Source organism: Physeter macrocephalus, chromosome 21, assembly GCF_002837175.3.
Source record: "Physeter macrocephalus isolate SW-GA chromosome 21, ASM283717v5, whole genome shotgun sequence".
NCBI classification, from domain to species: domain Eukaryota; kingdom Metazoa; phylum Chordata; class Mammalia; order Artiodactyla; family Physeteridae; genus Physeter; species Physeter macrocephalus.
Window position 1 is genome coordinate 6,377,840 of NC_041234.1, and position 144,179 is coordinate 6,522,018.

Below are 144,179 nucleotides of genomic sequence, written 5' to 3' on the forward strand. Positions count from 1 at the left end.
ACAACATTTTCCTACTACACGCATTCTCTCTCTTGAGGCATCATGGTGTAGTCATGAAAAGAACAAGGCTTTTGGAACCCCAGAGTGAGTCCTGGGCTTAGTCTCAGCTCTAACACTGTGACCTGGGGTGAGCTTGTCAAACTCTGTTTCTCAATTCTGTATCTATAACTTGCGGATAGTAATGCCTACCTTATAGTGTTTTGTGATAAATAAATGAGCTACGAGTTAGAGAGTATCTGGAACATAGTGGACCCTTGACGATAAATGTTGCTCCCCTCTCAGATCCTCATCCTCTCTCTCCAAAACTATTCCACTGAACTCCAATCAGGATTGTTGCTTTGTTAATTTCTTTTGTCTGTCATTGAGCTCACACCTCTCATTATGGCATTTGAGACTCTTCACGTTTTAGCAGCTATTTTGGTCCTCCATTGCTGCATGACAAACCAACCCAAAACAATCGCTTAAAACAACCTTTTAATTTTATTTCTCACAATTCTGTGGGTGGGATGGTTCTTCGGCTGATTTCTCTCGGGATCTCTCAAGTCAGATAGCAGCTGGGCCTGGTATATCCAAGATGACCAGATTCGTATATCTGGCACCTTGGCTTGGACATGTGTGTTCAGCAGGGACCCTAGGGACCTAAGACTCTACGATCTCTGCCTCTCCACTTGGCCTTTTTTTGTGATGTCTCCAGCAGGGTGACCAGACTTCTTAAGTGATATTTCAGGGCTCCGTAAATTATAAAACAGAAGCAGTCAGGTCTTCTTAAAGCTGAGGCGCAGAACTAGCATAGGTCACTTCTCTGCATTTTACTGGCTACAGAGGAACCCTAAGGCTAGTCCAGATTTAGTGTGGGAGAAGACTGCACAAAAGACTGGTTAGAGGGAGGCAAGGTGCATTGGATCACCAGTTACCAAGCAACAAATTCCTTTTATACTTTTATCCTCTGCATTTCTTGCCTGTGTACTCTGCACTCCAAGTATACAAAGTCTCTTAAGGATTTTGTGTATGTTCGTGTAAGAGGTGGTAGGGTACATGGTGGGGTACAGTGCTTGGCAGATGCTACTCCCTTAGTCTCAAATGCCCTTTCTCTTCTTATATAGACGTAAAACTTCTATACATACCTTCTGACAACTAAACGTTGACCTCATCTGTGAGGCCTTTCTTAACTCGCATGGAGAGTCATTCCTACTGTGCTCTCTGGGTATGTTTTACATTACCTTATGGTACTTGTCAGCCTGTTTGAGTCGGTCTCTCAAATTGTACTTGAGCCTCTCAAGGGCACGGCTCTATCTTTTTCACTGTTCTATATCCAGCGTTTTAGTCTGGCTTCTTCCGGAAACAGAGCTGAGACAAGGCTTTGAATGCAAGTAGGTTCTTTGGAAGGTGATTCTGAGAAGCTCTGTGAGAGAGTGGGAAGTGAGGCAGGGAAGGGAAGGCAAACAGTGGAGAATGTACTAATGAGCATGTCACTGTTGTGGGCAACTGGGGCTGATCTCACTAGGGACTTCTGGGAAGCTGTATGGAGCTCTTGTCAGGCCTGTCCCCCTCAAGGGTGAGGACATTGAGATGTTTATCCACCGACTCCCGTCCTTCACTGATTGAGGGCTATCGGCTCCTGGCATTTGGGCCTGCGCTGTACTTGAGCTTAGCCCAAGAACACCCTCAGGTGGAAAGTCACGTGGTTGCTGAAGAAAGCCAGTGGTGTATAGGGGCGCATGGTGAGAGCTAAGGAGGGGGTGGCTGGGGGAATCTAGAGCATCTGCAGCAGCCAATCCTAAAAAATAATATGTAACCAGTAAACGCTGGTTGAGTGACATCAGTGAATGAGTGAGTGAAGCTTGTAGGGATTTTTTTGATGAGGCCCAAATCAAGAAAAATTAAAATACCTTTTCTTAAATGAAACGTTTTCTTTGAGGACACATGTTTGAAAATCAGAACTTTTGATGTCTACTAATGTACTCAGTGTTCTTTTATTATTTTCCTTTCTGGAATACTTTCAGCTTTCCTGGCTAAAATATCCCATGTGACATTACCAGAGTACAGTGCAGTATCTGATGTTTTGCTTTGGAACGCCGTGCATATGAGATGGGATCCATCCATTCTAGAGCAAGGGGTTTGAGGGATTTGGAAAAGTTATGCCAGATGGAGATCTATCTAAAGGTTTTGGCACAAGTTGCGTTAATGCATTTACTGATGCATCATTCGTTCATGTTACTTGTAAATTATTCTCTTATTTATACATTTAGTTCTGCCATGGACAGACTTCTGCCAAGATTCCACTACATTTTATTTTTACTTTATTTATAATAATTTTCTTCACGCTGCTTGTGTTCAGGACCTGCAAAGTTACTTTAAAAATTAAAAGAATAAAAATTCAGAAAGTTAATTCGCACAGAGTGGAACCTCCAGAAAACAGTGACGTTGAGAAATGACATATTTATTAGTGTTCAGACAAGCACATCTCCCTGGACTTTTTAACACAGTTGGAGGATGTGACTTGATTTATAAATGAATCTGTGCAGTAATGAGGCATCTTTTAAAGAAGCGAGGCTCTCAAACTTGGGTGAACGTCTGAGTTACCTAGAAGCTTGTCACAAATAAGGAACCCATCCTCCTGTAATATACATTTAATATGCAAACCAGAGCAGTCTGAAGATCTTGCAGGTTTGAGAATTGCTATCTAAGAGGCACGAAAACTACTTAGCCTGCCTGAATGAAGTTTAGTCCACCTAGATTACTAACCCCTTGTGGCCTGTGGCCATGTTTCATATTGATTTGGCTTCCCCTAAAGCACCAGTTCAGTGTTGAGTGTATAGTGAGCCATCAGTATTTGTTGATGACAGCTGTTTAAAGGCCAGCCTGTTTGTCCTTTACTGGATCAGTGGAGGAAAGGTACTCCAAGAAATGGGAGATCTTGGGTAAATATTTAACATTTCTGCTGTCTTGCTGGGTTTGCAATTTGGCATCACAGTGGAATGTTGCACCAGTCAGTTACCTTGCTATTTAACACAGTTCTTTGAATCGTTCACTTAATGGTAATGGAAGGGAGCTACCATGTATTAAGTGTGTTCCACTGACAGATGCTTTCTTTGGCTTATCTCATTTAATTCTCACAGCAATCCTATGAGGAAGGACTATTATCCTCATTCTATAGATGCGAAAATGACTTCTAGAGGATAAGTAACTTGCACAAAGTCATACAGCGAGTAAGTGACAGAGCGGGGATTAGGGTCCAGGTTCATCTAGTCCCAGTGCTTTTGCTCTTTTCAAGACACAAAGACTCTTTTCAAGGGACCTTCCAAGCCAAAGCCCAATGTCAAGTGGCACTTGATAGGGGCGTGGGGAAGAGCGGGGGCAAAGTTTGGTTCTTTTTTAGCCAGATTTGATTCTGAGTGTCCTCCTAATTACCCCCTTTCTTACCCTGATCTTTTCCTTGGTCTTCATTCACTTTCCCTCCTCATTCAAAGCAAGAAGTAGATGGATGGTGGGCGAGTAGCCAATATTGGTGATAAGACCATTTCAGTTTCTTATTTTTATCTTTTAGCTCTTCCCTGGATTATCCATCTTTGCCTCAATTCTCCAGTTAAATTTTACAGTGGAAACCTGACATAAGTGGGATGAAGCCCTTGGCTATAAACTGAGGTACAAGAAGCAACGCATGCTGAATTTTCAAAAACTGGAGTTAAACAAAATGATTAGAATAACTAAAGTTGGGATGGGTGAGAGTTCGGGGCGGCTACAACAAGTAGAATTCTCATGTTCAAGGGGGATTTAGAAAGGTATTAGGAGGTAGTATTGCAAGGGTTGACACAAGAAGAGGTCAAGATATATATATGGGGATTTCAGTTCTATTGGAGGTCAAGGTGAGAATTTTTTTCGAGTAGCATCAAAGGGAACATGAAAAGTAGTCTCAGAGATAAGAGAAATGTGAGCATTGCAAGGCATGGATCGTTCCAAGATTGCTGGCTTGGGAGCCTTTGGGGATAAAGGGAATTAGGACTGTTTACACTTAAGCTCTATCCTGCAAATTGTCCTGAAGCAGAGAAGGGTGTCAAAGTCAGACAGATCATCTGATGAGACCAAAGTATGTACCAAGGGGTGTGCTTGAGTCATATGTTATCATAGCCAGAGTCACATCCTTAGCTGCTGTTCATAGTGAGAAATCTAAGTGTAAAGTTAGCAAGGAACCAAAAGAATTCTTGCTCAGAAGGGTGGGCAGAGTGTCCGGAAGCTTTAAGGAATGTCAAAGGCATATTTCACTTCATGGTTCTCTTGCTATTTATAAAGGCTGTCGCTTGCATTTTATAGCACTGGTCCATGCTTTCCTCCCTCACCTGCTTCCCTTCTCATGAATTTTGTTTTGTTTTGTTTCTCTTACCTAATAGAAAAAACCACATCTAATGGCAAATTTGCCTCCAAAAAGGCTCAAAAGAAGATGTGATCTGAGGGTGACCGCAGAGAAGCCAGGTTAGGTGGGTTCCTGTAATCTCTTCTGGTCTTTACTGGCATGATTGCTCATGAAATGTCTCTCCTTAACCCCATCCCTTCAGTATCTAGAATATTCCATACTCATTCCACTCTCTGCCTGGATTTGTTCCCGCTCCATGTGTATCCTTTTTTTGGTGCCTTGGAGTCCTTTGGCTCGAGCTGGAGAATTTTATGATAAAAACGATGACCTTTTCCTCTTAAAAACGCATCATTCGAACCCTCCTTGACCTGATGGGGGAAACCAGTAAGGGCATGAGGTAAAGAAAATCAGTTAGGAAGAATGTTTGAGGAGCTAGAATTGGCCCCTGGAAGGTTACAGTGGTAAGGGACATGCCAGAGGCAGAACAGTTGTAAATTCATCTGTCAATTACCCAGTTAAACTGGAAACTCCGTGAAGGCAGGATCCGTATCTGTGTTCTTCATTGCAAAAATTTTCTTCTTTACAGCAAAATTCCTGGCACATAATAGGTGCTCAATAATTATTTGGTGAAAGAATGAAGACCTTCAGTCATAACCACTAGACACCATTACAATAATTTAGATCCTGAGGATAGCCAATTCCATTTTCACCTTATACTTAGAGTCTAGCTTTCTACATGTCATTCAGTTTCTTGTATTATTGTCATGCATACCTCTCACCATCTGTATTTTAAGCATCATAAAGGGCAGGGACATCAATAGATGTCACTATCCTCAAGATCTCAATTCCTAGCATAGTGGGCTGTATGTAGTAGGAAATTAGCACGTTTCATAAAAGAATTAAATAACTTTCATCATGATAATATGACTTCATAGGGAAATTTTTAGACATCTGAAAGTGACATTCTAAGAATTTTTAACAGAAATTTCTTTTGGAGTATAGTTGATTTACAATGTGTTCGTTTCAGGTGTATAGCAAAGTGAATCAGTTATACATATAAATATATCCCCTCTTTTTTATTTTTTTAATTTTTAAAATTTATTTATTTATTATTTATTTATCTATTGTTGGCTGCATTGGGTTTTCGTTGCTGTGCGCGGGCTCGCTCCAGTTGCGGCGACCGGAGGCTACTCTTCGTTGTGGTGCGCAGGCTTCTCATTGTGGTGGCTTCTCTTGTTCTGGTTGCGGAGCATGGGCTCTAGAGCGCAGGCTCAGTAGTTGTGGCGCACGGGCTTCGTTGCTCCGCGGCATGTGGGATCTTCTTGGGCCAGGGCTCGAACCCGTGTCCCCTGCGCTGGCAGGCAGATTATTAACCACTGTGCCACCAGGGAGGTCCCTATCCCCTCTTTTTCAGATTCTTTACCCATATAGGTCATTACAGAGTATAGAGTTCCCTGTGCTATACAGTAGGTCCTTGTTAGTTATCTATTTTATATATAGTAGTGTGTATACGTCAATCCCAGTCTCCCAATTTATCCCTCCCCCCATTATCCCCTGGTGACCATAAGTTTGTTTTCTACATCTGTGGCTCTATTTCTGTTTGGTAGATAAATTCATTTGTCCCCCTTTTTTTAGATTCCACTTATAAGCGATATCATATGATATTTGTCTTTCGGTGCCTGACTTACTTCACTCAGTATGGCAATCTCTAGGTCCATTCATGTGATATTCTAAGAAATTTTTCGATCAGACTTTAAGAGATGATAGAAATGATTACCTTGAGCTGATAGATACTACTACTCTCCAGTGGAAACTAAAAATTTTAGCCTGATACTGATGATGACTGGTTTATTGGCGTCTTACTTGAACAAATGTAGGTTAAATTTTGAGAGGATGTATTCTAGTAATAAAACGGGCAGAAGATCAGTTTTTGATGGTCTAAAGCTTCCCCCATTGGTGAAATATCTGCAAGGGTAGTGGAAAGATAGGACAATTCATTTTCTTAAGGAAAGGATTTAAATAACATCTCTTCCTGGTGCAGACATGAATTGCCACTTCCAGAGGGGATATATTAAGGCCTACCAGGTACGTGTTGTTTTCTGCTTATTGCCGGCTTCTACAAATATGTCTTGTAAATTATGCCACAAGAGGAATGTCACAAGTCGGCTTGTGTCAAACAACAGAAATCAAAACATATGGCAGATGACTATACCACTCTCCTGCCTGATTTTATCAGAGGTTCAAAGTTTACAGATCACTAGTAATGAGGGGGCTTAGAGATGATTACATTAAGAGGAAGCCTGGTCGTTGTTTCGGGTCCTGATTTTGGAGCCAGACAATCTGGGTTCCAATCCTGGTTCTACCACTTATTGCCGATGTGACCTCATTCAAGTTACTTAACCACCTCGTGCCTCAGTTTTGTTCTCTATAAAATGAAGTTAATAGTAATAGTCCTCAAATCATCGAGTGTCATGAGGGTTGAGTTAATACCTGTAAAGTACTCAGTGCCTGGCACGTAATAAGGCCATATATGTGTTTTCTGTTATCATTAGCTTAAGACCTCAATTTACATAGAAGAAACTGAGGTCCGGAGTCATGAATCACCGCATGTAAGGCCACAGAGTCTGGGCCAGAACCTAGCTCTGCTCATCCCCAATTCAGGGCTCTTTTTACTCTGCCATGATGCCTTGTTGTGTAAATGAAATGCTATCAGTAAACCCCAAGAAAGAGGAATTTCTTGAATGCATTTTTTTTAAGGTAAGAGCCAGTGATACTTGTGAGTAGTATCAAGAAGTATGTATTACTCCTTTGGCCTTAGGTGGTGTTGCAGATATGGTGGTGCCCTGCCCATATCTTGTCCACTCACTGGACCAGTGCATGCTATTAGCATCCTTCTGCAGGCATGTGTGACTCTCTGCTTATGGGCTTTTTCTCGACCTTTGCATGGGAGGGCCAGAAATATCCAAGAGTTAATGCCCCCTTGGGAACAGTCCTCCCTACCGATGTTGGAAAGGATCTGAAGAATAAACACCCCAGCTACTTTGCCCTTCAGATGAGATAGCACTGAAGCTTAGGCTTCACTCTCTCTCTCAGGAGCCCCCAGCAGGATTCAGCCTCTTTTGCACATGGTACACACCTGCTCACTGACAGCACATCCTGAATTGGTTGCTTGCTTTTGCCATCTCACTTCCCTTCTCTACTCGTGTTTCCTGGAATCACCTCGCAGGTAAACTACTCGCACACAGATCCTTGTCTCTTGGTCGGCTTGACCTCAGGAATGACGGTTAGAAAGAAGCAAGAAGTCTAAGTACTCTATGGTTTGGGGATAGATAAACCCAAATGAATGTTTGGCATTCTAGAAGGTAAGGAAAAAAAAGGCTGGCTGTGAGGCCCCTCAGGAAAAAATGGCCCTGTTTTTAAGAGTGCCTTTTTCCCATACATAAAAGCTGGGCCTATTTAGAAATATAAAGTTCTCAGAAACTTTTAAGCCCTGAAGGGAACTGGAAATGTTTGAACAAACAAAAATACTTCCATAGCTTATATAATTTTTAACACCCTTCACAGATCTAAAGTCACTTTGTTAATTTAGGAACATAAAAATGCATTATGTATAACTTGGTTGGCTCCTAGAAGTATCATGTTTGATATCTTGCGAGATGTGAAGGCCTAGCAAATAGGAGCAGCAAAAAGAATATTTTGAAAGGGAATCTTGAAATGCCGTGATTAAATAAAATTCCAAGATAATTCTATCAGCTAGTCTTACAGGCTGCTGGTACAGGCGGGGTCATTTGCCCTGTCCTGGAATTGCTATAAGAGATGGAGTTTCAGGGGCATTTGGGGGCTAGAAGTGTGAGCACGGGACACTGGAATTCTGGGGTGTGTTGAATGTCTTGATGTTTTGACTTGGGGTACTTGGGGATAGCTCTGAGTTGTTCCATTGTGATGCATTATCAACCCCCAAAGAGTGGTCCCTAGACACTCCACTGCACCTCAGTAGACCTTCAGGCAGCCCTGTATTTATAAATCCATCTACAGAGTGAACACAGTGTAGAGAAAAAGCTATGTTGAGATGCAGTTGCTGGGTAGTCTGTACGAGCCATACACTGGGCTAAGGGACTTGGTTCCTCACACCAGCATCACAGACATGGAGGTTTACAACCACATTCCCCTGCAGAATCACAGAACGAAATCAATTAGCAGATGGTATTTCCCTGGCCACAGGGATTGGTTCGAATGTAGCTTCTTTGGCTCAGTGGTCAGGGTTTTTGTTGAAATGGTTAAAGGAAGCCTCTCCTCTGGGATGTAAATTGCTACTCAGAGTCACTCTGAAATCAGCCTTTAAAAGAGCATCGGTAGAGCTGAGAAAATCGCCTAGAATTTAGGAGGGAAGTGGAGCCACAGGCAGAATCAAACTGTATCTGAAACTACCACTATCTATGGACTTTGCAGCTACATTAGCCTCTAAATCCTCTTTAGTGTTTTAGCCTATTTATATGAGGACTTCTATTTCTCATACCAGAAGGCGTTCTTTTTAAAAAAAAATTTTATTGGAGTATAGTTGCTTTACGATGTTGTTAGTTTCTGCTGTACAGCGAAGTGAATCAGCCGTACGTATACACATATCCCCTCTTTTTCGGATTTCCTTCAGAAGGCATTCTTACGGACACACTTAGGCATGATAGGAATGTGACTACTGGAACTTATTCTTTGAAAATAATAATTTTGCTTTAACTATAATCTATCACAATAAGCTCTGCTCTCAAGGCCCATTTTCTGGACTTTTCTGCAGTTGATGTTAAATATGGCTGAGAAATCCAAGCACCATTAGAAATGTAGCAGTGGTCAAAGTTCAGGGGTTTTCTTGAAGTGGAGGGTCAGTATAAACACAGGGGAGGATACTGTCTAGCAATCCGTACTAGTTGATTATTTTGTGAGCACGTTTTACAAAACTAACTGGCTACATTCCAGTTTGAATAAGCAAGTTAGAATAAACAATTCCACCTGGCTTAGATACCTATTTGATTTGGGCAATTGGTGGTTCACTTGGCATGTCGTATTAAGCGTTCAGCAGCTGGGGCTCTCCCACTCGTGGGGCCTTTCTTTTCAGAAGACAATTATTTCAGATTGACAAAGAGCTGGGATCTGAGCTGGGTTCATTCAAGACCAAGGATGTACTAAAATCTTAGGAATCACTATTTTAAGTAGTGATGGGACCACTCATTAAATGGAAATCTTTTCTCTTTGAGACACAGTAAGCATTTTCTTCTAAGCTTATTTTAAAAGATTTTCCCTTTAGATGTTAATTCAAGACAGTATCTAAACAACTTATTGAGTGTGACCTTGTGCCCGTGATGGAGAATTTTCTCCTGGTAAGAGCTTAGTTAGCACTTTGTAGAATACAAAACAAAATGAAACATGGCTGGTCCCATGCATTATTTTTTACTTATGTAGTGTTTTTCATTCTCTCAGGCTCTCCGCCTAGAACACTCAACACGCCCCAGTGCACGCATGGCAGACTTGTGCGCATCCTCTTTGTCTCAGCTTGTGGTTTCTCCTCTAGGAAGTCTTGAACCACTACCACCACCACCATTCACCCAGTAAAAGTTATGCGCCTAGCGTTCTGTAATTGACCATCGTAGCATTTCTCATGCTCTGTTGGAAATGCCTCTTTACTTGTCTTTATCCCCAGCTGTGGTGGACAGACTTTAAGATGGGCCCCATGATCCCCTTTTCCTGGTGTCTACACTCTTGTGTTATTTTCCCCCGCCTTGATTTTGGGATCTGTGACTTGTATTAGTCAGTGGAATATGGCAAATGTGATGGGATATCATTCCCGTAATTAGGTTAAATTATATAAACGCTGTCTTGCTAGCAGCTCACTCTAGACACTCTCCTTGGTAGCTCTGAAGGAGCCAGCTGCCAGGTGTCCTACAGCTGCAAGGAAATGAGTTCTGCCAATGACCTGAGCGAGCTTGGAAGCCCTATCAGGATCCCATTTTACAGATAGGAATTGGAGGTTAGAAATGCTGTTTCTTGCCTTAAGGCACACTGTGCGTGATTCGTGAAACCAGGATCTTCGCGTCCCCAGCATGTAGTGCGGTGACTCACATGTACTAGGTATCCGAAAGATGCCTCTCAAATCAGTGTGTGAGGCCCAGGCTGGGATCACCTAGAGAGAACATCTCAACTTGAGCACTTTGGAATCCACCCTTGCTTTCTAAAGCAAGCCTCTTCAGGTGGAGAATTAGCATCGGAAGCGTAACTGATGGTGTAGCTTGAAGCACCGCACTCCGAGGTTTGGTGGCCAGATCCATCAATACTTAACATGTTGAAAACTTGCGAGAGGAGAGCCTCAGAATCCTCACCTGTAGGAATCAGTCCTGTGTTCTGTCTTCAGTTCAACGTTTTCTTGTTAATGCTCATTTTTCTCTAGGAGATGATCAGCTCATCTGGGTGGAAAGACAGTGCACTGCTCTCTGGTTTAGTGACCACCCTATGCTCTTCATGGTGAGTTTGGCATTGTGCCTGGAGACAGGAGTGGTGGAAAGATGAGTGGGCAGCACCCTTGGCACTTAGGCCTCTCGAGCTGTAACAGTGATTGTTCAGCCTTCATCATCTTTTACGACTGTCTCTTTTCCTTAAGATCTGAACATGACACTTTTTGTTTCCAAAGTTACTGGGTGCTATGAATAAGTTCATCCTCAGGAAATGTCTATTGAGATGCTGCTTGAAATCATTTTATGACAGATTTTTACATTGAAATGTTAAATTCCTTCCTTCTTTTCCTCTTTCCTCCCTTTCCTCCTCCTTTTCTTCCTCTCTCTCTTCCTCCCTCTCTTCCACCCACCCTCCCTCCCTCTTTTCTTCTCCAAACATTTATTGAGCATCTAGTAGGTGCCGGAGTTAAAAGATTATACAAGTCTGACAGCATTCCACCTCTCATTGTGTGTGTGTGTGTGTTTGCAGAAATACATGGGCAAGTAAAGAATAAACAAAAGTATCCATTTAAAATACTATGATGAAGAGACAATAGGGTGATACGATAGGGATTAGCAGGTGAATTCCTTAGGCTCGGTGAACACTAAAGGTCTTTTCATGAGGTTTTAAGCTGGAACAGGAAAGAACCAGCCCTGCAGAGATCTGGTGGGACAGCAGTGAGGTCACTGTGACTGATTGGGTTGGGGGAGGACAGAGGGCGGAGGACAAGGTCGTAGACATGGGCACGGACTAGCTCATACAGGGCCTTGTAAGCCACGGTAAAGAGTTGTTCGCTAACTCTAAATACAATGGGTAGAAATTAGATTGTCTTAGGTAGACAAATGACAATGATCTGATTCATTATTATAAAGAAGGTTCCTGGGTGGTAGGTATAAATGTATTTGTTTCTTCGGTTTGCAGTTCTGCAATACTTCATATTTTAATGATAATTCTTATCACTGGGTACAAAACTAATTGTTAGAGGGAAAGAAAGGAGGTAGGGAGATGAAGTAGGAGTCCATTGTATAATTGCAGGTGCCAGAGGTAGGGTGGTAGCAAGTGTGAGGGAGAGAAGTAGACAAATTCAGGATATGTGTTTTGAAGGTTGAGTTGATAACACTTGCTGATGGATTGAATGTGGAGTATGAGGAAAAAAATAGGAATCAAAGATATGTTTTGCTTTGAGCACTTGGTGCAAAAGATGGTTCCACTTAACTGAGATGGGGAAAACTGGGGGAAGCACAGGTTTTGGCAGTGGTAGGGTGATCAGAAGTTCTCTTACAGCCCTCTTAAGCATGACATTCCTGCCAGATCTTCACGTGGAGATGTCAGGATTGGATACAGTAGGCTGAGGGTGGAGTTCTGTTTATCAGTGATCCTTAAGGCCCTGGATGGGATGAGCCCTCTCAGCTAGCGGAGAGAAGGGGACCCAGGAGTGAGCCTTGAACGCACCAATATAGAAGTCACGGAGAAGAGGAGAAACCAGCAGGGGAGATTGCCAGTGAGACAGAGAGATGATCAGGAGCGGGTGAAGCTGAGAAAACCACAAGAAGAAAATATTTCAAGTTGGAGTGAATACTCCACTTTGTCTAAAGCAGCAGGTTTTAAACATTTTTCTGCCATAATGTCTTTTGTAGGATGGTGAGGCCTATGGAACACCTCTCAGGAAAACGTTTTTAAATGCATAAAATAAAATACATAGAATTACAAAGGAAACCAATTATGTTGAAGTAATAAATATTAAAGAATGAATTTGATGGCAATATGTGTTTTTAGTAACATACTCTATAAACAGATCTAGTGGCGAGTTAATAACTATTGTAATCTCTAAATAGTGGTGAGCAGAGATGATATTTTGAGATCTGCAGTACCTTAAATGTAGCATGTTGAGATGTAATTTGAAAATGTCATATGAAAATACCTGTGATTTTGTGACAAAGGCACAGGTACTGCTAATACTACTGTGGTTTGTTGACTATGTTTAAAACTCAAAGAAATGCTAGATTTCACTTAGTGATTAGTGAAATCAAAGACGTATGTTTTCCCATGCAAGTTCCCAGACTCTCTGATTTCAAAATCACTGGTCTAATGTTAAAAGGTAAAGCTTCAGAAATGGCACTCAGTGGTGTGGATTCTTGTAAACAGTGACTTATTTTGCTATCCTTGTTTAATTTTGAGCAATACCCACAGCTTGTCAATGTTCTATCTCACTGTTAGAAAATGACATTAAAAGGGCATAGGAGCAATGACAGAGGAAGTGGGTGGAGTGGGGAGGGGAATGCCGAATATTCTTTTCTCTAGTTACTTATGTTGAAGAGCATTAATATTCATAAAGACGTCTAATATTAAAACAGATTTTGAATTGAATTCATTAGGGCAGAAAATGTTTAAATTTGCCTCTACTCCCATTATTTGATATTCAGAATACTTTATAGGGAAGAAGGATAGACACTTGTATGAAGGTTTCCCTTTGTTCTTTTGTTCTTTCTCTTGCCTCCTTTAAAGTTCTAGAATATCTATTATATTCCTCTCTCCCTCTAATTACATACTAATGTACAAAATATAGGTAACTTGGCATCTTTAAAATACAATGCCCAATTTAAGAGTGTGCTGTGGATTTTGGAATTTCAATGGTATGTGCTCAAAAAATACTTGTTTGTTGACTGCTGGATAGAAATTGTTTCCCACCTCTCCCCGGCCCCCGCTCTACCATGTACATCCTCACCAGTGAAAGTCTAAACATTTAGCCCTGTATAAATATATCCAACCTATCACCAATTCCATAATGAAAAGTCCTTCGTATTCATTCTGCTGGCGTTATACTCTAGTGCAGTGGTGGTTGGCAAACTGTGGCTTGTGGCCTGTTTGTGTGCAGCCAGCAAGCTAAGAACACTCATATTTTTAAAGGGTTGTAAGAACAAAAAAACAAAGAAGAATATGCAACTGGGACCTTATGAGGACTGCAAAACCTAAACTATTTACTATCTGGCTCCTTACAGAAAACGTTTGCTGATCGTGCATCGTGGTTTACGTGTGCGCATGCGCGTGCTTGCGTGTGTGCGTGTGCGTGCACATGGGTCTACCTAGGAAGCTTTCTCAGCCCCCTTCTTTCTGTCTTTATTTTTTTCATGGCTGTATTTTTTATTTAGTGTTGTAAAATTGATTGATATTGAATACACATTGCTTGATATAATAGACATATGCTCAAATTATGTAGCAAGGTATGTGACATTTATGGTAACCAATCAAAAGATGATGTACATGGATATACAGTAGGATTCCGATAGGCTGCATGTAACAGAAACCTGACAACAATAGTTCAATAGTTTTTTTTCTATAACAAGAAATTTGAAGATGAGCAGACCAGAGCTGGTGCAGTGATGTTATGAAATCATCAAGGACCCTAACTTCGTCTGGCTCCTTGGGTCACCATCCTTAGCATGTAACTTTTCCCTCATGGTCACAAGTTGGCTGCTGCAGATGTCATATGTGCGTCTCAGGCAGGAGAAAAGGAGGACAAAGACAAAAAGTGCAAAGCAGCTGAGTCTTCCCTTTTTACCAGGAAAACATCTTTTGGAAACTCATTTAGACATCCCCTTACATCTCACTGATTCAAATTCTGTTACTTATCCATTGCTAGCCACAAAGGAGCTGAAAAAAAAATATCACATCTTGTAGCTGGTCAGCCCTCTTCTTTAAATAATAGATTTTGTCCCCTTGACCACTGGGGCAGATGAGTGATCAGACTTGGCCAATTCTAGTATGTCATCACCCTAACAACTATGACTGGTCCAAGGGGTGAGCATGTGAAAGCATCAGGGGCCGTTAGTGTCCTAGAGAACTGATACGCAGACGTTGGGGAAAAGCTCTCTTTTCACTGGGGTTGCTCAGCTGAGATGGGATAAGCCTGGTCACGCTGGTGGACCTCATGGAAGAGCATCTGTAACAGAAGAGAAGGGAGGTGATGTGCACAGGGAAGGGGGCCTGATAGATCAAGAGTTAGGAGGGCACAGACCAAAGCTTCTGAGCTCTGACGCCTGAGGCTAGATCCATTCTTCTCTCTCTGTATTATCTAAGTCAGCAATTTCCCTTGTTGTTTAAGCTTTTTTGAGTTGCAGTTCTACCACTTGTAAGCAAAGTACCTCTTTGTAATTCAGATACATCACAGTTCTTCCGAAAGTTCAATAAGAAACCTGACTTTTTCTTTCTTCCTTAATTGGAAATCTGCAATGATGATGTATATAGCTACCAACTACTGGGCACTCTTAACGTTCCAAGCACAGGGCTGGTTGGTTTACACCATAACGGAGTATGTATTTATCAGTGCCACATGGTAGAGGAGGGAACAAAAACTGAGAGTTTAAGGAATTTGCTTAAGATCTCACAACTAAGTAGGTGGCAAAGCTGAGGCGCCATCCACATGCTTTGTGACGCCAAAATTTGTATAAATTTTACTGTGGTCATAGCAATTCAGTGATCTGACAAAATAAAACCTTAACATGCTCCTCCCTCTGAACGTAGCATACGTAAGAAGTCAGTATCTATTTCCTCATTGAGATTTTACAGTTTAAATGGAATGACATTATTTTCTCAATACATGTAAATACAAAAATTTCAAATACACTTGACTGTTTTTGCTTTTGGGACTCAAAACATCATAAAGCTGTATGAAATGTACTGTGCCCTCTTATTTGGCTGAGAAAGACATGCATTTGAAAATGTAGGGATGATTTCTAACTAGCTGTCTTAGCTTCGTTTTCCTAGAGCCTGTAGCCAGGATTAAGTGCCACTTCTGAATTGGCCAGGTACAGACCCAGGGCAGTGAGAGTGAGGTTACAGGAGGTAAGGCAGGGAGGAAGGGAAGCAGTGCAAGGTGCTGTGTGACAGTGTTTTGCAATGAGCCACAAAGAGACAAAGAAGATCGTTTGGCAGATGTGTCCACTTAGTCAGAATGTCTATGGATGTTTTTGCACAAGCTGTGCGGAGAAATTGTGCCTTCAAACGGTTCACGGAAGGGAGGGTCGAGAATTTATGTGCAGGCTCCCTCCCATCTCCTGTTTCCCATTGGTTAGATTTTGCCCCAAAGGGAGTGAACTGCCCCACACTTCTAGGTTATATCCTCCTGATCCTTTGGTATCTAAGAAGATGCTCCATCCCATGCCCTGGGGAGTGGCGTTCCATCCTAATCCAGTGTAGGAGTCAGAAACACCAGGCAGATGGCTGGTCACCGGGCTGCAGGGCAGTGGCTAAGGCAAAGCAGCCACCATTCCTGAGGCAAGTAACGGAATGACCTCAGAAGGCAGAACCACCCAGGCCTGAGAGGAATTGATGGGCCACGGAAGTGGCTGAGGCAGAGCAAGCAGTTGCGGACCCAGGTGGCAATGGTACCGAGAGATTCTGACTATGCACAGAAATGTGGCATCATATAACCGTTAATAAGCACTGTAAATCATACATTTTTAAGTTCTAATATATTATGTCCAAAGACTATGAACTCCTTAAGGAAATGAGTGCTAGTTCACTTTGCATATGCAATAAGATAAGCAACTCAAATTTGATCTTGACCAGATATTAAAGAATCTTTTCTTCAGTTCCAGGAGAGGTGATTTATCTAAGTCTGAACATTTACTAACGCTTAATCTAGGTTGATGCACTAGACCTGTATTTTTTCATTTTTAATGTGGTGGACATAATAATGTGGTTATTATGAATTAGATCTTTCATCACGGAAACAGTAGCTTCCAATTCTTGAAGACAGCCAGTGAATGATTATTTAAATAGTGGTTCATCTATCAGTATAGATTGGATTCAGGGTGTGTGTGTGCATGCATTTCTTTCCATCTCTCCGGTGCTAACACAGTTGACAACCAAAGAACTTTCTATTTTCCATCTCTGGCTTCTCATGAGGGCATCCATAGGACATCTACAGTGTCACATTGGTTTGGCCCTTTGTAGGTGGAAAGTTGAAAAAGTTACTGACTGTTTCAAGTAACAAAAGTATATTCTCTCTCCTAGTCTCAGAGGTGAAATCTGAGAAGCAAAACATTTACCAAGGCACGATTTGATCTTTCACATGAAGGAGTCTAAAGTTGATAATACGGTCGGGAATGCACTCCTCTTGTTTTTATTTTCCCCTTCCTGAGCATTCTTCCAGCTCAGCTGTTGAGGGCATCCCTGATGCTCCCTGAGCAGGGATTTTAAATGACTCCACAACAGATTGTTCTCAGGCTGAATTGTGTGCAACAAATCCTGGGCATTTTCGTTCATAGCAAATAAATGATACTCCTTTGGGGCCAAGAAAAAAAAAAATCCCCATATTCACTTTTTAGAATATGTTCATTTCTCTTATAAATCAAGTTGGACCAAAATGGTTTAGGATGATTTTCTGACAAAATATGTTTTTGTGGACTTTTGCTCTGTAGTCTGAATGATCCCTGACGAGTCTGACATTTATAGCAGTATTTTGCCCAGTGAAAAAGCAGCCAGTGTTTAGTGATTTGATGACTTAAATTGGGGTGGGGCGAGGTGGGTGGAAGGCATTCAGATGTGGTAAGTGTCCCTATCTTAAAAATCACTCTATATCTCCCTTTAAAAATCTCTTTTAGATTTTTTTAAAAGGTTGAGCTCTAAAGTAACACTAACAGTCTTTGTCACGAAGCAGTGTTATTGCCGCCTCCTTCCATAAACCCTGACTTAGTGAACCCAAATGCTGGGAATTGCTTTGGCCTAGACTTAGAAGGTAAAGAGGCCAGTGGCCATCAAACCAATTGACATCAGGGATTTAGTTAATAAAACAACTTCTAGGGAATGGTCCTGGGTCAGATCCATTAAGGCTGATTGTTCACATGCTTTTTCGCCTCTCCATCTCCATCTGAAGTATAGTCACCTTTGCAATGAGGACTTTGGGACACTATACAGCCTTCCGTTGATAAAGACTAACTCGGGTTTACTATGGTGAAAAAGGAAAAGAACCAGTTTTAAAAGTTTGAACTGCAAATGGTGAAACAAAGTGGGTTTTCGGGTAAATTTTTAATTGTTTTCTGCAAACACTCAACTCCCAGAGCATTTTAGTTAATCAGAGTCTTGTTATTTGTATAACTACCATATGCTTTATTTGCACTATTTTACGTGTTAAACTCTTCCGCCATGACAGATGAGGTCAACCTTCTGGTTGGCGAAACACTACCCATATTCCTTTGTAGCAGAGTGTTGCTCTTCAGACTCCCAGAAGCTCTATTCAAAACACATCACCCTGCTTGTAAGCCTCAAATTATGACCACTACTGCCATTAATGCAAGAATGATGATGTTATTACTTACTTTCTAAAGGAAAAAATATATGGGAAATGGAAGAAGGCAAAGGACATTGCTTTTTTTTTTTTTTTTTTTAAACACAAAATAAAGGAAGAATGAATTACCAGATAGTTCTTGCCTCTGCTGTGGCAATTCTGCCCCACCATCTGATATTAACATTCATGAAGAGATAGCTGTAATTCTCTAGAGCCCAGGAGCAATATCCCTTTCCATTCAGGTAATCCATCACTCTGAAGGGTGGGCAGATAATAGGAACGTATGTTTCATTTATTGCTCCCTGCCAGTAGAGGAAATGACAGTCATATTGAAACTCTTTAATATCTTGCTTGACGTGCAGGAGCGGGTTCTTTGCTCGGGTTCCCATTCTGCCTAGCTCGCAGTCAGCATCCATCCTTTCTGAGCACAAGAAAGGGAGTGTCCCTCTGAGCTATCTTGGGTTGGAGCTAAAATGAGTCTGTCTAGATCTGTGGTTATCAGGTGCTAGATGTGCACGTGGTGGAAGGCTAGGTGGATGGGGACCTAGGTTGTATACAAGTATCTCAGACATGGGAAATGCTGTATATTTTGCAAGATCACTGCCACCACCAAAGCTGAAAACTATGAATCAAGTTTGAGCAGGTATTGTTATTGGAAAAAATTGTTTTCTCCATTGAATTTCTAGTAGTAACAAACCATGGGATGTTCAGGAGTACCTTCCCCCTTCCCCCCAGACAACTGCTATGTTATATGCAGACTAAAGTGATTGTGTTTTCATTCAACTACATGCCCAGAGTCTTAGCATTTCGTATATTGTAGGAGTTAGACCCTGAATGATTAAAGTTAGAAATGTAATTACAGGGTCTCTGAATTACTGTAGTTCTTGTTATATGATGAAACTAGAGAAAGTGGTCTCTTGCCACCAGTTTATTTGCTTCTCTTCTCTTTCCCATTCATTTTTTGATATTCCCTGACTATAGTGTCATCAAACTGTTGGAAACTAGCCTTAACCATGTGGCTGTAGCAGAAATCCTTGGCAGGTAAGGAAGTGGAGGCTCAGGTAAAGTGGCCTATCCAAGGTGACTCAGTTAATAAGTGTCAGAAGTGGGATTCAACCTGAATTCTGTTTACCTTCTAGGCCCCTTGTTTTTCTGCTTCCATATACTGCTGCCAGAGGATACTTTATATAGTTAGTATTAAAGAAGTAATCATCTGTGAATTAATTAAGGCATCTATGAAACATGTATAGAGCTCTTTGCTAAGCACTGAGAATACAATGAACAAGACATGGTTTTCCTGAGCCTTGGAAAACCACCTTCTAGCTAGCTAGGGCCCCATTACCAATAACTGAAACATGCAGTAATGTCACGAAGAGCTATAGGATCACTGAGAATAGAGCCCCTGTCTCTGCCCGTGGAGTCTGGGAGGCTTCAGAGAGCGGCGACGTGTAAATTTGGCCTTGAAAAATAAATAGGAATTTGTGGTGAAATGAGTCTTTCCATTTAACTGAACAAGCCAATTAAATTTCTCATTCTTAGTTCCCTCTCTCTTATGATTGTTATGAAGATGAAATAAGATGTGGAAACACTCTGAAAACGTTCAGATGCTATTCCAGGAAGTATTTTCAAAAATTAGGCTCCCATTGATAAGAGGCGAGGCCTGATGATCCATTGGAAAAAATAGGATGCATACACTATTTCTAGAAAAACATTATTGTTTGGAAAATTCATAGTCTCCAGTACAGCTGATACGGGTAATTGCCAATTTTCTGTAACATATAGATAGGCCTCTAAGCCACGCTCAGGTAATTTCTAGGAAAATTGCCTAGCAATCAGGAATGGACATCTATACTAGCACGGAGTGGTTAAGGGCACACCTTATGAATAATTTTAGGCATCTGCTATAGGGGAAGGGCTTTGCTTTGGGCCTAACTCATAGAATGTACATTTTTAGGGTAAACTCAGATCTGCCACTTTTACCTTCTTTTTATTGCCCAGAATAATTGATAGGTAGTTAAAAAAAAAAAAAAAGGATCAGAAACATGTCCCTGGGTCACATGAGTCAAGGATGTCAAAGATGAGAGAATGTTTTAATAATGGTAAAATGCAAAGATGGCGGGAGCTGAAGTAGGCTGTTTTGCAATCTCCATAAAGCAGAAAATATTAATTTAAAAGCTGACTTTTCATAAATCATGGGCAGTATCCAAACTTATGCTTTTCATGTTCGATAAATCAAATAATAAAGGAACACACTGTACCAGATTTTGTGTGTGTGTATGTGTGTGTGTGTGTGTGTGTGTGTGTGTGTGTGCAGTTCTACTTAGTTATTTATAGTATGGGACTATGTCTTTGTATCTTTCTTCCGGGGGGACTTCTTTTTTTTGCATAAGCTTTGCATAATGTTAGCTTATTTATGATGAAGAACAAGCCCCATTACCAGTTAGCTATTGCTGCGTAATAAACTACTCCAAACTTAGTGGCTTAAAACAACATCTATTTATGACTGCTCGTTAATGTACAGGTTGGCTGGCTGATTTTTCTGAACTGAGCTAGGCTCCGTGGGACTTACTTAGGCTTCTGTGGTCACCTGTGTGCCAGCTAGGAAAAAGTTGAGGTTATTTTGATTCTACAGGGATGATTAAAAGAGACAGATGTGCTAGGGTTGTATGTTTTTCATTTGGGGGAGGAGCAAATTTCACTTTACGTTAAGTCAGATGATGTGCGAGTGTGGTTAAATTTCTTATTAAAAGTTGATGTGAGAGCAGGCATTTTCTTTGTTTCCGTACCCGCATCAATGAACTAGAGCACAGCCTATGTGCACTACTTTGAGAAGCTTCATCCTGACAAATGTCCTCATGAGATTGCCACACTATCTGATCTCCTTTTAGGTGAAGCATTGTGGGGTTTTGGGGTCTGTTTTGTTGTTGTTGCTGCTGCTGTAAAAGGCAGTGCCTCTGAGAGAGTTTAAAAACTTAAGTGATTATCAGTCATCCATGCTGTAGGGTGTGAGCACTCTGGGAAACTTGGTGGGGAAAGAGGAGGATGCTGAAAAGTTAAGGGGCCACAAGAAAGGAAGGTACAAATGAAATTCAATCTGCTTTCACAGTTTTGCCCTAGGGCAGATCCTTAATAGACCCGGTCCACCCCTGTCAGCCTTAGACCAGTCCTGTTACAGAATTAAAATTAAGAAAGTGGTTAGGATGTCTCCTGAGACAAATTGGATGAATGTGATAGAGACTGGTGGAGAAAACATCATAGACAGAAGGATCCTGGAGGAAAGCAGAGGCTAGTTAATGGCGAAACTAGAGCACTAAGCTCTGGGAACATTTGCAATTCTATTTTCTTTTCTCTTCTTTTGATAGGGAATTGAATGTTTAATGGGATAGGCTTGAGTATTATACAGAAAAAAGGAAATGGCTGCTTCTTATAACCTCCTCCCAAACCCCTCTGATTGTAATTTGGTTTCATAATTATATTAAACCAGGTTATAATCCCTTAAAAACTCAGCACTGTTTACCTGGTAATAGTGCAATAGTCTAAATGCCATTTATTGTTAGTTTAAAGCAGAAAACAATATTTAAAACCAATTTTCAGTCTCAATTCATGAAAAAAAATCCCATCACTCTATCTTACTCATAATAAACTCATTCGAGTAGATCCAGGCACAATATAAACAAGTGATGGAAAATCCCTAGGAGGTTTTGGCTCATACATTCTGAGCAGACATGCTCTGGAAAACACAGACATTCTCAGAAAACTGCAGTCTGCTGAAAATGCCAGGAGATTTCAGGAGACTGGACTCTTCATTAGGCCTTGGCATCTTTTGTTGTTTTTGCACGGGGAACGGGTTAACGCTTTTTATCTGATCGTCTGTATGTCCAACTTTTTTTTTTTTTTCTGATTGTGTTTCAAATGGACAAGATCTAAGGGCATAAGAGATGAAATGTGCGCGGGGCTCAGGAATGTGGATGCTGCAAAGTGATCCAAATCGTGACCTATGAGAGCTCAGCTCACTCTTGGTGAGTTGAAAAGGGAGGCCAGGCGGCATGGAACGACAGCTCAATGAGACAGTGGAGTAGTGGAAAGTGCAGAGGCTATAAAGCTAGAGGGACCTGCCTGAGTTTTGGCTGTACTATTAAAAGTTGTATAACCTCAGGCAAACTACTGAACCATTCAGTTCCCTTATCGGTAAAATGGAGAAAAGCGTATTTATCTGCAAATGTTGCCAGGATATTTGGCTTGGATAATATTAGTAAGCACATGGACCACAGTGTTCTGCCCTTCTCTGCCCACCCTTCTTTCCATGACCGCCTAGAGGGGTGGGATAGGGAGGGTGGGAGGGAGACGCAAGAGAGAAGGGATATGGGGATATATGTATACGTATAGCTGATTCACCTTGTTTTACAGCAGAAACTAGCACACCATTGTAAAGCAATTATACTCCAATAAAGCTGTTAAAGAAATGAATAAATATATTTAAAAAAATACTTGTTGAGCACTGTGCCGGATGCTGCCAGTGCCCTGTCCGTGTCCCCATGGATCCCTTTATAATTTTTGTGCACAGGACTCCCGGTGTGTTTTTACTCACAGCAGCCGGCATCTGTGTCTATCTCTGTCAAAGGGTTGCCCTCAAGCTGTCAGAACCCACTTTGCCTGAAGAACCAAAAGGGCCTGGGAATTTACAGCCCCTTGTGGGCATCCCTTAAGCAATAATTGATAGACGAGAAGGCATAAATGTTCCAGTCATCGTGCCCTCTACCAGGGACAACTCTGAAGTCAGACTGTCGTCTCCACAGGATCTCTTGCGGGATTGAGCCAGTTACCATCCTTGGGAGTCAATGTCTTTTCCTTGCTTGGTCTCCTTCCCTTCTTAGTCCCGTTTCTCTAGTGCTGTTTCCCTATGCATTTCCTGGGAACGCTTCCTCATGACCCATTTCCACATGAATCCTTATCGCAGGCTTTGCTTATAGGAAAACCAGTCCAAGTCACGTTATGTACCTCATCCTGTTCTGGGTGCTGGGGTGCCACCATGAACAGGTCAGACGGTCTTAAACTCTCGTGGAGTACACTCACATTTTACTACCTGGAAACAATGTAGTGAGAACCCATGTTAAATAGGTTCCTACGATAAAGGCTGTATTTTAGACATTCTGTACAATTCAACGCTCCTCTGTAGGGGAAAGAATATAGGCTTTCGAGTTAGAACTTCTGAATCTGTGTCCTGACTTGTTCATGTATTAGCTGTAAAACCTTGGGTAGCTGCACTTCACTCACTGAGCCTCCCTCTTTCCATTTACAGTGAATTTACTGATGTCTGCCCTGCTAAACTCACAGGGTTGCCGTAGGGCTGACTAAAATAGAATATAATATATGAGAGCCTCGATAGCACATAAAGCCAAACTTAGTCATTATCTGGAGATACTACATGAACAGTCAACAAGCAAGGGCTTTAAAAAATGGAAGTACATCGTGTCATTTTGTAGCACATGTTACATATTTTATAAGGCACTGCTTTACGAAGTAACTTGCATGATTTGATAGGGTCAGTGCGTCATAAGCGTGGTGTGGTTAAAAGGAAGAGCAGGCTGATACATAAAACAGGCAATGGTAGAGGTGACAGCAAAATGTAAACGCAACTCTTAGAGTTCTGCTAAGTGTAAAGCCTTGACAAAGAACAGAGTAATGAAGCAAGTCCCGTGGAGAAGCCCTGCCCCTGATATGTACCCTCCCCCAAACCCCCGCCTCCAGTGCCAGGGCATTAATAGCTGCCTCATGTAACTCCATCTTCTGCTGGACAGTTGCCCGTCCTCTTGTCTCCTGTGATTGTGCAGAAAGAGTCCCTTTGATGTATCTCGTTTTGTTATTAGAGAACCAGGCTCAACAATTCTGTAGGCCTCTCTGTGCCTGCATGGTATTGCTTCTGGAAGCTAAAGCCCTGAGATGCCTGATTCAGATCTTCCAGAGTTAATTATGTCCACAGATGATTCTGATGGGAAAATCCAAAGTGGATTAAACTGAAAGGGGACATTTCCTGGAGGAATACAAGGGTGTGTGTGAGATGCCAAGGGCAAGGCGTGCGCCTCATTAGGGACTGGAAACAGGACCTGGAAAGTCAACATATAAGTGAAGGCAGACCCCTCCTATCTGTACCCATTTCGCTCTTTGGGATCACACAGTCTTTTATATCTGCTAATCTCTGTTATTGGCTTCATATTTCTCTTACTCTTCAGGCTGGTTCTTCTGCTATGTTTATATATGGCACATCTGAGCTGCCATTAAGTGGTGGCCTTCAGTTGCGTTTGCATCAGCTTACAAAATGACTGCCTACAGTTAGCTGTCTGGACCTTGCTGTGTCCCAGTACCAAATGGTGAAAGACATTTTTCCTGCCAGTCTAGACTCTGAATTGGTATCCCTGAGTCAAATGTCCACTTTCGGTCCAATCAGCTGGGGTCCATGAGTGGTGAGAGCAGAGCGCTGACATGGCTTCAGAGTCTCACCTCTCAGGGAAGGAGAATTGTTAAAGAAGTGAAGCTCTGGGTGGGCACACATTCTGAAATATGTTTACTACAGTGATTCAGATGGATTCCCGGGCTTGCTTGCTATGTTTCTATCACCCACGTCTATTTAGCTCTCAGGAAAAAAAAAAATCACCACAAACCAAGCAGCCGAAGACAAGTCTGACAGACCATCTGGACTCCACGAAATTTGACATCATTCTGGCTTGTCTTAAACCCATCCCTTCTTTTGAAACCTGTAGTCTTTTGACAGTTCGCTCCCAAGCAAGAAGGACTATGTTTATCTAGGAAAGGGTACTATTTTACTCTTTCTAATATAGAATCTGTGATTATTCTTGCATATTTTTCAAAGGGATTAAACAATTTTTTTTATTCCATTAGCTTCTTGGAAAGGCCCATGAATTCTGGTGGGAGCATTCATTTCAGTGACGAGTAAACAAGCCCACATTGCTGTCAAGTATTTCATCAGCACTAAAATTGGGCTTCATTAAAGCCAAGACGGGACTTTACTTTCTACGATCTGATTCATGTTTTCTGGCCAAAGTAAAATAAGACATTTTTGTTGCAAAGAGGTAGAGAGAGAATCTGCTTTTTCGTGGCTCCAACACATCTTTCTAGTTTGTGTTCCCTCGTAAAGCCCTCTGGGGTGGAATGCTATTTCTTTCAAGCAAGGGGCACTTGCTAGAAGCTACAGGAAGTTATTGTCCTCTACCAGAATGCTTCCCCTTCAAAAGACGAATCCAATCTGAGAAGACACTCAAGTTCTTTTGTCTTCACAGACGGAAGCCTGTAGACCCAAAACCCCGAAGATTTGGCCATGGTAAAGAGTTTGGAAACGTTCAGGTGGACTGAGGTGTGGTTGGGCTGTGGGCAAGACCACTGAATCAGACACCCACACAGCTCAGTTTTGGAGTGGAGAGACTTCCTTAATGCTAAACAAATACCAAGGCTTTAAAGTACAATATCTTCCACCTCAGGCCAAGCTCAAATGTGGTAGAGGTCCTTTTTTGTGGCTTCACCAGGAATGTTAAACTCTGAATTAACATTTAAAAAGCATGGGGACTTTTTTTTTTTGATTTTAGCTATACTAGTGGGTATGTCGTGCTATCTCCCTGTGCTTTTTGATTTGCATTTCCCCAGTGACAAATAATGTTGAACATTTTTTCATGTGCCTTTGGGTCATTTGGGTATCTTCTCTGGAGAAATGTGTATTCAAATCATTTGGGACTCTTGCTCTTATTCTCAGGGAGGCAGACGTGTGGAGACCAGAGAAGAACACCAGGTTTTGTGAAACAGGGGTCAGAACTGGGCTTCTCCTGCTCTAGCTTGCATGGAAGGTGGCATGCTTGTCAGTGAGTTGGTTGAGTTGTGGGCTGGATCTTTTCCACTTGCCATTGCAGGTTTACTTTCTGCCCCTTTTCCAACCTGCTCTGTCCCAGCGGGCTGATTTTTATGGATTGCCTCTATGGGCTCTCTTGCCCTTTGGCTTCTAGTTGGTTTTGGCCAATGTGAGGACCCAGTAGGAGCTAGGTGGGCAGGAGGAAAATGAGAATCCGGGTTTTTATGCCCCGAGCTCCCTCCCCGCCCAGCCATTGTGGGTTGGCTTCCTCTGCTGAAGGTAACAACTTCTGTCGGGTGGCTGGTGCCCTTGCCTTTTCAGGCTTGAGTGGTAATGGCTCCCTGCGGTGCTATGCCCAGAGTACTGGATTATCCATTGTTGGGCTTCCTGAAATAGACCTTTGTAAAATTCACCCCCATTTGGGCGTGACTTTCTCTTTGCTGCCGGGAACCTGACTGATACAAGTAGGGATAGCCCTCACATTCTCCCATGGGTTTCTCTCCCTAGCTCTACTTTTAGCTATCTAACCTGCTTCATGGTTAGACCAAAAAAAAAAAAAAAAAGTGAACCGGTTTTCAGGGATACTGAAAGGACGCTATGCAAAAAATAACCTCTATTCCTTACTTCTCTTATAATTTCTTTATTAGGAGATGAAATCTTTCATTCTATTTAGAGATAAGGTTTTAATTTAAAAGATGCCTGGGAGAGGCATCACATTCAGTACTTGAAGAATAATTGAGAGGATTACAACTAGGGTCTAGACACTGAGAATACAAAGATCTTCTCCGATCTCTGAGTGTATAATGTAGGCCAATAACGGACAATAAATTCTTTCTCGATAGTATGTTTTGCTAGTGAAATAGGAAGGTTCTGGGCTTTTGATGACAGAGACAGGTTTAGGGAGAGTGGAAAGTGGGGCGGCTTACAGCTCCAAAGACAGATGATAGGCTAATTACCTCTCTCTCTCTCTTTTTCTCCCTCCTTTATTCTAGCATCTTTGGATTCTTTTCAGAATTTGAAGGAACCTGGATGATAATTTACTCTAGGTCCCTCCTTAACAGATAGGAAAACTGAGCTTCAGAGACGAAGTGGCTTACCCAAGTCATACAGCCGAGCCCTTGACCCCCTAGCTTTGTCAAAAGGCTTTGATGAAATTTCACAGCACAGCTACTGAAGGACTGGGCTGTGGCTGGGCTTGGAGATGTCTCTGAAGGATCAAGAATGTCTGATGATGAAGACGGAACTGGGTTAGAAAGAAAGGCAGACTTGGGGACTTCTCTGGGTGAGTCCGTGTACGGAGAGGCTGTTATGTGCATCTTATTTATGAAAGATGATGAGGAGGAAAACAAAGCGCTCCTGTTGAGTGTCTTGAACAGTATGTATTACGTCTTTTTGGAACTGGAAAAATTTTAACACAGGACTATCAGAATTTAGTTGGTACAGTTTCCCCAGAGCAGTCTTACTGACATGTAAGTGACAGAACTGGTATTTCAGATCCTTGCCAGGTAGCCCAGCTATTTAGATGTATACAAATTGAAATTGAGTTTTGGTGTCTGGCTCCATTGGGCCTCATTGACATGGGCCTTATCAATCAAATGTCTTTGTAGCAGGCTCTCATCTTCAATTATCCCTTCTCTTGTCTATCTAACCTCAATATTCACATTAGTGGGGAAGGCTCTGGAGAGACAAGTGAGAAGCCGGCAGCCTTGAGATGGGACTCTCAGAGAAAGCCAAAAGCATGCAAAAGGAACGTTCCTAGAGTGACGCAACCTCACAGTGGGTGAACATGAGGTTGGGAGACAGGCCAGGTGAGATAATGTCTTGGATTAAGGCCACAGTGATAAGGGAAGGATGAGGCATGGCTTCCAGGTGGTCTGTTTATTGCTTTTAATTTTGTTTCAAGAGGATGTCTGTCCAAGAGAGGTGAATCTGGGGAGAAGACGCCCCCTATCATGAATTTCAGTATTTGGCAGTGTTGAGATCACAGAAACCCAATTGATGGATTTACACCACATGTGCGTATAGAGGTACACGTAGATATGGCACTGCTGTAGCGTTTTGCCAATTACAAGATACATAGGTCATATGAAATTGTTTAGGTCATTGAACTTACAGGGGCATGATAACTGCTGTCTGAGCTCCCTCCCACTCTTTGGGAGGCTGCTCTGCTGATGAAAAGAAGTAAAACCTCACTCTATAACCCAGCACCTCAGGAGACACACTGGGATGGGGTGACCATGGAGAACGACCTGGAAAAGGATCAGGCACCTGAGCACTGATGTGACTGGAACATTTTTAGAGGACGCGCACCCTGCAACTTATCAAGGGTTTAGGATTCCCTGTAATGAATCGTGTTACCTACTAGTAGGCAGGACTTCTGGAATTTCCATGATTTACATAAAAAACTACTCATACTTCCAGGCTGTGACCTAGCCCAGCACTTAGCCTACTCCCACAAGGACCCCAGGTTGGGAGACAGACCTACACATCCTATCCCTACCCCGATTCCCAGCTGGGAGAGGTTCTGACCAAGGACCGAAAACACACGACCATTTTGTGCATTCATCACCAGGTGCCGTGACATCCTTAGAAATGCATGATTTTCAACTTTTATGGCTGTCCCCTGAAATGGGCTCTTAAATCTCCATAGTCCTTGAATTGTGACAGGCTTTCAAAAGAAGAGATCCCCCAACCAACGGCTCGAGCACTGACATTTTGAAAGGAGTTGCTTAGTTGCAGCCATTAGTTCCCTAGCAGGAAACTGGCAGGCAGCCATCACACCCAACCCCACATTCACAGCAAATGTAGGCTGTCGGGGGGCGGGGGGGGAGACGAGGGAAACACTGTTCTTTGTAGGGCCTGGGATTTCTTTATGTGGTAAAGCCGGATAGGACCTGTGAAATGGATGACGAGTGGGTCTGAGATTCTGGTCTTAAGAATCTTGAGAAACAGATACGCTAATGGAGGCGTTGACTTCTGAGTCGTTTCACAGTCATTGCGCCTTAGTTTTCTTCTCTGCCATTACCATTTCATGGCTGTTCTGAGTTCCCACCTTTGGTCAAGTGATTCAATGGTTTCCTGCTACTTGCTGAAAACAAAAATGTAATTTCGGAGGCAGTGCCCCTTTCCTGATTGAATGATGGCATCCTTTTCATTGGGTTGAATTTTCAAACTTTTCTTTGTTCCCATGTATCACCCCATCTCTGTTGACTTTGTCTTCTAAATTAATCCCTGTGCGGGTGTGACTCAGTCTCTTATTGCTAACTCCTCTCCCTACAGAACGGCATCTGTTTGAATTTCCTAGTGTCACTCATTGCTTCAGGAACAGAGGAAATGGAAATGACTGCTTACAGCCATTTTCATTCCCTTCTCCTGCACCACTATTCTACCAAGGGGGCCTTTTGAGAAGGGGCTTTGGCCTATTCAAAAGCACACAGTCTTCACAGACAGGTACAGAGTTTGCCCCCAGCATGTAATCTTTGAAATTATTCTTTGCATTCAACTCTAGCCAGTGATCTGGAGATTTCTCAGGCCATTTAAATGAAGCCAGCTCATCCTTGGGATCTGGTCTTAACCAAATGCTTAGAGTTGCTATTCCTGTTCAGTTGATTCGGTTTCTTCCACTGAAGTCTCAGCAGGAGCTTGAAGTTGCCTTCCCAAGCCTTCTCATGCCTCCTTGCAACCTTGGGCAAGTCACTACTGGAACATTCCCAAAGGCTGGGGCCTTGCAATCTGCAAAGCAGCCATCTACCTGCACCCTGACCTTCCATGTTATCAGATCAATTATTTTGTTGTAAGGTCACACGGCAGTGTGGAGCCTACTGTTCTCAACTATACAGAGGAGGAGGCCTGAGGAGGCTTAGGTTCTAGTTTCTGCATTGCTGCTGAGCAGCTGGGTGAGCTTGAGCAAGTGGCTCCTCTCCATCCTCAGTTTCCTCATCTGTAAAATGAAGTGATTGGGTGAGTGATAAAATTGTATATTTTGGAATCATTCTTCGTCCTAAATTTCTACATGGAATTTATTTTCCTTAGTTATAAAACAGATCATATTTCTAAACTTTTGGTCCTCTCTTTATTACCACCCAGTCTTTCTCCTATTGTCTTAATTTTCTTTTTTAGATGACATGTCTTCCCATTTAAATTAGAAAAATTTTCATCTAGGATTTATTAATATATTACTTTTTGAATATAATAGCATTCCGACTATTTTTAGTAGTGATAAAATGTTTTCAAATTTCCTTCTTTTAGTTTTATTACGTTAATAGATTTTTATTGCAGGGTAATGTAACATGCATGTAGAAAAGCATAGAGCTCAGTGAATTGTCACCAAGTGAATTCCATGTAACCCCTATATGGATGTCATTAAGTTTTGAGATTCACGGATGTTATGTGGGGAACTGTAATAACTGAGAATAAACGTATTCGCATTGCTGTAGAGCAGTTTAGCTTTTCAATGGTTTCCTTCAACTAGCATAGAAATTTCAGCTCTGTGTTCTTATACCATATAAATGCTGATGATGTGTTTCTATGGGGAAAGAGTATATATGCTAGAAATTATAACACTGGAATGGTATAAGATTTTCTAACTTTCTTCCACCTATGGCCATGGCAATCACTGGAAATGCTGGAGAGCTTGGCGCTTAAAAGGGGCTACCATGGGGCTTCCCTGGTGGCGCAGTGGTTGAGAGTCCGCCTGCCGATGCAGGGGACGCGGGTTCGTGCCCCGGTCCCGGAAGGTCCCACATGCCGCGGAGCGGCTGGGCCCGTGAGCCGTGGCCGCTGAGCCTGTGCGTCCGGAGCCTGTGCTCCGCAACGGGAGAGGCCCGCATACCACAGAGAAAGAAAAGAAAAAAAAAAAAAAAAAAAAAAAGGCTACCAGATTGTTCTCTCGATATTTCAGAGGATCTCAGAGTCTCCTCGTATAATAAGGAAACCTTACTGCATTTCACTGAGCAAAGTACCTACAACACATAAGCTCCAGTGCATATTGTGTTTTCAGTGTTGTTTTGAAAATTCAGATGTGGAAGCACATAATCAACAGACAGTGATCCAGAGATCAAATAGCTCCAGGAACACAAGAAGGAAGCAGCAATGTAGTGGCTGGCTCCTCTGGAAGGCAAAGCAAAGAGAAAGCCCAGGCTCAATCTGAATTCAAGTTTGGCCATGCCAATGATAGATAGCTGGTTGATACTTCTTTGAAAAGATAGGTGGTTGATACTTCTAGGGAAAGAGATTTCAGTACAGTCAAACACTTCGTCTTTGTCAAGATTATGAATTTTAGTGAGAGATTAGATGCCATTCTGAGGTGGGCATTAAAAATACTCATTTGGGGAATGATTGATGTGAAAAATGTGAAAGTCCCAAGTAGGAGTATAATGTCCAACTGTTTCTCTCACATGCCCCAATTTCTCCTATACTTATTGACAAAGAGATGCCCTGGAATTTTTTAGTGCTTTTTCACCTTTCTGCTAAGGGTCAGTGAGTTGTAACTTTCTTCCTTTAGTATTTTCATCGATGTCCAAAGTGAATCAAAAAGGCAGATGCACTCTCTTTAGATAAAAAGGGCCTGGATATTTTCTTACTCTTTCTTGGTTATGAACAAAGAGTTTTCCTCTTACTCATTTCCTTCTTTCTTACCCATGGGGATGTACGGTGGAGGCAGCATATTTATCCAATGTGGAATAAGTGGATAACCCAGAATCCTTTTAAAATGTCATATGTTTAAAAGAAATGTCAGCGGTTCCATGTCCTTCAGGGTTCATCTGTCTAGCACCTGAGGGGGGACACTTAATGAATCTGTTGAGGCTAATGTGAGTTGGGGCCATCTGTGCCATAGATAAGTGAATGCTGCAGGCTTAGAAGGGGTCTCCACAAGCTGATCTTAAAATTTGTTTTTAACAAGTGGACACTGGAAACCTGATTATGGCTTTGGTGTTCTACAGTGGGGCACTACCCTGGAGCTGTGAAGCAGGATATGGGGAGAACGACTGACTTATTTGGTAAGAAAAAAGTGGGACAGAAGAGGGGCTATTAGGATTTTGAAAGTTAGTGTTTGGTTCAGTTTAAGGCCTAGGTTGCAGCAAGTCCTGTGTTTGTCATTACTATAAATAGTCATCTATGCCTCCCTTTTCCTCTTTCCTTTAACATTCATTCATTCTTCCATTTTATTTACAATTTTTGAGATTTAGTTTTAGGTGATAGGCACTATTTTCTACTACTCTTACTATTAACAACAAATGTGTAATGAATGCTTCATATATGTCAGGCACTGTTTTAAGTACTTTACATATATTATTCTACAGAGTACTCCAAATAACCTGATGAGGCAGGTATTATTATTATTATGTCCAATTTATAAATGAGGAAAGTGAGGCTTGGAGATGTTAAATACCTTGCCCAATAACCCCAGCTAGTAAGTGGTAGAGACGGTATTTGAACCCTAGGCAATCTTATGGCAAAGCTAATACTATTAACTAGCAAACTGTTTATGTCATGAGTGTGACTTCTGAGGATTATTTTCAAGTGAATGTATATTTAAAGGAATCTTAAATTGCAGCCTCAAATTCACCCTCAAATACGCTCTTATGGACTCTACTTATTCACTGCCTTACATGTCACTGGAAAACCCCTTCCCAGTTAGCCCCCTACCAAACCAAGAATCTAAGAAGTACCATTATGTGTAAAGCACTTTATTAGCTGCCAGTGATATCAACAAGAAATAGGTCTGTCCTCTGTTGACTAGGTAACTATGACGTGTACAACAGAAAACTTTGAAGTCAGTGTGTTAAGGTCAATGAGGTGTAGAGATAAAGTCAGCAGACTGAGAAAGAAGTAGCATTTAGGTTGAAAATTAACAGTGGCTAGGAATTTGACATGAAAAGAAATGGGGTTCACTTCATTATGTATGGAGGCATATCATTACAGAGAATAGAAAGGCACATTCATAGAGCTGCACTCAATTCATCTGATTGGACCATGGGATGAGTCAGGGCTGCGCTTGAGCTGGATCAACTCCTACAGGGTAGGTAGAGCCAACTGTTAAATATTCAGGACTCTTTCGAGCCAGTTTTAAAATCTTTGGCAGCTTGAAATTGGTCATAGTGGGAGCAATGACAACATGAAAATGGGAAAATATTACAAATCATGGCTTTGTTTCTTAAACTCTTGAGAGATGGTTTCCCACATCACTGACTGATAGTGTTTGAAGGAAGAGACTGAAAAGGGTGGAAAGGTTGTTGAGGTGAGTGTTTGAATGGCCCTGAATTCCAGCCCGAGGCCTGTAGGCATTATTCAGTAAGGGTAGTTACGGAAGGTCCTTTAGCAAGAAATCAAAGTAACTAGTAAAGAGAATAGTGATACTTAGATGTGATTCACTGATCTTAGGATCTCAGGTACGAAAGAGACTAATGGTCGAAATATTCATCTAAAGTTAGAATTATGACTCTGCTTTCATTTTCCCTGAATCTTTCTAGCTCTCCAATTAGTTGGGGTTTTTTGTTTTCAAAATATGTCTGTATTTGAATATGTGTGTATTTTCTTTGCATATAGCTATTCTGTTTAGGCTAGAGGACGAAAACTAAGTTTCAGCACTAAGGTACAACTGTCTTGCCAATGTTGGTGCCAGCCTTCAAAATGGATAATCAGATTATGCCCATTTAAAAATAATCTCTATGTTACAGGAGTTCCTGATGTAATTAAAATGTGATTTAAATTTTTATTTATAATGTGTGCAAAGGTTGTTGAAGCAAACATATGGCTGTTTTGAGGTACACCTGCACTGAAAAGTCAGCACCCTTTTTCCATTCCATGGTTCCTTGCAATTAATATGAATCTAATGTATAACAATAACTGGGCTATTTTATTGAAGTAGAACTGATTTACAATGTGTTAGTTTCAGGTATACAGCAAAGTGATTCAGCTATACATATATAATATATATATATAGTCTTGTTCAGATTCTTTTCCCTTTGCGTTTATTACAAAATATTGACTATAGTTCCCTGTGCTATAAGTAGGTCCTTGTTGGTTATCTATTTTATAGATAGTAGTATGTATGTGTTAATCCCAAACCCCTAATCTATCTGCCCCCCACCCCCTTTCCCCTTTGGTAACTGTAAGTTTGTTTTCTGTGTCTGGGCTGTTTTTAAAATCATGATCAAATCAGTCGTCTTTTCTGTATTTCTATTATCATCAAAATGATCTACTATGTTTCTTGTTTCGTGAGGCAAGTGTATGGAAATGCTTTAGAATAATGTTTAACAGGATTTTTAAAAAGGTGGTCTAGGTTAATTTTTGGCTAATCAGATGTTATACAGTATACTGAAAAGGCTATGGCATTTTCAGTTAGATCTGAAAATCAGTTCCCGGTTGTGTAATCTTAGACAAATAACTGAGTCTCTCTAGGCCTCAGTTTTGTCATTTGTGATACTGGGATAAATACTTAACACTTGGTTTGCCTTCCTGAGTAGTTGTGAGGATCAAATAAATAACAAGAATTCTTTTAAGAAGCTACATATTTAATTACTATTGACCAGGAAAGTAAATTATTTGGTAGATCCCATTCCGGAAGCATTCTGATTAATCGGTATTTGATTCGACTCATCTTGTCTCTGCTTTCTGCTACCGTCATCCTGTGTCATCGTATCTCTGAACAAATACAACCATTAGTTTTGGAAACATGCATAATTTCTTACCTTACAAAATACATTTCTGTATGCTGTACTCTATTCCACTCCTATATTTCTTAACGGTTGTAGTCAGAGAGTTCTTTCATGCAGTATCTAAATGGGTATGCAAGTGTGAGGAAAAGATAAAGTTATGAAAAAGCAAAGGAGAAAGGGAAAAACTCACTCACAGGGAAGGAAACCAAAACAGGAGATGAATGCTACTAATTATTTCTCTCTGGAAGGTAATACATGTATCTGATATGCCTGTATATGTCAGGCCCTAGATTAGTCACAAATAAGATGACAGACTCTACGTTTAGCTTGAAAGGCCACTAGTCTGTTCTATGAGACTTCTAAAACTTTTCCTATTTAGATCTTGGGGTTTGAAAGGATGTAATCGTCTTTAAGGCTCTGTTAGAGTTGATACGTTTAAGCTACTGCTTGAGAGACTCCAAGGTTTGTGAGTTGTTGAAACACCAGGTTGGTAAGGTCAGTGGTCTGAATTAAAATTCTCTGAGGCTTTATTCCACGTATCACCACAGACTTTGGTCTCAGTCTTGGGAAGCAGCCTTGCAAGTATGTCTCACTGCTATGGAAGGGAGACTAAGATAAGGGCAGAAAAAGCAAAAAAAAGTGTGCAGCCAACTTGAGGTTTGCATTATAACCTAGTTAGTTAGGAGGAGTCAAGGGTCTTGTATGTGAAGGACAGTTAAAGAGAACACAGAAGTGATCCTCAGAAGAGACAGTAGTAGCTTGATCCTCGAAGAGGAAGCTGACCAAAACAATCCCTTCAGTTGTCTCAGATAAGTTTGGGGACATAGGGAAGGCCGAGAGGTTTAGAAGAAACTCAGAACACTGTAGGCCTAGAACATCCTCATTTTTCAAATGAGGGAACTAAAACAGGGCTAAATGGTTTACCCGCAGCTGGTGCCATTGGTGGTAGGACTTCTTTTCCAATTTCAGGGGATGACTTTTCTCTAGAATGTTAGAATTGGTTTCCTTTGTGATTCCTACTCATGCTTTGTGGCCGTGCAGTTCTGATTATCTCCATTTTGGTGTCTTCGGGCTAACTTCTGTTTTAATGTGAGGCAACTAGAGGTTACTTTGCTTCACAAGTATTTACTGAAGGCCTTCTTTGTGCCAGGTCTTGTGCTAGCCACAGGTGATAAGATGGCGAGCGAGACATTGTCACACAAACATAGTGCAGTTAGGACCAGTCGTCACAGAGACGTTTTTCACGGAATTTATTCATTTTATGTAAACTCAATAGGAAACCAAGCTTTGGCATTACAAAGTGAGCCAATCAGCTGCAAGGTACCAGTCCTCTAATTCAAATCACCCAAAGAGAAAAGGCATAGTATCCTGCTCAGTCATGGAGAAGGTCCATTGTTTCCCTTTTAAGTTTCTTACTAAGGTTTCCTAAGGGGCTAAAGGCAAGGTTCAGTTTTTCAATTTCATGAATGTTTGTCCTTGAGGTTTGGATTCAAAATGAATTCATGTTTTGTAGGACTTCCCTAGAGACCTGGTTGGTTCAAGCTTATGTTCCAAATAGCTTTGCTCAAGACTCCAAAACAAGATGAAACTGTCCTATTCGTGGCCATGCCACCTGACTCCCCCATTCATACCTGCCTGGGCCAAAAGTAGAACAAAATAATACAAATGCATTTTCCACCCCAAGTGAACCACAATTTGCGTATTCAACCAAGGAGAGCCCTGAAATGCTTTTGTAAGATTGTCGCAAACCTAAAACAGCTTGAAATGAAAACCTTTTGAAAATGTAAGGGTGATAGTTTGAAAAGTCTGTTACCTTGAAAGAAGCAAAGAAAACGATGAAGATGTCCTCAAAAAAATCTCTCAACAACTTTCACTTGGTTTTTCAGCTAGAAAGACTGCTTGAAATATCTTGAAAAGCAGTTGTTTCCCAGAATTTGTGAAAAAATAATTATCAGTGGGATGTATGGTTCCAGATTTCCAATAAGGAGCTCAGGGCATTAGAGAGCATTAAATATACCACTTCTGCATATATCTGGTAATGTGAGGGACAAGGCTCCTAAAAAGAAGCTGTTCCAACTCAGGGACCAAATTTTCCCCAGGAATCATAGTGACACTAGGGAATGCTCAGTGAATTAACAGTGTCCGAAAGATTTGGGATCAACATGATTTGCCTTTTGCAGTATAGCAATCAATCGTCGCTTTTTATCAGTAAGACAACTTTTTAATTTTGGTCAGGTGCTTTCAAGTGAGTGGAGTTGATGGGATCCCACTGTGCTGTCCAGTGGTGACATTTGCCAGAAGGCTGAAGTACCGTTGAAGTGTTGCTAACCAGTTGGGCAGCCTAAATATGATAAAGCTCTTTAAACTATTCTCATGTCATAATAAGTGTGCATTTTGTCAAGAGAGTCAGAATCAAGGGTCAGATCCAAATGAAATGTTTCGTAGTCCCATAGTGTATAAGAGAGGGAAAGGTGTGGATGCCCTTGGGTTAAAAAAATAGTTTACTAGGTATTTTCTGATCACAAAACAAATTTACAGTAACTAACTACAAAAAAAGAGTACAAAAAAGAAAAATATCCGTAATCCTACCAGCCCGAAAGGCAGACATTGTTAACATTTTGTTATAGGTCTATCCACACTTTTTCCTAAGCCTATTTTTACCTAATTGCAATTGTTCCGTAGATCTAATTTTCTTGTCTGCCTTTTTTTTTTTTTTTTTTCCAGTTGTAACGCAGATTTAAGTTGCTGCACGTCTCTACTGAGGAGAGATTTCGTCATCCTCCTCTTCCTGGTACAGAGGAGACCCCCTTACAGATGATTTCCCTCGTAAAGGTAAGTTTCTTATTTACAAAAGGGTAACTCCTACTTGGTTTTCAAAGCTTTTCCTCTGTCTGCGGTTCCTTTTCTTTAAAAAACAGCCTAAAATAATCCTTATGCAGAAGAGGCATATTTTAGGCTGACCAATTCTACTCGCTTTCAGCCCTGCCTTTGAAACTTCCCTAAGAAGTTTCACAGTCATAGTCCAGAAGCTGAGTTGATCGATTGCTCCATATCGTACTGAACTAGTCTCTTAATCTTGAGAAAAGGTCAGTTCAGTTAAACAGTGCATCTCATTTTAGGAGGTGGTGAGTTAGGTCTAAATGGTATGAGCGATCAGGTATTATTTAATAATAAGGCATTTCTATGGGAACAAAAGAAAAACAAAGGTGAATAGCTGGAGCACACTGGAAAGGCAGACCGAGTCCTAAGGGCGGGCAGTAGACAAGAGAAAGATAGATAGCTAGAGGTTGGGGTTGAAGCGCCTTTTGCAGTTTGAGTGTTTCTGAGGATGTCGGTGGGTGTTCAGGTAAGCTTTCTGAGCGGCCCATGCAGCAGCAGGCACAAAGTTTGTGTAAATGAGCGGTCATGGTGATGCCTCTGAAGTGTACATCAGGTTGTTCACATTCAGTTCGCAGGGTTTTGTGGGAAAGGGCAGCTTTTGTTCTTAGTGATTCCAAGTCAAAAGGGGAGGAGAAAATTGGAAATGTCAGTTCGGAGAGGTGTAGTCAGATACTGGAGGAAACGAGAACTCAGGATCCAGTCCAGTTTACATGTACATAACAAAATCTCAAGTAATAGACCTAGAATCTGATAACCACAAGTGTGTATTATAGTTTCTACTGAGACAGTTTTTCTCCTCAAGGGTCCTCCAAATAAATATCCTGAGGTTCCTGCAGCTGCCAGGAAGCGTCCTTCCTTACTCACCTGGGTAGGCTGCTCGGAACCCTGTTTTTCAAGGGGCTTTATGGGCTGCATAAAGTCAACGTTACTTCCTTAAGGCTCTCGGGTCCTATCTGAGTCTATGCACATCATTCTCAAACAGGACATGCCAGTCAAAGCCTTGGTAATACAACCATATTGAACTTACGCAAATAACAAACAATATAGCCATGAAAATAAGAATATTCACTAACGGTTTCTAAATTCTGGAGGGATCAGGTAGGGAGAAAACTGTAATTGTTTCATCTTTGTTCACAAAGGTATACTCTACCAAATAGCTGTAAGTCATAGATGGAGATGGCCTAAGAGAAGAGAGTTCCTTAAATCTGGACAAAGAAAACATTAAACAATGTTTTAAAGAAAAAGGCGTAAAATTAGATAATCTTCCTCATCAGTCCACTCAGTCCCACATAGTTAATTCTTGACTCAGCAGAGTCTTTTCCATGAATCTCTCTGAAGATGAAGCTCTGCTGCAAAAGCATCAGAGTAAAACAATAGCTGTCTGTAAATGACAAAGGACTTTAAAATGGCCATGGTTAAAGATATGAGAGATTGACAAGGAAATGCGGTTATTTCTATGACATACATTTTAAGATGATAACTAGAATTACAAGCAATAGCAGTATCAGATTTCAGGAACGTCACACAAATTCTGGAACACTTACATACCTATACAAATGCAACATAAAGAAGGCTTAGTATCACTTCATATACTGGACAATGCTTCCCATGTAATTAATTTAACACCTCAATTAAGCCTAATTAGTATCTCTCTTTCATAAGGAGAGAGAACAAATCTTTTGAGCTATTCCAAGGGCCCTCTGGCAGGTCCCCAAGTTACTTCCAGCTCAAAAAGATTTAATTTAGAATTGGATTTTGAAAGTTTGTCACACACAACAAAAGTTTCTGCACACTTGACTACACAGGACCACAGATCATTATGAAAAAATACTTCATCTACTTAAAGTAACAAAATATCTTAAAGGCAAATATAGAAGGTTACATGGTTGTGGGCAAAACTTAGCTCATTTAATATTAAGAAGATTCTTAATATTAAGAAGATTCCGTTTTCTTCAGTAATCAAAGACCTGATTAAGACAACATGAAGCACAGGAAATTAGTTCGGTAAGACACAAAATCTTTGCTTTCTAGGCAGAGCAAAACCCTCACAATCTCTTTATCAAGAGCACAGCAAAAGTCTAAGAAAACTTTTTCCATGTACTAGATGAAAGAAAATTAAGTTTTAGTTTTATATAAGTATATTAAACTTATTCTTAAAAGCCTTATGATAACAATTCTTTCTATTTTATCCAGCTTGACTACACAAGGTAAAATTCTTTCCTCACAAGTGCCCACATCCATTGAGTTTGTCCTTTCTTCTCCTCTTTCCCGTTCTCAAACAACCAACCAGCTGTACTTGAGGACAAAATTACTTTCATTTCCCTTCACAAAAATGCATCTCCAGAACTTGTACCTTTGCTTAGCGCCAAACAATACTACTTTCCTTGTATATAAAATTGTTTCCCTTATTATTTCTAGTAGTTTTAGTTACATATTAACTAGAATTCTTAGAGACCTTAATTTCTCGTGAAAACTAAGTAGTAAGCCATTGGGAACTGTTACAGCAGCATTCTTTAGATTGGGAACTTTATGAAGACATTTCATAATTTTTAGCAACATCTACCTTTTATACAGTACAGTTTTTCAATTTGGCACAAGAACAGACCAGTGTCTTTAACAAGAAACCAAAATAGGGGGCTTCCCTGGTGGCGCAGTGGTTGAGAGTCCGCCTGCCGATGCAGGGGACATGGGTTCGTGCCCCGGTCCGGGAGGATCCCGCATCCCACATGCCGCGGAGCGGCTGGGCCCGTGAGCCATGGCCGCTGAGCCTGCGCGTCCGGGGCCTGCGCTCCGCAACGGTAGAGGCCATAACAGTGAGAGGCCCGCGTACCAAAAAAAAAAAAAGAAACCAAAATAGGTAAACCTATGTTCAGTAATTAATGTTCTTATTCGGAAATGATCTAGATATTCAATGAATTTTCCATCAATTAACTCAGCAAAACTTGAAGTTGCTAAAAAGATTTGGGAAACTTTTAACCTACATATACTGTAACACATAATTATTGTTGAGAAATTCACCAAAAATCTCTCATCCCACTTACATGTATCTATCTAAATCACTTGCTCCCAACAATTATGTTTAGATTACTCAATAAAATTTCACAAGACATTAGCTAGCTAGCCAGCCGTCATCTTAAGTTATATTTCCTTGTTGACAAATTTTGTAGCAGATAAAACATGACCTTACGACTAGTAAACTTAGCAGAAAAAAACTGTATTATATTTAATGCTGCTAATTCTGAAGACCTACCTATTTTAATTAAACCAACAAACTTAATGCCTTAACTTGAAAAACATTTGAGTTAGTTAGTTTCTGTATTTCTGAGAGTTTAAGAATACTTAAATTCAAGTAAGCGCTTTTGTTTTTCCCCTTTTAAACCAATTAAACAGAGCTCTTTTACAAATTAATTTTGGCAATACCGTCAGAAGGTAGAAAAATCTCACACACCTGCAACATAAACACACAGACAGATGCAAACAGAGACCTTACAGCTAGCTGTCATTCTAAAAGTGTAGCCATGACTCAGGTACAGTAATACAAAACTCACTTGTTTATAAAAGAACGAACAGTTGGATCCAAACTGTGTTTCTGGAAGTTGGAATAAGTTTACCCTCTCAGATGGCTAAAGCTTTTTACTAATATAGGTGGAGAAGACGCTTCAGATTTTTCATTTGCCAAATTTCAAAATACCTCCTTTGCATGTCAAAGAATAGATCTTAGGTCCTAGAGAAGATGGGGTAGCAAATCTACAGCACAAAAGCACAAAGTAGCCAAGTTTTCTCCTAGGAGTTGTGGGGTATATTTGCCTATTACTAGATACTAGAGGTCTAGGGTAATTACCATGTAACTATTTCTTAAGTGCGGGGTTTCTTAAGTGGAACTTCAGGGTTTAATACATTATGCCTTTCTAAAGTCTGTACAGAGCGTTCAACAAAGGACTTCGACTGCTGTCCTTTCTTCTGAATGCACAATTCAACCTAGGACCAATTCAGCTCATGGGGAAAAGTCTCTACTACTGCTTCTATCGGCTTCTGAATGTTGGCCTCTATCTGAGCCATTCCTGATCATCTGTAGGAGAGCCTGGGAGAAATTGTGGTTATCTGTTTCCTCTGTCCGGGAGGGGATGTTCCCGTGGGTGGGGTCAGTGACCTCCTTGTTAGGCAAGAGGTCTTCTTCATTACAATTTATTGTGGTGGAAAAAAGAGTTGTATACGGAAAAAACGGTAACAGAGAAGATAGTCAGTCTGTCAACCAGATTTATTGACTGTACTTTTATATCTGCGATCTAATAATATCTACGATCTAACGACATGCTTATATTTAAGAACACTTTAGTTAACTAGAAAAATCATCCTGCTATATAAAGTACTTAGAAATGTTGAGACAGGGGGAGGTGATATCCTTTTAAATGGATAGTTGAGCTTGTAAGAAATTAGGGGAAATTCTCAAGGGGAAAAATCCAAAAGAAAAGTGAAAACCAGAGTCTAAGTACCTGAACTGAGGCTGAAGGGGCTCTGGATGAAGACTGGATGAACGCCGATCTTTGTAACTTAGCCAATTGGCTTTTAATGCCTTCCGGAGGATAGGAGACAAGGCTGTAGGCTTGTATGACATGGCAGTAGGAACTGAAAGATACATACATACTTCTTCGTAATATTGGGACTCTCAAAAACTACTTCCTCAGTTAAAGGAAGAGGGAGACAGAGAACAAGCTTGCTGGCCTAGCCTCTGGTGTGTGTGGGAATTGGGAATCTCCCACGATATTTTGTAAATTTTTATAGGTATTGCCAAATTCCCCTCCATAGTGATCATACTATTTTGCATTCCCAACACCAATATCTCAGAGTTAATTTTAGATGTTTATGTTACTGCATCAATGAAGAAGCCACTACATTATTAAACCCTACATTTGCAGCAACAGACAGCATATGGAGGTAGGTATGGAAAAAAGGACCCCAACTTGTGATTATAGTCAAGATTCTGGAGGCCTAAATAAATAGTTCAGCAGCACCCCTTAGAACTATGGCTTAAAAAGGCTTATTAATATTGTTCAGATGGCAATACTCCCCAAACTGACCTATAGATTCAACACCTATCAATCAAAATTCCAACTGTCTTTTTTTTTTTGGCAGAAATTGTCAAGTTGATCTTGAAACTCACAAGGAAATGTAAGAGACCTAGATGAGCTGAAAACAATCCTGAAAGAGAAGAACGATGTGGGAGGCCTCGGATTTCACAATTTCACATCTAACTAACTACAAACCTACAATAAAGACAGTTGTAATAGAAGAAATGGATAAATTCCTAAAAACATACCAAGACTGAATCATGAAGAAACAGAAAATCTGAACATACCAAGTAAGGAGATTGAATCAGTAATCAAAAACCTCCCAACAAACAAAAGCCAGGACCGGACTGCTCCTCTGGTGAACTCTACGAAACATTTAAAGACTTAACCAATACTTCTCTAACCCTTCCAAAAAACTGAAGAGGAGGGAACATTCCCCAACTCATTTTACAAGGTCAGCATTACCCTGATACCAAAGCCCGACAGAGACACAAGAAAATAAAATTAGAACCAAAAATTCTCATCAAATATTAACAAACCCAATTGACCAGCTCATTACATTGATCATATACCATGATCAACTTAGGACTTAGCCCTGGGATGCAAGGATGGCTCAACATATGCAAATCAGATGGCTCAATATGTGCAAATCGATAGGCATGATACACTATATTAATGGAATGAAAGATAAAAATCACACGATCACTAGCAGTAGACGCAGAAAAAGCATTAGATGATATTCAGTATTGGCTCATGATTAAAACAGTCAACAAACTGGGTATAGAAGCACAAGACCTCTACAAAATAAAGGCCATATGTGGCAAACCCACACCAACATCATACTTACTTAATGGTGAAAGTCTCAGAGCTTTTCCTCTAACATCAGGAACAAGGCAAGGATGTCCACTCTCACCACTTTTCAACATAGTACTGGAAGTACTAGCCAGCGAAATCTGTCAAGAAAAAGAAATAAGAACCATTAAAACAGGAAAGGAAGAAGTCACGCTTTCTTTCTAGATAATATAATCTTATATACAGAAAATACTAAAAGACCTTACCAAAAAACTACTGGAACTAATGAACAAATTTGGGAAAGTTGCAGGCAACAAAATCAACATACAGAAAAGAAAACAGTTGTCTTTCAATACACTAACAAACAACAAAACATCTGAAAAAGAAATGAAACAATCCCATTCACAACAGCGTTAAAAAATATAATTCATGGGGTTCAGGGGATTAAAAAATGCATAATTCATATGAATAAATCATCTGTAAAATGAAAGCTATAAGACTTTGGTGAAATAAACTGAAGACACAAACAAAAGGAAAAATATCCCCCGTTCATGGATTGGAAAAATATTGTTTAAACGTGTATATTACCCAAGGCCATCTACAGAATTCAATGCAATCCTCATCAAAATTCCAACAAACAAACAGCAATTTTCACAGATAGAAAAAAAAAATCCTAAATTTCATATGGAGCCACAAAAGACCATTAATAGCCAAAATAATACTGAGGAAGAGGAAAGCCAGAGGCATCCCACGTCCTGATTTCAAACTATACTACAAAGCTATAGTAATGGAAACAGTAGGGCACTGGCATAAAAATACATACACAGACCAATGGAACAGAATTTAGAGCCCAGAAATAAACCCTTGCATATATGGTCAACTAATATTTGACAAGGGAGCCAAGAATACTCAATGAGGAAATGATAGTCTCTGCAATAAATGGTGTTGAGAAAACTGGATAAGTAAATACAGAAGAATGAAATTCCACCCCTATCTTACACCAGTCAAAAAAACAGACTCGGGATGGATTCAAGGTTGAAATGGAAGACATGAAAATGTAAAACTCCTAGGGGAAAACAGAAGGATAGCTCCTTGACATTGATCTTTGCAGCAATTTCCCGGATATGACACCAAAAGCACAAGCAACACAGGCAGAAATACTAAGTGCGACTACATCAGTCTAAAAAGCATCTGCACAGCAAAAGAAACCATCTACAAAATGAAAAGGCAACCTAAAGAATGGGAGAAAATACTTGGGGGTTAATATCCAAAATATATAAAGAACTCACACAATAGCCCCCGCCCCCCCCCAAAAAAAACCCCAACTCCAAAATGGGCATAGGAACTGAATAGATAGCTTTCGATAAAAATGTGCTCAACACCACTAATTAGGAAAATGCAAATCAAAACTACAATGAGATATAATCTCATATCTGTTAAAACGGCTATCATCGAAAAGATAAATTGTTGGCAAGAGTCTGGTGAAAAGGTAACCTGTGACTGTAGGTGGGAATGCAAATTGGCACAGCCACTAGAGAAAATACTATGGCAGTTTCTCAGATTATTACAAATACAACTATCACATGATCCAGCAATCCTACTTCTGGGTACACATTCAAAGGAACTGAAATCTGGATCTTAAAGAGATATCTGCACATCCATGCTCCTGAAGCATCATTCAGATATACCTGAGATATGAAAAAAAACTTCATGTCAATTAATGGATAAGTGGGTAAAGAAGATATGGATGGCACACACACACAATAGCAGATTATTCAACAATGATAAAGAAAGAAAGCCTCCTGTTTGCAATAACTTAAATGAACTTTGAGGGCATTATACTAAGTGAAATAAGTCAGAGAAAAATATTCTATGACATCACTTATATGTGGAACCTAAAAAAGTTGACCACAGAGAAACAGAGTAGAGTAGTGATTATGGGGAGTGGGGGATATGGGAGAAAATAGTCAAAGGGTACACACTTCCAATTATAACATTAGCACATTGGGGGGATCTAATATACAGTTTGGTGATTATAGCTAATTATACTGTATTATATACTTGAAGTTGCTACAAGAGTAGAAATAATGTTCTCACCACACAAGAAAAGAAATGGTAATTATGTGATGGAATGGAGCTGTTATCTAATGCTATGGTGGTAATCAATTTGTTATATATAAATATATCAAGTCAATATGTTATGCGCCTTAAACTCACACAGTGTTTTATTGTAATTATACCTCAATAAAACTGCAAATGAAAAAAAAAATTCCGATGACCTTGATCCAGGTCCCCCAAATATATAATTATTTTCTGTACTGTTTGAGAATAAGCTGCATAAGTCACACTAAAAGAGATCAGTGTTTGTTTCCTAAAACCAAGGACATTATCACCACAGTACAGTTACTAAAAACTAGCCCATTAACTTTGAAGTAGAGCCATAAAGAGTAGCAGAATGCCACCACAAAACATACCACTTTGGCATAAGATTAATTTGAGAAGAAGCATATACGAAGGAAAGCTTTCTGTCTCCCACCGTTTGCCTAAAAGCCAGACACAAATTTGTAAAGGTGTCCCCCCGCCCCCACCTCCCATCCTTTCTAACCAGGAAGGACAGAAGTTAATCACAGGAGACACAGCTCAAGACCCATATCAGCCCAGAGGTGGGATCAGAAAAAAAACTATATAACAAACTTTCCTAACTAGCCCTTATCTTCCACTAGCTCCCCCATATATTCACCGTCCTACAATTTGCCACCCTAGAAACCTCTTGTCTCTTCTATAAAAATTTTTTGTTCTTTTGTAAAGATGCAATATAAGCCCAAGTTCTAACCACCTTTTTTAGTTTCTCATGTTAATAAACTTCTGTTTTTCTCGTTAAAAAAATAAAGACAGTTGTAGTTCTGGCATAGACACAGATCAGTGAAACCCAGAAATAAACCCATACATCTATAGTCAAGTGATTTTTGACAAGGGTACCGAGACAGTTCAACAGGGGAAAGAATACTCTTTTCATTAATAACGTAATCAATATGGAATATCAATATCTATAATTCATTAATAACATAATCAATATGGTATATCAATATCTATAAAGGAATCACTGGATATCTACAGGCAAAAGAACGAACTTGGATCCCTACTTCACGTCACATGTAAAAATTAACTCGAATGGATCAAAGACTTAAATGTAAGAGCTAAATTATAAAAATCTTAAAAGAAAACAATCTTTGTAACCTTGGGTTAGGCCCCCATTTCTTAGATATGACATCAAAAGCCAAGGAACCAAAGGAAAATAGGCAAATTGGACTTCATTAAAATGAAAAGCTTTTCTGCTTCAAAGGAGAGCATCAAAGTGAAGAGACCAATAGCATCAAAAACAATAAAATACTTGGGAATAAATTTAACCAAGGAGGCGAAAGATCTGTACACTGAAAACTATAAGACTTTGATGAAATAAACTGAAGACGACACAAATAAATGGAAAGATATCCTGCGTTCATGGATCAGAAAATTAATATTGTTAAAATTTCCATACTACCCAAAGCCATCTATAGATTCAATGCAATCCCTATCAAAATTCCAACAGCATATTTTACAGAAACAGAAAAAAAAAATCTTAAATTTCATGTGGAACCACAAAAGACCCTGAAAAGCCAAAGCAACCCCTAGAAAGAAGAACAAAGCTGGAGGCACCATCAGGTTTCCTAATTTCAAACTACACTACAAATCTATAGTACTCACAACAGTATGATACTGGCATAAAACAGACACAAAGACCAATGAAACAGAATTGAGAGCCCATAAATAAACCCATGCACATATGGTCAATGAATATCTGACAAGGGAACCAAGAATAATCAATGGGGAAAAGAGAGTCTTTTCAATAAATGGTATTGGGAAAACTGGATATCCACATGCAAAAGAATGAAACTGGACCCCTGTCTTACACCAGGCACAAAAATTAACTCGAAGTGGAGTAAAGACTTAAAAACCATACAACCCTTAGAAGAAAACATAGGGAAAAAGTTCCTTCACATGGGTCTTGGCAACGATTTTTTTTACATACGACACGTAAAGCACAAGCAACAAAAAAACAAGTGGGATTACATCAAACTAAACAGCTCCTGCACATCGAAGCAAACAATAGAATGAAAAGGCAACCTACAAAGTGGGAGAAAATAATTTGTAAACCATCTTTCTGATAAGGAGTTAATGTCCGAAATATAGAAAGAACTCATACAATTCAACAGCAAAAATACAAATAATCTAATTAAAAATGGACAAAGGACCTGGACAGACATTTTTCCAAAGAAGACATTAAATGGCCACAGGTACATGAAAAGGTGCTCACCGTCACTATCAGGGAAATGCAAATCAAAACTACAATGAGCTATCACCTCACATCTGTTATAATGGTAACTATCAAAAAGATGAGATAAAAAGTGCTGACGAGTACGTGGAGAAAAGGGAACTCTTGCGCACTGTTGGTGGATTGTAAATAGGCATGGCCACTATGGAAGACGGTATGGAGATTCTTCAAAAAATTAAAAATAGAACCACATTATCCAGCAATTTTACTTCTAGGTGTATATCAGAAGGAAACAAAATCACTATGTAGAAGAGATATATGCACCCCTATGTTCACTGCAGTATTATTTACTAGCCAAGACATGAAAACAACCTAAATGTCCATCAACAGATGAATGGGTAAAGGAAATGGGTGAAGGTGGTCAAAGTGTCCAAACTTCCAGTTATAAAATGAATGAGTTCTGGGGATCTAATGTACAGAATGATGATTATAGTTAACAATACAGTATTGTATACTTGAAAGTTGCTAAGAGAGTGTATCTGAAAAGTCCTTACCACACACAGAAAAATGGTAACTATGTGAGGTGATAGATGTGTTAACTAACCTTTTTGTATTAATCATTTCACAATGTATACATAGATCAAATCATCACATTTTATACTGTAAACATACACAATATTCTATGTCAAATATATCTCAATAAAGTTAGAAAAATAAGAAAGTGAAAAGACAACCCATAGAGTGAGAGAAATATTTGCAAATTATCTGTTAAGGGTCCAGTATCCAGAATATAAAAAGAACTCTTATAACTCAAAAATTAAAAAGACGACCCAATTAAAAAATGGCACAGGACTTGAAGAGACATTTTTCTAAAGGAGATACACAGATGGCAAATCAGCACATTAAACAATGCTCAACATCATTAATCATTAGGGAACTGCAAATCAAAACTACAATGGGATACCACTTCACATCCATTAGAATAGCAATAATAATAATGATGATGGAAAAGAATTTGAAAAGGAATAGATACATATATGTATAACTGAATTACTGCTGTACACTTGAAACTAACACAATATTTTAAATTAACTATACTTCAATAAAATAATAATAATAATAATAATAATAATAATAACAACAAAATACCTGTGTTGGTGACGACTTGGAGAAACTGGAACTCTCATGCTTTGCTGGTGGGACCAGGAGCAGAGGAACCAGCCATGCATACCTGGACATCTGACTTACAAAACTGAAATAATAAATTTGTGTTATTTGAACCACTAAATTTGCAGTAATTTGATATGGTAGCAGTAGAAAATGAACACAGTGATACTACAAGACTACCAAGGCTAGGTTATAAAAAGCAGAAAGGCAGTACAATTTTGACCTGGCATGCTCTTTCTCTGGACTCATACCTTTGGAACACTGAGCAACCACATAAGAAGCATGGCTGACCTGAAGCCACCTTGCTGGAGAGACCACACAGAGAGACAGATGTCCCAGCTGTTCCATTCCTAAGCTGTTTGAGTCTTCCAGTTCAGGTGACAGGCATCTCAGAGCCTGTCTTGTCCTTTGGAGAAAATTTAGCCTCAGCTACCAATGGACTGAGAGACTCCTCGGGAGAACCAGCTGGCTGAGCCCAATCAACCTCCATGACTATGAGATGATGATACCAGGATCGTTGCTGTATGAAGCTAAGTTTGTAGTGATCATTACACAGCCATAAAAAAAAATCCAAACGCTTCTTTAGCCTTCTGTCCCTCCACAAAGAGAGGAAATTAAAAATGTTCTCTGTATGAAGGAAGAAAGAGCTGAATCATAGAGAAGTAGACAGAAACGCAGAGAATGAGGTACTGAGGTAGGCCTTCAATCCTTATTTCTCTGGCAGGGCTGAGGGAAAAACATTTCTCTGTTAGTACCTGTGCCTGCCTCACTTTTCATCTAAAGAGCAACTTTTACTTAAAGGGCAAGACAGTAAATATTTTAGGCTTCTCAGGCTAAGAAGCAAAACCAAGGCTATGATGTAGCAACTTACACAACCATTTAAGATATAACCATTTATTGGCTACATAATATGTACCACACTTTATATTTTGTTCAAAACAGTCATGCTTTTTTGCTTCCAAATATCCTGCTACAGGCAGGCTGCTCTTCAATGGAGGCTGTGTTTCTAAGTTCTGAAATGTGAGTGCATTTGATTCCAAAGACAAGGATTGTGTGGGCTGTGATTTTAGCCATTCAGTGGGTGGCCTGCTTGTCTTTGCAGTTGTCTTCTTTGACTTGAAAGTTGCCAGATACCTTGACTCAAACTGAGCAGAAAAATGCTAAGTTGAATTTGAAACAGAAATGTTGGATTTTTCCAGTGCCTTCCCAATACTTCTGCACATGATGTCATTTCAAGTGTAGCAGAAAGAAAACTAGGTGTCAAGCCATGAGATTTGAATATAAGGCACTTTCTAGTTGCAGTGCCATGAGCATGACAGCTAACATCTCTGAGCCTTGGTTTCTGTAAGCTGATGGGATTAATATCTGCCTGCTTGCTTACTATGAGTGGTTGAAGTTCAAATGAGATAAAATATATAAAGGTGAATTGCAGCTTCAAAGTGCAAGGCACCTGCTAATTGTTATTGATGTGCCTATTACAAAGCATTTGGTCTTCCTTTCTCTGTTTCTCCCTCTCCCTCTCCCTTTCTCCCTCTCCCTCTCTCTCCCCCTCTCTCTCTCCCTCTCTCTCTGTTTTGAAATGTTCACTATTGTTTGTTCTGCATGGATCTGTTCTACTATTTGCTTAACTGATAAATTAATTTTGGTGGCTGCTCATTCAATATGCTCTCCTATTTTGATCTAATGTCTCCCAGTAGTGATTTTCTGGAAATAAGATGCAAAAAATGATGATCTCCAGTGGTGGAAATTGTGGATATGTGGCACATGATTGTGGAAGGTCTACTGTATTGGAAGCGCCTTTTGGAGTTTATGTTAGCCTTTTATCCATAAACTCATTATTTCTCACATAATTAAGAATGCCTGCTCTTCGAGAGGCACTATGCTTGGTGCTGTAGATAAAGTAGTGGATGAGACAGACATGGCAATAGATCTTACATGCTAATGGAGAGTGTATTAGTTTCCTGTTTCTGTTGTAACAAGTTACCACAAACTTACTGGCTTAAAACAACACAAACTTACCTTTCAGTTACGCAGGTCAGAAGTCTAAAATGGGTCCACTGGGCAGTATTCATTTTAGAGGCTCCAGAGAGTACCCACTTCCTTGCCCTTTCTAGCTTCTAGAAGTTGCCTTCATGCTCATGGCCCATATCCTCTATCTTCAAAGCCAGGAATGTAACATCTTCAAATCTCTCTCTCTCTCTCTCGTTCCCCCTCCTTCCATCACCACATCACCTTCTGTCTGACTCTGACCCTCCTGCCGCCCTCTTATAGGGACCATTGTGATTACCCCGGGGCCCATCTAGATAATCTCTCCAACTCAACTCAAGATCCTTAACTCAATCACATCTGCAAAGTCCCCTTTTTCATGAAAAATAACATTTACAAGTTCAGAGAATTAGGATGTGTATATCTCTAGGGGGTCATTATTCAGTCTACCACAGGGGGAGAGAGAAAGTAAGTGGACAAATATATAAGATGATTTTAGAATGTGACTTGTGTTATGAAGGCAATAAATGGGGTATTATGATAGAACTGCACTGTCCAGTGGGGTGGCCACAAGCCACATGTGACTACCGCATTCTTTAAATGTAGCTCATGTAACCGAGGAGGTGAATTTTAAATATTATTTCATTTAAAATAATTTAAATTCCGGTAGGCACAAATGGCTAGTGGCTACCATTTTGGACAGCACAGCTCTAGGCTTTTTAGAGGCCATAGAAGAAAATGTTCTCTCTCTTTTTCACCTACCTAAATTGTATGAACATCCATGAAAGCAGTCAGTCCTCACTGACCTTAATAGGTGGAATGAGGCTAGTCAGGTGACCAACTAGATATTTTTTCCTGAACAAGCAAAAGAGAAACATTCCCTACTACTATAGCAATCTTCCAGTTCCAACCAGAGAAAAATCCCTTTCACTAGGGCACTGCTCACAATACTTCATTTTCTTCCTTCTATATCCATATGCTTGCCCTGGATTCATGGTGAACTGAGTCTGCTTCCTCACCTCTTAACTTTGGGCTTACGCCGTGTGACTCGTTTTAGCCAAGAAAGTGTTAACAGCTGTGACATAAGCACAGGCTATAAACTTACCTGCATAGCTGGGTTTAGCCTCTTGCATTCCTCTGATTGCCATGAGAACAGCCTATCCTGTGTGGCCACTGGTCCAAGGAGAACGTGGAGACATGTGGGAACAGAAGTGAATCGAATCTACAGGCTGACACCTTGAACTTGGAGTCCATCCTCACCCAGCTGAGGTATAGCCAATCTGCAGGTCTGTTTTAAGACACAGAATTTTGAGTCAATTTGTTACTCACCATTACTGTAGCATAGCTGACTCAGACAAAGAGAAATATAAGAAGGATTTCTCCTTTCTTGGAGTACTTTGTACATTAGCCTCCATAGTTCTTCTACGCTTCCCCTGGATTTTACATTTAATGTCAGGGAGACCAGGCAGGGATTATTTGCTTTCGAGGCCATTTCTGTTGGTAGTTTTAAGAACAGGGAGACCTTCAAAGTCTAAGGATTTGTGTAACAGAAATTGCACGAATCAGTGAGCAAAGCACCTGAGTGGAATCCTTCATTTTAACAAGCAGCTGAGTGGAATCCTTCATTTTAACAAGGTCTATTTCTGGCTTCGATGACGCAAATTTCTCCTTCCGGAACTCACCATCTTTCAAGCTTTGTCACCAGGAAAGCAAGGACAATATCACTACTTAGCCTTCCATCTGAACTAAGTGTGATGAAAAACAAAGATGGCCAAGACTTTTAAAAGCCCACAGTACTTTAAATATGTGGCTTTTCTTTCAGTACCCAGAGTGGCTGAAAGTAAACCTGGCAATGCCTCTCAAATGGACATGCTCTTCTTAGAGAATGCCCTCTCTTGAGGGCAAGCTTAACCACCTCTCCTGTTCTTTCTCTGTATGGCCAACGTTGAGTGAATTTTTCTCCCTGTGATTTTTGTTGCCTCCTGAGCATTAATAATGCTGGAATAGTATTGTTCTCTCCCCCCAGGTGCATCGATTTTCCCGCTTGAATTGATGTACTCCCACAAAGAGAACACCTCACTGTTATTATCATTTTGCATGCTCTTTTTCCCTGGCTTGGCCATTCCACTCAGCTTAATCAAAAGTAGGCTGAGTCTATGGAAGAAAAGACAGCTTTTCAGAAATGGGAAACTTCTTGAGGTTGAAGCATGAGAACAGGCATCTACTCATAGATTAAGGGAACCAGATTTCACAAATTTAATGTAGCAATTGATGAAGTTATCAATGGAACAGCAAACTACAGACTATAAGATTTTGAACTCTACTTGCTTATGTATGTACCGGAAAATAATCATTTCTTGTATGTTTGAGTCTGGCAGCAGAGGCTAAAAATCATGATTATTGCCTATATTTTGTCTGTTTTGGATAAGGCTATTTATTCTCTGAGGAAGCTATTAAATTGGGGCAGATAATTACCAATATCCACACAGGGAAGTTTGGCTCATTCCTCTGTGCTCTTGTTGCAGTTGCTCAACTCAGTTATATTATGCCTATTTGTGGTGTATGCCCAGAAACTTCTCCCCAGGCCAGAGGTCAGCCAGGCTATCACAGTCCTTTGGGTACAGAACTAATGGAGCAGTTCTTTCCCCTGAAGCTTCATCAGGGCTGAAAGCAAGGAGGATGCATAGCAGAGTTGAATAGGAAGTTGACTCTATAAGTCAGAAAGGTCAAATCAAAGCAGATGGTTAAAGTCACAAGGCCAGAAGCTGATAGTGGCAGGGATTTGGTGCCAGGGAGAAGAGAAATCCACTTCCAGAAAGCACAGAATTACCCCAGACGTTTCTTGGCACAGGCAGTGTTGTCAGGGTTGGCACCTGTGCGCCTGTAGGAGTGTACTAAGGAGGAGGCAGCCATGAAGGCTAGAGATGGGACCTATACTCCAAGGCTGTCTCTCCCACAAGCGGTGAGCTCCCTCAGGAAGCTCTTACTTTAGGACTCCTTATTCCTGTATTGCTTATCATATATGAACTAAATGAATTTTGGCAGCATGGAAAACGAATTATCCAGATTAAGTAGATACACGATATTTTTGTTAGTGTAACGACTCAAGCAAGTCAAGTCATACAAAGAGACTATTGGGTGAGGTGAGTTAACTTTCATTTATATAATAATTAGTTGCAATTTGTGTAATGTAAGAAGAGAAAAGACAGAATTAAAAGGGCTACATGTACACTTTCTGAAAGAAAAATGCCGGCCAAAGCCAGGGTTTTCCGGTACCAAACTAAGTACATATTTTCAAAATGGCTACAGTGATTCTCTGGAGTTAGTAAAAATTGTGGCTTCTACTGCTGTGAAAAGAAGATGGACTTAAAATGTACCCTTTAGGTTCTTTTTAGAGAGAAGCACTGTGAAAGGAGAAAACACCATATAAGCACCAAGTCTTACTATTATCATCACTGCCATGAACACCTCCAAGCCACAAAACAAGAACAAAAATATGTTCATAAAAGAAGTCTGTTTCGGAGATGAGCTGGTGAACAAAAGTTCATTTGAGATATTCCACACACAAGCAGCCTGCATTTAGTGCCATCTCCCTGAAATCCCAAATTACTACTGTCACCACTGTGTGCAGTAAAAGTTTCAGGTAAATAAAAAGCACAGAGGGAAGAAAATGTTAAATGCTTATACCATGGTCTAATGATAACAATCCAAGAGCATTATTTACTTTCATGGTAAATCAGAGCATGAAGATAACAATATACATTCCCGTTACTGACCACTGTCACCAACCAGCATGGAACACTGGCTCTTTTTGTCTTTCCCTAAAATTGTAGAAAGTCTGAAATAAATCTTCCACACATGAATGTCCAGTCTCTTTGGCCTCCAGCTCCTCCAGAACTGCTCAAGTTCTCATGCCCATATTCATCTATACATTCCTGATATGTTTATATACACGCATGTCTAGAGCAGGGGTTGGCAAACTACAGCCTGTGGTCCATATGTAGTCCAAAATGCCCACTTCCTGTTTTTGTGTCTCATGAGCTAAGACTGGTTTTTACATTTCTAAATGGTTGAAAAGAAGTACAAAGAAGAATATTTCATGACAAAAATTATATGCAATTTAAATGTGGATATCCACAATAAAGTTTTATCAGAACACACTCATACTCATGAGTTTATGTATCATCTATGGCTGCTTTTGCACTATAACAGAGGTAGCGAGCTGTGACAGAGACCCTATGACCCACAAAGTCAAAAATATTTGCTGTCTGGTTCCTGAGAGAAAAATTTTGCCAACTCCTGATCTAGAGCATACTTGTTGCTCCTTTTTCAAAATTACCTTTTTGTTGAAGCATAATGTAATACTTGAATAAAGGGTAAAAGGTACAAATTCTATGACATTTTACATAGGCATTCACCTGTGTGACCAACACACAGATGAAAGTAAAAAAGATTTCCAGCACTACAGAAAGGCTCCCTCCCAGTCAACATTCCCTCACAAAGTGATCCATTTTTTTTCTAAAGGCTTTTACCATGAATTGATTCTGCCTATTTTTGAAATTTATATAAATAGGGTAATACAGTATATATTTTTTGCCTGGTTAATTTTACTCAACTGTGTGTGAAATTCACTCATGTTGTTGCATGTGGCAGTAGTTTGTTCTGTCATATGAATAGACTATAATTTATTTATATAGTCTACTCCTGTTGGATATTGGGTAGTTTTAAATTTTTTGAATATTGTGAATACTCTTGTACATGCATTTTGGTGAACATATACATGCAGTTCTCTCTAGAATGGAACTTCTGGAATGATGATGCTCTTTTAAAAAACAGAACTTCAGTTTGATGTGAGCAAGATACATTCAGTAGAACCTTTTAAAAGTATGAAGCGAAGGTATTTTTACTTTTGGAAATGCAAACTGAAGTATTTAGGGGGTAAATTCTGGGGTGTTGTTTAAAAGGCTACAGCAAAGGAGAAGATAAAGGGGAATAGATTTTTTAAATGAAAAATATTTATGGTGACTGAAACTATGCGATAAATCCATTAAGGTTCATTGTACTCTCTATTCTCTTAGTGCATTTGGAAATTTTTCCAGTAAAAATTAGAAAAAAGAAGCAACAGGTTGAAGTAAACAATAAAGCAGGTGAACTATTACCCAACCATAAGGCTAGGCATTGAGGAAAGTTTCAACTTCTATAACTGTGATTAGAGCGGCATTTTCTAGTATGTGAAGGAAAAAAAAAACAAACTTGTCTCATTTATTATAAAAATGACTGCAGATATCTAGCATAAGATGTGGGGACAAAAACAACTAAGTGTATGAAACTCCACATCTGGAAATTGCGAGGTATACAGTGTTAGGCAATGTCTTTACCTTTGTCTGTAAAATGGATATTCTTGAACCCAGAGTTACTACGAGGATTATTAAACAAACAAGTATGAGCCTTTTGTTTAGCACCCAGTACTTAGGAGCCACTCAATAAATGTTGTGTAAAGCCTACGTGTATTGTGCATAGACTGAGAGGGAGTTCAACTTTGGCAATGTAACATGTCTCTCACTGAGAACACTAAGAAAAGCTGAACAAAATATTTTTTACAAACCCTCTATTTGAAGGCATAGGAAAGCGATCAAGGTACAGGGATTAGGTTAGTAGCGCTAGGATCCTATAGAGAAGAAAAATCAGAGAAGTGAGCCTAGCATTTGGCATTGCTTTTTACCTCAAGAAAAAACAATTCCAAAAGCAGTTGCTGACAGGCTAGTTAAGTGGGACAGAGCTTTCAACAGACTCAGAAAATTCAAGTTAAAGACCACCAAGAGGGAGGAATCCTAACGTATACTCCAGGATTACTACTGGAACTCTAAAAGCATCTAAATATATAAAGCAAATATTAACAGACCTAAAGGGAGAACTAGATAGCAACACAAAAATAGTAGTGGACTTTATTACTCCACTCACATCAGTGGATAGATGGATATCAGTGGATAGATTTTCCAAACAGAAAATCAATAAGGAAACATTGGCCTTAAATGGCATGTTATACCAGATAGAGTTAACAGATATATACAGAACATTCCATCCAAAGGCAACAGAATACACACTCTTCTTAAGCGCACACTGAACATTTTCCAGGATAGCTATGTTAGGCCACAAAAAACCAAGCCTTAATAAATTTAAGAAGACCGAAATCACATCAAGCATCTTTTTGAACCACAACTGTATGAAACTAGAAATCAATTACAAGAAGAAAACTGGGGGGCTTCCCTGGTGGCGCAGTGGTTGAGAATCCACCTGCCGATGCAGGGGACACGGGTTCATGCCCTGGTCCAGGAAGATCCCACATGCCACGGAGCGGCTGGACCCATGAGCCATGGCCGCTGAGCCTGTGTGTCTGGAGCCTGTGCTCCGCAATGGGAGAGGCCACAACAGTGAGAGGCCCGTGTACCACACAAAAGAAAAAAAAAAAAAAAAAAACAACACTGGAAAATTCACAAATATGTGGAGGTTAAACAACAGGCTACTGAACAACCAAAGGGTAAACAAAGAAATCAAAAGAGACATCCAAAAAGGTCTTGAGACAAATGAAAATGGAAATACAATATACCAAAACTTATGGGATGCAGCAAAAGCAGTATTAAGAGGGAAGTTCATAGCGATAAATGCCTACCTCAAGAAACAAGAAAGGGGACTTCCCTGCTGGTTCAGTGGCTAAGACTTCGCGCTTCTAACACAGGAGGCCCGAGTTTGATCCCTGGTCAGGGGACTAGATCCCACATGCTGCAATTAAGAGTTTGCATGCTGCAACTAAAAGACCCTGCATGCCACAATGAAGATCCTCTGTGTCGCAACTAAGACCTGGCACCGCCAAATAAATAAATATATATTTTTTAAAAAACCCACAAAAACCAAGAAAGATCTCAAATAAACGACCTAACTTTACACCTCAAGGAACTAGAAAAGAAGAACAAATGAAGCCCAAAATTAGTAGATGGAAGGAAATAACAAAGATAAGAGAAGTAAGTGAATATAAACTAAAAAGAAAAGATCAATAAAACCAAGAGTTGGTCTGAAAAAAGATAAACAAAATTAACTTTAGCTAGACTCACCAAGAAAAAAGAGAGGGCTCAAATAATTAAAAACAGAAATGAAAGAGAAGATGATACCATAGACATAAAGAGCATCATAAGAGAGTACTAAGAACATTTATATGCCAACAAATTGGAAACACTAGAAGAAATGGATACATTTCTATAAATATACAACCTTATAAGACTGAATCATGAAGAAACAGAAAACAGACCAGTTACTAGTAAGGAGACTGAATCAGTAGTCAAAAACCACCCAACGAACAGAAGTCCAGAACTAGATGAATTCACTGGTGAACTCTCCATTCAAAGAAGAATTAATATCTATCTTTCTTAAACTCTTCTAAAAAACAGAAAAGGAAGAAATGCTTCCAAACTCATTTTACAAGGCCAGCATTACCCTGGTACCCAAACCAAAGACACTACAAGAAAAGAAAATTGCAGGCCAATATCCCTAATGAACATAGATGCAAAAATTCTCTACAAAATATGTGCAAGCCAAATTCAATAATATATTAAACGGATCATATGCCACAATCAAGTGGTATTTATTCCAGTAATGCAGGATGGTTCACTGTCTGCTAATCAAAGCGGTACAACACATTAAACAATGAATAAAAATCATATGATCATTTCAACAGATGTAGAAAAAACATCTGACTAAATTCAACATCGCTTTATGACAAAAACTAACACCAAAGTGGGTACAGAGGAATGTGCCTCAACATAATAAAGGCTATATATGTCAAGCCTGGCTAACATCATATTCAGTGGTGAAAAAGTGAAAGCTTTTCTTCTGAAATCAGGAGCAAGACAAGGATGCCCACTCTCACCACTTTTATTTAACATAGTATTGCAAGTCCTAGCCACAAAAATTAGGCAAGGAAAAGAAAGAAAAGGCACCCAAAGTGGAAAGGAAGAAGTAAAACTGTCACTATTTGTGGACAACATAATTTTAAATATAGAAAACCCTAAAGACTCCACCAAAAACTGTTAGAATAAACAAATTCAGTAAAGTTGCAGGATACAAAATCAGTATACGAAAATCTGGTGTGGTTCTATACAGTAATAATTAACTATCAGAGAAATTAAGAAAACAATCCCATTTACAATTGCATCAAAGAGAATAAAATGCCTAAAAACAAATTTATCCAAGGAGATCAAAGACCTGTAAACTGAAAACTGTAAGACACTGATGGAAGAAACTGAAGAAGATACAAATGAATGGAGAAATACTCCATGTTCACGGATTGGAAGAATTAATATTGTTAAAATTTCCATACCACCCAAAGCAATCTACAGATTCAATGCAATCCCTATCAAAATTCCAATGGCATTTTTCACAGAAATGGAACAAACAATCCTAAAGTATGTATGGAACCACAAAAGACGCTGAATAGCCAAAGCAGTCTTGAGAAATAAGAACAAAGCTGGAGGCACCATGCTCCCTGATTTCAAATTACATCACAAAGCTATACTAATGAAAACAGTATGGTATTGGCATAAAAACAGACACAAAGATCACTGGAACAGAATAAAGAGCCCAGAAGTAAAACCATGCATATATGGTCAATTAATTTATGGCAAAGTAGCCAAGAATATACAATAGGGAAAGGACAGTTTCTTCAATAAATGGTGTTGGACGGGCTTCCCTGGTGGCACAGTGGTTAAGAATCCACCTGCCAATGCAGGGGACACAGGTTTGAGCCCTGGTCTGGGAAGATCCCACATGCCGCGGAGCAACTAAGCCCATGTGCCACAACTACTGAGCCTGCGTGCCTAGAGCCCATGCTCCACAACAAGAGAAGCCACTGCAACGAGAAGCCTGCACACCACAATGAAGAGCAGCCCTCGCTCGACGCACCTAAAGAAAGCCAGTGTGCAGCAATGAAAACCACTGCAGCCATAAATAAATAAATAAAACAAACAAATAAATAAATTTATTTTAAAAAATGGTGTTGGGAAAACTGGACAGCCACATGCATGCCAAAGAATGAAACTTGGCTACTATCTTACACCATACACAAAAATTAACTCAAAATGGACTAAAGACTTGAATGTAAGTCCTGAAATCCTACAACTCTTAGAAGAAAACATAGGTGGTAAGCTCCTTGACATTGGTCTTGGTGATGATTTTTTAGATATGGCTCCAAAAGCAAAGGCAACAAAAGCAAAAATAACCAATTGGTACTCACCAAACTAAAAAGCATCGGCACAGCAAAGGAAATCATCAACAAAATGAAAAGGCAACCTACTGAATAAAAGAAAATATTTGCAAATCTTATATTTGATAAGAGGTTAATATTCAAAATGTATAAAGAATTCATATAACTTGATAGCAAAAAAAAATCTGATTAAAAATGGGCAGAAGATGTGAATGACGTTTTTCCAAAGAAGACATATAGATATCCAACTGGTACATGAAAGGACATTCAACATCACTAATCATCAGGGAAATGCAAATCAAAACCATGATGAGATATCACCTGACACCTGTTAGAATGGTTTTATCAAAAGGACAAGAAATAACAAGTGTCTGCTAGGATGTGAAGAAAAGGGAACCCTCGTGCACTGTTGGTGGGAATGTACAGTGTTGCAGCCAGTATGGAAAACAGTATAGAAGTTCCTCAAAAAAATTAATAATAGAAGCACTATATGATCTAGCAACTCCACTTCTGGGTATTTATCTGAAGAAAATGAAAACACTACTTCAAAAAGATATCTGCACCCCCATGTTCATGTGTTCATGGCAGCAATTTTTACAATAGCCAAGATATGGAAACAACCTAAGTGTCCATCAATGGATGAATGGATAAAGAATGGATAAAGAAAAGTTTTATACACACACACACACACACACATACCCACACACATGTATATGTATACACACATGCATATATACATACATATTATACAATGGAACATCATTCAACCATAAAAAAGAATGAAATCTTGCCATTTGCGACAACATGGAGTGACCTTGAGGGCATTATGCTAATTAAAGTCAGACAGAGAAAGACAAATACCGCATGATCTCACTTATATGTGGAATATGAAAAAAATAAAACAACAGCAGCAAAAACTGAACCCAAGCTATAAGTGTAGAGAATGGATTGGTGGCTGCCAGAGGAGGTAGGTGGGAGAAATGGGTCAACTGTTATTTATTTTTTTTGGTTTACATAAATTGTTTAAATAAAAAGACCAACGAACAGAAAAACAGGCAAGAGACTTATAAACAGGCATTTCATCAAATATATCCTAATGGTGAACTAACTTTAAAAAGGCAAACTAAACATCTAAAGACTTACCAGAATGACTAAAATTTTAAAAACCCCAGAAATATCTAATGTAGGCAAGAATGCGGACCAAGGAGGATATATCTATACTACTGGTGGGGGTTTAATTGATTCAATGACTTTGGAAAACTCTGTGTTTACCAAAGTTGAACACACGCATATCCCATGACTTCAAAATTCCACTCTTAGGCATGTAACCGATAGAAATGTATACATATTTGTACCAGACATGTTAAGAAATATTTATAGCAGCTTTATTTGAAATGACAAAGAACTAGGGGGAAAAAACACCACCAAATTTGCATCAAGTATAGAATGGGTAAATAATATTATTGCCCGAAAGAAGCCAGTCACTAAAGAATAGATACTGTATGATGACATTTTCATAAAGTTCAAGAAGAGGCAGAACTAATGTATTTTCTTGGAATTCAGGATAGTGGTAACCTTTGGGGATAAATTGGTCCTGACTGAGAGGAGGCATGATGGTGGCTTTTTGGAGGCGGATACTTTGCTGTCTTGATCTGAGTGGTGGTTACTTCAGTGTGTTCGCTTTGTGATAAATCACTGAGCTGTTTATTTATGATTTTGGATATATATTATACTTCAAAAAAAGTTAAAAAATAATTTATCATAAAAAGGCAAGTAAACAATCATGTATATTTTATCATGCTTTCTTTTTTTGCAACCACAGTGATATTCATGTTTTCTAAATTTATGTGCCAGTAAATTGATATGTCCCAATGACAAAACATCTCAAACCAGGTTGAAATGATTAGACGGAAAAATGATTTTTTATTGTAGTAAAGACAAGCATGTAAGATTTACCCTATTAATAAATTCTTAGCTGTACAGCACAGTAATGTTAAATGTAGGCACTGTGTCGTACAGCAGATCTACAGACCATATTCATCTTGCATAACTGAAACTGTATACCCATTGAACAGCAACTCGCCATTTCCCCTAGCTCCTGGCGACCACCATTCTGTGTTCTTCCTCTATGAGCTTGGCTATTTTAGATACCTCATATAAGTAGAATCATGCAGTATTTATCCTTCTGTGACTGCCTTATTTCACTTAGCATGTGTCTTCAAGGTTCATCCATGTTTTTGCATGTGATAGGATTTCCTTTATTTTCAATGCTGAATAATATTGCTTTGTACATATATATACACACACACACACACACACACACATACATACATATACACACACACACACACACACACACACACACACACATACCATTTTATTTATCCATTCATCTGTTGATGGACATTTAGGTTGCTTCTACATCTTGGCTATTGTGAATAATGCTGCAGTGAACACGACAGACCAAATATTTCTTCAAGATCATGATTTCAAGTCTTTGGATAAGTGCCCAGAAGTAGGATTGCTAGATCATATGGTAGTTTTAATTTTTTGAGGATCCACCATACTGTTTTTCATAGCGGCTACACAATTTTAGATTCCCACCAACAGTGCACAAGTTTTCCAATTTCTCCACATCCTTTCCAACACTTGTTAGTTTTTGATAATGGCCATCCTAACAGGTGTGAGGTGATATCTAACTGTGGTTTTATTTGCATTGCCCTAATGATTAGTGAGGTTGAGCACCTTTTCATATACTTGCTGGCCATTTGTATGTCTTCTTTGGAGAAATGATTATTCAGTTCCTTTACCCATTTTTAAATTAAGCTATTTACTTAATTTTGCTACTGAGTTGGAGGAGTACCTTATATATTTTGGATATTAACCTCTTATCAGGTATGATTTGCATGTATTTTTTTTCATTCTGTAGTTTGCCTTTTCACTCTGTTGATTGTTTCCTTAATAACATTTGTTTAATGTATAAAAATGACAGCACTAAATTAGTTTAATTTGGATTTAGTTTTCTTGCAGTTAAACACAGAACTAATTTTCATCTTATGATTCATAGCTGCTGAAGAGTTCCTTTCACAGAATGGATGTGTAATTTAGTCTGTCCATTTTCTATGGATGCATCTGACTGCTTTAGCTTCTTTAGAAATTCCAGCTCAGATATGTTTGGGCACTTCAATGCATTTCTGAGACAAAACACAGCCTAACTTTACAAAGCATTCTCTAACTCAGAAACGGGAAGAAGCTGATCTATAATATCCACCTTCATCATAGACTCTTGTTGTTTGTGACTTGGGTCAAATCACTGAATACCATCTGAAATTTTGATTTCTAATTTTCTAAAACTTTCTGACCTCTAATGGAGGATTTTATGATAGTTCTTTGACTTTTCTTTTCCCAGTCTTTGTGGTCTATTCTAGGTGAAGCAGTTTCTTCTGGTGGGATTGGCATATCTTTTCCTTTTTAATGCTTAAGACTTACATGATTATAGTTTCCCTTTTGTTTATAGAGTTTAAGGATAAATATTAAATATTATTCATCCTGGGCTCACTGGAACCAGTCACATGTTTCTGGGCCTGCATGGTCACATCTTTGCTTGAATTATTTATATATAATTATATTGCTTTTCAGAAAAATAGGAGATGTAATTGGAGACGCTGTTAAAATGACTGTAGTTATAATACATGAGAAAAGGATCCAATTTTGTGGATAGTTGTTTATTCTGCATTTTACCTTTCAAAACAATTAAGTTGTTGTTATACACTTACATGCTCACAGGGAATATTTGCAATATAATTTTAAACTGGGGCAAATTACTATTTTATATCAGCCTGTTAGAGAAACAACGAAAGAACCTAATCCCCCTCCATTAGGTGAGGCAAATGGTGGTCTCGGGAGATGGCTATCCTTTTATTTTCTCTAACAACTAAGAAACTGTGGAAGAACTTCCTGTCATCATTCTGAGGCCTGTGAGGCTACGAGGATTGGCAGTTAAAGGGCCATACTTTGGCTCAAGCTTCTCTTACCTATTTAGGTACCTAGTGATGATGGCTTAAGCTATACTGTAATCCTGCTCCAACCTTAGCCCATTCCCCACTCCTCTCTGATTATAGGAAACTGCCCTGCCATGGAGGTATGCGTATTCCGGTGTCTGGATGGACTTGATAGTTCTGCCATTTTTCAATTTAATGAAAATCCACAATGACATTACATTCTAAATGTCTTTCAAAAAGTTTGGATAATTATTCATTACTCTATTTGAGTAGCTCAGGAGCCTTTAGTTTTCATCTAATTGGTAATGACCTTCAGCCAACTTCCTTCTCTCTCAAATTCCCTAATCACATTTCACAGCAGTACCATCAGACAATCCTGGAAAAGCCACATGCTGAGATGCCAAGGAAATCCATGCTGGCTTGAAACACTTAAAGAGAACTGGATTGGACAAGAAAAAGAACAATCATTTAACTTCTTCAAGTTTCTAAAAGGCAGTATCTGGTAATGCATCTCATTAGATGGTCCAAAAGAATTCTTCAAATTATTTTCCGAAAATAACAAAGACTTTGCAGTTCCAGAAAACCCAAGTCTCGCAGTACTTTGCATTGTTTAATATCACTTCAGAATAGTCACAAAGCTCTGTTTTAAACATTTCTGCGTCTTTAAGTGAGCCTGGTATTATCTTTCTTATGATCAATTAACACAGACATGTAACACAGTCAAGGTCTATGCCAACCACTATGGAAATGTTGGAAAAGTAACTTAATGATAGCATTATTCCTCAGAAGTAAATGCAACATTTTCAGAGAATCAGTGGGGTTCCAGGGCTTTACTGCCACAAAGCCAAGTCAGCAGACCAAATGTGAAAACAATGTAATCAAGCACCTAAATCATTTATATGTACCCTGGATGCCAGGTTTAATGGAGCTCAAACAACTTGCCTAACCACCTGAGTGTTTCTTATGTCTTGGGTTGTTATAGGATCGTGTGGACACTAACTATATGACTCTAAGATCTATCTTTATTCAATAAGAATTGTGCATAGTACTGTACATGCCTTGAATTTATATAATGCTCTCTATTCTGGCATTTTACAAGAGGAGATGATTTAAAATGTGCCATCTGACTTGCAAGTAAAAAGAGCATCTCTAAAATGATACTACTTACTGAAAATACAGCAGCAGAGAACTTGTTTCTGGAAAACAAAAGAGTGATTACAAAAAGCTCGTTTGAAAGTGCTGTCCTGCAAGAAAGGGCTCAGTTGGTAGACCTCTGCTCTCCATCTAAGCCCTTCCCCTTACTCTCTCCTCCCAGTATTGCCCCACCCAGGGTACAGGTGTTTAGGTAAGTTTAAAGAAGAATGAGAATGTACTGACATACAATGAAGCATTTTCTTGGAGCATCTGAATCCATTCTCAGAGTTGGCCTAAGACTGGCTGAAAGAAAGTGAGAGAGAGCAAGAGAGAAAACCATCATCCTAAAAGAAACAAAATTAACAGAGTCTGATCAAAATGGAAATGGACCTAAAAAACTTCATCTAAAATAAAAATATAGCAAAAGTGTACAGATGTCAGTGAATGTTTTATGTTACTGTCTTGTGCTTTATGATTTCAGCATTGGTTCTGATTTTGTTCAATTTTAAAAGAACTGCATATTTAAGGATTTCCTCAACTGTGAGGCAAGAAAGATTAAGGATAGTTGAGAAGAGAGACGCTCTTCAGCGAGTAAAGAACATTTTTTAAAAAGTTTATCTTCTGGATGCATGTGAATGTTTTTTTCCTGAAGTCTTTCCAATTTCAGGGTAGACCAAAGAATGTTGACAACAACTTATAAATGATTCTAGTAATCATGGGCCTTCCTTCACCTCTTAGCTGGACTATAATTAACAGTTTAAAAATCGGCCTGAGTATGAAATAGTTGTCTAGTATTATTGCCTCTGCACATTTTGATCAGCTGGCAGCTGAGAAACCTTTGGGGCAAAACTTTATAAGCTTATCTCTTGGTTCATTAGGGCTACTGGGGGAAGAAAGAAATGACAGTCTTCAACTTGCTGCTAATTAAAATGATCGCCAAGGCTCCTCTCCAAGGACCACTCTTTCAGTTATAAAGTGCATGTGTAAATGAAGCACCCCAGGCCATCAGCAAATTGACAAAAGCAAGTCAGAACCAGTGAGGTTTTTCTGTTTCAACTGAGCTAGCATACAACAGTCTTGGCAGGAAAAATGGTGAGGTAACCTCTTCACAAGGGTTCTGTAGATTGTATGAGCAGCAGTTCTGAGGAATATCGGGAAAATATTGGTTTCCTTTTTTTAGGGCAGTCATTGGAACTTGGATTTCACATTTCTGATCCAAAGCTCTGACCTATTTGCATTTTTCATTTAGGGCGCTTCAGGTTGATATTTTAGGGAATAATAGTGCCAGCAAAGATGCTGTCAGTGTCCCATTCAGCAGCCAAGGGCAACTTACTACAAGCTTCTGTGTCTCTCTGCCAGAAGGCAGTCTCCAGCCACAGGTGCTTGCTCAAGCTGTGCATAGCACAGGCTCACTCTGGGGACTTTTGCCCCTGGGAGCAGTCATCCATCCATAAATGATAATCAGAAGTGGTAGAAATATACCATGAGCCTCCTTGGCTCTAGGGTGGGTCAGCTCGGAGGTGTCTTCTCCACTGTCTCCCGCAAGTTCTCAGTGGGATTGTGGCCCAGTTGCCCTCAGTGGGAACCTGATCATGATGCAGTCTGTACTGGCTTCCTTCCCTTGTGTACCCTATTCCCTCCTTTCCTGCTCCATAATTGCTGAAACCACCTCCCAAATAAACTATCTGCACTTAAATCCTTGTCTCAGGGTTTGCTTTTGGGAGAACGCAACCTAAGACAAGTATTATTTGCTAAGATAGACGTACAGAGACAGTCCACTTTGTATCGATCCAAATAAGTTCACCCGCTTTTATTTACTGATGTCCTTACCTTCCTCAATTATAATCCAAAAAGAAGCCCCCAGAGAATACGAGAATTTTGGCAATTAAACAATGCATAGAATGATCACATCTCTGATACCTAAATATTCATAAATGTTTATCAGAATTGTTAAACCAATCTGAATTTTAAAAGAACTCACTTGCAAGCATCTCATCTCAATTGGGATATTTTGATACAGTCACAGGGACTTCTGGAAGTTTTGTGACATACCTATTAATCAGAAACATGATTAGTTCACTGGATACTGAGCAGAGCTCAAGTCAATATGTCCATGACATCTTTCAGTTAAAAATGTGTAACACTTGAGTTTAAAACCAGAATATTTAGTATTTCACCCCCAACTTTACATATATTTAACTATTTGGGAAAGTAAATTATCACTTTTGTTTCAGTTTCAACCAGATGTTTGTCATGGCATTTTCAATATTGGGCTTTAAAAAAAAATTAATTAATTAATTTACTTTTGGCTGGGTTGGGTCTCCGTTGCTGCACGTGGGCTTTCTCTACTTGCAGCGAGCAGGGGCTACTCTTCGTTGCAGTGTGTGCGCTTCTCACTGCAGTCGCTTTTCTCGTTGTGGAGCACGGGCTCTAGGCACGCAGGCTCAGTAGTTGGGGCTCACGGGCCCTAGAGCGCAGGCTCAGTAGTTGTGGCTCATGGGCTTAGTTGCTCCGCGGCATGAGGGATCTTCCCGGACCAGGGATCAAACCTGTGTCCCCTACATTGGCAGGCAGATTCTTAAACCACTGCAGCAACAGGGAAGTCCCTGGGCTTTGATATGTCATTGAACAATGTTTACAAGGCTCTTTCCTCAACCCTCCTGAGTCTTTTAAACAATTATGTTCTGTTGATAAGCATAGTAAAGTAGTAAACAGAATCTTTTAAGGGTACAAAGTCAACCTATCTCTCCCACTCCCCAATTTTTTCCTGAGTATCTGGATGCCACACGGAAATAATGTTATTTTAGCGCATATCTTTCATTTGTTCAAGTTACTTTCATGTGCTTACACATGCAAACTCAGAAAAGGAAACAGAGTGAATTCAATCAACTCACAGATTATTTACAAAATATCTGATCAGTAATCCAGTTATTAAATAGTTCGCAGCTGGTCAGAGAAAAGTGTTCACCAAACCCATGCCACAGACTCAGACCACCAGTATTTGAATGAGCTTTGTTCCATATGAGACTTGTATTTCACACTCAATTTAGCCATACATCTTACAAATTCATTATTTTGGTCACCCTTAAGAAAAACCTTACACTCCTAAAACAATTCAGTATATGTCTCTCAGTACTTTATGGTCTACAGTTGTAGTTTTGTTCTTTGGCTTATTTCATATTCTCCAAAACTTTTGAATCTCATTCTGTTACATCTGGAGTGCTGATCTCAAGACAAAGTGATTAGAGTCACCAGAGAGAAAAATGAGAGTGACTATTTTTATTTATTTTTGATCAGCTTAGCTTTTTCTGTAGAGCCTAGAATGTTACATTTAAAAAGATGTCCTCCTGGGACTTCCCTGGTGGCTCAGTGGTTAAGAATCCACCTGCCAACGCAGGGGACACGGGTTCGATCCCTGGTCCGGGAAGATCCCAGATGTCGCAGAGCAACTAAGCCCGTGCACCACAACTACCGAGCCTGTGCTCTAGAGCCCGCAGGCCACAACTACTGAGCCAGCATGCCACAACTACTGAAGCCCGCATGCCTAGAGCCTGTGCGCCACAACAAGAAGAGCCACCGCAACGAGAAGCACGTGCACCACAACGAAGAGTAGCCCACGCGCAGCAACGAAGACCCAATGCAGCCAAAAAAAAAAAAAAAAAAAAAAAAGATGTCCTCTTTCTCCTCTGAAACCATTGGTGAACTCTTAAAATCTAAATCAGGTTTTTCACTGTAGCTAGTAAGTATAAACAAGCATCTCAAGCCTAAGTATAAACCATATACAGTTGACCCTTGAACAACACAGGTTTGAACCGTGAAGGTCCACTTACATGCGGATTATTTTCAATAAACAAAATATTTTCATTTTACAGATCTTTAAATTAACTAAGTGCAGGGAAAAGTTTGTGTTCAATTAGAGATTCCAATGTGTGGAATCAGAAAGAACTAGGGTTTGAGTCCTGATCCTATCCAAACTGTTTCAGCTTCCTGACCTTGGGTGACTCATTTATCAATTCCTTTCTTTTTGAGGCAGAGAGAGCAGGACAAAGATGTGTGACTGTGTGGGGGCTTAGCACCCCTAACCCCTGTGTTGCCCAAGGCTCAACTATATTTCATATTCGTCCTTCACGTTGACTACGGTTGAGTTCAAACTGCATTCCGTGGTGTTCGGACGCTTTTCCTGAGGTATAAGCCTTTAGGCGATGAAGGAATACACGCTCTTTTTGGCTCCTGCTGCTACTGTCACACTGCTTACCTGTTCATTATCCTTTTCCTCTGCTTCTCCTCAGCACCTGATCCTATCTTTCCAGATAGTCAGAATGCTATGAATTATAGATGGAATCAATGCATTATAAACGGGCAAAAATCCAAATAGAAAGATATTTTGGGAAGAGAGATGTAACGGAGTATGCCATCTAGAATAGCAAATATTTTATTGATGTAATAGAGGAAAGACTAATGAAATTTGTCGATTAGGCAAGCCGAGAGAGATCCCAAATTCTTTAGAAGTCAAGATTAAAACAAAATGAGATCTTGATAAATCATGTAAGACATCCTGGCTTCAAAAAAGACAATGATAAAATACTGGTTGATAATAAGTACTGATTGACAAAAAAAGATCCTCACACAGAAGTTGAGGGAGTTATATTCTCCTAAGGAAGGAGATTTAAAAGTTCAAATGAAATAAATGTGAAGAAAAAGTGCAAAGAAATGTGAAGAAAAACAAATGTCACTCAACTGTGATAAAAATATTAAAGTGAAACTAACACTGTGAACATATGATTGAGGTAAGTCTGTATTGATAGGAGGAAAATCATTAGCTTTGAAGTCAGAAGAGGGGTTCAAACCTTGGCTTCTCCATTTACTAGCTGTGTGACTCTAGATAAATTATTTATCCTCCTTCAGTCTTACTTTCTTCAGCTATAAAATTATGATAATACCATTAGTTTTACAAGGATTTTGTAAGGGTTAAGTGAGATCATGTAAGTCAGTGGTTCTCAGAAAGGGGCAATTTTGCTCCCCAGGGAACATTGGGAACATTATCGGTTGTTTCAACTTGGGGATGCTATTGGCATCCAGTCGGTAGGGGCCGGGGATGCTGTTCAACATCTTAACAGTGGACAGTCCCCCACAACAAGGAATTATCCAACCCAAAAGGTCAATAGTGCCGAGATTGAGAAACTCTGGTAAAGTGCGTAGCCCATCACCTGACAGGTAGTAAACATGGAGTAAATGATAAGTACTATTTAAATTATTGCTACCTAAATAAGAATACAGAGAACTAACTTAATTTGATGGGAAGGGACAAAGCAAAAAGGTGTAGGATTAAGCTGAGAAAGCATGCTGAAAGTGATCCTGGTAATAACCACTGAAGGACTTTGGGGGACAAACTGAAATGCTCATTCCAAACCTTCCATTTTAAACACTAAAAACAAAAGGTAAAAAAGTTTAAGCAATTAAAAAGTGATGAGACCATTTAAAAATTCCTATTGCTAGGGTAATGAGAGGCCCTTGGAAAATTTTAACCTACACAAACAAGTAAGACTGGATTAAACACATTCCAGAGTATTAAAGCTATTAAGATTATTCGACTGTGAAATATGCTGCCAAGAAAGTACCAAATCCACCATCTCTTGAGACACTTAAAACTCAACTAACAAAACAGTACAAAGTGTATTTCTGGGAAAAGGAAACTAGCACCAAAGGGGATCAAGCTATTAATTCAAGAGATCTTTTTATTTTCCTTCTGATATTCGTGTTTCAGCAGCTACTTTTAAAATGCTGGGAGGAAAAATGTCAATTTGGAAACGAGCTCCATGGGATCAAACCATAAAATCAGTTACTTGATCAGTTTGGCAAAGATTGGAAACTGGCAAAAGCTTATCTATCGTGAAAAAAATTAAGGCTGTCAAAGAGAAGGAGATATAATCTATCAAATTAGCTTTAGCATCTACAAGTAGACAGCAGGCTTGACTTTGGGCAAAAACAAAAAAATTCTTCAGACATTAACAAAACAACCTGGAAATGGTTACATAGAAGATAATGATAAAATTCAGTGTAATAATTTCTAAATTGAATGCCTATCTCATCCCAGCTGCAGTTTCTTTCCCTCACAAATCAATGAGTTCACAAATCTTTGAAAATATTTAAGGATATAATGTTTGAGATGCACTTTGTAAACTGTACATATACCAAAAACATTATTTTTATGTTTGTATTTAGTAAACTATGCTTCATTCTCTTTAATAGAAAGTCATTTGACAAGTATCATCTTAACTGATTAAAACAGAACAAAATGTATGCAAATTGACAAGGTAGGAGGAACAGAGAAAATGGAGCAGAATCAGGCTAAATGACTTGCTGAAAGCCACTTGATATGTTTACAAGGCAGAGCTGGATTGACAAAATTAGATTTTTGCCTCTCTGAAAACTAGATCAGCGCTCTTTCTGCTGCTTCAATCCCCCAATCTCTACCCCACCAGTGCCTGTGGCCCCACTTTCAAATGAGTGCTCATGAAAGGGCAATGGTTAAGGTTTGTATTAAAATAGGCATCTCAGTGTTATTCTAGATCATACGCTTCTAACTCATGATTGTGTCTCTACATATAGCAGTTGGGCACTTAATAAATAAGCTGAATTAATGAATAAACTTTGAGCTTTTAACAAAAGAGATTCAACAGATAGACCATTGAAGTTTAGATGAAATGGATACATTTTCTTAAGAATCTCCTTTAGTCAAGATAATCTCTGTTGCAGGTTAGGTTAAGTCTCTTTGAATTAGCAACTACGGATTGTCAACCCTTCATTGTCTAAATTAAGAAGTATTATATGGGAAAGTGTTTTGAAGTAGAAGAAATTTTTAATGATTTGTTCTATTTTCATCACCATTAGCTGAAAGCCAGATATGTTAGTTAAAAGAAAATATTTCTGAATACACAATGGAGATGACAAGGGGAAACACCCCAGTAATTTTCCACTCTTGGAAAAGTTGTCACGTAAAGAGGTATTAGGTTTATTCCCTGTGGTCCAAGAGGGCAGAACTAGAGCCAAATGATAAAAGATACAGGAAGTCTGTATGAGTAAGGGCTGTCCCAGTGTGGCAAAGGCTTCCTTTGGAAGAAATGATCGTCTCATTTTTAGAAGTGTTCAAATGGAGGATGGACAATCACTCACTGGGAAAGCTGTGCAATGATCCAGACATTGAGTAGAAGTTTGGGGCTTAAAACTAAAAAATTCATCTTTGAGATTCTATTATGATAGATAAAAAGGGATATAAATTCATAAAATTGGTACCCAGCTCTTTACCTCAAAAACTAGTATCGGGCTTCCCTGGTGGCACAGTGGTTGAGAATCTGCCTGCCAATGCAGGGGACACGGGTTCGAGCCCTGGTCTGGGAAGATCCCACATGCCACGGAGCAACTGGGCCCGTGAGCCACAACTACTGAGCCTGCGCGTCTGGAGCCTGTGCTCCGCAACAAGAGAGGCCGCGATAGTGAGAGGCCGCGCACCGCGATGAAGAGTAGCCCCCACTTGCCACAACTAGAGAAAGCCCTCGCACAGAAACGAAGACCCAACACAGCCAAAAATAAATAAATAATTAATTAAATAATTAAAAAAAAAAAACTACTATCAGCCAACAAAGTTGTACTTCAAGAAAACTGCATAGACTATGTTATCAATGGGGTCAAAACTGCGCTCACGTTTAGCCAGACTTTTCCTATTTGGGCACACTGTTTCTAATTGAAAGTAAGATAGATGGGGTACTGAAATCTAAACGGTGCCAGTAATGGCTTCTATTATTTTGTTGTAAAAACATAGGCATTCTTTCTCTTTTAATGGCTGTGTTTTCCTGCTGTTTTCAATTGAAACAGCTTCTTTCAGAAACTGTGCAAAATATTTCCTAGGCAATCATTTGGCTAGGCCCAAATGAGCAATTTATGCAAGATATGCTAAATAAAATAACTAAAACTCAATGTTACTGCCCAAAGAAAAAGTGAGTGTGGAATACACGGCAATTTAACTCTGCAGGATCATGGGTGTAATCTCGCTGTAGGAGAGACCGCTGACTTTGCAAACAGGTTTGCAAATAACCTAATGACCGAAGGAATGATAAATTAAATCAGTCAAATTAAAATGTAAACACAAAGTGGGGGATGCTTGGGAGGGTTAGAAATGATTTTTTTCCAAAAAGGCATTTTTTTCAAATAGCGTGCATGAACATCATCAGTGGATTTGTTAAAATGCCCAGTCATGGGTTCTACTCCAAATATTCTGATTCAGGAAGTCTGGAATAAGGCAGAGAAATCTGCATTTTTAATAAGCAACGGGGGAAGGAGGTCGGGGGTGGGAGTCCAAACCAAGTGGTCCATAGAGTATATTTTGAGAAACAGTGGTAATCCTTCTGAATATTACACCTTAGTTTCTCCCCCCCACCCCTAGAGTATGAGTTATAACACAGGTGGTTTTCATCTGTTGGGGCTTTTATTTAGAATTATGCTCCTTAGGACACTTAAACAATTCTAGAACTCTTTTGGAGTCAACCGTTATTTTTATATCCATTTGTAAGAGGAGAAAACTGAGACCCATAGAATTAATCTCTATGTTCTACAGGGCTCCAAAAGAACAGGAAATTACCTTTGGTTAGCAAGTAAGTTTAACTTCTGTACTGCTAAGACTCTAGTCAAGCCCTGTCCAATTATTACTTTCTGTGATGATGAAAATATTCTTCTCTATCCAACATGGTAGCCAATACCCACATGTAGCAAGTGAAATGTGGCTAATGTGACAAAAGAACTAAATTTCAGATTTTAGTTAATTTAAATTTATAAGACACATGTGGTTAGTAACTACTGGTTGGGGCATCACAGCTCTAGAGAGGACTTCTGAAAGGTGCAATTTCTGGAAGTAAACTCTTACAACTGCTTCTAAGACAATGGGAAGACTGGTGAAGACTTCAGGAAGATGCTGGGAGTGAATGTAGTACATCTGGAAAAGATTTTTTTTTTGCCCACCAGACACTGGCCATTTGCCCAGGTTTTGTTGGGCTAAGCTACCATGCTCTCAACAACTTTATATAATAAAACAGACAGATGCCTTTAGCCAGCAGTCCCCAACCTTTTTGGCACCAGGGACTGGTTTCGTGGAAGACAATTTTTCCACAGACTGGGGTGGGGGGATGGTTTTGGGATGATTCAAGCGCATTACATTTATTGTGCACTTTATTTCTATTATTATTACATTGTAATATATAATGAAATAATTATACAACTCACCATAATGCAGAATCAGTGGCAGCCCTGAGCTTGTTTTCACTTGCCACTCACTGATAGGGTTTTGATGTGAGTCTGCAAGCAACTGATTTATTATGGTCTCTGTGCAGTCAAACCTCTCTGCTAATGATAATGTGCGTTTGCAGCTGCTCCCCAGCACCTCAGCTCGACCTCAGATCATCAGGCATTAGATTCTCATAAGGAGTGTGCAACCTAGATCCCTCATATGCGCCGTTCATCGTAGAGTTCGCACTCCTATGAGAATCTAATGCCGCTGCTGATCTGACAGGAGGCGGAGCTCAGGTGGTAATGTGAGTGATGGGGAGCGGCTGTAAATACAGATGAAGCTTCGCTCACTCACCCACTGCTCACCTCCTGCTGTGTGGCCCGGTTCCTAACAGGCCACGGGCCAGTACCAGTCTGTGGCCTGGGGGTTGGGGACCCCTGCCTTTAGCCTCTCTCTGACTACATTTAGTCTGTTTTCCTGTGTTCTCTTTTTTATTTTTTACAGATGCTGACATTTTTACAGTGAATTACCTTTAACATATACTTACTGAGAGCATACATCCTCACAGCTGCAAAAATTAAAATGAAATATATTCCATTACAGTTTTGGTGGCATCTCTCTTAGCAGTAGATCTTGTAAGTCCCATTTCTCAAGTAATACTGCTTTTGATCACTTTCTAAATTCTCCAAGTGAAATATTCATTGGTAATGAAATGTCTTAGTAAGGCATGTTTAAAAGAGGAGAGGGAGAACAGATGCTGAACCATAAGCTAAGACTATGGTAAAAATGAAAAAATCAAAAAGAAATGGAAAAGGTACTACTAGTTTTTAATTAACCTATAAAAGTGTTACTGATTTTTACCCCATATTTTTTTGAAAGACTTTATTCTCTCCTTTTTTTCCCATCCCACATAAAACTGTATCGTAGCAGGTTCTTCAAGTCCAACTGTCAGTAACTCTGGCTGAATATCAGAATCACCTGGGAGCATTTAAAAAATACGACATCCACACTCCACTCCTGGAAGTTCTGATTTAACTGGTTTGAGGAGGGGCCCTGGCACAGCATGTTTTAATCTTTCTATATTTTAGAAACCACAGGATTTGAGAAGAGGATGGGAATTAGAAATAAATGAGTTAAGTCCTCTTATTTTGTAGATGAGGTAAATGAGGTCCAGAGAAGTGCAGTGACTGGCTCAAGCTTATGCAGGTATTTCTGCTTGAATTAAGGCCAGAGTCAAGGGTCTGAGTCCCTGTATAATTCTCCTAGAACAGCAAACTGCCTCCACGGGTGTGTTTCCAAGGTATGGGTTCAACCTACCTTTATTTTGATATGTTTCTTACTAGTCCTACTCTTCCTGATGCCCCTTTGGCTTTCCCTATGGTATCTATTTCAAATATTCTTAGGTTATACAATGCAGTTATACTGACTAGTCAGTTGAGGGGACTGTTATAATTAACTTTAGGCAGCTTATCTCTACTTATTATATCACAAATGAGGAGGTATATGTTAGTTTAGAACAGTGGTTCTCAACCCCAGCTTCACATTAGAATCATCTGGGAGATTTTTAAAAATACTGATGTCTACGTTCCATCGACATTAAATCAGCATCTCTGTAGATGGGCCCTTGGCATTTTTAAAAGTTCCCCACGAGATTCTAATGTGCAGCCAAGCTTGAGAACCTCTGGATCAGAGGACGATGTCAAGGAAGGCCTCAGAGATTATTAAATACTAGGTAGTCAAGGGATAGAAACAGTTATGCTGATTACACCCCCCCCCACCCTTGTCATTTCCTCCAGTTAATTTAATATGAATCTGCCATGTTGGCTTTACCAGGCCTCACAACTTAGGCAGTTACCACAGAGAATATCAATATTTCCTTCACAACAAAATGTAAGCTATGCTGAACTTAGAGACCCCCTGACTTTTTTTTTCAGTAGCTTTGAGAGAACTGCTTTATGTTTAGTTTTGTGTAAGAGGTAATATTCAGACTCATGGGCCAAACCTAGGAAATTATTTTTAGTTCTCTTTTGAAAAGTGCCTTTTTAAGAAAAATACTTTAGAAAGTGAAATCACCAAAACAGGGAAAAGTTATTCCAGACTTAGCCCCCCTCACAAGAAGAACAACTATTCACGGATGTCAGTGAGAGAATCCTAGAATGCGGGAGTGAGGCCGAAGTACCCCGGCACCACAGACGCCAAGGCAGAGTGCATTAGAAAGGAAAGAGGAGTGGCTGGCTGCACACTGACCACATTGCACCTCCCCCAGCGTAGCACAGCACCACTTGGAGAGATGTCCCCTGAGCCTCTGGTTCCTCTGGTGGGAAAAGAACCCAGGGGTGATATCCAGCCCCTAATATTGTGGGTCACTTCATGGGAACCCCAAAACTCTGGTTTTGCCCAATAGGGATCACAGGGAAATTGGAGGGGCTCAACTATTGCGAATCTCATCATGACGGAGAATGGGAGAGCAGTTTACAGCAACCAGCGCTTGGATCTTGGCAGACTGAGCTTCTACCTACAGAGTCCAACTAGTAGTCCCAACCAGCAGCTTTACTCATCTTCAGAACCAAGTTGGTGGTGCAGTCTGACCAGGAAACTCAGTGGAGTGCAGGTCTGCCTGATTTGGGCCCTCAAAGGAGGAGTTCCGCCAGTCCTGGAGCCTGGTCTGCCCACACCCAGGCAGAAGGGCCGAGTCATAGCCCGACCTGCTGTGAAGCGTGGCCCCCAACCCCATCTGACATGAAGGGCTGGTGAGAGGGGCTGGAAACTGCATAACCCAGAAATGCTCAAGCTGAGAGGCAGGCAGATAGAGGTGATAACTTTCAGAGCAAAGCCAGTAGCCCTGCTTGGCCAGGGAACTTGGGGCATGACTCAGCTAGAGTCAACACCACAAAGAGCCTTAGTGACCTTGGAGCTGCTTCTCTAAGCAGGTTCTAGCCTGCCACCTTGCCAGGGCAGGGAAGCTAATTCATAGTCCCACCTTTTGCTGAGTATAATACCTAGTCCTGAATGTCGAGTAAGCCTGATCAGAGAATCCAGGCAACAGTGCAGCCCATCCTAGAGCCTCACTTAGGCAGGGAACCAAGCTATCAGTCCTACCTAGCTGTTCTCAGCCAGTGGCAACCCCCCACCCCACCTCAGAGCTTGAATAGGTGCCTCTTCCCAAAACAGACCCCAATAGCCAGCCCCATCTGCCCAAAGGCATTACCAGCAGACACTTCCAGAAACTCAAACTGAGCCAAATGGTGAAGAACTGTCTCTGCCAAAACAAACCTACCCAGCCTGAAAGAGGGGACTACTTACTCAAAGGTACAGATACCAGCATAAGGAATGAAGGATCATGAAAAATCAGGTAAATATGATGATACCACCAAAGGAAACTAAGAAGGCACTAATAATTGACCCTAAAGAAATGGAGATCTATGAACTGAAGACAAAGAATTCAGAATAATCATCTTAAAGAAGTAAACTACAAGAACACACATAAAGACAACTAAATGAAATTACGAAAATGCATAAACGAGAAGTTCAACAAAGAAAGAGAAACCATGAAAAAAAAAAAACAGAAATCCTAAAGCTGAAAAAGACAATAAGTGAACTGAAGCATTCAATAGAGAGCTTCAAAAGTAGGGACATACAAACACAAAGCAATATCTGCATTTTTTTTATATTCCAGAAGGAGAAGAGAAAGAAAGGGATACGAAAGTTTATTTAAAGAGCAATAATGGCTGAAAACCTCCCAAACCTGGGGAGAAAAATAGATATTCATTTCCAAGAGACCCAAAGGACTTCAAATAAGTTGAACCTGAATAGGACAACACTGAGAGACATTGTAATTAAATTGGCAAAGGTGAAAGACAAAGAATTTAAGAAGCAGCAAGAGAAGAGAGAGAATTTATATACAAGAAACCTCCCCAACAAACTATCAATGGATTTCTCAACAGAAACTGTTCAGGCCAGGAGAGAATGGGATGACATATTCAAAATATTGAAAGAGAAAACTGTCAACCAAGAATACTATATCTGGCAAAGCTTGCTGTCAGAAACGAAAGAGGGATAAAGACTTTCCTCAAGAAACAAAACATGAGGAAATTCATCACCACTAGACCTGCCTTACAAGAAATGCTAAACAGAGTTCTTTGAGTGGAAGTAAAAGAATGCTAATTAACATCACAAAAACAAAAGAAGGCAGTGTAAAAGTCACTGATAATGGTAAATATACAAAGTTAGATTTTGTAATATGGTAGTGGTGGTGCATAATTCACTTATAACTCTAGTTTAAAGGTTAAAAAACAAACGTATTAAAAATAGCCATAACTACAATAATTTATTAGTTACACAATATAAAAAGTAAGTAAATTGTAACATCATTAACCTCAAATGTGAGAAGAAGTGTAAAGCTTAGAACTGTATTGAAGTTAAATTCTTATTAATTTAAAATAGGGTGTTATAATATTAAGATATTACGTAAGTCTCATAGTAACCACAAGGGAAAATCTTGTCGTACTTATACAAAAGAACATGATAAAGAAGTCAAAGCATATTGATATCACAAGACATCAATACACAGAGTCAGCAAGATAAGAAACAAGGAATAATGGATCTACAAAACAATCAGAAAACAACAAAATGGCAAGAGTAAATTCATATTTTCCATAATTACTTTAAACATAAATGGATTCTATTTTCCAATCAAAAGACAAAGAACAGCTGAATGGATGAAAGAACAAGGTACAAAGAAATGCTGCCTACAAGAGACTCACTTTAGCCTTGAAGATGCACAAAGACTGAGAGTGAAGAGATGAAAAAGATATTTCAAGCAAATGATATCCAAAAAAATGCAGGGGTAGCTATACTTATATCAGACAAAATACACTTTAAATTGAAAATGGTAAAAATAAACATAAGAAGGTCATCTAATGATAAAGGGGTCAATATATCAAGAAGATGTAACACCTGTAAATATTTATGTGCCCCAAATTGGAACATCTAAATACATAAAGCAGAAAGAAAAACAGCTGAAAGGAGAAATAAACAACAGTACAATAATACATGGGAACTTTATTTAATACCCCACTGTCAACAATGGATAGATTATCCAGATAGTGAATCAATAAGGAAACAACAAATAACACTATACACCAAATGGCCTACCAAACATATACAGAATATTCTACCTGACAACAGGAGCATACACATTCTTCTCAAGTACGTGTGCAGTATTTTCTAAGATAGAACATATGTTAGGTTACAAAACATGTGTTAGCAAATTTAAGAAGACTGAGATCACACTATCTTCTCTGACCACAATGGTATGAAACTAGAAAACAATAACAAGAGGAAAACTGGAAAATTAACAAACACATAGAAATTAAACAATAGTTTACTGAACAACCAACAAATTAAAGAAGAAATTAAAGGGAGGAAAAGTATCTTGAGACAAATGAAAATGAAAAAACAACTTACCAAAACTTATGCGATACAGCAAAATAAGTCCTAAGGGGGAAGTTCATAGCAATAAACACCTACATTAAGAAGCAAAAAATATCCCAAATAAACAGTCTAACCCTACATCTTAAGGAACTAGAAAGAAGAAAAAACTGAGCCCAAAGTTAGCAGAAGGAAGGAAATAATAAAGATTAGCACATAAATAAATAGAGCACATAAAAACAACAGAAAAGATTAACCAAACTAAGAGCTGGTTCTTTGAAAAGATAAACAAAATTGAGAAAACTTTAGCTAAACTAACCAAAGGAAAAAGAGGGAGACCCAAGTCAACAAAATACATTAAAAAGGAGACATTACAACTGACACCACAGAGCCACAAAGGATCATAAGAAGCTACTATGAACAAATATACATTAACAAACTGGACAACCTAGAGAAACTGAAAAATTCTTAGAAACATACAACCTACAAAGACTGAAGCAGGAAGAAATATACAGTCTGAATAGACCAATTACTACTAAGGAGATTGGGAGATTTTTGATTACTGATTCAATGAAGGAAAACCCAGGACCAGATGGTTTCATAGGCGAATTTTACTAAACATTTAAAGAAGAATTAACACCAATTCTTCTCAAACTCTTGTTATAAATCAAAGAGGAGGTTACACTCCCAAACTTATTTTACAAAGCCGGCATTATCCTGATACCAAAGCCAGAAAAAGATGCTAGCAGAAAACATAACTACAGACCATATCCCTGTTGAATTTAGATGCAAAAATTCTCAATAAAATACTGGCAAACTGAATTCAGTAGCACATTAAAAGGATCATTCACCATGATCAAGTGGGATTTATCCTTGGGATGCAAGGATGGTTCAACTTAGGCAAGTCAATCAATGTGACCCATCAGATTAATAGACTGAAAGGAAAAAAAATCATACGATCAGCTCAAAAGATGCAGAAAAGTCATCTGACGTAATTCAACATCCAGTCATGATAAAAACTCTTAACAAATCAGATACAGAAAAAGCGTACCTCAACATAGTAAAGGCTACATATGATAAGCGCACAACTAACATCATATTCACTGGTGAAAGGTTGAAAGCTTTTCCCCTAAGATCAGGAATAAGACGAGGGTGCCCATTCTCACCTATTCAATATAGTACTGGAAGTCCTTCCCAGAGCAATCAGGCAAGAAAAAAAAAAAACACATCAGAATTGGAAAAGAGGAAATGAAACTGTCCTGACTTGCAGATAACATGATTTCATATATAGAAAATCCTAAACACTCCACCAAAACACTGTTGGATCTAGTCAATTAATTCAATAAAGCTGCACAATATGAAATGAACATATAAAAATCAGTAGCATTTTTATACACTAACAACAAATTTTATGAAAAAGAAATAAAGAAAACAATCTCATTTTCCACAACATCAGAAACAATAAAATACTTAGGAAAAAACTTTGCCAAACAGGTGAAAGATCTCTACTCTTAAAACTACAGGTAGGGACTTCCTTAGTGGTCCAGTGGCTAAGACTCCATGCTCCCAATTCAGGGGGCCCAGGTTCGATCCCTGGTCAGGGAACTAGATCCCCCATGCTGCAACTAAGAGTTCACATGACGCAAGTAAAAGATCCCGCGTGCTGCAACAAAGATCCCGTGTGCCACAACTGGGACCCGACACAGCTAAATAAATAAATATTTTTTAAAAACTACAAGTAATTGAAGAAGACACAAATGAAAGGAAAAGTATCCTGTGTTCAAGGAATAGAATATTGTTAAAATGTCTATCTACCACAATCCATCTATAGGATCAATGTAATCTCTATCAAGATTCCAATGGCATTTTTAAAGAAGTATAAAAAACAATCTTAAAATTAATATGAAATTACAAAAGACCCCAAATAGCCAAACCCATCTTGAGAAAGAACTAAGTGGGAGGCAACATACTTCCTGATTTCAAACTCTACTATAAAGCTATACTAATCAAAACAGTAGGGCACTGGCATAAAAACAGATACATAGATCAATGGAACAGAATCGAGACCTCAGAAATAAACTCACACATATATGGTCAAGTAATATTTGACAAGGGAGCCAAGAATACTCAATGGAGAAAAGACAGTCTCTCCAATAAATGGTGCTGTGAAAACTAGATTTTCTCTATACACACACACACGTGCACGTGCATACATACAAACACAACGTGCACACACACACAATGGAACATTATTCAGCTATAAAAAAGGGAAATCCTGCCATTTACAACAACATAGATGGACGCTGAGGGCATTATGCTAAGAGAAATAAATCAGAGAAAAACAAACACTGTATGATCTCTCTTATATGTGGAACCAAAATAAAACTTCATAGAAAAAGAGATCAGATTTGTATTAATCAGATGTGGGCGGTGAGGTGAGGGGTAATTGGAGGAAGGTGGTCAAAAGGTTATAAACTTCCAGTCATAAGATAAATAAATACCAGTGATGTAATGTACAGTACGATGACTATAGTTAATACTGTTGTATGATATATAGGAAAGTAAAGAGAATAAATTGTAAGAGTTCTCATCAGAAGGAAAAAAGGTTTGTTCTTTTGCTTTTTTAAATTGCAGTAATCATTTCACAATATATGTAAGTCAAACCATTATGCTGTACACCTTAAACTTATACAGTGATGTATGTCAATTATATCAAAATAAAACTGGGAAAAAAAGAAAAAGAAAAATGATTTAATGAGATCTTGATGAATACATTTTATCTAAAATGAGCTGGTCAAAGAATGAGCATAATAATCAGGAAGTAAATCCTAAAGGAAGAGAGTTGGAAAAGGGGAAAAAAGAGAGGGAGAGAGAAGAAAATGAAGAGGAAAAGACAAAGAGAGAGAAAGAGAAAAAAGCTATAGATGTGATACTTTGAACTCTTACCAAGTGTACGTAGTTGTACTAAACAACTTTCAAGTATTATCCCATTTGATCCTAAAACAAATCCTAGAGTTAGGTGTTATTACATTTGTCGTTGTTCAGTTGGGAAAACTATTCCTCAGAGCAATCAACTTGCTCAAAGTTACTTGATTAGTAAGGAGTAAAGCAGGTATTCAAGTCCTGGTCTGGCTGCCAGCAAACCCTGGGATTTTAATCACTTCAGTATCTTTCCTTTCTGATTAAGACCATGGCTTCCGAATCAGGGTAGAAAGTGTTACTATGGGACTTTTTCATGTGTATTACATGTGTCATGCTCAGAAAATGCAGGAGGTATGTGGTAGATGTCATTAATTGTCCCAGTTCTTCACTGTCTCTTCTTCCTTTATTCATGCCCTTTGATATATGACTTTGTAGTTCCTCCCCTTAAAGAGTTTAATTACATTTCCTCACCCTTTGACTTTGGATTTGGTCATATGGCTTGAGAAGCCATATGGAATGAGAAGGAAGTGATGATCTGCCGCTTCCAATCCTAGGCCTTAGAAGGCCTTTTGTGCCTCTGCCATTGTAATAAAGGGGCTATACCCTGGTTAGCTCAGTGTTCTGAGGAGGAGGAGGAACATCTGCTACCAATTCGCAGACCTACAGTGTGAAGCAGAGCTACCACAGACACCATATCCTTAATCAGTCAAACTCCAGATGACCTGTTGACCTTTAGACACATGAGACCATCCACTTGAGTTCAGCAAGCCACCCAATCCAACAACAGATGAGTGATATGTGAGTAAGCCCAGCTGGGGTCAGTAGATCAAAAATGAATCAAATGCTGATTCTGTTTATACCACTGAGATGTTATGATTGGCCCAATAGGTCATATTGCAGGACAAAAGGGAGCCAATACCACTGTAATCTTGAATATACGGACACATGAAAGTCCACAAACGGCAGTCTACATGTTCTGAAGACCAATACTTCTACAAAATGACTAGTAGGAGGGAAGAAAACACCCTGTTACTTATTCCTTCTAGTGACACAATTCCGAGTAGCATTCAGCCACAGGGGTATTTCCTTCATGGTGACTGATCCATAGTGCAGTACCTATTAGAAAGGACACTGAGTCAGAGAGAGAAATCAGAGAGACCTTTACAGTCTTTAGGTTGATCAGTGGCACCAGGTATATGATTCTGAAAATCCTATGGCCTGAAGGTGCAGAAATGGCCAATGGGCTTTCTCTTCTTTGTAAAGATGTCAAATATTGCTGAGTCTTTGCTCCCACTGAGCAATATCCATTTATAACCTTTAGGGACTAGAGACCTAGAACAGTGGTGCTTCTCAAGGTTGGGTAGGTAGGAAAGAAAGGTGAGATGGGAAAGAGCAATACAGGGAGAAAGTTTTTGTAACACATGTGCCTACCCTATCAGGATTGCTAGTGGGGAAGTGATATGCATATTTTGTAAAATAAAATCACCCAATATACTCTGATATTTCTAATATGAGTTTCCAGTTGAGGGGGACTTCACTAAGAGCAATTTTAAACTTTTTTTTCTATGACCCATCTTTATTACTTGCTCCTACTTTCTAAATGAAAAACGATAATGATACCAAAAATGATAACCATGATAATAAAGAACTGTAGGCAACAACTGTAGTAAATGTAGTAAAACTGCTGGCAACATATGAGTCACTTATTAACTTTCCTCCCAAAATATGAGTTTTTAAAGATGTTTTTTAGAGTCCCTCTATATTTTTTAAGTTTAGGAATCCAGCTGCTCAATAAATGAGGGACTGACAAATTCATATTTGAACTTCAATGCATACACATCTTAAAGATATCTATTTATGGGAAAATTATATATCAAAAATATTATTGATGCAAATATGTATCCCTTATCACTGTAAGGTGAACAAACAACTACTCCCAAGCTAAATTAATAACGATGAAGCTAAACTGACAGTATTTATAATTAAAATGTAAGGACTAGAGTAATTGAAAAACACAATCAAATGAAGACAACAGTGATGATAAACTCACTGATTAGAAATTGCCCTCTTTGGAATTTGGTGGCATTCCAATTGCATATATACCTAGCAACACATGCACCAGTTAGATTTATTAGTAGAGCATGAATGAAAATCTTTAGTAAACTCTGGTAATAAGTTAGAAAAAATAAAGTTGGGTCTGAATTATTTTGCTGTAAGAAAGCAAGGATGCTTTTAAAAGTTCTGGGGGGCTTCCCTGGTGGCGCGGTGGTTGAGAGTCCGCCTGCTGATGCAGGGGACGCGGGTTCGTGCCCCAGTCCGGGAAGATCCCACATGCCGCGGAGTGGCTGGGCCCGTGAGCCATGGCCGCTGAGCCTGCGTGTCCGGAGCCTGTGCTCCGCAACGGGAGAGGCCACAACAGTGAGAGGCCTGCATACCGCAAAAAAAAAAAAAAAAAAAAGTTCTGGGGGAAAGACCTTTGCACCTAGAATTCTATACACAGCAAAAAGAAATTAAAAAAAAAAAAAGGCCAAAAAGTTCTGGGGTTGTAGAAAAAGGAGCCAATCTAAAGGGGCTTCCAGTGGTCAAACTGTGGCATTGGAGCATGAAAAGAACTAACTATAGTCAGTAGTGCTCCTGAGCATGAGATATACAACCAACAGAGAAATTAATATTAATCATAAGATTTTCTGCTGCAATGCAGCAGCCGTCTACTTGGAAAATATTAGATGATATTTTGTACATTATCACAAATATTAATGGCTTGTGACAAGGCATACAATTCATGGCTGCAAGAATAGATGCTATTGGGCTACAGCCTGGAGACTGGATACAATTTAAGCTTCAGCAGAAAGGACATCACTTCAATTGCACTGGATGGAGCCATACCATGTCCTTCCAACCACTGACCCAATGACAAAGCTTCATATTCTCCAGTCCTAAATCTTTGTTTCCTCTGAGAGATACCTGCCACACTCACAAGGAGCTCCTTGCTCTTAGTTTCACGTATCACGTAGGTTTAAAAATACATTTGCATTTATTTTCTACTATTTTCTACTAGCCCCAAATTTATCATTTAGAATGCCCACCTTGTAGGTAAAAATTATTAAGATTATAAACATAGAATTTTCCTTGCCGTCTGAGAGCAACCAATCCATAGGAAAATCATGCTTCCTTGAACCTATCCCAGAAACCACCAAACAGAAGTCTATATCCTATAACAAGTCCCTTCTGATACCCTCTGAGATGCCTCATCGTTTCTGTCTTCTGTCACTATATCCTCATGATGTACTGTCTTCCTCGTCACAGTAGCCAAAAAGCCCAACTTTGTTCAACTATGGGTATGTTCCTGATGGTCTCTGACTGGAGGAAACTGATATCACAAATAAGATTTGAGCTAGACCACCTCAAAACAAATCAAGGGTTACAGTTTTAAAGTGTAGACTACAAGTTAAGAATCTTTTGTTGAGAGAAAGAGAGATGAAATACTAACCACTGACATAATTAAGCCTTAAAAAAATCACCCTGCTAGTTACACCTTGCTATACTGATCTTTCATTTCAGGTTGTAGGTAAATGTCAAAGAAAGGTTAACAAACATCAAAATGATATACCTTTTTCTACTTAGTATTCATTACCCAAATGACTCTAAATATTGGGTATGTGCTGTTAATAACCAGGACTCTAAAGGAGAAGGTTCTTTAACGGAGAAAAATTAACGCCTACATTTAAAATAGTGCACAAGGTATCCATAGTTTGATATCTACAGTTATACTGTAGAGTCAAATTTAAAGAAAGATGGTACTTAAAAGCAATTGGGGGGTGTGTGTGGAAATGCTCCTTCTGAGAAAAAAATATGAAAATGGAAACAAGTCTCTTTTTAATAAGAGAATCAACTTTAATTAGAGAAAAACAAAACAAAACTAATCACTCTGACCTAAAATATCGAACATCAGTTATTGATATGGGATCTGCAAGTAACTGACCGTGATGTTAAAAAAGGTGAATTTATAACCTGGTGACCTAAAAAATAGCTTTGAATAGGAAACTACTCAGAATGAAGCAAACGTCTCAAGTAAGATTCAACTGTACTAAAGTCTAACATCTGTTTTAGTTGACAAACCTTCTTGTTGAGCTTTCATTCTTTTGTATGTGAAGAGATGCTCTTGGTGTCAAATTGTCTTCCAGTAAGAGCCGGTCTTACGCATGTGAACTTCAAACATGCAGGATAGTGTGGACATCACATTTGGTGAAAAAAAATTTTAAATAACTTATGGCTTCACTGGTGAATTCTACCAAACATTTAAAGAATTATACCCAGCAAGGCTCTCACTGATTTGACAGAGAAATCAAAAGCTTTACAGAGAAGCAAAAGCTAAGAGAATTCAGCACCACCAGACCAGCTCAGCTGTGCAACAAATGCTAAAGGAATTTCTCTAAGCAGAAAATGCCACTACTCGAAACAAGAAAATTACGAATGAAAAGCTCACTGCTAAAGGCAAGCATACAGTAAAGGTAGGAAATCATCTGCACACAAATATGGTATCAAAACCAGGAATGTGAGAAGAGGAGAGCACAAATGCAGCATATTGGAAATGCATATGAAATTCAAAGACCAGCAACTTAAAACAATCTTGTTGATATATAGACTGCTATATCAAAACCTCATGGTAACCACAACCCAAAAATCGACAATAGATACACACACCAAAAAGAAAAAGAAATCCAAACACAACACTAAATTTAGTCATGAAATCACAAGAGCAGAAAACAAAAGAGGAAAGGAAGAGAAAAGACCTACAAAAACAAATCCAAAACAATTAAGAAATGGCAATAGGAACATACATATCGATAACTACCTTAAATGTAAATGGATTAAATGCTCCAACCAAAAGACATAGACTGGCTGAATAAATATAAAAACAAGACCCATATATATGCTGTCTACAAGAGACACACTTCAGACCTAGGGACACATACAGACTGAAAGTGAGGCGGACGGAAAAACATATTCCACGCAAATGGAAATCAAAAGAAAGCTGGAGTAGCAATATTCCTGTCAGAAAAAATAGACTTTAAAATAAACAATGTTACGAGAGACAAAGAAGGACACTACATAATGCTCAAGGGATCAATTCAAGAAGATATAACAATTGTAAATAGATATGCACCCAACGTAAGAGCACCCCAATATATAAGGCAAACACTAACAGCCATAAAAGGAGAAATCGACAGTAACACAGTAATTGTGGGCCTTGGTAAATTTAGAAAATTGAAATCATATCAAGCATCTTTTCCAACCACAACTCTGAGATTAGAAATCAACTATAAGAAAACAAACTGTAAAAAACACAACCACGTGGAGGCTAAACAACATGCTACTAAACAACCAATGGATCACTGAAGAAATCAAAGAGGAAATAAAAAAATACCTAGAGACAAATGAAAACGAAAGCATGACGATCCAAAAACCTATGGGATGCAGCAAAGGCAGGTCTAAAAGGGAAGTTTATAGCAATACAGTCTTACCTCAGGAAACAAGAAAAATCACAAATAAAAAACCTAACCTTACGCCTAAAGCAACTAGAAAAAGAAGAACAAACAAAGCCCAAAATTGGTAAAGGAAAGAAACCATAAAGGTCAGAGCGGAAATAAATGAAATAGAAACAAAGAAAACATCAATGAAACTAAAAGCTGGTTCTTTGAAAAGATAAACAGAATTGATAAACCTTTGGCCAGACTCATCAAGAAAAAAATAGAGAGGGCTCAAATCAATAAAATTAGAAATAAAAAAGGATTAAGTTACAATGGACACCACAGAAATACAAACAATATGCCAATAAAATGGATAACCTGGAAGAAACAAACAAATTCTTAGAAAGGTACAATCTCCCAAGACTGAACCAAGAAGAAACAGAAAATATGAACAGACCAATCACAAGCACTGAAATTTAAACTGTGATTAAAAAACCCCCAACAAACAAAAGCCCAGGGCAAGATGCCTTCACAGGCAAATTCTATCAAACATTTAGAGAAGACTTACCACCTATCCTTCTGAAACTATTCCCAAAAATTACAGAGGGAGGAATACTCCCAAACTCATTCTATGAGGCCACCATCACCCTGATACCAAAATGAGACAAGGATACCACAAAAAAAGAAAATTGCAGGCCAATATCACTGATGAACATAAATGCAAAACTCCTCAACAAAATACTAGCAATCCAAATCCAACAAGAAAGGGATCATACACCATGATCAAGTGGGATTTATCCCAGGGATGCAAGGATTTTTCAGTATCTGCAAATCAACGTGATGCACCACATTAACAAATTGAAGAATAAAAACCATATGATCATCTCAATAGATGCAGAAAAAGCTTGTGACAAAATTCAACACCCATTTATGATAAAAACTATCTACAAAGTGGGCACAGAGGGAACTTACCTCAACATAATAAAGGCCATATATGACAAACCTACAGCCGACATCGTTCTCAATGGTGAAAAGCTGAAAGCATTTTCCTCTAAGATGAGGAACAGACAAGGATGTCCACTCTCGCCACTTTTATTCAACATACTTTTGGAAGTCCTAGCCACAGCAATCAAAGAACAAAAAGAGAAAGAAGGAATCTAAACTGGAAAAGAAGAAGTAAAACCAATACCATCTGCAGATGACGTGATACTATACATAGAGAATCCTAAAGATGCTACCAGAAAACTACTAGAGCTCATTAATGAATTTGGTAAAGTTGCAGGATACAAAATTAATAAAAAGAAATCTGTTCCATTCCTATACACAGAAAATGAAAGATCAGAAAGAGAAATTAAAGAAACAATCCCCTTTACCTTCACACCAAAAAGAATAAGATACCTAGGAATAAACCTACCTAAGCAGACAAAAGACCTGTACTCTGAAAACTATAAGGCACTGATGAAAGAAACCGAAGATGACACAAACAGATGGAGAGATGTACCATGTTCTTGGATTGGAAGACTCAATATTATGAGAATGACTATACTACCCAAAGCAATCGACAGATTTGATGCAATCCCTATCAAATTACCAATGGCATTTTTCACAGAACTAGAACAAAAAATCTTAAAATTTGTATGGAGACACAAAAAGACCCCAAAGAGCCAAAGCAATCTTGAGAAAGAAACACGCAGCTGGAGGAATCAGGCTCCCTGACTTCAGACTACAGTACAAAGCTACAGTAATCAAGACATGGTACTGGCACAAAAACAGAAATATAGATCAATGGAACGAGATGGAAAGCCCAGAAATAAACCCACACACCTATGGCCAATTAATCTCTGACAAAGGAGGTAAGACTACAAAATGGAGGAAAGACTGTCTCTTCAATAAATGATGCTAGGAAAACTGTACAGCCACATGTAAAAAAATGAAATTAGAACTTTCTGTAACACAATACACAAAAATAAACTCAAAATGGATTAAAGACATAAATGTAAGACCGGATACTATGAAACTCTTAGAGGAAAACATACACAGAACAATCTTTGGCATAAATCGCAGCAAGTTCTTTTTCAAGCTGTCTCCTAGAGTAATGGAAATAAAAACAAAATAAATAACTGGGACCTAAGTAAACTCAAAAGCTTCTGCACAGCAAAGGAAACCATAAACAAAATGAAAAGACAACACACAGAATGGGAGAAAATATTTGCAAATGATGAGACTGACAAGGGATTAGCCTCCAAAATTTACAAACAGCTCATGCAGCTCTATATCAAAAAAAAAAAAACAACCCAATCAAAAAATGGGCAGAAGACCTAAATAGACATTTCTCCAAAGAAGACATACAGATGGCTAGGCTAAAAAGCACATGAAAAGATGTTCAACATCACTAATTATTAGAGAAATGCAAATCAAAACTACGAGGGGACTTACCTGGTGGTGCAGTGGTTAAGAAGCCACCTGCCAATGCGGGGGACATGGGCTCGATCCCTCGCTCGGGAAGATCCTACATGCCCCGGAGCAACTAAGCCCATGCGCCACAACTACTGAGCCTGCGCTCTAGAGACCGTGAGCCACAACTACTGAGCCTGTGTGCTTCAACTACTGAAGCCTGCATGCCTAGAGCCCGTGCTCCACAACAAGAGAAGCCAACACAATGAGAAACCTGCACACCGCAACGAAGAGTAGCACCTGCTTGCCGCAACTAGAGAAAGCCTGCGTGCAGCAACAAACACCCAATGCAGCCAAAAATAATAAATAAATAAATAAAATTTATATATATAAAAAAAGCATATGGTGGGGGGAAAAAAAAGCCTACAATGAGGTATCACCTCACACCAGTCAGAATGGCCATCATCAAAAATCTGCAAACAATAAATGCTGGAGAGGGTGTGGAGAAAAAAGAACCCTCCTACACTGTTGGTGGGAATGTAAGTTGGTACAGCCCCTATGGAGAGCACTATGCAGGTTTCTTAAGAAACTAAAAATAGAACTACCATATGACCTAGTAGTCCCACTGCTGGGCATATATCCAGACAAAACTATAATTCAAAAAGATACATGCTCCCCTATGTTCACTGCAGCACTGTTTATAATAGCCAAGACATGGAAGCAACCTAAATGTCCATCGACAGATGAATGGATAAACAAGATGTGGTACATATATACAACGGAATATTACTCAGCCATTAAAAAGAATGAAATAATGCCATTTGCAGCAACACAGATGGACCTGGTGGTTAGTGAAGTAAGTCAGACAGAGAAAGAAATATCATGTGATATCGCTTATATGTGGAATAAAAAAATGATACAAATGAACTTATTTATGAAACAGAAACAGACTCACAGACTTAGAGAATGAACTTATGGTTACCGGGGGGAAGGGTGTAGCGGGGGAGGGATAGGTTGGGAGTTTGTTATTGATATGTACACACTGCTATACTGAAAATAGATAACCAACAAGAACCTACTGTATAGCACAGAAATGCTGCTCAATATTCTGTAATAACATAAATAGGAAAAGAATTTGAAAAGGAATAGATACATGTATAAATATATAAAGAGAATTAATACATTAATACCAATCTTCCTCAAACTCAAAATATCGAGGAGGATGGAACACTTCCAAACTCATTCTTTGAGACCAGTATTACCTTCATACCAAAACCAGATAAAGATACCACAGGAAAACTATAGTCCAATATCCCTGATTAATAACAGATGTGAAAATTCTCAACAAAGTAGTAGCAAACCAAATTCAAGAACACATTATAAGGATTATACAGTATGACCAAGCGGGATTTATCCCTGGGATGCAAGGATGGATCAACTTATGAGAATCAACAAATGTAATATATCACATCAATAAAACGAGAGATAAAAATCCCATGGTCGGGCTTCCCTGGTGGCACAGTGGTTGGGAGTCCACCTGCCAGTGCGGGGGACGCGGGTTCGTGCCCCGGAGCGGCTGGGCCCGTGGGCCATGGCCGCTGGGCCTGCGCGTCTGGAGCCTGTGCTCCGTGGCGGGAGGGACCGCAGCGGTGAGAGGCCCGCGTACAGCAAAAAAACACACACAAAAAACAACAACAAAATCACATGGTCATCTCAATATATGCGGAAAAAGCATTTGACAAGAATTCAAAACCCATTTATAATAAAACTCTCAAAAAAATGGTTAGAGAAGGAACATACCTCAACATAATAAAGGCCATATATGACAAACCCACAGCTAACATCATACTCAATGGAGAAAATCTGAAAGCTTTTTCTCTAAGATCAGGAACAAGACAATGATGCCCATTCTCACCACTCCTATTCAGTATAGTACTGGAAGTCCTAGCTAGAAAAATTAGGCAAGACAAGGAAATAAAAGGCATCCAAATCAGAAAAGAAGAAGTAAAATTATCACTATTTGCTGATATGATTTTATATATAGAAAATCCCAAAGAGTCAACCAAAAAACTGTTGGAACTAATCAATGATTTCAGTAAAGTTGCAGGGTATAAAGTTAACATACAGAAATCTGTTGCTTTATTTTACAGTAATGATGAAACAGCTGAAAGAGGAATAAAACTATCCCATGAACAACAGCATCAAAACCAATACAATAGTAATGAATAAAACTAACCAAGAAAGTGAAAGATCTGTGCAATGAAACCTACAAGACTTTGATGAAAGAAATCGAAGAAGACACAAACAGAAAGACATCCTGTGCTCCTGGATTAGAAGAATTAGTACTGATAAAATGTCCAGACTACCCAAAGCTATCTACAAATTCAATGCAATCCCCATCAAAATACGAAAAGCATTATACACAGAAACAGAAGAGCAATCCTAAAGTTTGTGTGGAATCACAAAAGACCCCAAGTAGCCAAAGCAATCCTCAGAAAAAAAAAAAAAAGAACAAAGTGGGAGATATCATGCTTCCTGGTTTCAAAGTATTCTACAAAGCTATAGTAATAAAAACAATATGGTACTGGCACAAAAGAAGATACAAAGACCAATGGAACAGAATAAAGAGCCCAGAAATAAATCCTGGCATACAGTCAACTAATATTCAACTAGGGAGCCAAGAGCACCCAATGGGAAAAGGATAGTCTCTTTACCAAACTGTGCTGGGGAAACTGGAGAAACACATGCAGAAAAATGAAATTGAATCCCTATCTCACACCACTCACAAAAATTAACTTGAAATGGATCATAGACTTAAATGTAAGACCTGAAACCATAAAACTCCTAGAAGAAGATGTAGGGAAGAAGCTCTTTGACATTGGTTTTGGCAATGACTTTTTGGCTATAATGCCAAATGCAAAAATCAACAAATGAGACTACATCAAACTCAAAAGTTTCTGCAGCGCAAAAGGAAGAGTTAACAAAATGAAAGAACAATCTACAGAATGGAAGAACATTTTTGCAAACCAGTGTCAGATAAGGGGTTAATATCAAAACAAAACAAAACACCCCGAAAAAACCTTATACAACTTAAAAACAAAAAACGACAATGCAATTTTAAAAAGTGGGCAGAAGAACTATATAGACATTTTCTACAAAGAGGACATTAAAGTGGTGAACAGGCACATAAAAAGATGCTCAATATCCCCAGTCATCAGGGAAATGGAAATAAAAACCACAATGAGACATCATCTCACACTTTGTAGAATGGACTGATGGGACAACATCAAGCATACTAACATTCACATTATATGGGTCCCAGAAGGAGAAGAGGGAGACAAAGGGGCAGAAAACTTACTTGAGGAAATAATGGCTGAGAACTTCCCTAACCTGGGGAAGGAAAAAGACATCCAGATCCAGAAAGCCTAGAGAATTCCAAACAAGATGAACCCAAAGAGACCTACACCAAGACACAATTTAATTAAAATGTCAAAAGTTAAAGACACAAGTAGAGAATCTTAAAAGCAGCAAGAGAAATACAACTTGTTATGTACAAGGGAACCCCTATAAGGGTATCAGCATATTTTTCAACAGACACTTTGCAGGTGAAATGGGAGTGGCATGACATATTTAAAATGCTAAAAGAGCAACAAAACTTCCTACCAAAATATTCTACGTAGCAAACTTATCATTTTGAATTGAAGCAGACATAGTTTCCATACAGTCAAACACTAAAGGAGTTCATCACTAGTAAACCAGCCTTACAAGAAACGTTAAAGGGACTTCTTTAAGCTGGAAAAAAAGGGTGCTAATTAGTAACAAGATAATATATGAAAGTATGAATCTCACTGGTAAAGGGAGATGTATAGTAAAGGTAGTCAATTAATTACTTATAAAGCTAGTATGAAGGTTAAAATGCAAAAGTAGTAAAAATAACTATAACTACAATAAGTAGTTGACATATACAAGATAAAAAGATATAAGGTATAACATCAAAAACATAAAACATAAGGGGGGAGAATAAAATGTAGAGCATCTGAATACATTCAAACTCAAGTTCTTATCAACTTATAATAGACTGTTACAAATACAGGTTATTATATGTAAGTCTCATGGTAACCACAAAGCAAAAACCTATGGTAGATACACAAAAGGTAATGAAAAAGAAATCTAAGCATACCACTAAATAAAGTCATCAAAACATAAAGGAAGAGAGTAAGGGAAGAAAGGAACAGAAAGGAACTACAAAACAGCCAGAAAACAACAAAATGGCAATAAGTGCATACCTACCAATAATTGCTTTAATGTAAATGGACTAAATTCTTTAATAAGAGACACAGAGTGGCTGATGGATTCAAAAACAAGACCCATCTTTATGCTGCCTACAAGAGACTCACTTCAGATGTAAGGACACTGCAGAATGAACGTGAAGGGATGGGAAAAAGATATTCCCTACAAATGGGAACCAAAAGAAAGCTCAGGTAGCTTTACTTATATTGGACAAGAGAGACTTTAAAACAAAGACTGTAACATGAGACAAAGGAGCATTACACAATGATAAAGAAAGTCAGTACAAAAACTGGATATAACATTTGTAAATATTTATGCACCCAACATAGAGCACATAAATATATGAAGCAAATGTTGAAACCTAAAGGGAGAAATAGACAGGAACACAATAATAGTAGGGGACTTTATTACTCCACTTACATCAATGTATATATCATCCAGACAGAAAATCAATAAGGAAACAGCCTTAAATGATACGTTAGTCCAGATGGACTTAAGAGATAATATGCAGAATATTCTATCCCAAAGCAGAATACACATTCTTCTCAAGTGCAAACGAAACATACTCCAAGATAGATTGTATGATACACCACAAAATAAGTCTTAATAAATTTAAGAAGACTGAAATCATGTCAAACATCTTTTCTGACCATAACGGTATGAAACTAGAAATCAATTACAAAAAGAAAACTGGAAAATTCACAAATATGTGGAGATTAAACAACATGCTACTGAACAACCAATGAGTCAATGAAGAAATCAAAAGAGAAATCAAATGAAGAAATCAATGAGAAATCAAAGAATACCTTGAGACAAATGAAAAAAGAAATTACATCATACCACAACTTACGGGATGCAGCAAAAGCAATTCTAAGAGGGAAATTTGTAGCGATAAAAGCCTAGCTTAAGAAATAAAAATCTCAAAAAAAAAATCTAAAATTATACCTCAAGGAACTATAAAAAGAAGAACGAATGAAGCCCAAAGTTAGTAGAAGGAAGGAAATAACAAAGATCAGAGTGGTGTCAGAGTGGAAATAAATGAAAGAGACTAAACAGTAAATAGAAAAGATCAATAAAACTAAGAGCTGGTTCTCTGAAAAAATAAACAAAATTGGCTAACCTTTAGTTAGACTCACCAGGGAAAAAAGGGGGCTCAAATCAATCAGAAATGAAAGAGGAGACAGTACAACTGATACCACAGAAGTACAAAGGACAATAAGAGACTACTATGAACAATTATATGCCAACAAATTGGACAACCTATAAGAAATGGATAAATTCCTAGAAACATATAAACTTCCAAGACTGAATCATGAATAAACAGAAAATTTGGCTAGACTGATTAGTAGTAAGAGGATTGAATCAGTAATCAAAAACCTCCCAACAAACAAAAGTCCTGGACCAGACAGCTTCACTGGTAATTTTTATCAAACATTAAAGAATTAATCTCAATCCTTCTCAAACTCTTCCAAAATTAGAAGAGGAGGGAACACTGCCAAACTTATTTTATGAGGCCAGCATACCCTGATACCAAAACCAGATGAGGTTGCCACGAGCAAAAAAACTATAGGCAAATGTCCCTGATGAACACAGATGAAAAAATCCTCAACAAAATTACCCTGATACCCCTGATACCAAAAGTTGCCACGAGCAAAAAAACTATAGGCAAATGTCCCTGATGAACACAGATGAAAAAATCCTCAACAAAATATTAGCAAATGAAATTCAACAATACATTAAAAGGATCATACACCATGATCAGGTAGGAGTTATTCCAGGGATGCAATGATGGTTCGATATCTGCAAATCAATCAGTGTGGTATAACACATTAACAAAGCGAAGGATAAAAATCATGATTATCCCAACAGATGCAAAAAAAGCATTTGACAAAATTCAACATGCATTTATGAAAAAACTCTCAACACAATGTGTATAGGGAAAATATACCTCAACCTAATAAAGGCCATATATGACAGTCCTAAAGCTAATATCATATTCAGTGGGGAAAAGCTGAAAGCACTTCCTCTAAGATCAGGAACAAGACAAGGATGCCTACTCTTAGCACTTCTTTTTTTTCTTTTCTTTTGTTTTGCTGTGCCACTTGGCAGCATGTGGGATCTTAGTTCCCCGAATAGGGATTGAACCCACACCCCCTGCATTGGAAGCGCAGAGTCTTAATCACTGGACCACCAGGGAAGTCCCCACCCTTACCACTTTTTTCTTAATTTTTATTTATTTGTTTATTTATTTGGCAGTGTTGGGTCTTCGTTGCTGCACACAGGCTTTCTCTAGTTGTGGCGAGTGGGGGCTACTTTGTATTGCAGTGCGCAGGCGTCTCATCGCGGTGGCTTCTCTTGTTGCGGAGCATGGGCTCTAGGCATGCAGGCTTCAGTAGTTGTGGCATGTGGGCTCAGTAGTTGTGGCTCGCGGGCTCTAGAGCACAGGCTCAGTAGTTGTGGCACATGGCTTAGTTGCTCCGCGGCATGTGGGATCTTCCCGGACCAGGGCTCGTACCTGTGTCCCCTGCATTGGCAGGCAGATTCCCAACCACTGTGTCATCAGGGAAGTCCCACCCTTATCACTTTTTTTTATTGTATTTTTTTAAATAAAGACATCTATCATGCTTGTTTATTTATTTATTTATTTATTTTTGGATGTGTTGGGTCTTCGTTTCTGTGCGAGGGCTTTCTCTAGTTGTGGCAAGCAGGGGACACTCTTCATCGTGGTGTGCAGGCCCCTCACTGTCACAGACTCTCTTGTTTCAGAGCACAGGCTCCAGACGCGCAGGCTCAGTAATTGTGGCTCACGGGCCCGGTTGCTCCATGGCATGTGGGATCTTCCCGGACCAGGGCTCGAACCCGTGTCCCCTGCATTGGCAGGCAGATTCTCAACCACTGCGCCACCAGGGAAGTCTCCACCCTTATCACTTTTATTCAACATAACGTTGCAAATCCTAGCCACAGCAGTCAGAGAAGAAAATGAAATAAAAGGCATCCAAATTGGAAAGGAAGGAGTAAAACCGTCACTAATTGCAGATGACATGATATTATATATAGAAAACCCTAAAGACTTTACCAAAACACTGTTAGAACAAATTCTGTATCCTACGGTTGTAGGATACAAAATTAATATACAGAAATCTTTTGCATTTCTATACACTTATAACGAACTATCAGAAAGAGAATTTAAGAAAGCAATCCGTTTACAAATGCATCAAAGAGAATAAAATGCCTAGAAATAAATTTAACCAAGGAAGTGAAACACCTGTACACTGAAAACTGTAAGACACTGATGGAAGAAACTGAAGATGACACAAATAAAAGGAATGATATTATGTGCTCATGGATTTTAAAAATTAATGTTCTTAAAAATGTCCACAGCACCCAAAACAATCTACAGAGTCAGTGCAATCACTATCAAAATTCCAATGACATTTTTCAAAGAAATAGAACGAACATCCTAAAATTTGTATGGAACCACAAAAGACCCTGAATTTCCAAAGCAGTGTGAGAAAGAAGAAGAAAATTGTAGGCATCATGTTACCTGATTTCACACTATATTCAAAGCTATAGTAATCAAAACAGTATGGTACTGGCTTAAAGACAGACATCCAGATCAATGGAACAGAATTGAGAGCCCAGAAATAAACATAGGCATATAAGATCAAGTAATATTTGACAGGGAGTGAAGAATACTCAATGGAGGAAAGATGGTCTCTTCTATAACTGGTGCTCGGAAAACTGGATATTCAAATGGAAAAAAAAATGAAACTAGATCCCTATCTTACATCACTTCCAAAAATTAACTCAAAATTTATTAAAGACTTAAATGCAAGACCCACAGCCATGAAACTCACAGAAGAAAACAGGAAAAAACTTCTTGACATGAGTCTTGATAATGATTTTTTGTTTATGACATCTAAAGCTCAAGTAACGAAGTAAAAAACAAAGAAGTGAGACTATATCAAACTAAGAAGCTTCTGCACAGCAAAGAAACAATCAACAAAGTGAAAAGACAACTTCAGAATGGGCAAAAAATATTTGCAAACTATCTGATAAGCGGTAAGTATTCAAAATATATAAACAACACATACAATTCAGTATCAAAGAAAAACCCCGAATAATCTAATGTAAAAAAAGGACAAATGAACTGAATACACTATTTTCCAAAGAAGATATACAAATGGCCAACAGGTACATGAAAATAAGTTCAACATAACTAGTCATTAGAGAATTGCTAATCAAAACCACAATGAGATATCACCTCATGCCTGTTAGAATGGCCATCATCAATAATATACAAGGGAACAAATGCTGGTGAGGATGTGGAAAAAAGGGAACCCTTGTGCACTTTTGATGCGACTGTAAACTGGTACAGCCACTATGGAAAAGAGTATGGCAGGTCCCCCAAAATTAAAAATAGAACTAATTAGAACTACCAGATGATCCAGCAATTCCTCTTCTGGGAATATATCCAAAGGAAATGAAAATACTAACTTGAAAAAATATCTGCACCCCCACATTCATAGCATCATTTACAATTAGCCAAGACATAGAAACAACAACTGATGGATGAATGGATAAAGAAGTTGTGGTATATATATGTAATAGAGTATTACTCAACCATTTAAAAAATGAGGAAAGCTTGCCACTTGCAACAATATGGATGGGCCTTGAGGGCATTATGCTAAGTGAAATAAATCAGAGAAATAAATACTGTATAATTTCATTTACACATGGAATAAAAAAACCAAGCTCATCAATACAGAGAACAGATTAGTGGCTGCTGGAGGTGGATAGTGGGTGTGGGCAACATGGGTGAAGGGGGTCAAAAGGTACAAACTTCCTGGTATAAAATAAATAAAACATGGGGATGTAATGTACAACATGGTCACTATGGTTAATAATACTGTATTGCATATTTGAAAGCTGAAAGTCCTTATCACTGAAAAAATGTTTTTTTCTAACTATATAAGGTAATGGACGTTAACTAGACTTACTGTGATGATCATTTCACAATATATACAAATATCCAATCATGTTGTACACCTGAAACTTTATAATGTGATATGTCATTTATACCTCAATAAAAAATTTGAACTCTTATTTTTGAAAGCTTTTAAAAACCAAGTGCACGTAAAGCTATAAATTCATCTAAGTGTTATTTTATTTGCCTTTCATAACTGCTACTATGGAGGATTTTCATTGTCATTTGGTTGTATACATTTACAGATTTTTTCATTCTGATTTTCTCTTAATTTAAATATGACTTAAGAGTGCATATTTTTTGGTACTTCCCTGGCAGTCCAGTGGTTAAGACTTCACCTTCCAATGCAGGGGGTGCAGGTTCAATTCCTGGTTGGGGAGCTAAGACCTACATGCCTCGTGGCCAAAAAACCAAAACATAAAACAGAAGCAACATTGTAACAAATTCAATAAAGGCTTAAAAAAAATAGTCCACATCAAACAAAAAAATCTTAAAAAAAAAGAATGCATAATTTAGTTTCTAAATATGTGAGTCTTTTTGTGACTATTTTTATTGTTAATTTAAAGTTAAGTGACTTATGGTCAGAGAATTTTTTTTGTTTTTTATAATTTGGGCTGCAATTCTCAAGACTTCTATTGGCTTCAAATGTTCAATGTGTTTTGGAAATAATTTATAATAAAGTTTAAAGCTTGATCAAAATATTTATCTAGAGTCCATGTAGGGGTCTAGATGTATATTTTAGATCAAACTTTACATTTTTATTCAAATATTTTATGTGTTTACTCACTTTATTATCTTCACCTATCAGTTTCTTATAGTTCTGTTAAATATCTTGATATGATGGTAGGTTTATTTTGCTTCATATTCTATTAAGAATTTCTGTATGTTTTCAGTCAAGGGCAGGGGGATATTAGCTCAGTGCCATGATACTGAACTAGATCAATTTATTCTTTCAGGAGATAAAGAAATGAAAACCTCATTAAGCCCACAGAAATCATGAATTCTATTAGGTAAAAAGATAGAGCTTAGCATTTGATCCTGGACCTTGACTGTTACAGTTAGAAAGGATCTTACAGATGATTACATTTCCAGTTATATGTTAACTGCTGTGGGTAAATTACTGCTTCCTCAAACGAACAAGAGATTCAAGCCCTGGCTCTTTCACTTATTTTATGTGGATACTGAGACAAAGAAATATTTTCCTCAAGAACTAAAAAATTGCTGTTTTTATCAATTTAAAAGAATCTTAAACTTTTAAATAAAAATACTTTTTTTTTAAACCCAGGGGCTCAGGCTCCCTGCTCTGAGTTCCTTATTTATTTATATATATATATATATATATATATATATGTGTGTGTGTCTGTGTATGTGTGTGTGTGTGTGTGTGTGTGTGTATATATATATATACATATATATATATTTTTGGGGGGGCGCGTTGTGTCTTTGTTGCTGTGCGCGGGCTTTCTCTAGTTGTGGTGAGTGGGGGCTACTCTTTGTTGTGGTGCGTGGGCTTCTCACTGCAGTGGCTTCTCTTGTGGCGGAGCACGGGCTCTAGGTGCACAGGCTCAGCAGCTGTGGCTCGTGGGCTCTAGAGCGCAGGCTCAGTAGTTGTGGCGCACGGGCTTAGTTGCTGCGCGGCATGTGGGATCGGATCTTCCAGGACCAGGGCTCGAACCCGTGTAACCTGCATTGGCAGGCAGATTCTTAACCACTCTGCCACCAGGGAAGCCCTTAAAAATACTTTTTAATAATCCATTAATAGAAACCAGAGGAGAAGGAGAATAAAACAAGTTTATTTCAGAGATTTCGTTAGGAGAGGGAGGGGGAGAGGGAGGGAGAGAGGGAGGGAGAGAGGGAGGGAGAGAGGGAGGGAGAGAGGGAGGAAGGGAGGTGGGGGGAGAGAGAGCAAGGGCATGCCTAATGGTCCTAGGGTCAAAGTAAAATTTCTACTCAATTAAATCCGCCTTCTATCTGTACCTCTATTGTATTAGAGCACAAGAATTGATCTTCTGAATGATCCTAATGAAAATCCTAAATGATCTATGATTCAATTATATTTCCCATACTCAACTTACTAAGGTAATAAAATATTTCATTTCAAAAGACATTTCAGCAATAAGAATTAGAATTAAGGTGGGTTAGATTTAAATTTTAATTAGTAGGAAAATTAAATTAACTAAATCCTCCATTCTTGAAGTACTTTGGTTAACTGAGTTTTACTGTAGTAAATAAAATTCAGACTGCATTTTTACTGAGTAGGTGATTTCTCCTATACTTCTAATTCAAAGCTTCGAATAAATGCTGTTTAATTGCTTCCGTGTCCTGGCTATTGTAAATAGTGCTGCAATGAACACGGGGGTGCATGTGTCCTTTTGAATTATGGTTTTCTCTGGGTATATGCCCAGTAGTGGGATGGCTGGGTCATATGTTAGTTCTATTTTTAGTTTTTTAAGGAACCTCCATACTGTTCTCCATAGTGGCTGTATCAGTTTACATTCCCACCAACAGTGTAAGAGGGTTCCCTTTTCTCCATGCTCTCTCCAGCATTTGTTGCTTGTAGATTTTTTTAATGCTATTTAATCTCTATTTTCAATTTTTTTCAGACACATATAACAGCCATGAAGACTGCCTTCACTCCATCTTTTTATCAAGTGATTTTGCCTAAGAAATTTCATTTATTTGGTGTTCTGCTAGGATATAAATACGCACAAATGTACATATATATATGTATATAATTTTTATCTCTATGTATATTCAATATTCCTAAACTCTATCCCCAAGTCAAAATCTAAAAGATTTGGTTGCAGAGCACATAGCTTCACCATTTGTATATGTCACTTAAAACAATATTCTTCAAAGAAGTTTTTGTCTCTGAAGGGGAGAATCAAAGAAATAATAACAAAAGAAACAAAATATTTTGTAGACTGAATTGAAAACCTAAAAAATATTCTTGTTTTATCATTTACCTTCAAAAAGTGTTTTTCAAGTGTCTCCTTTCCAGAGCTACAGATGGTCTTTGCCATTTAGCATCCTCATCCCTGTTAGAAGAAGCCAATTTATATCATATCCCTATACTTCTAATCAAGGCTGCCCGATTAGTGCTCTGTTGAATGAATTGCTGCTGATTAACTGAAAATTATCCAGTGAAACTAACGATTTTCTCTCCAGACCCCGTGGGCCCATAAAGTGTTCGTCAGAATTAAGGACAGGTAATTACGGTGTATGATTTGCCAGTAGACTAAACTTACTGAGTCAGTGTGAGGAGCCCAGGTTGGGGGTGATTTGATGCAGGCTGGCAGATCCTTCTTTCAAGGTTTGCTGTTTTCCTCTTAGCTCATGTCTCTTCCAGGCATTTCCAGGAGATGGTGTCTGGCAGCTCTTTTACTCAGTTTACAAGATAATCTCCCAGATGTATCACGCAAGGAAGAGGAAAATAAGAGTCTTTCATCACTGGTACTGTATTCTTCGGTAAGCAGCAGAATTTCTGGGGGGTGACAAAGATCGTTATAATTTTAATATGCTTTTAAGCTGCTGAAATATATCGCAGTCAAGACGGAGATGATGCATCTGAGTGTATGCCACCAAGGTTATGCTGGTTAGGCTGCATCTGTAACAGTACAGTGAACAGATGTGAAGACGATGCCCTTCTAAATTGTTGACCCTTGAGCTCCCAACAGAAAGAAAACAAGGTTGGGGCAAATTTTTAAGAGCAATAAGAAGAATCCCCAACTAAATAAGACAAAACAGTGGATATACAGGGAAATGTCAAGGACAGAAAATTCAAACACACTGACTATAAGATATTGGAATTCAGGCTGTCTCTTTCCTCAGACCTCAAACTACAGTTTTATACATGGTATTGCTTGGTAGTTATGTCATTTTGGTACTTCAGTTATTAAACCCATTAAATAGAATTTAAGATGGATGTGCCTTTTAATATAAGATGTGAGGACTGACAGATGTAAAGTATTTCTATTTAGATCTATGTATCATATTTCAAAATAAAGACTGCCTAGCACCTTCTCACATACACTACTAATGTACACGGTTAAACGAGGGAAATATAATTCATATAAGTCTAAATGGTCTTTTGTAAAAGGAACTTTAGTAGTCTTCCATTACTATTTATTGAACCTGCCTTTTCTAGATATAAATCATCCTAGGGCCCTACTGAAGCTTTCTATGAGACCATCTCCCTTCATTTTATATTTTAGTTCAGCATCTTGTACTAAAAGAGATTGTCTACTTATACATGTAAGGGTGTAACAACAGAATCCTGTTTTGAGCTGAGGAATTAATATTAAATGAAATTTCTCCACTTGATAAAAGATCCTTGGTGAGAGAAAAACTCAACCAAAAAATGTTCATTTTTTTTCCCCCTTTTTAAAAGATTTCTTCAAATGAGGAACATGGAAGCTCAGAATTGGTTGCAGGTGTGAGTGAACCAGAACTTAGGTGAACCAAAAAAATAATTCCAAGAGACCCTTAAATGTGATGTCTTTAATGATACGCTGAGATAATCACTGAGATTGTGTAATGAACAAGAGGCACTCAGGATTAAAAAAAAATAGCAGAGAACTTTGCTGAAATATTTACTTCAGGCTTTACCAAGGTAAATGTTGTGAGGCATGAATGAATGGTGGAATTAATCAGGATTTCAATCAGCCTTGCTTGGTTCAAGCCCTGGCTTCACCACCAATGATCTATGTATTTTGGCTGAGTCGTGTGTCTTCTCTGTGTCAGATGAAAGCATGGGCCAAAACCTGTGGGTCTGGTGTGGCCAAATATGCTTATCAGTAAGCTGAGTGGCAAAACACTTGGGCACTACTGCTGTCTAGTTTACCCTCTTCCCCCTAGTACTCCAAGTTACAATTTTACACCCGATCCTTGTCTGTCAACTAATCCTAGCATAGATATTAAATGATGAGGTATCATTCGTACCTCCAGACCTTCAGGCAACTTTCTTTTAAGTAACCATCATGTAACCATCATCAGAAATTGACCTTTCCACAGCTAAATAAATTAGTTTTGGCTAATAAGGCTTAAAATGACAGTTGGTGAAGAGAGAGAGGATGCTTTATTTCATTATCTTTCTCCTCTCTTTATTCCTTCATGAAGAAACAGCTGTCTGCGTAGTAGCATTAAGGTGACTCCATCCCTTTCTTCTTTTTTTAGCAAGAATGACTACAAATTGACTTTGGGCACCACCTTTAAAAAAGACTCGTAATCCCTAAGAGATCCTGCTATTTTGAAAGAAAAGTCTGTATTATGTTTTAGTTCTGGGCATTCTTCCAAGAGGAAGATGTAAAAAAGATGGAAGAGTTCAAGAGAGTGGCAAATAAATGATCAAGGGGCTTCCACAGCATATTGGAGTCAAGTAAAATTCTTCAAAAGAATCATCAGATCTATAGATTTTCCTCCACACTTTGAATGTTTAAAGTGAGCATTCGTAGCTTAAAATTACTTCTTAAAGAGGGTTTTCATATATACAGTCTTTCAACAGCCTTGAGAAAGACATCAGGGTAGGTATAATCTGTGTTTTACAGATGAAAAAAATGGACATCTGAGAGATATTATGACTTATTCAAACTGTGATGGCCACTGATAACTTAAAGAACCCAGCCTTGGAATCTGATCTCATACTTGTTCCACTCTTCCAAATTGACTGATATCCCCCCCTTCAGGCTGGACAGGAAAGGGCCCGAATTATTTTTTCCAGTCTCTAAATATATATTCTCTTTGACCTGTAATTGATGGTATATACTTCAATCTCCTTCTTGTCTTGTTTCTAATCATTTCAAATGCTGTAGACATATCTAGTATTAGTATATTTACCTTATTTGATTTTGAGATTGGGGATCCTCAGAGAAAGAGGACTATTTTTATGCGTTTTGCTCAACAAAACTGTGTTAAAACAAATCAAGTAATCTTTTTGTTACTGTCCTAAGAGGATGTCACAAAGGATTTAAGGGGCTGATCAGAGATCAGCAAGCTATGGCCCATGGGCCAAACATGCTTGGTGCCTGTTTTTGTAAATAAAACTTTATTGGAACACAGACACACTCAGTCTTTTATGTGCTGTCTATCTGCTTTTGTACTACAATGGTAGAGTTGGGTAGTTTTAACAGAGATTGTATGGCCTTCAAAGCCTAAAGTATTTACTATCTGGCCTTTTACAGAAAAACTTCGCCAACTCCAGGCCTAAATAATCATATATAGCGTCGTTCCCTGAAAAGTGACCAAGGAACAAGCAATGTAGAATGGGCTGTCCTGTTTCTTTCTATGAATCTGATACTTCACGACATGTAATTATTTCAGGGAGAAAGAGTATTTTTTGGATACTTAAGGTAATAGGAAGTAGAGGGAAATGTAAGAGAATCTGGCAAAATTACATGGAGCTCTTCAGAAGGGGAATTATATTTAGGAGAGTTACTCTACAATCAATCAAGGGAATGAAAGGGAGAATTGCATGAGGTAAAGGTATGAACTGGGGCGGAACACTGAGAAGTGTTTCTCATAAGATGACTGGTACCCTTTATAATACACAGTAAATTTACGAATGCCAATCAAAATCCAAACTTAAGTTGAAAAATCATTTAAATTATTAGAGTTTATTTTTCTTTGCTTTTAGCAAAGAAAAAAACTAGCAGGCTTTCTTTATTACATGAGTAAATCCTGAATCCTGGGACATGGATTCAGGTTAAGCAGATGTTAGCACGAATTGTTGTGTGTCGGCTATTATAAAAACAAACTTCTAATATCCCGTCTTTTGAGATTTATGGAGGTGACTTTCCTTTTCTTTGGAGATGATGAATGTGTGCTGACTGGCGCCGCTGTTTAATTATAGATGGCTAGCTGTGAGGAACGTGAAAATGATCTCAGTCATTTAAACCTCAAGGCAATCTCCCGATGTGACCTAAAAGGTGTGCATTTTATTTATGTAGCTATTTTACCTACTCACCCAGATTTCTATTGCACTGAGAAATTCCCAAATGCAGTGTCTACAATTATTTTTTAAAGGGTTTGAAATAATATTCCCTTCCTTCTCGTTCTTGCTCCCAGGAAATTTGTGCTTCAAGGTGCATTTGGGAAATAGTGCATGGGAGTGGTAGAGGGGAAAACAGAACAGACTTTAGACTCAGGCATACTTGGAAGGCCCTTTGAAAGGTCACCATGTATTTCAGGGAACCACAAATGGCTCACCATGCCTGGATGGCAGAGTGCATGCTGAGTGTGGAGAGTGACATGTCTGCAGAGGTGGTTGGGAGCCAGACAATGAAGAATGCTGTGTTCCATGCTAAGGAGCAGGGACAGTTCTCAAGGTAATATGGAACCCCTGAAGGGTTTTGAGACAAAAATGTAACACATTCAAATTTACAATACTGAAAAATACTCTGGCAGCAGGGTAGATGATGGACCAAAATGGAGAGAGTGAGGGTACATAGAGATTTGAGAGGCTGGTGTAGGCATTGAGGTTTTCAAGGAATGATGAGGTCTAAAGCTGGGAGTGTGTGAGGGTAGGGGATTGAACTGTTTAGGACATATTTGTGTGGCTTAACTGATAGAACTTAATTTTAACAGAGACAAGGGTGAGGGAAGGGTCAGTTTAGGGGCTGAGTTGACTATAATAGGAAAGATAAAGAGAACAAGGGTTAATGCCTATCAGACTTACTACTCATGCCCAGAACCTAGGCCTGCCAAGCAAAGTGTTCTTGTGATTTGTCAGACAACAGGAGAAGATTTTTTTAAAAAGTAAAGGAAACAAAGCAAAATTTAGGTGATAATGACAGATGATGGCAAGAGAGAGGATACATCCACAAGATAATATACACAGTCACAAGTGCAAAGTGTCAGCAAGAAAAACTGAGACAGCATTGTCTCCAAAGGCGGTGGTCCCTCTCTAGACAACTTTGCCTATAAGGAGCTTCCTTGTGTGAAAAGAATATCTGCCTGGATTCCCCATAACTAAGACCCTCAGACTATGGTTTTAGCACACATTTAGGAGGTGATTACCAGCAGGGAGTGGAGAAGTGAGAAAGAAAAGTTAAAGCAGCCAATACAGAATGTGTTCATGAGTGATTACCACTGTGGGCAACTGGGGGCTCAACCTTACTAAGAACCTCTGGGAGACAGTATATAACACGCCTCAGCATTGCCCCATCTGAGCGGCAAAGAAGGTATTTATCAACCAATTCTAGTTTGCTACTGGTTAACGGGTTAACCAATGACAGCTTCCAGGTCCTTCCAACCAGCCCTGTGCTTGAGCTAAGCATACTACCATGGGCAGAGAAATCCCTGAAACAAAGAGTTGTGGTTGCAGGAACAGTGAACGCAAAGGCATATGAGCAGGGTTCTGACAGAGCCTACTACACATAGATACACCCTAACAAGGGCAGTACACCCGCTGTATCTATGCTTTGAGTTTGAAAGGGTAGAATCTTACTTAAAATTAGACAACTTACTTATTCCAATGAAGGAGGTTTTCTACTTTTTTGGAACCTATCTCAGTATATAGATATACTGGTTATTTAGAAGTCTCAAACTTCAATGCATCAATATATCGATGATTTAAAACATTAGTAAATGGTGATCCGTGGTGATGTAATCCTGTGTAGAGATAAATATGAAAAGTTGCATGTAACCATTAAAACTGACTCAGATATATCTAGAGGAAAAAAACACATTCTACAAACAATAAATGCTGGAGAGGGTGTGGAGAAAAGGGAACCCTCTTACACTGTTGGTGGGAACGTAAATTGGTGCAGCCACTATGGAGAACAGTATGGAGGTTCCTTAAAAAGCTAAAAACAAAACTACCATATGACCCAGCAATCCCACTCCTGGGCATATATCAGGAGAAAACCATAATTCGAAAAGACACATGCACCCCAATGTTCACAGCAGCACTATTTACAATAGGCAAGACATGGAAGCAACCTAAATGTCCATCAACAGATGAATGGATAAAGAAGATATGGTACATATATACTATGGAATATTACTCAGCCATTAAAAAGAATGAAATAATGCCATTTGCAGCAACGTGGATGGACCTAGAGATCATCATACTAAGTGAATTAAGTCAGACAGAAAAAGACAAATATCATATGGTATCGCTTGTATGTGGAATCAAAAAACTGGTACCAGTGAACTTATTTACAAAGCAGAAATAGAGTCACAGATGTAGAAAACAAACCTATGGTTACCAAGGGGGAAAAGGGGGGAGGGATAAATTGGGAGACTGGGGTTGACATATACACACTACTATATATAAAATAGATAACTAATAAGAACCTACTGTGTAGCACATGGAACTCTACTCAATACCCTGTAATGACCTATATGGGAAAAGAATCTAAAAAAGAGTGGATATATGTATAACTGATTCACTTTGCTGTACATCTGAAACTAACTAACAACACTGTAAATCAACTATACTCCAATAAAAATTAATTTAAAAAAACCACATTCTGTGCTCTAAAACACTGCCATTTCCTAAAATGAAACTACTAAGATACATGGTTTTTGCCTAATATAAGTATTTAATTATTGATTTTGAAAAAAGTAAACAGACTAAGGCACAAGATGCCTACAACACAATAAAGCAGCAATCCCAACTCTCTGTGATTCTGGAATTGGATATAAGGAATTAAACAGAAATATGTTGAAAGAGAACAAAGTTACGAAGTCAAATATGAAATGAAAGAATTGGATTAATTGCCGAGTAACCTGGAAATGAGAAATACAGTACTAAGGTCATTTTTTGATAATCCACTGATGGGTTTTTCCAGTTTTAGTATTTTCCTTTCTTTACATCTCCTGGTTTCCTCCTTTAAATGCAAAGCTACTGGAAATGGGTTAGTAAAGAAATCATTCGTATTCGAGTCTGCTATCTTGAAGGTCCCACTCTGCCACTCGCTGGCTATGTAACCTTGGATAAGTTACTTAACCTCTTTGTACTTTAGATTCCTCATTTGAAAAAATGGTGATTATAAGAGTACCTACCTCATAGGGAGGGTATGAGGATTAATAAATTGGTGTATGTAAATTAGAGTACCTGACACATAATAAGAAATACCCATGTTTTTGTTAGTGTTAATATTAAGCATATATACTTGTCTTCTAGGTGAAGAGCAAACTGACATAGATTATGGAATTTGACCTCCATAAATCACACAAGAAGTGTATCAGACTATTCTTTTTAAAGACTTTTAACCTTCAAAAGAATTGACTTAGAAAAAGGATTCTTTTGCATTCCAGAGGCAAAACTAAGACCAATGGTAGAAGTTTCAGTTCTGACACAAGGAAGAAATTTTAGTCATTGCAGCTGTCAAACGATGAAGGCTTTGAAGTCATGCACTTGCTGACATGGGAGGTATAACAGTCTGGATGATTGCTTATTAGTGCTGCTGGAGAGGGAGTTTGTGCATCAGAGAAAAGGTATAAATAAATGATCTTTCAGATTTTTCTAATTTTGAAAGTCAATGGTTTCACAGCTTGTCTCTAAACTCTTTCCAATCTTCTGCCTTACTATTTCCTTATGCAAATCCTCTGCCCCAGACACACAAGCATACTCAAAAACACTCAAGTTTTATGCTTTCTGTCATTCTCTCCACATTGAACGCCATTTTCTTAACAGAATAGGGCAAGCATTTAAAAAGTATAAATCTTATTAAAAGTTATACAGCATATGGTGTCTTAAAGCTTAATTTCTATGTATAATATAACTAGGACCAACTTTTTTTTAATAGCCATGTTATACTTGGTCCTGAAATATTTAAATGAATATATATGAAGGCTGAAGAGACAAATTACCTCCCCAGTCCACATACCCATCATTTAGAAAGGAGTAAATAAGGCTTTGGGATCTAACTTATACTTGAAGTAATAAAAATCTCTCTAGTTTTTTAGATTTTAATTTATACTCAAATTTACCTCTGAAAATATTTATACTTCAACATTGAAATTAAATAAGGTAAATGAAAGTGCGTCTTTATACCATGTTTCATACAAATATACCTATTAGTACTTTCAAGGAACGATTTCTGGGGTAAAGAAGGCAAGTGAATGAGCTGCTAGCCATAAATTGGTCCAAAAGTTTCACATATTTTTGATTAGAATGCTTTATTTAAATGGAACTTTACTAGGAAGGGTAGCATGAAAATTTCAAGCTGCTTTAATTGAGGAGGTGGTGGGAGAAGAAACTGCCTGGAAGACCTGTAGGGTAATGGGAGTGCTCTTTGAGGCTGGGCCAGTGAAGGGGACAATCCTTCTTGCTCTGAGAATCAGGACTATTTTCCTGGCCCAAAGGCACCACAAGCTTGCTCTGGAAGGTATATCTGGAAGGGCAAATGTGAAATTTTGTGTTTACATGAGCTAAATAAGCATTTGAAACACGCTCTGTGGATTATAACATCATTTCCTGATATGACTTGAGAATCTACATTGGCTTTTATCCATGTGGGTTTTTGTTTTTGTTTTTGTTTTTTTGGTACGCGGGCCTCTCATTGTTGTGGCCTCTCCCGTCGCGGAGCACAGGCTCCGGACGCGCAGGCTCAGCGGCCACGGCTCACGGGCCCAGCCGCTCCGCGGCATGCGGGATCTCCCCGGACCGGGGCACGAACCCGCGTCCCCTGCATCGGCAGGCGGACTCTCAACCACTGCGCCACCAGGGAAGCCCCTCCATGTGGGTTTTAAAACCCCCAAATTATGTCCTGCCATCTTGATTTCCTAGTGTTTTATATAAAATCATTTATCTTTTTCCAATTTTTTATTATATAGAACTTTAGGTATTCCTGGGGAAAAAGTATTAATACTAAAATACGTGCTTTCCTATCAGAAGTAATAAAATAAGTCACAGATCTTTCCCTTTTTTCCATAAAATTCCAAGAGGAAAAACATTTAGAAAATGTAGACTGTGACTGAAGGATTCTACTGAGCATACATGATAAAAAAAATCACATAATACCTGAGCAGGAATATGCTGTTTCGAGATCATTGTCGGGTTACAGTTTTTGTTATTTCAGGGTGAAAAAGATGAGTTGCTATGGTTTCTTGCTCTGCTCAAATTGAGGTTTTTGGCCACATTAATATTTGTAGTTATTTTTCCATTACTCGTGAAATAACCACAAACACTCGGCAATAACTGCGCCTGTTTTTTTTTTTTGTTTTTTTAATGAGCATACATCTCCCCTGACAGGCTTTAGGAATTCACATATGTTCTCAGAATCTTTTTATGATGCATTAATAATATGTTTGACAAAGCGCATGCTTTCAGTATATTTACTGAAATGCTTTTTCTACAGCTCCCCCCCAAATCGTTTACCTACATGATTCATGAAAAATAATTTAGATATGCAGATGACTATGCATGAATGCAGAATGGTCTCAAGGGTGTAATGTATATATTAGAACCTCTTAATCACCCATGCCTCCATCTCTGACTCACAGGAGGGGAAGACCCTCCCTTAACTCACAACCCACCATGATGTATTTAGCCTTGGATCCTACATAACAGAACTCAACAGAAAAAAAAGTGGTTCCATATTAGAAAACAAACAAAAAACCCCACTGTTTTATCTAAATGATTAAGAAATTTAGACCTTTCTTAAAAATTTTAAAACATTTTGTTATATTTATGTAATAATCATTTCCTACCTGAATTAGGAATGAAACTCTCTGCTGATTCATTATATGAATTTATATGAATAAGCAAATCAATTATTACCAATACCAAATTCATTTAAATTCCTGTCATATATTAATAGAACTACAGAGGATGGGAATCACAATGAAAAAAATATTTTACTTTTTTCTTTTTCCCTCTCACAGCACAATCTTTTTAAATGATGTTACTGAAGGAATAAAATATATGGATTTTTTTTTTCCAGCATCAAGTGAACTTGGAAGGGTAAGCTGGGACGAAGTGAGAGAGTAGCACTGACATATATATACTACCAAACGGAAGACAGCTAGCTAGTGGGAAGCAGCCGCATGGCACAGGGAGATCAGCCAGGTGCTTTGTGACCACCTAGAGGGGTGGGATAGGGAGGGTGGGAGGGAGGGAGACACAAGAGTGAGGGGATATGGGGATATATGTATACATATAGCTGATTCACTTTGTTATACAGCAGAAACTAACACAACATTGTAAAGCAACTATATTCCAATAAAGACGTTAAAAAAATAAAATACAAAAATGTAAATGATAAATAATTCTGATTTTCAATGGGTGTGTTTTAAAATATAGTTTTAAAGTATATTTTAATTTTTGCAATGTATCGTCTTAAATAAGTAAAATAATGTGTACTGCAAAAAAAATTGTCAAAACTTTAAACAGTTAATATATAGATTTTAATATAACTCACTCAAAAATCATGAGATTTTAATTTCATGCTCAACTTATCAGCAAGAAAGATATTCAAAATAGAAATGGGTAGGCTCTATAACTCCTACTCAATGGCTGTATCTATTAAACATAATTACGAATTAAAACAAAAAACAAAGGCTGGACTGGAAATTGGTTTTTAGTCTTTATCTCTAAGTTATGACAAATTGGGGCATTCAGATACTTTTAATAGGGTCCCTCCTTTGGAAACCAGGCATTCAGAGTGCCCCAATGACTCAGAATGGGGGTGTACAGATGAGAAAAGAAAAGAAGAACGCATTACTGTAAGAGAATACAATTCATCAATTCACAACCATATCCTGATCGCCATTTACCCTAGCACTATAGCCATGATCTCCCTCAGCCTTATCCTTGTCACTGTTGCCCTTACTGCTAATTTTAACAGATTTTTACCTCTTTGGGATGGAGTGGTGAGTGGGGAAACACAATGAATCACTGTGATATGTTATGAGTTTTCCTAGGAAGGGCTCCAGGGGTCTCCCATGTGAGTGTAACAAATCCTATATGAGTGTATCTCACTTTGCACACGCATGCGCACACGCGCACGCGCACACACACGCACACACACACACACACACACACACACACACACAGGGCAATAATTTAGCATGTTGCAAATTTCTCAACCTGATACAATTTCCCTCAGTGATTCAGGTTGCCTCTACCTCATGACAAGGATTTGGAGAAGGTTTGAAGACTTTACACAAAATCTTAGCCATCCATAGATGTCTTACATCTTAGGCTATATGAAAGGGAAGCAAGAGCAGTCCTGAAAAACTGTTTAATTACAGGTTTGGTCAAGCCAACAATAAATATAAAGAAATAGCTTCATGTGCATAATAGGTACTTTCAAGATCTGACCAATTGTGGTGTTCTTCAAATTATATCACTGATTAGTCAGATCAAAAGTTACAGCAGGAGAGGACTTCCCTGGTGCCGCAGTGGTTAAGAATCCACCTCCCAATGCAGGGGACATGGGTTCAAGCCCTGGTCTGGGAAGATCCCACATGCCATGGAGCAACTAAGCCCGTGTGCCACAACTACTGAAGCCTGCGTGCCTAGATCCCATGCTCCGCAACAAGAGAAGCAACAACGAGAAGCCCGTGCACCGCAACAGAGTAGCCCCCGCTCGCCACAACTAGAGAAAGCCCGCGCGCAGCAACGAAGACCCAACGCAGCCAAAAATAAATAAAATAAAATAAAATAAATAAATAAATAAAATTTTAAAAAGTTATAGCCGGAGAAATCCTAGAACATTTCTGCCATTGGATTTGCATTTCCATACCAACAGAAAACCGCGGTATACAGTTCCATCCTTTTTATAGCTTTGTAACTTTGGCTATCGCCTCTGTTGGATGACGACCAGGTACACTGGTATAGCTCCATAAAGCCTAATACTGGAAATAATTTAAAACCTCAAAGTCAGTGTCACCTTACCTATTTCACTTGCCTAATGATATTCTCTCTTCCCATACAACCCAAACAGATATGTATTAACATTACTGGGAAGAAGAAGCTCTCCCTATATTTACACAATGGAGTAACTTTTGTCCTTCTAATTAACCAGCATGAGCCAAATGTTTAAAAGGTTTCTTCTGAACATGCCTTTAATTAACATTCACATTTTCTAAATTAATCGTTACTGACCTTAACATAAAGGATACCTTTAAGACATGTTTCAAATAGAAAAAAATAAATAAATAAATAAATAATTCCATTCAGAGAAATATACTAACTCCCTGTGTTTCATAAGTCTTTGGTCACTGCTTTTTTCCTATCACTGCATAAAATATCCTAGAATTTGGAGTACTGGATAAAGGTCCTATAAACTACCTTGAACATTATCCCCATATCTCTATAATGTCAAAATTAATGATGATTCATTAACATCATACAGTTTGCAAAATCCATACCATTCTGTGTATCGTATAGCCTGGATTTTCCTGCAGGAAAACAGTGGCATACTAAATTTCAGAATATTCTTATGACTTTCTTTTCAAAAATGAAATAATTGTAATTATTAAAGGAACCCACATGCGGGTGGTTTATACTGAAAATCAAAGTAAAGAGTTCCCAATGGGAAATACTTCACAATGTACTTCAAGGATTCAACAGAACTAAAGTCTTCTTTCTTCAAGAAATCATAACTCTGGCGAGACTCAAAGACAGAATCTAGCCAAATTTTACAATGAGAAAGAAAAGCTTTTCTAACAGATAAAAAAGAACACTGTCTATGGTACGTACAGCCAGGGACTTAAAGCATCATCTCTGAACTACCAATTTAAGAGGTACATAACTTTATCATCTACAAAGCCCTATTATTCAACATCTTGTCCATGGTGCTCAAGGTAAATGCTCTTCTAGGAGCAACCCAGAGCTCCAGCATCAGACCAGTGATGTACAGGCTGGCTGCCAGCGTGGGCCAAGGGGCTCACCTTGAAACTTTCGTCCTGTATGTCTGACTCTGCTTCTTGAACTCCCTTATTCTGTGACTTGTACTTCTGTCCTCAATGGAAGAATCCTAATTATGTTCATTTTTTTTCTCCCTACATCAACTTAGATTCTACACTCCCTATAATGATTTTGCTCCCTATATTTATTTTATGTTAACCTCATGGTAGAATTTAAAACTTGTTACTGCTTCAGCTTGAAAGAACCAGCACTAAAATTCTAAGGTCCATCTATTCCAATCCTTTTTTTCAAAAAACAGGGAAAAATTGTGCCCTAGATAATGTGGTTTTCCGAAGGTCATATAGCTAGAGATACAGTTGTAATTCCTTACTATAAAATTGCACATATTGGCATTCCAATTCTATATTCAAATGGTCTCTTCTTGTTAATGCATTTTAATTGTTATCCAGATGAATTAATCCTATTACAGCTATTTAAAGGGAAGAGAGAAAGCTTTGCTCCACATCCTTCTTACACACATACTCACTATGAACTACACGCTGGAGACTCATAAAGCACACATCCCTGAAAGGTGTAAGTGGAGACAAGCTAAATATGTGAAAATAACAGAGAAATATTCCCCTACGTAACCATCCCTGGATATGTCACTAAGACTAATGTCAAGTGAAAATAAATTTCAGGGAGGGCCAGCTTGGAGGGCCAGAGTGGTGGTGAGCAGAACACAAATTTTAATCCAGGGGGAGTGCAACTTGGAGGCTGGTTGCAACAATCAGCAAGGTCTTCTAAAGGAGGTGTTCATGAACAGCTTGAAATGTCAGCAAACTTCTCCATAAAAATACCACTGAAAAGATAACTGAACACTAATTTTATGATGGAAGAATAAGTTTTCTTTTTCTAATATGTTCTGCTTTAGAGAACTTACTGCATTTCCCCCCCTTTCCATTTAAGATGAGAAAACTGTAACTTATCTTCTTGCTGAATGAACCGTGAAAAAAATTTTATAGACAGCTTATAGATAGGCCCTGAGTCTTGGATTATTACCATAACTGCCAAGAAGGCATCTGCAATTCCTAGATTTCTCAAAACTCCTGCTGTAACCCACCTACCATACAGATTCCTCTAGTCTTTCATGTTACTTCTGCACTGAAAAGTCAATAAAGTTGTAGTAAATTAGGGTTATTTCTTCAGTGATTATTCACTCCCTCCCCTCCCTACTTTATAGGAGTACAGTTCCATGCCCCATTGTTGTTGGCTTTGGTCATGTGATTTGCTTTAGCCAATGTTATGTTGGCACATCTGACTGTGTGCTACTTCAAGACTATGCCTTAAAGAGGCACTGCTTGCTTTGTTTGCTCTCTTCTCTGGGAGAGTTGACCTTTTTCATCTTAAGAAGAAACATGCCCAGGTAGTCCTTTGGTACAAGCATGACACCCAAGTGGACCAAGTCTGAATCAAACTCAAGGCCTGGAGCCAAACCCAGCTGAGCTCAGCCTACATCCGCTAAACTCCAGCTGAATCACAGAGACATCAATTCTTACTGTAAGCCACTGAGATTTTGTGGTGGTTAGTAGCACTAGCTCACTGATACAATGGTTATTACATATGATATTTGCTGCTCTGCTGTTTTTCTATTTGTATATATTTTCCCTTTCCACAAGACTGGAAGACACTTGTACAGTTTGATGCATGTTTTTACCTTTTTTGGTGCGCCCTAAATGCAAAACACTGTAACTACTCAATATATCCTAGTTTCGAAGCCAGTGTTTTCCCTGTACTACACACTGGAGTAAGTCTTTACTGTACTATTGACAGCTCTCAGCAACAAACATTGCATTTCAGCAGCAATCTCAGAATAGGTTTCAAAAACACAGAGGCTAAGCAACTCAACAGGATAGTCGGAAGAACTGAACGAGCGGAGAATTCTTCACATGGGGGCAATGCTGGCGTTTTAAGACACTTTTCCATTCATGGTAGAACAACTTTCGCACATAAATGAAAAGGCCATTTTTCTCAAGGCAAAAGAGCTGATTTTAGTAGCACAAGGCCGGAAAAACCCTTTATGGAGAGACTACTGTTTTCCCATTGGATTTCTCCATGCATCTGGTATTTAGAGCTACCTCATGGCTAAGAGCTGATATATTTACTATTACTCTTCACAAAAGGGCACAGATCAAGCAGGGCAGCCGCAAGGTGACCTTTACTTGTGCTCAGTCCAGCCTTTCCCACACATTTATAGTAAGACACACAGTCCTGGAATTTATTCTGTCTTCCCTGAGGTAGGAAGGTCAAGGATACATGACAGAGCTAAAGGAAACTAAGGGCGTGATGAGAGAAAGAGAAACAAGGGAGCCAGTGAGAAGAGATGGCATTTGCACACAGGTGAGCTCTGTAGGGTCACAGCAGGTAGGGGATCCAAACACAGAGCTAGAGACAGAGCACCGAGTCATGTAACACTGTGCGAGCTCCCCACCTGAAACAGTGTTCCCACCCCCCCACCCCCAAATCTGAACTGAAGTTTCTTTTTCCACTTAATTTTTAATGCCTGGGCAAAAAGTCAGGGGAAAACAATCTATAATTACTTACCTTGACAGATAATCTAGTCTTTGCCATTTCCATTGTATAGCAACCCAAAATGTAAGGCAACAATATATATACCAATGTATACATGTCATATATGCCACACACTATTAGAGTTAGGAAAAACTGTCCAGCTAGTTTATTGAGATGAATTTTCTTTATTCATCTAACTGAGAAAAGTCTTACATATCCAAGTAACACCAATTCAACTATGGGCTGATAGACATTTAACGCATTAAAGATCATTAAAATATGTATGAAGGGAGAGGATAAAGAACTCATAGCAACTCCCAAATTCTATCTATCAGTGGCAGCAGATGAGTGCTTAGCCAGTCGATTGAAAAGATTTAATTACATCTCTTTCTTACCTTGAATGTCTGAATCAATTTGACAGGCTGCTTTAAAGCAATGGTTGTCTAAAGAACAAACTTCCCGAGGCTGGTGAAGTGAGTCCCCCTAACAGTAAGATTTATTAATAGCAAATTAATGATTGTCAAACCTAGGGCTCAACAACGACAAAGCTCTGCTGGAAAGTACCACATTCTTTCTCTGTGACATTTTTAGCTTTAAATGTTTGCCTGTTCTGTGCCTTGAAATCTTGACATGTAAAATCTTGGTATGTCATCTTAGGAGCACTCCTAGTTAAGATCCCTGCAAGATGCTTAAGGAGGGAAGAAAGACTGAAAAAATAAAATAACCTGTTTTGGTTTTGGTGCTATTGCTAACTTATCCAATGTTAGCAAGATGTTTTGCACAAGAGCTAAAAAAAAAAAAAAAAAAGCACAGATTCTCTGGGGCTTGAAACAAAAATAAGAACAAATCCTAAGGAACTTAGATTACAGAAAGGTAAAGTTTTAATTTAAAAAATAAATTAAAACCTTTGGTATTCAACAATAATTTAGTTCTTGGCTTTTCACAGTCATTTGTCATGCTTTTCTCAAGACACTATTAAGGGTGGAAATGTTTCAGGATATTCTGTAGGCTACTGAAAATTTCTGCCTATTAAAAGACTGTTGAAAAGTTTGTACAGGATTCTTTGAGAATATATGCACCTTTTCTAGAATTGTATTATTATAGAAACATGAACTCTTTTCCTTGCCGTTTCTCCAATGGGCACTTGGAATCAGAATTTGTTGAAAAGACAGGCATCACAGCTGCTTTTCTATTCAAGATTTTTTCAAGCTCAGGGATGAGGGGAAGTTTGAAGAATGTTTGTGGCTAGGTTGGAAATCAATGGAAAACGCCTTATGGTTTTACAACAAATCAAGTAGCACAGATTTGCTTTGTCTTTAGGAGTTAATCCACACTCTCTAAAAATACTCAAAAAGCCAGTTAAAGCAATTGAAATAAAAGTCTTTGCTGGAACCCCCTAGAGAGAACACACTGCTATGTCACACAGCTCTCACAAATGAGTGGGAGAGATCATCTTAAACCTTAAACTGTGTGTTTTAAAACACATGCCAATTGTTCTGATTCTTGCCATTAACAACTTCAGAATTAGCTTACAGATGGTAATCTCCACAAAGCAGTGACTTCTGTGTGGGAAACACAGGGAAGAAAGGTAGCTTTTAAATTTTTTTCTTTTACAGCAGAACAAAAGTGAACTAGGAGCCTCGGCACTAGGTAGGAAATACAACAATATTCACAGAAGTGTATGTCTGGCATTAGTAATTCAGAGAAAGTGATAAATAGTCAAGGGTTTGAGAGAGGCTGGAAATAAACTTTGAAACTATAAAAGCTGGAAGTTAAAGTGTTGAAAATTTCCTTGGCCATTTAAAAATTCATATAAACCAGTACATAGTTTCAAACTAACACCTTGGTGTGCAAATTCTAATGCCTCCCATAACCCTCCCAGACTTCAGACAATACTACAAAGCTACAGTAGTCGAAACAGCATGGTATTAGCACAAAAACAGACATATAGATCGATGGAACAGACAGCCCAGAAATAAACCCACACACCTATGCTTAATTAATCTTTGACAAAGGAGGCAACAACATACAATGGTGAAAAGACTGTCTCTTCAGCAAGTGGTGTCGGGAAAGTTGGACAATCGAGCGCAAATCAATGAAGTTAGAACACACCTTCACACCATACACAAAGACAAACTCAAAATGGCTTAAAGACTTAAATATAAGGCATGACACCATAAAACTCCTAGAAGAGATCACAGGCAAAACATTCTCTGACATAAATTCTACCAATGTTTTCTTAGGTCAGTCTCCCAAGGCAATAGAAATAAAAATAAAAATAAACAAATGGGACCTAATCAAACTTATAAGCTTTTGCACAGCAAAGGAAACCATAACAAAATGAAAAAACAACCTATGGACTGGGAGAAAATATTTGCAAATGATGGAACCAACAGGGCTTAATTTCCAAAATATACAAACGGCTCGTACAATTCAATAACAAACAAACAAAAACAACCCAATTGAAAAATGGGCAGAAGACCTAAATAGACATTTCTCCAAAGAGAACATACAGGTGGCCAACAGGCACATAAAAAGATGCCCTACGTCGCTAATTATTAGAAAAATGCAAATCAAAACTACAATGAGGTACCACCTTACACCAGTCAGAATGGTCATCATTAAAAAGTCTACAAATAATAAATGCTGGAGAGGGTGTGGAGAAAAGGGAACTCTCTTACACTGCTGGTAGGTATGTAAATTGGTGCAACCACTATGGAAAACAGTATGGAGGTTCCTCAAAAAACTAAAATTAGAGTTGCCATATGATCCAGCGATCCCACTTCTGGGCATATGCCCAGATAAAACTATCAATATAATTCAAAAAGATACATGCACCCCTATATTCATAGCAGCACTATTCACAAGAACCAAAACATAGAAACAACCTAAATGTCCACAGACGGATGAATAGATAAAGAAGATGTGGTGCATATATTCAATGGAATGTTAGCCATAAAAAGAATGAAATAATGTCATTTGCAGCAACATGGATGCAACTAGAGATTACCATATTAGGCAAAGTAAGTCAGAAAAAGACAAATACCATATGATATCACTTATATGTGGAATCTAAAATACGACACAAATGATCATATCTATGAAACGTAAACAGACTCACAGACATAGAGAATAGACTTATGGTTGCCAAGGGGGCGGGGGAGGGAAAGATTGGGAGTTTGGGATTAGCAGATGCAAACTATTATATATAGGATGGATAAACAACAAGGGCCTACTGTATAGCACAGGGAACTATATTCAATATGCTGTGATAAACCATAATGGAAAAGAATATGAAAAAGAATATATATATGTCAACGGGAGAGGCCACAACAGCGAGAGGCCCGCGTACCGCAAAAAAAAAAAAAAAAAAACCAAAAGACAAAAAACTGAATCACTTTGCTGTACAGCAGAAATTAACACAACACTATAAATCAACTATACGTCAATAAAATTAAAAAAACAAAACCAACAAAACCAAATTCTAATGTCTCCATTTTTCTGCCCAATTCCAAATAATAGTCCCGGATATAAAAACTGGAATAGGCTCCAAATATAAGAAATTGAGATAGAAAAACAGTGTGGCTGTTTATTTTAAAGGTGAGACAACAAGTAATCCCTAAAATATTAGTCATTTGTTTTTAAATTACCAAAAACCAAAAACAAACAAAAAAACCCTGACTACTAACAGTGAGGACTGCTGTATTTCTTCCTATTGTTTTAAGTGGTCTAGTGTTTTACAACGTGATATGATTCTGCCCAGAAATAAAGGAGAGGGAAGGATCACAAAAAAGACTAAGTTGGCCAGAAAGAAATGCCCTGCCACTTTTCAGCAGTAGAAGAGAGGTGAGGTAGATAATTCCAACTAGTGACTGGTCCCCAAGTCATTTTTCTTTGCCTTGGAAGTACAATGCCGGCTGTTTAGTTTTATATTTTCTTCTCAGTGGTTCTTCTTGCAGGCAATATTACTATGGAGGACTACTCAATTATATGGAGGAGGGAAACTTGAGGGTGACATTAGAGAGAACCAAACAGCTCAGAAAGCAGGGAAACGATCAACAGGAATTAGATATCTGCTATCATTACCCCCAGTGGCAGATAATCCATGCAAAAATATTTAGAGGTCAACTTGTTTATACCACATGCTCCTGTATCATTCGTTGAGTACCTCCCCTCACTCCTCCCCCTAAATGTGAAGGAATGTGGCTTTCTATGACTAAAGAAACTAATTCTACGAAAGATTTTCATCATAATAATGGTTAGGTAGCATGGACATAGAACAAATGATGGGTCACATGTTATTTCAGGAAAATCCAGTGCTTTAAATTATAGTGCTTGAAATTCAGGCACCTGGAGCTTAACCTAAGAAATTTCCTTGGAGACAGTCCTTCCTTGACTACTTTCGAAATGAAATATGCCCATTTCACCCACCTTCTCAAATAATGGGGTGTCTCGGCTTATATTTAAATTAATTTTATTCCTCTTTAGTTCCTAGACAGCCACACAACTCTTGTCATCACTCAGAAGGGCTCCATTTTCAAAATCTCTAAACCTGAAATCACCTCTCACTAGAGAGTTCTCTTTCTCCACCGCTTTCACTTCCTCACAGACAGTTCTCTTCAAATATCTCCTCCCACTTCAACCAGATGGCCTGGCTATGAATTTTAGAACTTCTCAGCAAGTTCCCATGGCCAATGGGATAAAGTACAAACTCCTTAACAAGATAGGCAGGGCTCTCCACTGATCTGGTCCCACCAACCTCTCTATTCTCACCTGCCTTCTATTGAGTTATATTACTCACATCTAGTTTCTGCTGAATGCTATTTCTAATCTTCCAAGAGGATAGCTCAACTTTTACAGTAACATGCTAAAAAGCATTGTTTCCTTACTGCCTATCCAATGAAAACGGACCGCTCAGCCTTGGCATTCAAGGTCCTCCATATCAATTCCAGGATTTTACAACCCTACAATGTAAAGTTTAGTAAATATTAACTCTGAACTTAGGAATCAAGGGCAGGGATGAGATCACAGGTAGGGATCAAGTGACCCCAGCTGTGAGAAGGAAAAGGCAGACTGCAGGGTCGGGGAACCTGCTGGGAATGACACTGCAAATGTTTTCACACATATATCTAATGCATACTTTGTGACACAGACATTTTTACACTGAACAAACCAAGGCTGAGAAAGTTAAAGTAACTCCCCCAGAATTACAAAGCTTATAAATGTCACAGGCACGGTTCAATGCCAGGCATCTTTCAATCCAGAACCCCCTTTATTTCCAACGCGCAAAGCTGCCTTCTAGTATTTATTTCCACACTGAATGTTTCTTCCATCACAATCATACTTACATTTCCAGGTCCAGACAAAATTCACAAAGACTTCCTTGAATTGCCCAACAATATATGGTCATTTATTCCTTGGAGAACTGTCTGCATAAGATGAAAGCGGTCTATACCTTTGCTGTCCATTAAGGTAGCCACTAGCCACAAGCGGCTACTAAGAACTTGAAATGTGGCTAGTGAGACTGAGGAACTAGATTTTAAATTTAAATGTAATTACATTAACTAGCCACACGTGGCTAGTGGATCACTAGCTCTAGGTCTCTGCTATTGAAAAGTGGTCAGTCAGCATTGGCCTCACCTGATTAGCCTATCATTAACTATGTTGAATCTCAGGCCCCGCCTCAGATCTGCTAAAGCAGAATTTCAAACAAGCTCTCCAGGTGATTCATCTGCACTTTAAAGTACGATAAACACTGCCCTCGAGCATTTGTTAGCAATCACATGGCTTTAAAAAAATCATACCTTGTATTTTATAATACAGGCTCCTGGAGGGAAGGAAACAGCTTTTTCAGATAGCTAAGTAACTATTTGTTGAATAGCAGGTATTTAAACAAGTCTATCTGGTGTTCCTTCTGGCCACATGCCTTCCAGCTTGTTGGGGAACCGAAGGCGCTTTTGGTCACCCTCCCTCCAATGTGGCTGCGCCCTGGGAGCCCTTCAAGTCACTTACCTGTGTGCACGCTTGGTTATGGGTTCCTTCAGACCATCAGACGGCCTCCGCGCTAGGGAAACCAGAGTCGGTCACCATATGACCCTCGCAGTGCGGACCCATGTAATCTTTTGTCCACATGCCATCTGTCCTTTCAAGGTCCTGGATGTCTTCTGGCCACCATCCTGCCTCAGCTACAGGGTCTCATGTGGAACTCTATCTGCATGCTCGCGAAGGAAACTTGGGGCTCTGCATGTATCAGGCTGACAGCCTGGAAAATCTTGGTTCTGTTTGGCCACTGTCCGTGCCTTGCACTGGTGCCCTGAGGGTTCTTCTGGGTGCCTTCCAGGGACTAGTCTACTGTAGAACCTGGGTTCCAGACTCCCTTGGGCCACTAGCCTTCTGGCTTGCAGGATAACTGAGTGAACTTTTGGCCACCTTCACTCAATAGCACTGCTGCTTCAGGAACCTATCTGTCACTAGCTTGCCTTCCTCTGAGATCCTGTGGACCACAAACACGCTCGCGTGCTAGGGAAGTGTGGCTCCTTTTGCTTACCATATTACCTTCCTGGTCCACCTGGAGAAAGCGTCCGGGCACCAGCGTGAACACGTGTGCTATGGTTCTGACTGTCCTTGTGGCCATCATGGGCTTTCCCTTTGCTGTGGAATGAAGAGCACTTCAGTCCACTGCCCATGCAGAGCACTGTCGCACCAGGGGCCTATCTGGTCACTATCTCGTCCACCTTTCTGGGATTTTTTGGTCCAAATGCTTGCCTTCGTGCTGGGGAACTCTTTTCGCTCATCGCAGTTTCCTCGAAGTGGTTCGCCAATGGTACCTTCCGGGCACTAGTGCTAAAGTTCCGGTGGTCCCTCTAGCTTTCACTTTCCCCCTGGCTAGGGAAACGGAAAAAATTTTCACCCACTTTCCTGCCAGTGCCTAGCCACACGGTAGGGCTCTTGGGATACTTTAGGCCACAAGCCCGCTAGTGTTCTGGGAGAAACTTGGCTCTTTTTGTCCACCATAATACCCTGATGATGGTACATCTTGTAACTTTCCCGGCGTCAGCTACCCCTAGAGCTAGGGTTCCGGTATACTTCAGTCTGTCAGTCTTCCATTTTGCTGGGGAACTTAGAGCACTTTCAGTCACCTTCCCTGCAGTGCAGTGATTCTCGGGAGGACCTATATAGTCGTTAGCCTACTCTCGCATTGAGGTTTTGGCGACTCTTTCGGCCACAATCTTGCCTGCGACCTGAGGAACTATGGCTGCTGTAGGCTACCGTAGTATCCTCTCACTGGTGCTTCTGAAGAACTATCCGGGTACCATCCTGTCCTCATGTTTGCGTTCCAGGGCTTTTAAGCTCACCTTCCTTACCCCTGCTGGGGAAAGGGGTGAACTTTCAGCCCTCTTCCCTACACCACGCTGGTTCTCCGAGGGCTTCTGTGGTTACTAGCTTGTAACCCTGGGATTTCTAAGATCTTCTGGGCTACAAGCCTGCCTGTTTACTGGGGAACTGTGACTCCCTAAGGTTACACCCTTTACTCGTGATGGTGCCCTGGGACAACCGTCCGGGCACCAGTCTGCCCACGTTCTGTGGTTCCTATGTCTTTGAGGCCATCAGCTTTCCCCATTGCTGAGGAATCGCTATCACTTTGAGCTTCCTTCCCAGCAGTGCGCTGATTCCCTGTGGGGGTGGAGGGAGAGGGGGACATCCGGTCATCCGCCTACCTGCCACCTGAGGTTTTGGAGATCCCTATGCTCTCAAGCTTCTCTGCATGCCGGGAAAACGTGACTCCTATCAGCCTGTGTCCTGTCCTCATACTGGTGCCTCCGGAGAACCAGTGGTTGCAAGTGTGCTAGGATACCTTTAGCTCTTACACTTAAGCCTTCTCCCTTGCTGGTGAAACGGATGAACTTTTTGGCCACCTTCCCTGCAGTGCGCTGGTGCTTGAGGGGTGGGGGTGGGGGGTGTATCAAGTTACTAGCCTTCCCTCCTGGGATTCCTTGGGCCACAGGCCTGCCTACGTGCAGGGGAACTGTGGTTCCTTTCGTCCTTATCCTCGCCTTGATCTCCCTGGAGAACCTTGTGACCACCAGCCTGCCCCTGTGCTATGTTTCCAGTTGTCCTTCCAGCCATCAGCCTTCCCCGTCACTGGTAAGCCGAGATCACTTGCAGCTGCCTTACCTGCAGCGCACAGCTGTCCTAAGTGCCCATCTGGTCACTAGCCTGCCTGCCCTCTGGGTTTTCTGGGTTACTTTTGGTCACAAGCCTGCCTATGTGATTAAAACAACAACAACAACTGTAGTTCATTCTGCCTGTAGTTGTTATCTTCATGCTGGTGCCTTTGGGGGAAACTTTCCTGTATCAGCCTGTGGATCTGCTATGGGTCTGGCCTTCCCCTTTGCTGTGGAACCAGAAGCACTTTAGGTCACCTTCCCTGCATAGCGCTGATGCCCTGGGGGCCCATCTGGTCAGTAGCATGCCTGCCTCCTGGGATTCCTGGGATCCTTAGGGACACAAGACTCCCTACATGCTGGGAAACTGTGGCTCCTTTTGTTTACATCATTTCCTCCTGATAGTGCCGTGGAGGAACCCTCTAAACACCTACCTGCCCAGTGCTGTGGTTTTGGTGGTCCTCAGGCCACCTGTCTTCCTGCTTCCTGGGGAACCAAAGGTACTGTGGGTCACTTTCCTTTAGCTACAGTGGTGCCCTGGTGACTTTCTGGTTTTCTTACCTGTTCTGTGCCATGTGCTGTGGTTCCTATGTTCTTTCTGGCCATTAGGGTTCCCCCTTGCTGGGGAATGAAGCACACTTTCAGTCATCTTTCCTGATGCCCTGGGGGAAGGTAAAATGGTGCAGCCACGGTTGAAAACAGTTTGGCAGCTCCTCAAAAAGTTAAGCATGAACTTACCATATGACTCAGTAATTCTACTCCTAGGTATATACTCAAGAGAATTGAAAACATGTCCACACGAAAACTTGTACACAAATATTCACAGCAACATTACTCACTATAGGCAAAAAATGGAAACAACCCAAAGGAAAACTAATGAATTGATAAGCAAAACTAATGATTGAATATTATTCAGCCATCAAAAGGAATGAAATATCCATGCTACAGCATGAATAAACCTTGAAAACTTTATGCTAAGTGAAAGAAGCCAGGCACAAAAGGTCACGTATTGTATGATGCCTTTTATGCTACAGCAGAATAGGCAGAAAGTGAAACAGTGATTGCTAGGGGATGAGGGAAGGGAGCAATTTGGAGATACATAGTTTCTTTTAGAGGTGATGAAAAGATTCTGGAATTAGATAGTGGTGATGGTTGCCAACATTGTAAATATCAAAAAAAACCCCTACTCAGTCTTACAGTTTAAAAATGATTAAAATGGTGAATTTTATGTCACGAGGGTTTTTGTCTTAATTTTAGAACATACATACATACATACATACATACATACATACATAAATAAACAAACATTTATTCCAAAGGCCCGGCTCAGAAATCCACTGTTTTAAATAGCTTTCTATGTGATTTTAATGGAGATGTTCCGTGGACTAGTGTTCGATCATCAGAGTGAAAAACCATGGATCCTAGGATAATTGCTTCAAACTTATTTTTCTAAAAATAAAAGTTGCTACTTACCAAGGACAAACAAATCACCTTTTCAAAGATGTGGGTGAAACATAATGATTTGCACAAGGTCATTATGGAATTTCTTTTTAAGAGGATTTTATAGGATTGAACTCCACACGGTGTCAGGGATCCCTGTGGAACTTTGTACAGTACAATCTACTGGTGCTCTCCCATTGACCACTTGGTAAAGCAATATTAGCTGAGTGCCCTTTGTGTATAGAACTAAAATCAGTCCCACTGTAGTTTCTTGCCTGGTGAAAAACTAAATGAAGCACTAATGGAACAGAGCAGGAGAAAGCCAAAGGAAAAAGAGCAGAGTTAACAAATACCTTTGCAAATCCTCTTCCACAACCCTGGGCTTGGCCTGTGAGCAACAACTCTTCCAAAAATGCTCATTCTGAGAGATTACTTCAAAGTCACAGCTGTAATCAGATAATGAGATCATGCCACTGAAGTTCCCATGATATATGTCAACAAAAGAGATGCTATCCCTGCAACTTCAATTGCCAAAGGGACTGCATGTGGATTCTAAAACAAAACAACCCCCCCCCCAAAATTCCTGAATTATCAGTATAAGAAAATGGACACACACTGGCTAAATCTAATATACTTGGTTTAAGTAAAGTTACAGCACAAAAATCATAATATTTTCACCATTTTATTTCATTTCACAGGACAAAAAATAAATCGTTCTCCAATTGCTTCATTTGCTGCCGTACTGTGTTTCAAGCCCCATTTTGTCAAACTTTAGTAGCCACCTTTTATGGCGCCATTTTTCTCTTAATTTATTCAGGTAGTTATAAAATGCTTAATGTGTCCTCGGCTCTGGGTATATGAAGACAAAAACAAAACAAACCAAAAGCTACAATTCCTGTTTCCAATAAACTGTTACCGAGTATAGGAAAGCATGGAAGGTGACAGTGAATTAAGAGATGGGATTGTGGGCTTGCCTGGTGGTTCAGTGGTTAAGAATCTGCCTGCCAATGCAGGGGACAAGGGTTCGAGCCCTGGTCCGGGAAGAGTCCACATGCCGTAGAGCAACTAAGCCCGTGCGCCACAACTGCTGAGCCTGCGCTCTAAAGCCCGCGAGCCACAACTACTGAAGCCCACGCGCCTAGAGCCCGTGCTCCGCAGCAGGAGAAGTCACCGCAGTGAGAAGCCCGCGCACCACAAGGAAGAGTAGCCCACACTCGCCCCAACTAGAGAAAGCCTGCACGCAGCAAGGAAGACCCAATGCAACCAAAAATAAAGGCAATTAAATAAATAAATAAAACCCCCTTGTCTTTTGCTGTTTAGTAAAGCCACCACACATTTTTTTTTTCTTTTGGATTTCCCCCCACTGAAGATTAGTTGTACAGTAGCAGGAGGTTCTGTGCTTCTTTGCCGAGAATACCTAAACCCAATAGTGCACATTAACTAACACCTTAAAGAAGATACTAACACAGGGACTGTAACAATATAATACAAGAATAACCCACTACAGTAAAGCAGGGCTTATCTCATGAATGCAGGAATTATAAAATATAAGGACATGCATTACTATAATTATGTTGATAATACAATAGCTGCAAGAAGGGATGTGCTAAAATTGAACATTTAAAGGTATTTAAAAAAAAGGAAGGGAAGGCTTTTCCATTAGTATATATAATTAATAGTCCTTATCCTGAACCTGTCATCATTATAGTCAATAGCAGATGTCTTAGACAAAGTCCCTGTAAACTCAGGAACAATAATAACAAGTATCTATGTTCACTGTTTTTGTATAGTAGCATTTTAGAAATTTTTATTAATGCAGTAAGTCATGTCAAAGAAATAGTAGTAAAAGAAAATAATACATAAAATTATTATTTTAAGGTGACTTGATTATATTCCTAGAAATCCAAGGCACTCAGCTAAAAATAACAACCTCTAGTATTAATGAAAGCTTAATCAAGGTAACAGTATCTGATAAATACTCAGAAGTCAGTAGTACTCTGTACCTTTATAAAAAGAGAACTAAAACATAATTTTAAGAAGGCCCAGTCAACAGAAATATAGTGCCCCTAAAAGCAGAAGAAATAAACGTTTATAAGATGTATAGAAGTTGACTAAATAAAACTAAATAAAAAATTTTATTTGTACATTGAAAAGAGGACCTGAATAAATGGCAAATCGTGACATATTATCAGATGGAAATACTGAATATTTTCTCATTGTTCTCTCCAAGTTATGTTTTCGATGACCTGGAATTCAATTTTTAATCTTAAATGATTTTTTTCTGGGAGTTGACAATTTTCTTCTACAGTTCCACTGTGAGAACAAATAGCTAACATTTGTAAATATACATTTGTAAAAAGGAATCCTCACAAAGGGATGAAGAGCTCCAGAAATGCTAACTGCATGGGTAAATATAGAAGATTTTAAAATTTAAATCATAATTTAAATTTCTATGTAAATCTTTTCAAAAGATAATTAACTGTTTTTCATAGAATTGCCATGTAATCCAGCAACTCTATTTCTTGGTATACACCCAAAGGTATTGAAAGCAGGATATTTATGCAACAATGTTCACAGCAGCATTATTCACAATAGCCAAAAGGTAGAAACAACCCAAATACCCATTGTTAGGTGAATGGGTAAACAACATATGGTATATACATACAATGGAATATTATTCAGCCTTAAAAAGGAAGGAAATTCTGGTACATGCTACAATGTGGATGAACCTTGAAAAGAGTATGGTAAGGTCAATGATGAAATAAGCCAGACACAAAAAGGACAAATGTTGTATGATTCCACTTATATAAAAAGGACAAATGTTGTATGATTCCACTTATATGAGGAATCTAGAGTAGTCAAATTTATAGAGACAGAAAAGAGAGTAGTGGTTACCAGGGCCTGAGGAGTGGGGCGAATGGGAAGTTATTGTTTAATGGGTACTGAGTTTCAGTTTGGGATGATAAAAAAAAGTTCTGGACCTTAATAGTGGTGATTATTGCACAACAATATGAATGTACTTAATGCCACTGAACTGTACATTTAAAAATGGTTAAGACAGTAAATTTGATGGTATACATATTTTCTACAATAAAAGGGTACTGTTTTTAAAATAACAATGTATTATGGAAACACACACACAGAACTGGAGGGGAGAAATGTAAGTATACTACGGTAAGGTTTTTTATTCTACGTGTGAGGTTTTGCACAGTTACACGTGAGTGGTATACAGTTGAAAGTAAACAGATAAGTTAAAGCTCTATACTATAAACCCTAAAGTAATCACTTAAATAAGAAAACAGAGTTATAAGCTAATAATCTAACAAAGGAAAAAAACAGAATAAAAATATTCAATTAATCCAAAAGAAAACAGAAAAAGAGAACAAAGAATAGTTTGGAAAAATAGAAAACAAGCAGCAAGATAAAAGGCTTCAACCTAACTATATCAATAATTATATTAAAGTTCTAATTGTTCCAATTAAACGTTAGAGATTGTTACAGTGGATAAAAATTCAAAAGTCTACAAGAAACATACTGTAAATACAAAGACAGAAGTAAGTTAACAGTAAAAGAATGGAAATGTATACCACGTTAACACTACTCAAAACTCGAGTGGCTATATTAACATCAAAGATTTCAGAGGAAATAATATTACCAAGGAAAAAGATGATTATTTCAGAATGAGAACAGGATTAATTCATCAAGAGACCATTATTATTCTAAACTTTTGTACACAGATGGCAAATAAGCACATGAAAGGACGCTCAACATTATTAATTATTAGGGAAATGCAAATTAAAGCTGCAATGAGATACCATTATGCACCCACTAAGAACGGCTAAAATTAAAAAGACTGATCATACCACATGTCAGTGAGGGTGTAGAACTGGAACTTTCATACAGTGCTGGTGGGAATATAATATGCGACAACTGCTTTGGGAAACAGTTTGACAGTTTCTTAAAAAGTTAGACACACACTGACAGTATGATTCAGTCGTCCCACTCTTATATATTTACCTGAAAAAAATGAAAGCATATATCCACACAAAGACTTGCACGCAAATGATCATAAACGATCATAACATTTGTAACAGCCAAAAACATGAAATGAACCAAATGTCCATCAATAGAAGAATGGATAAACAATCTAGGGTATATCCATCTAATGGAATGCTACTCAGCAATAAAATGAATGAACTATTGATACACACTACATCATGGATGAATCTCAAAATACATATGCTGAGTGAAATAAGCCAGAATGAAAGGGTACATTCTCTATGATGCCATTTATACAGAATTCTTAAAAATGAGATCAATCTATAGTGGCTAGTGGTTACCTGGGGTTGGTAGGAAGGGGCTATGAAAGGCAGGAGGGGAAAGAGGGAGTAGTAGTTGCAGCAAATATGTTCTATATATGAGTGTGATATAACATTTTACGGAAAAGCCTGAACGAAGTTTTTGGTCAACCCAACACATCACACTAAATATGAATGAAAAGTTATGTATAAATAAACTTCAATATAAATAAAAGAACAACATCTAACAAACGTAAAATGGAAAGAAATTGAATTCTATTGATTACTTATCAAAAATTGTAGAGGATGATTTCTAAGTATAGGAGAAATAGAAATAGTCACAAAGTAAAAGATGGACAAATAATTCTGTATATTCTGTACAAAAGAAAAAAAGCCATCTGGGAAAAATATTTGCAGCAAAAATACCTGAGGGTGAACATCTCTAATCTATAAAGGGTGCAAACAAATGGATCAATCCTAAGATCAGCAAGTAAACAGGAAAAACATGTGAACAGATAATTCACAAAAGATAAAATTCAACAAAAAATGTTCAATAAAAAAGAGGTAACATTTTCACTCACTTAATTAGTAAAGCCTCAAAAATGAATGCTGGTAAGTATGTGTTAAATCTGATATCCTTCTATGTTACTGCTGCTCTGAATATTAGCCTACATTTTATAGAATGTAACAGCTTTAGTTTTTAAGAACTGTAAAACTACTCAAATCCTTTCATGTAGTAATTTTCCTTCTGGGACTTTAGCCTAAGGAAATAATCCAAACTCTGGAACAGTCTTATGCATTAATATATTTTTCAAATAACAATGAAAATTAAAAACAGTCCAAATAGCTAAAATAGGAGACCTGCTAATTAAATTAGGGTATAACTGCTCAACGGAATATTTTATAGGCATGAAACAAAACATAGACACTATATAGCAATATGGAGAAGGCATATAATGCCAGGTTTAAAAGCATGATATTAAATTTTATGCACTCTATGATTAAAATAATATAAATATTCAAATGCACCAAATGTGAATGATAAATATAAAACAGATAGCAGTAGATTAGTGGGTGGTTTATTTTCCTTTTTTTTTTTTTTTTTTGAGCCCTATTTTCCTATTTTTTAACTTTAATGTTCTCATATTACTTTTATATTTAAAAATTTAAAATAGTTCATGATAAACTGTTTTACAGTAAGTGGGATATAAATGCCAAGATTCTTTGAAAAATGTTTATGGGTGAGTAGCCATATAAACATTGGAGCTTTTGGTGTACAAGTTGAACATTTGGGGGTTAATTTTTCTGGCACTCGTTTTCTTCCTGAGTACACTTATTTCTAAAGGCCCTCTAAATCTGACATTTTATGTTTCTCAGTGCTCCATCAATATTAATTAAGTTAAGCTTGGTTTCCACTGATCTTCTTTGTCTATTTGTGGACCACAAAATGCTAAACCAATCAGTTTATACAAACTGATCAATTCAATGAAAAAAGTCAAGGTGCTAATTATGCATTATATTGTCTCAAAGAAAGCTAAATGGATTTTGGTTCTTTAAGGCATTCTTTCACACTTTGGTTAAACCTTGAGGTGACGTATAGGCACCGATGAGGATCCGGCTATTCCTAAAAGGGTAAAAAAGAAACTTTTAGAGCTCTCTGGGCCACTCTGTATTGCAAACCACACTAATTTCTGATCTTATTATAACTCTGGATGGCTCAAATGAAAAGAATTATTAGATCTCTGCTAAGTATACTTCTTATTAACCCTAAGAGTAGCTTTCTTTGACCATTCTTTCCAAAATAGCCAATCCCCTGCTCTAATGCCACATCCCATAATCTTATTTTTGTATAGCACTTATTGCTATCTGAAATCATTTTATCAACTTGTTCACTTTTAATCATCTTTAATCACATGATCTTATCTGTCTTACCGCAGTATCCACTGGATCTAGAATACTGTAAACAGAAGGTGTTCAATTAATAACTGCTGAATGAATGAGTGAATGAATTTGACACCAGTAATGCTAAGGAATTAGCCATAACAGGACTGAAACCTATCATCCAGGACAAGATGAAGGTTAGAGAAGGCACCCAAATCCAGAGTTGGGACCAAAGACTATAGCCCAATGGGATGAAACAATCCCAATCCTCATTGTGGAAAATGGTTGGCACCAGGGTATTCAACAAGATGGTCTTGCGCATAATGGGAAATCTATACTATTCTGTGATTAAGGAGTAGAGTAAGGAGGTAAGGTAGTTTCATCATCACAATTCTTAGGCTCATTTTGGAAACTCTCAGAAATCACCAAATCTTAGAGGTAGGTGAGGGTTGGTAGGTATCCTACAACTTGGTAATAAGAGAAAGTCTTGGGACTTCCCTGGTGGCGCAGTGGTTAAGAATCCGCCTGCCAATGCAGGGGACACGGGTTCGAGCCCTGGTCCGGGAAGATCCCACATGCCACGGAGCAACTAAGCCTGTGCACCACAACCACTGAGCCTGCGCTCTAGAGCCCGTGAGCCACAACCACTGAGCCCACGTGCCACAACTACTGAAGCCCATAGGCCTAGAGCCCATGCTCTGCAACAAGAGAAGCCCGCACACCGCAACTAGAGAAAGCCTGCACGCAGCAATGAAGACCCAACACAGCCAAAAAAAAAAAAAAAAAAAAAAACGCCTCAGACCAAATCCTGCTACACACATAGACATTTAGTAACAAGCAGGCAAGAAGAGCCATATAATCCCAAACTAAAGAATCCTCGATTCTGTTCTTTCTGGTGGTCCATAAGTAACATGCATAAAATGTTCACCTGAGACAAATACAGTATTATTGTAGTGGTGGGGGTAACCACCCACTATAAAAAGATGATCGGGAATATTCCGGAACAACTGGGTTCTGGGTTTAGGGTTAAACATGTGCCAAAACTAATGATAAATGTTAAGGACTTGCTAGATTCTCATACCTTGCTTACTCAAAGATGGGTGGTGTCTTTAAAGTACTTTAGCCACCATCTTGAATACCACCAACTGTACCTATGACCACCCATTTCTAACATTTCTTAGCCAAATTCACAAACTATAAATTTCACTAATGAAAATCCATTTCTACCACTGATTATGCTAGCTAGCAAAACTTCTAGTATTGATGGAAGATAAATGTAGTGAAGATATTTGTAGTAGCAGCCATCCCTGGAATGGCTTTTCTTAGTCATCGTTACCTCACCATTCCTGGGATGTGGATTCTTGATTAGGATCACTGATTGCTCCTAAGGGTAGATTAAAAGTGACACATTTGTATCAAGCAGTCTACACTGAAGTATTTTAAAGAAAATTACAGATGTTGTAAATGGTATCTCTGTTCATAACCAAGAGGGCCTTAGCTAGGGAAGCTAGAGGTATAATGAGGAGGTAAACTGGAGGAAATATTGAAAGATATGAAACCACAAGGACCAAGTAGGGATTTAAGACAGGCAACAATCTCATGTCAGGGCAGAAAGCTGCTCAGGTAACTGAGCAATCCACAGAGATGGTACTAATATAAGTGGGTCCTACCTAGAAGAGGGAAAAAAAGGCAGAGATGAGACATTTAATCAGGAGCAACATGGATAAGCAGAACTTCTCTCCTGGGGAACAAAGTCTTTAATCTTGGCACTGGTGAGCCTGAAGAGTCCTGAAAGTCAGCAATTATGTGAAATCATGTTTTAATAAGTCCCACAGCTGTTTTGTTTTGTTTTTTTTTTTTTGGTACGCGGGCCTCTCACCGTTGCGGCCTCTCCCGTTGTGGAGCACAGGCTCCGGACGCGCAGGCTCAGCGGCCATGGCTCACGGGCCCCGAACCCACGTCCCCTGCATCGGCAGGCGGACTCTCAACCACTGTGCCACCAGGGAAGCCCAGTCCCACAGCTTTATGAGGGAAACGAAGAGAAATGATAAGCGTCGCAGTTCCTTGAGCTTATATGTACATAGGAATATACTCTTATCTGGAGTCCAGGTTACAAATCACATTTCATTGTAACTTTTTAAATTTGTAATCCACTATATTTAATTTTATGAATTTAAAAAAATCCTGAGATGTGTCCACAGGATGCCAAGGATTTCATAGCATATAAAATGTTAAGAATCTGTGTGTATATGTTGGAAGACCTCCATGAGGACTCAGAAGTTGAGTGAAGATAAACCTAGGAGTAGGTTAGGGGTGGTTATCAGAAGATCCATGAACCTGCAACAGGTGGAGACTAAGCGGATGCTGGCGTACAAGGCAGGAGCCAGTCCCACCATTTATATCCAAATGAAATCAAGGAAAATTTAATCATAAGGGGAAAAGCTGCCACAAGAGGCTAATATAAAAGAGGTATATTAAAGAGGTTGGACTGAATGAATACGAACCTCATCTAACAAAGCAGCTCATCTACTGCTTTTAGTGTCCACATCCCCAAACTGTGTCTTTCAAGCCTACCCCTAGACACAAATTCCAGGGCAAGTAGTTTATTTAGGGAGACACAGTAGAGGAGTGGGGAAGTGAAACAAAGAATGGAATCCAGGCAATAAAATGTTGTGTCATTACTACTGTGGGCAACTGGAACTTAATCTCACTGGGGGACCCTGGGACCCAGAGTATAACAGCACCTCAGAGATAACGCCACCTGAGGGACAAGGGCACTGAGATGTTTATGCACCAACTTCAGTCAGTCACGGGTCAAAGGCTGTTCTTGCAGGGAGGCATTTATGTCTTGGCATTTCTGGCCTCGTGTTTATATGGTAGAGTAGAAGTGCTGAGGAGTTGAAGTCCAGAGAAAGCCCAAGGGCAAAGGCAGGCAGATGCTAGCAGCTGGCAGGGCACTGAAATGTGAAGGGCTGAGGAAAAATGGGTGTGGTGGTGGGGAGGAGATCTACCATACTTGGTTAGTAACAGTTGCAATGAACTTTATATAATGGAATGTCAGAAGTCAGACGAAGGGGAAATTCAGATCTCTGTGCACCCTCCCTCCATGTTTCAGCTTTCTTAACCACTGCTGTGGCCCTCCTCCTCTGTGGTGAAGAGAAAGAAGAGGTAGAGAGTCAAAAATTTCTTCTCCAAAATGATTTTTATAGTTCCCGAAGTCTGAGCAGCAGATCCTCGGCTGTAACCAGAAGTAAACATTGAGGCTGTACCCAAAGACTGCAGTGCTTTTTGTCTTCACTACCAGTGGGGGTAGAGTGTGAGTGGAATTAACCGAAGGTTGAACATATAAGGCACTTAGAGGGCTGCTTCTTACCAGGCAGAGGAGGGAGAGTCTTCTGTTCAGCTCCAAGCTCACACTGTTCTCCATCCTCTTGGATGACTCAGGAGAATGGATCTTTTCAAAGGCATTAAAGGGACCTGTGGAAAGAAAAATGGTTTTAAAAGCATGATGAAATTAAAAGAAAAACAAAACAAAACTCCTGGCATCTGTGCCCTGAAACATCATCCAACTCCTATGATAAGTGCGTCAAGCACAGCCTTTCACTTGGGAGTGCTTGTGGTCCTGGCATTCTTCCCTCCTTGAAACTAGAGAGAGCCATCCCTATGCCCAGGTCACTGAATAATAAAGTTTATGTTGCTACTACTGACATTGATTTTGCCCTGAGAACAAAATGTGAGAAAGAGCTGGATTTCTGTGAGAAGCCACCAAGACTTGAATTTTAGAAGGTGAATTTGTTTTTTGAACGGTACATTATTATTATCACCCAAACTGCTCTTTTCTGGACAAGTGTACGAAGCCTAGAAAACATTTGAAAGCTGTAATCATAGGGGGCTAGTCTGTGCTAAATGGAATATCATAAGCCTCTTGCTGTAGCTGGGCCTCCAAAGTTTTAATCAGGTCAGAAGAGAAGGAATTAACCCTTTATAATCTGAAAAATGGGTTTTGAAGATGATTTTCGCCCTTTAAAAAGAATTCTTTTTGGTCTTCAAGACTATCCAGAAAAGTCTTTCGAACATATATGGGCTCAGAAGCAAGGTTTCTTGTGACTGTATGTGTCTAAGTGTTTCTATTGACCCTTTCCAGTCAAGGATCACTAGAGAGAAGAACATCTTAACCAGAAATGGCAGTGATGATTCACAAATACAAATGGAGGGGTTTTTTCTCACTAAGTAATTGAAAATATTTTTTATAGTCATCACGGAAATGCTTCTCTCAGTTCTAGAGGTCAGAGTTTACCTGCTGTTATTCTCTAGGAAAGTACCTCGTATTTTTAGTAGGCTCTTTGGTTTGGAATGATAATAAGACGACCTGCCATTTTCAAGAATAAAAGTCACTGATGATTGATTGGGGATTAGGTAGGCTTCATTTATCTGGGTGGTGATGCTGAAATGGGGAAAGAATCTGAGATATATTTCATCCCAAATGGCCTCTGATAATGTTCAACGGAGTGTCCATCTGTCTTTCTAGTGGTCCAACTAAGGATTTCGTAATGTTTTTATTTTTAAAAGTTTGTTGTGGCTTTGATTTGAGTCAGCTTCTAAGTACATGCACACATGGATTTGACTCCATTGAGGTGGCTCAACCTGGCCTTGGAGAAGTCACTTGGTAACAGAAAAAGTTTGCTTAGCTGTAAAATGATGGCTTCTCTGAGGTCCTTTCCTCAATTACAGACAGTGTTCTGTCTATACTCTTTACCTTTGCAGCTACCTCCTGGTGAATAAGCTAGTCAGAGGGGAGAGGGAGGCTCTGAAAAGGTGGAAGAAGGGAAAACGGAAGTGAGGAATATTTTACCGCTTTCTTCTGGAAAGAGTTATTTCTTTTTTCCCGCTCAATTCTGATTTACAGTTAAAAATAAGACGCGGCTAATCTACTTCATTATTTCTTTTACACCTAAGAAGGCTATACGAACATTGTTTCTCAGGCTCATAAAGGAAAAAGAAGAAAAAGTGTATCTATTGCTGTCTCATTTTCCTCAACAGCTGAAACATTTTCTCTAGGATTCCAGACCAGCATACAAATGTGAAGTTGAGAGGAAGATGTATTTGGAATGGGATACCAGCAATTTTACTACAGGACTAGACCTGCAGGGACGTGCATCTCCTTTCCCTTATTTCCTCAAAAAGTAGAGTGTTGGATGTTGAAGGCAAATTTCCAGTATACTCTATCAGTGTGGTAACGATTAAGCTGACTGGGCCAATATATATTTCTTCTAATAGACTAGGAAGGTACTTTTGGCTTCAGGACAACTAGTTAAATGGTTTTCTTTTTTATTACCTCTATGCAGGAAGGGTCTATGCAACAGCCCTTAAGTTAGTTGCACATAAGCACACGTGCCCCTTTAACATGGATTTCTTACTTATAAGTAAAATTTGGGTAGGTATAAGCCTACAGATTGTTTTGAAAAAGTTACATAATTGCAATCTGGCACAGTTGAGAGTTGCTCACTGCTTGAACAACAGAAAGACTATCAGTCATCTTTTATCATGTCTTCAGAACTCACAGAGAAATGTAATTTTAAATATTGGGCCCTTAATGAAGACCCAGTTTTTCAGCAGTAAAACTCAACACAGTTGAAAACAGTACCCCATTAAGGCTTTAAACTGTCAGTCTTGATCCTTTTTAATCTGAATTGTTTTTCTTTCAGTTTATAATATGCAAACAATGTTATCATTAATATTCACTCAATCTGAGGCCTTCAGTGTAGCCAGATGCTAGCAGAGCAGCATCTCTGTGGAACCAAATACTCTGCATTAAGAAAACTGTCCATAATGCGTCTAGCTAAATTGCAGATAAAATGTAACCCCATCTCACATGGACTTAGCATTTACAGGAAAATTCATTGAATTAGCTCCAGAAAGAAAGGCAAAAGGGCACATTTATCTACATTGATGGAAATCATAGATAGTTTTTTAAAACGGAGATTCTAAGAGCCAGGGATGGATGGGATCCCAGTTTCTAAATGTCTATACATTGGAGACAGGATTGATAGTCTTATTAGTCTGTGCTTTGTGTACTTAAAACATCCCAAGTTTCTGGTGCTAAAAGATTTATACATCATTTTATATTTATAACTCATTTCTATTCATTACTCTTCAGGGTAGATGCAAGCAGGTTGTTCTGGTACTGGCCCCAGGTTTCAGAGAAGATGACAGCTGCCACTGAGAGATTATGTGATGGGATAGAAGCTTGCGAGTGGCAGCAGTAGTTTTGTTTCTGTTTTTGTGGTACGCGGGCCTCTCACTGTCGTGGCCTCTCCGGTTGCGGAGCACAGGCTCCGGACGCGCAGGCGCAGCGGCCACGGCTCACGGGCCCAGCCGCTCCGCGGCACGTGGGATCTTCCCGGACCGGGGCACGAACCCGTGTCCCCTGCATCGGCAGGCGGACTCTCAACCACTGCGCCACCAGGGAAGCCCAGCAGTAGGATTTTAACTGAGTTTTTCATGTCTCTTAGAATATGTGGTCAGAAGTGAAAGAGAAACTTTGGAGGTTCAGAAGATTTTGCTCAGATTAGATAACTTCCCCCAAACCCTGGTAGCTAGAACTTTACTCAGTACTGTTAGATCCTAAGAAGTCTACACTTCCCCTCAGAGCCCCCTTGGGGCTATGTGTTGTGGCTACTAAATGAGGGGAGTAGGTAGAGGAAATGGTTGCTGTTGATCAGCCCTGAACCTTCTCTCTATGTCATCATTCCCTGACACCCTATATTTAAAGATGGAGAGAAGAGGCCAACATAATAATATAGTGTTAAGAGTTACCTATCAGGAAACAAAATGTAACTGTGATTTTCACCCACTCTCAAGTAAGAGGAAACAAGTGGGTGCTCCATTACATTGATTATCTTAAGACTTATTATGTTGGAAATTTCACAGAAGAGGAAAGTTAACCATCACCATGTCTTACTGTAAGAATGGCTTTGCTCCCATATATGTGCTTTGGGAGCAACACACCATGAAATTGTCTTGGCATTGTTTCTAAAAATATTTTTTTTCTGAGAATACTGTTCTGTGAAGTTAAAAAATTTAATCGTGGTAAAATACACATAACATAAAATTACTATCTTAGCCATTTTAAGCATACAGTTTAGTAGTATCAAGTAAATTCACATTGTTGTGCAACCAATCTCCAGAACTCTTCATCTTGTAAAACTGAAACTCTATATCCATTAAACTACAACTGCCCATTCCTCTCTCCTCTCAGGCTCTGACAACCACCATTCTACTTTTTCTATCTATGAATTTGACTACTCTAGATACTTCACATAGGTGGAATCATACAGTATTTGTTTTTTGGTGACTGGCTTATTTCACTTAGCATAACGTCATCAAGGTTCATTCATGCTGTAACATATGTCAGAATTTCCTTCCTTTTTAAGGCTGAATAATAATCCATTGTATGTTTATAACACATTTTTTTAATCCATTCATCCACAGATAGACAGTTGGGTTGCTTCCACTTTTTGGCTATTGTGAATAATACTGCTATGAACAGGGTTATACAAATATCTCTTTGAGACTCTGCTTTCAATTATTTTGGATATATACTCAGAAGTGGAATTGCTGGATCATACGGTAATTCTATTTTTAATTTTTTGAGAAAGTGCACATCTGTTTTCCATAATGGCTGTACCATTTTATATTCCTACCAGTGGTGCGTAAAGGTTCCAATTTCTCTACATCCTCATCAATATTTGTTACTTACTGTTTTTTTAATAGTAGCCATCCTAATGGGTGTGAGGTGGTATTTCATTGTGGTTTTGATTTGCATTTAACTAATGATTAGTGATGTTGAGCATCTTTTTATATGCTTGTTGGTTTTTTTTATATCTTCTTTGGAGAAATGTCTATTCTAGTCCTTCGACTGTTTTTAAATCAGGGTTTCTGTTGTTGTTGTTTTTGTTATGTTGAGATCTGTGAAGTTTTGTGGTAAAAGGACCTTATGGTCAAAGAGTATGGGAAACCCTGATTGTTTTATCACCTCTTAAAGATTGCAGTATACCTGCATCATATTAAAGGCTCTGAGAATTACTGTGCTAAAGAAAGTTGCTAACTCTGTGTAACACGGTATTTTCCATACATAACTACTGTGGAATCATTTTACACTGAACACTTATTCCCATCTTGAGCCAGTGGGTAGCCACTGAATGCAATTTGTGAAAAGCTCTTCTAAGGGTTTAAAACAATAGTTCATGAAGAAACATTTCCATTTGAGAAGGAATAACTGTTATAGCAGGCTTCAGCATGCCGTGTCTCCCATCCAGACAAGCTTTTCTCTTTCATCACCTTGCAGATATTTATTGAGTACTGACTCAGTGCTGGGGATATGGAAAAAATAAGTTTTAGCCACTTACTTCAAGAATCTCGATGGGGAGGTAAATAATTACAGTAGAATTTGGTAAAGATGCTGTGATAATGGTAAGACACATTATCTTAGGTTGTTTGGTCACAAGTAACAGAAAGCAAATCAAACTAGCTTTAGCAAAAGAGAGGTGTGTGTTAAAAGGATACAGAGGGGTCTTGTGAAACTCAAGGGCAGGAATGCAGCCAGTTTAAGGAAATATCTGGAAAGAAGCTAGGACTCTCTACTTGTCCTTTCTTCTCTCTGAGTGTCTGTATAAATTTTCTACTATGCACAATATTCTTTTTATACGACTGCCATAAAGCCTTTTACTTTACATATTATAGTTGTATGCACTTGCAGAGAATATTTTGGGTTTTTTTTTAAGTTCCAATTCTAAATTCCAAGGAAAGAGAATAACTAACTCAGTGTGTATCAAGTATCTATACATGGTTCAGTCAACTGTGGCCAGGGGGATGGAGTCACTTATCAAAACATGACTGCTATGGACCTAACATCCTCTCTTACTTCATCTCCTGTCACTTCTGACATCCAGTCCCTGCTCTGCTGATGCCATAATGATTGTCTATTGAGAAAACCAAATATAACTAACATAAAAAGTTTAATACTGATAAGGTAATTCTGAATAAACATTCAAAGCCTTACCTACATACCAGCAATAAGTAATTCAAAATGTAATGGAAAATTACAACCCATTTAAATAATAAAAATACAATTTAAATAAACATTATTCTTAACAAGAATATGCAAGACTAAAACATTTTTTTTTTTTTTTTTTTTGCGGTACGCGGTCCTCTCGCTGTTGTGGCCTCTCCCGTTGCGGAGCACAGGCTCCGGACGCGCAGGCTCAGCGGCCATGGCTCACGGGCCCAGCCGCTCCGCACCGGGGCACGAACCTGTGTCCCCTGCATCGGCAGGCGGACTCTCAACCACTGTGCCATCAGGGAAGCCCAAGACTAAAACTTTTTAAATTTAAATGACAAGGCATTGATCTTGGCTAAAATATCTAAATTGGGTTTTCCAGAAGTTGAATTTTGAAACTCAGTTACTGCCATCCTTTATGCCTCTCTATTTTATACCAACTTGGACAAAAAGTGAGAGTAGTCATTGACGTGAACCACCTAGCTTCAATGAGACAGACAGCGGATATTCATTTGCTGACTTACGCTGTCACCTGCCTTTATATATGTTAGCAACTTGAACTAATTGTTGAGGTAGTGAATAAGTAAGAAAGGATTTAGGCAATTTCAGGAAAGATAGATTAGCTCCCAGAAGCCAGAGAACGATAAATCAAAGAGGAATCCAGGTCTAAGAAGTTTGCAGAGAGCAAATTCATCACACACACACAAAATTTTAGTTAAATACTACTCACCTGAGGTTCTGTCTTTTCCTGATTTGCAATTTGAGAGGAAATTTGAAGATACAGAGAGGGAAATGTTTGGGAATAACGTTTTACATATTTCACAGGGAAGCATCTTCATCTTACGGGTTTTTAGAAAATTTATTCTATGAATGATTTCCCCCAAATATTATATTTTTACTATAGACATTAGACCGTTTTAACTTAGGTAACAAAAATCCTAAATTTGTTATCCCATTCTTTAAAACTGTTA